Below are 118,963 nucleotides of genomic sequence, written 5' to 3'. Positions count from 1 at the left end.
GCATCATCATTGTAAACAAATAAAATTATGAGCAAATTATAAAAAATGCTATGATAGTTACTATTGGGTCATTATATACTTGATTTCTTCAATACTTACTTTTTTTTATTTCTAGTAAGTTATAATATAATTTTTTTTATTTCTAGTAATAAATCATTGTAAAAAAAATAAAAAAGTAGCCCAATAGGGACAACTATTGGACCTCACGTGGCTCCGCCCTTGAATGCGTTCTTCATAGTGCTATGAAGCATGCAACTAACTAAAACTACAATTTACTAAACTTTTGATTATCACGTTTTAATTGATATAATAAATATTAAAGTTTATTAAAATTCAACTACGTTTTACTAAACTTTATGTGAAACTTGTGCCTAAACTTTCTCTTAAAATTTAACCATAAAATGTTGCCCTAACCACCCAATTAAGTATGATACAAATCAAAATATATATCATCCCATGCAATATTCGTTGAATATATATAAAATTTTATAATTAATTACATGTATTAAGTAAACATATAAAAATACACATGTGAATTCGTTCGGTATAAGGCCTAATAACTTCTTATCGTAAGGCCAAAATTTATAACTTTGTTTTCCTCATACTTTATAAGATTATTTGATTTTTTTTCTCTTTGATAAGATAAAATGAGTTTTTAAATCTAAAAATATGTGTGTGTAGGGTGGATGCACATGTGAGCTGTCTTTAACTAACTAAGTAGTCTATTATTAAATTTAATTTTTTAATATAAAAAATAATTTTTAATAATAATTCAATTTAAGAAAACAACTCATCATAAAATTTATGATGTATAGCTCTTTGCCTAAAAAAAAAAGAACTTTTAACTTCTTCCTATATAAATTTCTAAATCGGTGTATGAATATATTATATCAAACTCATCGTTTCGGTTGTAATATTAGGTTCGTTGCAATTGATATTGTCAAAAAAATAATAATAATAAAAATAAAAATAAAGTTTAATGATACCTGAGCGCCGTCCAAGAACTCCAACCACACAATATTAGCTTATTATGTTCAATCACATCATAAGGGAAGGGATATTTTAAGTTCACAAAATTTTAAAACAAAATATCAAAATCAACAATAACTATGGGACCCAAATGGGAGATTAGTATCTGAATTGTCAGTCATTCTGCCCTTAACAGAATCCAAAGTACTCTACAGTCTCTATGGGACACCATTTTGGCAAAAACCATAAATATAAGACAACCGTTCAAATTTCAGTGATCTTTTGTATATATATATATATATGTATGTAATGTTTATTAAATTTTGCAAAATCTAAGGTTCAGAAACCGTCCAGCGAGCAGCGGGCAGGCTGCCCGAATCATGGCCCCGTCAATATACAATCCATATTAATTACCACAAATTGTCCGTCAAATTCACATTCTCTCTCTCTCTCTAGGGTTTGATTAGGCTTTTTGCGGCCTATAATAAAGTGGGTATGATTCGAATGCCTGCCTTGGCTTGGCATTCGTCTCCATGTTTTTAACTCTTGGGCTTTGGCGGGTTTGTTAGATTTCGCTTCCGTCGAAGAGGTTCGGTCTGGTAGTGTGATTCGATATAATTTAGGCCAACAGTGGTACTAGTGGTTGAGTTGTTTTTGTTGGGTTCGGCGAGTAATTTAGCAACAAACCATGTACGATCTGCTATGGGTATCTTCAGAATCGTTTGGATTGATCTCTTCTTGAGAGATCTCAGTTGGGTATTTAGGGTTCAATATTTCCTTTCCCTTTCGGCTTTCCTTACTTTCCAATCCGATTTCTAGCCGCCGAGAAAGTTTCCAGTTAATGGTGGCGGTTGTGTTTTAGAAGCACCCCTTTTGGCAAAACCCTTCTGCGCAATCCAGCACAAGCTCTAGATTCTCTCCGATGGCTCCATCTGCCAGAAGAACAAGAACAAGAAGAAGCAGCAGCACCAGAAACCCTAGAAGAACCCAGTGCAAGAACAAGCTGGACCAGTCCAAAAATGAAGAGGAAATCTCCCCGGATTTGGACGCCGGCGGTATTGTCGACGCCGCCACTCCCGGAGGCTGCTCCACCCCCAAAGGCCCCCGGTTTCGGATACCGGAGATTCTAACCTGCCCTCCGGCACCAAAGAAGCAAAGAGTTCTTTCCAATTGTGCAGTAAGAAGAAACCCTATAGCCTTCTTTGCTCCCCCAGATATAGAGCTCTTCTTCTTCCTTGCACTCGGCGACATCCCAGTTTGACTGGTACAGTAAGAAGACTTCATCTCCTTTCATTATGATCCATGAAGATTGGCTTCTGGTTTTAATTAATTATTATATTTTTAAGTCGTCGTTCCATTTGATCACTGGGATATGCATGGTTTGGAATTTGTGGGGGTGAGTGAGATAGATTAATTAGAAGCAGTCGTTATAATTAGCTTAATTTCTTTCTCTTGTGATGGCTTTGCTGGTTGGGCTATTAATTAACGACGGTTTGAAAGCTTAGGTGGGGTTGGTTCTTTGTGTTGTCCAAATTAAGCTCTTGTTTAATATGTTATTAGTTTCCAGTGTGCTGTTTTAGCCAGGCTGCTTGCAGTTTACAATTACCCACTACTGTTTGTTTGTTTGTTTGTTTTAACCCAAAGAATTAATTCAACTCATATTGGTGTGCGTGTATCTAATTAATTATAAATTTCTATTCTTGATCATCTGTTTATCTTCTCTTTAATCTATCCATCTTTGAATTTCATTAATACAAATTTGTGTCTTTTAACTTTTTTTTTTTTTAAAAAAATCTCAATGTTACAACTTTTTTAATAATATATATAAATGCAAAGAATCCACCATATAGCTACCCCTCTTCTCAATTAGATAGGCTGATCATCAGCAGTTGCCATCAGACAATAATGTCATGTGTCATCTTCACACATGAAAAGACTTTCCATAAAAGGCCTTCCAGTGCCCACTTTTGAAATTGTTGGAAGTCAGTCAGAGATTCTAATTCCAGGGCATGCATGCACCCCAAAATGATCACTTCTTGAGCTGCAGCTAGGGGAGTTTACTGGTTCGGATTGGCTTAATATATACTAAAAAATTATATTAACTTTCTTTATAATAACTGATCAGTTTATACATATAATTCATAAATTACCGACAAATCAAGAGAGTAGTAGTGGTGAGGGGACTTCTCACTTCTGGCAACTTTTGGTAGCTAGCTAGATTGCATGGAAGAGACTGAGAAGGTGAGAAATGGGAGGGCATTCTGATGGATGGATGGATGGATCCCTTGGATCAATATTAGGGTTTGCAGGGACCAGAAAAGGCCGTGGCCGTGGCTTATTACAATTAGGGTGCTGTTTTTGAGGAGATGGGGATGAGATTGATTAATGGCCATTCTGTCTCTGTGTCGTCTGAGCTGAGGCAGCATACTGTGGGAATCCTATGAAAAGGCTCGTGCGGTTTGTGATCATTACTGTCACATTAGAGAATCTCAAGAAAACGTTCATCATCTTTCCCTGCTTTTCTCCTTTCTCTGACACATATCCACAGATTAATATCCAGTTCAATGGTTTCTATTCTTTACTATAGATTACTACGTACTGTTCATCATTTCTAATTAATTAATTAATTAAACACCCCTTTTTATTCCCCAGATAAAGGGATTTCTTTAACACACTTTCATGGTCGCAATCAGCTCTATTTGGGAGCTGTTTTCTTGAATCATACAACTATCCAGTTGTTTTATGAAAAGAAGAAATAAAGAAAATCAAAATTATGTACGACTATATATCTTCCCTTTTATTCTTATCATATATAAATATGAAAGTTCTTATACCGAGATAGTCCCTACTTTTACTTTTATATAAAATATATAAGATCAGGTTTGATAGACAACTCTTTTGATTATTTGAAATCGATGGCCTATCACTTTGACTTATTTAAGAATAAAAAAAGAAAAAAATTAGGTTTAAATATATATCAACATTTTTGCTCTTACAAATGAAGAATCTTCTTGTGCATTAATATTGTACCTTCTTTATGGCTTTATTAATCCGAACAATTTTATTTTAGGGCAAGACCCAATATTATAGTATCACTGTGAAAGCACTCTTTGATGAGAAAGTTGCATTTTTTTAGTGCAAAAATCATTGCCCCCAATTTAAATGATTAAAATGAAATAAAGAAACACTTGGTGGCCAGAGCTTTCGGCTTGAAACTTTTTGAGAACAATCTATATATATATATATATATATACATCTAAATAATTATATTATTAAGATAATGTTTATTAAAATGAGTAGATAAGTTTATATGTTAAAATTAGAATGATTTTCAAACCATCAAAATTATAAAATGATCAAGATAAAGTTATAAAATATTTCAAGATTTTTATCAAACTATTTGTTAAATTTTTTGGAATGCACTTGAAGACACGTGTCATTTTTTCTTACCTGTAAGGATCAAGATAAATTTATTCGAAAAAAACTCAAATAAGAAGTCACATGACTTCCGTTTTACGAGTTGTCAGATAAATTTAATAAAAACAATACAAATCACCTTTATCTGAAATATTTTTTATATCTTTTTTTTTTTTGTCCATATCTCGATTAACAAACACAACTTAAAAATATATTTCCTAAACTCGGGTCATTAATTAAGAGATGGTTGAAAACCTTAATCAGGGGATTAGAAAATTAATGGGGAAAAGTGCGATAATTACGGCGGGGGGGTGTGCCGTGTGATGTGTGCATGGGTTGGAATGAGGATTAATTGGTTCTTAGTTTAATTTCGACAAAGAAGAAAGAGGTAAGTAATTTGCATGTGGATTGATGTCGTTTACCTAAAGTTAAAGAATTACTTTCTGAATTCCAATGATTAAACTAAGTTTCATATATATAAATATAAATATATCCTATCTGGTAGCTACTGCTTGCTTGTTTGCTTTGACGTACATTTCCATGAAAATTTCCTACTTTTCTAGAATCCGAGGTTGCCCCTCTTTTCTTTCCCAAAGGAGAGGCCCAAAATCAAAATCAAAATCCAAATCCAATCACTCTTTTTTTCTGTCTCCTTTTGGGTCAAATTGCATGGCCAGAAATTTTAACCCTTATGGTGGATAACTTTATTCTTCTCCTTTACGTACGTGATTAATTATGCATTTAGGTTATCCTTCTATTCTATTCTATTCTAATATAATCTAATCTTGTTAATGATATTGTTAGACCTAGAATATGGTAATTACACTTTATTAATAGAAAAAATTAATATCTTGACTAGTTAGGCCGGTCTCGAGATTTTGGGAGATCTAAGTAAGCCCATAAATCAAAATTTTATCAGAGTCTTAAACTTTTAAGACTTTAGATCGAATATGATATTAACGGTTTATACGATTGACTTTCAAGTTTAAAAAATTTAACTAAAAATTTTCAAATGTCCAATGACTAAAACATTAATTTTTCTTATAAAATTTTGATACATGAATGATATTTATTATTTAAAAAATATTAAAATATAAAAAAATTCACTGAGGCATTAATTTTTTTTTTACAAAATTTGTGGAACTGGTATTTATTATTTAGCAAACCTTAAAATGTAAAAAAAAATCACTAAAGCACTAATTTTTCTTACAAAATTTGCAAGATTGGTATTTATTGTTTAAAAAATATTAAAATTTAAAAAAAATTCAAACGTACCAGTGGAGTGATTTGAACTTGTGAGCTAAAGAAACTTTTGATTTATAATCCACCACTCTATCAATTAAGCTTAAATATAATTGATGTATATTATGTATTTTAGCACATATTTATTATATATTTAAAGTATATATTTAAAACTTGAACTTAATTTTTGCGAGGCCTTCTATGGTTGGGGGCTCTAGGAGACCACCTTGATCGCCTACCCTCAGGGCCGACCCTGTGACCAGTGTAGATTAGTTGGGGTCGAAATACCTATAAATGTCACACAAAAAATGCATTAAGTTGGAGATTAATGTGGGCTTAAAATAGAATTAACGAATGTATGTAAAAATGTAGTGAACTTGAGAGTGTCATGTCAAAAATAAGCACTAATAAAATGAGATTCACCTATTATATCTTATTCAAGTGGCAAATTAGGGTTGGCTTATGAATATTTGTAACCCTATGTAAGAGTTACTTTGATACGTCTATAATAATATAAATAAATATTAAAAATTATTTAAAATTTACTTTACTTGCCTTTTGAGATGCAAAATCATCAGGTAAATTTTTGTATTCAAGTTTAGAAATCAAATCTTTTTGATTTGAAAATATAGATAAGAGGAAAATATTTGAAAATATAAGAGTTAAATAAACAAAAATGTGGAGAGTCCACAACCATATTCTACAAATTAAAAAGTCACCGATCTACTTTTTATTTTTTTTTCTTTAATGACCTGATCAGTGTGGATTCCTTAGACGAAATTTATGTCATCCAAATAATTATTTTATCAAATTGTTCTCCTAAAATAACGTTACTTCTTTTTTTTTTGTATACTTGTATTACTAGTTTACACTTTACTATTCATTGGCTAACATTAAAAAATAATCTGTAGACTTAAGAAGCTGGAATGCCTCATCGTCTAAATGACCCCTCACTATCCATTATCGTGTTGAAAAATGATCCGTGAATTTAAGAGGTTTTTTTCGTTTAAATGATATTTTATTATTCATTGCTTAAAATTAAAAAATGATTTGTAAACTTAAAGAGTTGTGGGACCTCTTTGTTCAAATAAAATAATAAAATAAACATAATATGAATTCAAATAAAAATTATCATAAAATATGATTTTTATCTTAAAAATAAAAAAATTAAATAATTAGTGACTTTGGGGCCCTATTATTTAGGGCCATTGAGCCTGGCCTGGTGGCAGCCTATTATTGGTGTCTCATTTTTTGATTTATGCTCACCCACCATGGGGCAACCAAGTGTTAACATTGATCCCCGCGTCCTATGGATTTGGAGAAACTTTATTTTGCATATGATGGTTCTTTAACACTTAGGCACGTTTGATATATGAGAAATATTTAGATTATTAAGAATGTTAGTTAGAAATTTATATTTTTATATTTGATATATTTTTTTTTAAAAAAAATCTGAGAAAATAGTATTTTCAATATTTATTTTTAATTAATTTTCTCATAAAAAGATTTTCATGAAGGTTGAAAATCATGGATTCCCATGAATTAGAAAAAGTTTTTAACAAATAAAAAGATTAAAAAACCTCTTACCCTCTTATACAAATATATATATATATATTATGTATACACATATATATAATGTATAAAAAAAATGACATTTTTTGACTTTCTAAAGAGATAGTGGATCCCAATATTTTATGTATATATTAGGAGGAATTTATTATTTTTAAACAAAAAATCAAATAAGGATAATTTTGAAAAAATAACATAGATTTCTAGGAATGTTGTATTTAAATTAAACATAGAAATGTAATATTATCATAAAAGAACACCTAACATTTCTAAAAATGTTTAAAACTAACTAAATATAGAATTGCATAAATTTTGTGAATCAAAGATTTCGAAGAGCATTCTCATAAATAATGAATTTTATAAATTTAAAAACTTCCCCTATATCAAACGTTTCGTAAATATCCGTTTGAAATTACTATAGAGTTAATTCATGCTATTATGAGAATTATTTGTGTGAAAAATATTTTTATAAATATTAATTTATGAAAAAATAGTTTAGTGTCTAACTTGATCATCTAATATATGTGTGTGAGAGCCGACATTTGAAAAAAGTGTTTTTTAACAATAAAATTTTAAGAAATAAGAGAGAGAGATTATACGTATTTAGAATTACTGTTCTAAAATATTATACATACTTAATAATAAGTATAATGATTCTTATTTTAAATATTTATTAGAGATAAAATTAAGTTTTCTTCAAACATATGGATAGATTTAAAAATCTTTTAAGTTTTTTTTTGTAATTTTTTTGTTTAGATACTTTATCTAAAGACAACTTTCAATTAACAAAAAAAAGAATGCCTAAATAAGAAAGGTAAACTGAATGAACCTTTAAGAATTTTTAAATTTTAAAGAATTTTCATGGAAATGATATAAATCATAGCAAATTTATATATAATTTAACTGCTAGTGTTGTGTGCATACTAATGTTAGATTTGAATGACATCTAGATAGCTTGTTTTAATGCATTAATTATATTTTTTTATAAATTTATAAAACATAATATTTTCTTCATTCATATTTTTTTTCAATTAGTTATATGAATGAATCTCTATATCTTCTGTGTGAGAATTTTATTCTCAAGGTGTTAAAACTATGTAACAAGATTATTTAGTAACAGAATTTCTTAAACTATTCATAGCTCTTAGATTCTTTAGATAAGGACTTCGATTAATCGAGTATGGACTAGCACAAGGGTTACTACCTCGTTTGGTATGAAGATACTAATAGGAAGATGGTGTGTCACATGCCATATGACATGAAATGTTGTTAGTAAATTTGTGGATGGTCGTTGGGGAATGATCAATCAAATGTGACGCCGATAATTGACCACATGACCTGATGGATAATTTTCATGTCATTAAATTGTGATGGTGTGTTGATCCTTAGAGTTGAACTGACACGGTTATTTTATGTATTGATGTGCGAGATTTTTTAATGAGATGAACCATCCAATTGAGATGTGAGAACGTTCATATATGTGATTTCGTATTGCTGGTATATAGAGACAGGTGTTGAGAATATGAATCGTCGCATTCATTGGTATTTAATGAGGTGAACGTTTTATGCGATCTACTATTAATGTGACAGAATAGTCCCTGAACATAGCAAATTGAAAGTTATGAAATGTGTTTTTTGATATGTTATCTAGTCACATTAATGAGATCTGACATATAGTTACTGAGTTTGTCACTCCATGGGTCTCGTTCAATTGAGACGTTAGGTGATGGAAATATTATAGCACAAGGTAATTGTTAACTGTAATAGATTCACTTGAAGTGATATTTCATTGTCGTTTATATTGTCGTGAACTGTTGTTAGGCGATATTTAGGAACTCTCAGAACGTTGTTGGAATTTGAAAAAGTTCCAGTGATGAGCCAAATGGTTGACTGATATTAAAAAGGGTTTCGGTGTTATCTGATTGCTAATGGGCAGTGAATCTAAAAAGTCACACATCATATAGTGTTGCATTTGGTATCGATATCGTATACTCAAAATATCTCAAAAAATGGTTGGTCAAAAGTTAACATTTGACCCACTACCAATAGTGCATAGTTGAAATGCATAGTATATAGTAACAGTGCATAATAAAATTGCATAATAATATCTTGAATTATTGAGATAATTATTGGGATGGTGGGGCGGCGGATGTGAGGAAGGCATTGAATTGGGAGAAGAAAGAAGAAAATGAGAAGGGGAGATTGGTTAATAAAATAGGCACAGTCTTCTACCTTTTCTCTCTCTCTCCTTACGTCTCTATGTTCTTTTCTCCTTTTCTTCTTTATATGCTTCCTCCAAAATTCTTCTGCTATCAAAAATATTTTGCATGTAATTATTACCTATAAAATTTTGAGACACAGGTACCAATAATACGCAGATCTTTTGTGTTTAGTACGAAAAAAAGTAATCGAAATGATATCTTACTATATACTAAGTGTAGACAAACTAAGACCTCCATAATGTGAGGTGGATACGGTCTCAGTATAGAAATTATTTTTATACTCCAACCTTATTTCTGGTAGCAAGTATGCATTTATTTGTATTCTATTATTGAATATGTATATTGCTTAAATACCCAAATTATGCATGACGTGTATATTATATTTTATTATGTGTATCTAATACACAATAAAAATTTTATTTTTATCCGTACCACTAAGTAATTCCCTTCATTAGCCCCAGAATCTAAATGATGTATAGAGATATTTTATTGTCTTTGATATGGCAACAAGACATTTGGTGGGGTGGGTGGGAACAGAACTGAACTGTGATGTATATTATCAATAATATGGGAATAGATTTTGCACATACAAAAGCAATGAGGTTCTTCACCAATTCTTGTCATGATATGAGATTAACCATTTGATTTGAAAAAAGGTTAATGAAGTGAGATTCCCATGTTGACTAAATAGTGTCACAATTTTGCCAAAGATCCAAATTGGAGGCCTAGGTATGTTTAACAAGTGGAGTAAATAAAGGACATGTTCTAAGGCTTTTCTTGAATAACTCTTTCTAATATATATAAGGATAGAGAGGGAAAGAGATGATGTGTTAAATAATTAATATATTCTCCGACCACAAAGATAAATGCATGTGCATGTGGAGAGGTTAGTTAAACTCGAACTATTTTGCTAGTGGAATCAATGAATACTTTATACTCGGATGGTATTGTTATCCTCTAGTTACGAGTGATCTGTCTATAACTTTTATTAAATTAGTCATTTGCATAAATGGATGATTATTTTATTATACATAATCCCTTGTGTAACTTGTTGGGGGAGATTACTTGAATAAGGTGTCGACAAATTTTCAAACATTATGACACCAAGTGATTACTTTACAGTTATTATAGAGTCAGTCAATTGTGACAATCGACACACTTTCTCATAACACGAAGATGGTGCATTAAGGTTCATGATACTTTCTTTTGAGAGTATTTTTAACATTGTTAGGTATTAAATTTTTCATCTCTAACATAAATATCTTCTCTTAATAAATTACATGTCGGGTTGAACTAATTAAAAAAAAAAATTATATTCTACTATTCATGAATTTTTGTATTTATATTATTATGATTTACGAGTTTTGAATAAAGAAATTAAAATAAACTCCAAATATATGAAAAATAATCCGAATCCCTTGAGATACTTAAAAAGAATTAAAACCCAATAACAAAAATAAACCAAAAAGGAAAAGTAAAAGGGGAAAATTGGATGGGAAAGGTAGACGAGGGTACACGTGTCAGCGCGGAAAGGTTGGGGGAACGGCGTGTAGGTTCCTCCGCGGGTAACACCGTAACGTTTCCAAGCCAGGTGTTTTAAGAGTTGAAGCAGTACTAGGATAACAGATATGGACAGCTCCATATATATATATATATATACGCACATACTCTCGCTGTTTGTTTGGAGTTAGTAATGACGACGATCTCAACGCACAATTAGATTCCTCTCCCTGAATTCTCTCTCTCTCTCTCCAAACTAGAAGGCGCGCCAAAAGAAAGGTGGAAAGACAAAGGTCTAGGGTTTCTGTAAGTCGCCTTTCCGAACTCCCTCACTGTTAATTTGTTTATTCTCTTCATATTTCTTGACTCTCTATCTCTCCATATATTTGGATATGTTGAATTCTTGATGTTAATTTTTGTGCTTCGTTTCTCCTTGAATGATTGAAGTCTGATGTTTTTCTTTTTTCCTTTTTGGTTTTTGGCTCTGCTGAATCAAAGGACAGGATTAGACTTAGTGTTTATGTATGGTTTTGTAAGGTGTTCTGTATTTATGAATCCAACCATTGGCATGTGGTTTACAGACGCGTCATGGGTGTTTGGTCGTGCAAGTTATATCTATTCATTGGGCCATGCTGCTATTGAATTTCAATGAGAAGGTGAATTTTGTCACTTAGCTTCGATGTGATTGTACTATTTCCTATTGGTGTTGCCTGATAACTGGGGAATTTCTAGTTGAATTTCCCCCTGTAATGCGTAGGAAAGAAATTCACCTTTGAAGGTGGGGTTTTGGCTCTACTAGTTCATTAACAGTAAGGGCAACACTAATTATAAAGAGAGGTTTATGTAAAGAATTTAAATTAGAGGAGCCCAAAAATCTTAGGAGATGCAATACCAAATGACATGCTTGGCAGCATTGGATTTGATAGTTCTGTAAGGAAAGATTGTATAATTGAATTTTAAGTTGGTAATCATATATTCCTCAAAACAAAAATTTCAATCATCATAATTTACTGAAACTATTTAAATTGTCTACAATATTGTTTGATTATATGTTCTAACTATAGGATGCCAAATATGCATGTAATTTTTTTTTCACATAATAGATAAATAAATTGCTTGGACGTGTCTGAATGTAATAGAATAGAAGGAAAAAGAAAGATGAAAAGCACAACCTAAGACAACAGCTCATCAACTGAGAGATTTTTTTTTTTTGTTTTTTGGCTCTGGTGAGAAAAAAGAATCCTAGCAGATCAATACAACAAGAAAATGAGAATGTTTGCCTTGGTCAGTGTTATTAAAGGCCCAAGGCTCATAAAGGTGTTGGAGCCTGAGGCTCAAGGCGTAAGGCGAGGCGTGTGCCTAGTGGAACTAGGCACATGCTAACTAGAAAAAAAAAGAAAAAGAAAAATTTATGTCCTATTGAAGAATAAGGTATAAAATAAGTCCTAACCCTAATAACATATTCACAAGCATGTTATCAAAAAAATTAAAAAATTCAACATATACTAACTAAAAAAAAAAATATTAAAACAAGTTATATACTTATAAATTTCAGCAAAGCACATCTCATTATATTTCAGCAATTGGCATATGAGCATCACAAAAGTTAAAAAATTTTGTAAGAAAAGTCTTTTAAGTCAACTTAAACTAAATCCTAAACAATTTATAGGTTTTAAATCCTAATTAAGATTAACTAATTAAGGAGATGATGCAGTAAGTTTGAAGGAGGAGATGTGCCGTGTGAAGAAGGGAGAGCCGAGAGTCTCTTTGGTTTGACAGTCTCTTCATATTTCTTTCTTTTTTATTGGTTGCCAACTCTTGGTTCATTTTTTTTTTCTTTTGATTTATTGTTTATTTAGTATTTAGTTATAATTGGAATTGAAATTTGAAAAGTTTCATTTTCCTATTAGGATTCTATTAAAAATTACAACAATTAACACTTAAATAGTAAAAATAGTTAAAAAAAAAAAGCCAGCGCGCTTGGCTGGTTTGCGCTCGCCTGGGAGCATTCCAAGCGCCAAAGGTGCACCTTGTGCCTAGGCATGCCTTTAATAACACTAGCCTCGATACAAAGAAATCTTATTTTCTAAGCCCTAGAAAGCTCTCAAATTTCTTTCACACCCAATGTGCCACATTACATAGAAGGAAATCAACCTTAAAATACTGTTTGGCCTGAAATTAGGGTAAGCCTAACTGCTGCACTTCAAAAACCAAATAACTGATGCACTTGCCACCTCACAAACTCCAAAAAGAAAGAAAACAAACTCCAAATATCTCTAGCCACTACATATTGTAAAACCAAGTGATCCATCTACTTCTTATCCCCCTTGCCCAAATAGCACCACTCAAGCAATACCTGAATCTCCATACCTCTTGCATAGGTAGTACCGATCAAATCACTGTCTGCCCTCTTCCTTAAGTTTTCTCTAGAGTAATAGACTAGACAAGGAAAATCATTTTGGGAGGGCCTTTAAACTTCCACAATAATTTTCGAGTAAATCAACCCCACTTTTATTGCAAAAAGGATCATAAGGTGAATGCAAAAGACTATTGAACTCCTCAAATGCAAGCTTAAAGCCATAAAGTGATGATTATTTTGAAGTTCATGCATCTGGAACCTTACAACAAGCATACATAGGGGTGCCTAAAATCATCAAATCATGGTCGATGTTACCTGGATTAAGGCATTGGAGTCTATGAAGCGTGGACGTGCCAGTGAGAGTGTAGTACCAATGTCAGACACTTTGACACACCTCCAGCATGTGCATGTCTGACACTCCTTTATTATTTATGAAACAAAAACATGAAGGGACACACATAGTATACGCATGTCCCCTCGACAGATAGACAAACACTTTTGCATGAATCTTGGGGTTTCGACTGCACGATTCTTTGATAACTAGATGCTTTGTATGTGTATAGAATTAGGAAACCAACATTGATTCTACATGAATCTTTGGTTTTCAACTTCACACGTCTATTCCTTTGATTGTTGATTGGATTGTGAGGGACAAGGGTTGAAGATGAGACTCTATGAATGATTGGTGATGGTTGGAATAAACTATCTTTCAATTTGACTAACCTATGGATTGGATTGCGAGCAATGTTGCAACTAACAGCATTGTCGGAGAGTGGCAACTACGACTGAGTCTTGTGAGCAACGTTGAGACGAAGCGGCTGGGGTTTGGATGAGTTGTGTGTGGGTGGGACTGTTGGGTTTCCAAGCAACGTCCACGTTGTGTTGCAGCAGTGAGTCTGCTGGACCTTTTGAGGACAACTCAAGTCTTGACCGTTTGAATTCTTGTGATGAGTTTTTGACTTTTCTTGAATCTAGATGTGTATGTTATAATATTTTGTATGGTTAGTTGTATTTTATTACGTTGGAGGCTGGAGTTGAGTTTTTTTGTTTCAGAATATGATATTCTAATGTTCTATGTTATATTGTTATTTGTTCAGAATTTTGTATTATGAATTTTAAATGCTTATTTATGAGTTTTTTTTTATTTTACAAATGCATATTTATGAGTGTAGAATATAGTTTTGATACTTTATTATGTCATTATAAATATGAAAATTTAATTTATTAATTAACATATCCTAACTATGTTGTGTCCTACTTGTTTTGAAAAATGGTGTGTCCTCGTGTCTCGTGCCCCTTGTCCCCATGTCTGTGTGTGTGCTTCATAGAATAGAGTAGATTGCATATATTTGTTGAATTTTTATACTCATCTAATCCTTATGTTGGAGCCTCATGTGAATCTGGCTAAATTTTATATTTCTTTAACTACTTTTTTAATCCATTCGAGGTAGAATAGTCCTTGGGAACTTAGTATAGAAATTTTTATGCATCAAATGAGAGTTTTTGAACCATTTCTAAAAAAATTGTATGATATGACACATTTATTCTGTATCCAATTAGTAATGTCAGGTTCATTGCATATCCTATTTCACATGCCAAGTGTTTGACACAAGTAGTTAACAAGTTCATAGGGCTCTTGTAACATAAATCATAGCATTGTGTCACCTACTCCCAAGAGAAAAAGTCCAAGTACCCTTGAGGGGGAAGCTCATATTCCATTGTTCCTTGAGCGTACTGTCACTACCCTCCAACTTAAAAGTCCAGGTACCCGTGGAGGACACTCACATTCCAATGTTCCACAAGGCATCATGTCACCTAACCTCCTAGATAGAAGTCCAAGTAACCTCAAAGGAGCACAATTTGGATGTTCCTTTTGTCTATCCTACTGCTGTTTTTGCATATGTGAATACTGTTTCAGTTATACTGCTATTTTTCATGCAAATGTCTGATGAGAACCTTGCAAGTTTAGACATGGTGTGAGCAAAATCATCTTTGCTTCTTCTTGAAGGGATTTTATTCAAGGTACCATAAAGATGGCCGAAGCATTAGACCTTATAAACATTTATAACTTAATTAGAAGCTTAGAATCTGTGAATAGGTCTCAAGTGCTTCTCCCTTATTAAAAATGTAATTGACCTTTATGCCCGTTTGGATTTCTCTTGCATGCTGTTTTTAAATTAAGATATTTATAGTTTTATGAAGGAGTTGGAAGCATGCAATCAAAGTCGAAAAGTGCAACTCGAATAGAAGTTAACCCATATAACATTTCACCATCAGCAGCATGTTTAGAATCTTGGTGGCGCAGTATGGTCTCTAATTCCATTCCCCCTGCTGTGATAGGGGGAAACAGCTCTAATTCTTCTTCATTGGAACAATCTAAAGATTCTCAATCACTATCTGATGGTGGCTTGGATGAGGAGGATGATGATACTATTGGAGAATCACCAATTGCTACTTCTTCTCATTCAGGTATTCTTCCCCCTGCTACACTTGTTTGTCTTTTGTATATTCCAGATAACAGTGCAAAAGTTGTGATTTGGATGATACATTGGATCTACCATATATTTTCTCATTTGAGTTTTATATTCATATATCAGAGATTAGATGTTAATTTTGCTGTATATTGATGAATATAAATATAAAAGTTATTTGTTGTCACTATTTTTTTAGTGCATGTGTTTGGGAGGGGGGGGGGGGGGATGGGATTTGAGGAAATTTTTGATTAGGGACATGCTATACTTTTTGTTTACTTATTCAGAACAAATGATGTTAGTTCTATCATCTATTGACCTTGACTTGGAGAATTTTGAATTCGCCTTGATTTTCTATTACACCATTTATTGATTTTTTTGGATTCTTTTTTGAATTAATCTTGTTTCACACATATAGAGAGCTTAGTCAGGGAGTTCGATACAAGGGTTGTAAGGGTTAAGCCATCCATGTTTAACCAATCTTGGTTGTAATTAAGCTTAATATAACACGAGATGGAAAAGATATTTAAGAAGCCCAAGCACCTTTGAGAAGGTGTCATATCGGCATTGACTCATCAAACACTCGAAATATGTTTGTAGTATTTGTCTAAAAGAGAGATAATTTTCTAGTTTCTAGAATCAGACACTTGAAAGATATTGTCATGACCCCAAGGATATAATAGTAATTATGTATTATATGTATTTCTTTTGTTGGTTGTACTTTGGTTTTGTAGTAGTTGTACCTTTCAATTGTATTGTAATTGAAAGGATAGAACAATCTATAAACAGGTTAGATTAGTTAGAGAATGTTCCAATTCTCTCTGTTCTCAGTATTTTCCTACTAAAACCCTAGCTAAACCCTAGGTGCATGACAAATGGTATCAGAATCGATGATTCTCGGCTGTGATTCCTGCAATTTTAGTAGTTAATTTCGATCTGCCTTGAAGGTATTAGAGACAGATCGAGTCACAAGAAGTTGTGCAGACTGGTGACTTTCAATTGTTGATCCAGAGCGGCTGGATCTTGAATGTTGAATTGTGATATAGGCTATTAATTAAGGCAGATACAAGCGAGTTTGAAAGCAGTTTCATAGGCAACTACTGACCTCAGCAGTGAGTCAGAGTCGAATTTGAAGATAGATCAGAGCTGATGGTTATCAGTTATTGCATGGTGACTTAGGCGATACCTACAAGTTGATTTTCGATTGTGATTTCTAGCGATTCAGAGCAATAGAGTCGATCAATTTGATAGGTGATTCATAGCAGTGATTAGGTGAAGCTGATCAAGGTTGCTGAATTGAGATTTAGGCGAGCATTGGAAGGCTGTCCTTGGAAGCTGATAGCAGGCAATTATCAAGAGGCTGTTTTAGAGGCGAATTTTCAAGAATTTTAGCTGGTCATATGTTAAACCTAATTCAACTGATCTTAGGTTATTCGATCTTAACAGTTAATTTAGCACAGTCAATCTTTGGTTGCTGACTTGTGAGGCGAGCGATTATAGGTTGACATTCAGGTGAATCTGAACTGTGGAGATGGAGAACAGATTTCAGGAGAAAGTCAATAACCTCAATCAAAAACTGGACAACTTAATGATTCTGATTTCATAGAGGTTTTGAATCAGTTTACCAAAGGCAATTTTTTCAAGTTCCATTGTGGAACCAATTCGAGCAAGCACTGGAAGCCTACCTAAAGCTTCGAGTTTGCAGAAAGCTGATGAATTAGCCTGAAATCAAGTCAGAGATGAGAGTTGCAATGAAGAGTTCAATAAACTAACACAAGAAGGCTTTATTATGGATTACTAGGCTAGGTTTGAGGAATTGAAAGCATTGATGCTCAATTCCCATCCGACCTTGAATGAGTCTTAATTTGTATTGAGATTCATCAGTGGTCTAAATGATGAGCTGAGGCATACTATGAAAATAATGCATCCTGCCACGGTAAAACAAGCGGCTGAGAATGCTGGGCTGCAGGAATTGGCGTTGGAAGCCGTTTACAGAAAGCATAAGCTGCAGCCTAAACATTATTCTATGAGCAACCAGCAGATTGGAGGTACTTCTAAGGCTGCCAATCAAGTAGTGCAGGAATCTGAGGAACAATCGGAAGTGGACCAGTCAATTGTAACTCCAAGACTCCGGCGAGGAAGAGAGATTGGACAAGGAAATCTGTGAGGATCACATTTTATTTTTGCTGGAAGCTGATGAAATAGCATTGGAACAAAACATTGATTCAATTGATATGTGGGCTATAAATCAGACTGGAGATGAAGATAGCTTTCATGCATCTGATGAGAGGTATGCGTGTGACATAAATTCTAGTCTGGATCAAGTTTGTGACAGTAAAGATGCAGTTAAAGAAGTTCTGATTGTACAATTAGGACCTGAACAATCTTACATTGGTTCTAAGGAAACTGATCATAAGGCTGGTGACGTCTTAAGAATAGGAATTTTGGACCTCTGTATTGCAGAAAATTATTACAGGAGGTCTAAATCTAGATATAACTGTCATGTTTCTGCCATTGAGGAATAGGCGGGACATTCTTGTCTTTCCCTGTACAATCAGGATGCCAAGAAAGGAATAGCAGTTTCAGGAAAAGTTACTGCAACAGCATTCGAGGAGAAATTTGTTGTAGACGAACTTTTGGTGTACACTAGCAAGCAAGAAGCAACCGAGGCCTTAAAAGCACTGTTGAAGTTTGTAAATGTATAATCTTACTAGATTTGGAAGCAGGCTGTGAATAATCATCAATGACAAGAGGAATGGGACTGAGGAAAGGCGTAATGACTGCATGAAGGTCCAGGAACTTACTGGAACTTACAAATCAATTGGAGAAGAGAGCTTTGTCATGGATATCTTTGAGGACTACATTTTACAATTGTAGGAACAACAAAAGAGACGGAGCATAAAAATAAAGAGGAATGGGCCTAGAAGGAGAAAACAGGATAAATCAGATATTGAAAGTAGGGATTAGATGAAGAATAGGGTGTCATGTACCTACTGTTAACCTAGGGTTTAGAATGGAATTTGGGAGAAATCGTGGAAGATGGAACAGCAAGATAGGTAGGATTAGAGCAGAAAGAGAGAGATAACAGATAATTAAGAGGTAATGGAGGTGATCGAGAGAGAGAATAGAGAATTGAGAGGGAATAGTAGAGAAATCAGAGAGGAAATTGAGAGGGAATAGTAGAGAAATCAGAGAGGAAATTGAGAGGGAATTGATGAGAGGCAAAGTCTGAAATTCAAATATCATTCAACATCATTTCCTACAAAACAGTTTTCAGTAGCTTTATATAGCTACTCTACAAAAAATAACAAACAAACAGAAAATACAAGTAAAATAGGCTAATTACTGTTTTAGCCCTAGGAAAACCCTAGGGTCGTGACAATCCCGCTTCCTTGAAACATTTCTTGTCCCAATAAATGCCCAAAACCTCCTAGAAAAAATGCTCTAGTGGATTAAATACCATTGCTGCAAGCAGTTTAATTTAACTCTGCAGCTTCCCGTCTTCTTTTTCCTTCTCTTCCACAACTTGTTTGGAGAATTTTTGAAAAAGTTCTGTCTGTTGGCTTCTTCCTTCCTTTGCCGAAATCTCATTAGAGATTTATTTGTTGAAGCCATGCTCTCTTGTATATCCAGAACAGTATTTTGCTTTACTGGCACAAAATACCATAACCTTCTTTAAAATACTGTAACCTTCCTTAAGAAATTGAATTGTCCAACTCTTGTAAAACCTTGTTTCCAACTGTAAAACTTGCTTCAGCTCTTTTCCATAGCTGTCCTCCGATTACATGTTGTCTCCATATTTCCGTATCAAATTCATGCACCTTCACAACATTGGAAGATATCTCAGCTGATGAACTCCTGCAGCTTAAAGTAGCGATTTCTACTTTGAAACTTTGAATTTGTTCCTCAAGGAGAGAATTCCTGTACAGATTAGAACGAATAGGAGACAATTCTTGCAGCCTCCTCCTGGACCAAAAGCAAAGGAGCCATAGGCATAAGAACAATATTATGAAGACCTCCTTTACCATAATCATTCCTTCCAAGGTCCTAGTCTAGGACATTAGTCGGTCCCTCAAACAATGGACTCAGCACCAGGGATGATGTAATAAACTTTGCTTTCTCTGCCACTCTGTCTAACAGTTTCTTATTTTCCTCTTGGAACCTCTCAATAGGCACACCATTAGTCTTGACAACTGCAACTGGTTCCTTCATTATCATTGCATGTTAATAGCTTGTTGCAAAAGACTTAATCAATTTTAACTTCAAAAGATCCAAATGTTATTATCTCCGTCTTTGAAAGTTCTCTATTATCTTCTTTCATTTATGATGATTGATTGTTTGAATCAATCACCTCTTGATTAGAACTTTCGAGATAGTCATCTAAAACTGTGGAAGCATAAGTATTTGTGTCTTGCTTGTTATGTCCGTTATGTTTTATCAGTTTGTTATGCAGTTTTTAGTCTTATGCTTTTATGTTAGCTAGGCGCATAGGCGCTGTTTTATTTTCTGAAGGTGTCTTGCTATTATATAGAGCTGCACCTCTTGTTTGTAAAGATTGTAGTTGTTATTTTTTGTTTAGTAAATTACCGAGAGTCTTCTTCTTCCTCTCTTTCTCGTAATGCTAGGGCACAAAGATACCTCAACATCCTGGTTTCATCAAGTCCAACACATACTTACATTCATTAACAAAGATACCTCCTTTGAACCTAGCAAATTCCATCCCAAGGAAATATGTCAATACTCCTAGAAGGTGACATTGCAGAAACTCATTACTACTTTCTCTTTGGGAAGCAAAAATGTGCTTTAGGCTCCATTTTAATCAAGAAGCAATTTTGGTATGAGAGAAGTCATCTTTGCCAATTTTGTTTCATGTGGTTGTGGAGTATATATGTGCTTGTGGACACCAATTAGAAGGATAAGTGTATTAAGCTGGTACTAAGGCTAGCTACTGATGCATTTAGTTGCCTTGTTCTATAGCTGTCTTAGCAATTATAATTGTGCTATATCTAACATAGTTGCTCTGGAGGGTTTTGTTGGCGTTATTGTAGCTACGCAATGTTTTTTTTTTTTTTTCCTTCTGTAAATAAAGCTAAACAAGGATTGCTGTTAATAAACTAGGGTGCTTTTTGTAGAATAATCTCATCCATCTACGAGGCACATAAACACTTCTTGAAGACAGTTGTAGCCTCCCAATGTTCAAGGGATCTAGCAACTCTATCTCCATCAACTTAGCTTGAATTTGATCCTGTTCCCTTACAATCTTGCAGTGATTGATAGGAACCAAGTACTTCTCGCTCTCTTTTCAAGATGCCCATTTAGAATATTGTTTCTAACTTAACCAGCTTGTACATATGTGCAAGTTAGTAGATGCATGTATGAGGATAATGACTAGATGTGCTGATACATGAATGTGAACTACATCCAGATGCATGAATGCTGAATAATGAATGCATGTTTTAATGCTTTAATTAATCAAGTTCATGTATGAATGCATGCTGATTTCTGAATGTTGCTTTATTGCTTTAATCAGTTTCAATTAATCTTAATTCGTGTGACATTTTCATCATAAGTAACTTTGCCAGATTTTATGCAGTGAAGTTGTATGTTCTCTTTATTCCCTCTTCCTCTCCTCTCTTGAAGTTTTTATTCAAATAATTTAGAGCCTGTTTGGTTTTGTTGTGCTTTTTAAGCAGAGCAGCTTTTTATCAACTTTTTTTAAAAAACCATTTGGTAAAATATTGCTTTGCTTTTTAAAGCACAACCGCTTCTTCCAAAAAAGCCTAAGTAGTTTTTAAGCAAAAGAGTGACCCCTTTTTTTATAAAAAGCACAACAGCTTTTAATGGGAACCACAATCATTAATAGACTATTTACTTTTATAACCATTCTCTCTTTTCATAATTATGCCGCTTCACAAAATAGGTATTTAATATCCTAGTGTCTTTTTTAGTCATTTTACAAATCTACATCATAACCATAGAATATTAGCCAAACACTTATTTCTTGCTTTTAACATTAATTATCACAGCACCACACCCATGACCAAACACTACTTTTTCGATGTTACTTCACAGCACAGCACAGCACAGCAATACCAAACAGGCCCTTAATTTGGGATAAAGTAGGTAAGAGCATTTTCCTTCCTTCATGGGAATTAACTCTATAAAAGCAGCTACAGCATATCTCTTTCCGAACTTAGAAAAATTGGATCAGAAGAAGTCCTTTTTGTTTTTTTTTTTCCTTTTTATAAGTAATAATGGATTGGGTAGTTGCTGCTCTGTAAGTCCCTTTGTGGATTCTTCGCCCATTTCTACACTTCAATTTTCTAAAATAAGCACTAATTTGACATTATGGGCACTTAATGAAGCCATAACTCTGAAGTTTATCTAAAAACCCTATTCTGCTTGGCCATAGCATGTCTGACCAATTATACAGCTAATCTTACGGGAAGCTGGTAAATTCTCTTTCTTATGGTTCTTGAAGAATTCGTGACTAAACATAGCTCCATTCCCAAGCTAATTTCTAACTTGGGTTTCTTGTTGAAACCATTCTGATTTAAGGAACCTCCTTTCCAGACACTTCTTTTTGTTCATTAGAGAAGTTCTCATCTAGTTTGATTTCCACTAGGGTAAATGAAAACATAAAGCGAAGGTGTAAAACCTAGTTTCTGATCTGGAAGTATGCAAGGCATTCTGGCAACTCTTTCCTCTATTTTTCTCACTTTGAAATACTTATATTTGGGAATAATATTGAAAATTGTCACTTGATTGTGTGACTTTTAATTTGTCATTTGAAGTTTTAGGGTAAATCCTTTAATGAAGAAAATTTAGAGGCATCTTTTGGCCAAAAAAGAAGCAAAGAAGGTAGTGAAGCAAAGTTAAAAGCTAGTGAAGATTTATAATGACAACTTTGCAAAAGAGATGGGGAAAGAGAAATATATTTATGTATAAACTTTTCAAGAGAAAGGAAAACAAGGCATTTGAGTCGAGTGAAATGCACAAAAAGAAATGTGTAAAAGTGTCACGATCTAATGGTTTGGGGTGGCTTACACATGAGGGTAGTTATAGAGGTCATGACTTGTACCTAGAGAAGGCTATATGCAATTGTATTTTTTCAGTTTAGGCGGGATTTGAGGCGCGGAGACTCAGTATATAAAGACATGATCCCCATCCGCCTACTGGCATCTGGGAATTCAATCAAATTAATCTGAATTTCTCCCTCTTCTTTCTCTCTTTCTCCTCTCTGTTTCTCTCATACCTTTGCTGAATTTTCTCGGATCACACTGATCAGTGAGAATTCAGTGTTAGATCAGAGATCTGACAAAAAGATGAAAAACAAAAAGTACTGGTAAATGAGGGGGTGATCATCAGTAGATGGAAGGAGTATTTCTTGAAGTTTGACAAGGTGAAGAAACAAACAAGTAATATGTTGGGAAATCTTATGAACCTTGAAAAAGATAGGAATTACATGTTCTATGGACACATATACCAAACGAAATAAAGCATGTGAAGAATGGTAAAGCTATATCTGGACAGAAACATGGAAATGCATAGGTGAAGAGGGCATTTTCAATTAATAAAATTATTTAATGTGATCCATAAATTAAAAAGGATTCTGGACAAGTAGAGGAATGGCACTTTAGTGCCTATTTGGTGAGAATAAAGATGTTCAAAGTTGTGGAAATTCTATGAAACTCCAGGAGACAATGATAGAGTAAAGATTACAAAGACAAACCAAGAATCTGAACGCCAATTTCATGCCTGGTAGGTTAACAACAAAAACTCTATGGTTGTTGAGACTTCTAATGGAAAGATGTAGAGATAACAAAAGGATTTTACATATAGTGCTTAAAAAGTTTATGATAAAGTTCCTAGAGAAATCTTATGGAAGGTCTTAGAGAAGAAAGGAGTGCAAATTGCTTATATATAGGTTATTGGAGACATGTATTATTTTATCAAAGAGCACAAACACATTAGAAGTTATTGAGGCTTTTCTAATTACATTCAGATTACATTAATGATTTGCATTAAGCCCTTAATCTTTGGGCTAATAATGGATGAACTCACTAAACATATCCAAGTAAAGGTGCCTTTGTGTATGCTATTGTCATGCACCTAGGTTTAACCTAGGGTTTTAAGAGGAATTTGGAAGAAATTAGGGGAGATAGATCAGAAAGGGAGGGAGAAAATCAGAGAGAACAGAGAGAGATCAGGGAGAACCAAGAGAAAGGGAGAGAATTTGAGAGAAAATATGAGAGAGAACAATCTGTTATCATTCATCAACTATATGCATTCTCTAACTGCATTGGCCTATTTATAGGCTTTACTATCCTTTCAGTTACAATACAACTGAAAGGTACAACTGCTACAGCAGCCTAAAGTACAACAAGAACAACAAGAAAGAAATACATGTATTAGACAATTATTAATATATCTTTGGGGTCATGATAGCTATTTGCAGATGACATTGTCTTGGTGGATGAGATAGAAAAACCTTGAATATTTGAGATATAGAGGAACATTTTAGAATCTAGAGGTTTTGAGTTAAATAGATTTAAAACTGAATATATGGAATGTAAGTTTGGTAAACGTACAAGTGTGGATGGGTAAAATTTGAAGTTCAAGTCATCCAAAAAAAAAAAAAAGATCTGTTAAGATATCTTGGATCAATGACACTAAAAAAAGATATTTGGATCAATCATCAAAAAAGATGGCAAGGTTGATGAGGATGCTGCCTATAGAACTAAGGCAAGGTTGTAAATATGGAAAAGTGCATCAGATGTTTTATGTCTTGCTAAGATTATGTTTAAGCTAAATAGAAAATTTTATAGGCTAGTCATAAGACCAACTTTGTTGTATGACATAGATGTTGGACAATAAAGCACTAATATGTGAGAAATGTGAGCTTAATAGAGATGAGGGTGTTAGATGGATGTATGACAATACAAGAAAACATAAAATTTGAAATGAGTTTATTTGTATCAAGTCTCTTATTGAAGATAAGATGTGTAGGATATAATTGGGATGATTTGTTCATGCGAGAAGAAGATCAATAAATGCTCTTGTGAGGAAAGTGGATGGAATAGAACAAGCCTTTAGCAAAAGAGGTAAAGGAAAGATCATGAAAACTTGGTGGAGAACTCCTAGGTGTAATATGAGTTGTAAGAGTCTTACAGAAGATAAGGATATAGATAGAAATGATTGGTGAGCTAAAATTCTACCTCTTCATGAAGGGTTCTGCCCTTTTTTGCTCTTCTACAATGATATCATACACACAATATTTTTTGGAATAAATTTAATGGTATTTTGTTTATTCGAAAAAAAAGGAATCAATGAAAGCCTAATCCATTTTTAGTCATTTGAGAAATTGTTAGGACTTGGTTTGTACTGGTGTCGCATATGCAAATGGTGTTTTACAATTGTACCATATCTGGAGCCCCTGTTTGCACTTTCGAAGTGGGAAATTTTGATACTCTTACCCTATGGGCCAAATGCCCACAAAAAAGAAGCCCATAGCCCAATTATAGTTCTGTAAATAGTGCACTTAGGGTAATATTAGGTCATAGAGGTGCAAGATGAGCAGAGATCGAGAGGAGCCGACATCAGATCCCTCAACTAACCTCTCTCTCTCACTCAAAGGAATACCAGATCTTGAACATTCAACTACACTCCCCCCCGCTCCGATCATGGCAGGTAATTTTTCTTGCTTTCTTTGTGATTTTTTTATCTCTTGCGGGTTATCATACTGCACGCAGAGATACACATCTCTCTCTCTCTCTCTCCGTGATGCTATCTGCTGATGAGCTAGACTTGTTCAATACATCTCTTTTTGTAAACCCCCACTGTACTCTTAGGCATAGACTTCTACTGTGTGTGTTTTTGTATCAGGGGCTGGTTTTGATAAAGCTGTTTATTTCATCTCTGTTCATAATCCCTTCATACCAAATAGAGTACGGGATCACTGTTGCATGTCCTTGATTCCATCTCTCTTTTCTCTATTGTGTGAATAGATCTGAACATCCTCTTTCCATCTCTTTGCTCTCATGCACTCAGGTTGGAGCACCGACCAGACTGCTTAGTAATGGAATCTTTCTTTCAACTGTGTTTTTTTTTTTTTTTACCTTCTCTCCATATATAAGGCTATGTTACTGGGCCATACTATTTTTGAATCATATCAATTTGTTAAGATGGTTAATTCCCCCCCCTCTCCGCTGGTGCTCAATATTCCTTCCTTGTATGGCTCTTTATCTGTCATGGCTGCAACAGAGTTATAGATCTGGGTTAATAACTGAATGCATTACTGAAATTTTTGAGGTTAAAGCCTGTTCATCTAGGATTATGAAGTCCATTTATTGGTATATAAGGCTGTCCTGTTGCCTTACTCTAAGCTCTCAATCTTGAATAATTATGTCTGTATTGGTTTATGGAGAGCAAATGAAACATATTGTGGGAAAAATTCTTAGTTCATAATCAAGATGACTAGATAATATATACATCCGTTTGACCGTTCTTATATAAATTGATTGTCAAATATTTCCAAGTTAAATGACCTGTATTCAGTAAGCAACTTAATATGATGACTGGGTGACAGTAAAATTAAAATTTCACAATATTCTCTACCTTTGGCTTAATTCAACTTTATGCTAATGTAGAAAACATAGTTTTGTCCCCAAGATCAATGATTTGTTAATTATTTGCAAGAAGTCAAGAAATAGATAGGAAGTTAGGATCCCTATTTGATACTGTTGCAACAATATTTTTCCTTCATGAATGAAGGGAAGAGAAACAGAAAGGGCTTATGGCACCATGTTCTTGTTTGTTTTCCAGTAAGCTTCTTAAGAGGTGGCTATTTAAGAATTTTATTTTACTTTGTGTAACCAAGAATCAGGTTGATCCCCCAATATGAGCATGTTTGAGAAGTTGAATTGTTTGTTATCCAAACTCTTTGAAAGCAGATGGTCACAGAAACTGATCTCTGGGACCCTGGATTGTAGAAAGATATGAACCAGTTCCTAAATTCTTCTTTGTTTGGATTTCCTAGAAACTTTTTTGAGGGTGGAACTGGAGGTAAAAACATGAATTTTTCATTTCCAAACATCACTTGCTGAAGGGGATGGCATATGACAATTATTTTCTCTTTCCATATGACTGCTGTTACTTAAAGTTTGGATTCCACTATAATTTCCATGTATTTACCATTTAGATATGCCTTCTGAGTTCATCATTCCTTTTCTTAATTACTATGATTGTACTAAATGGCTTTTTTAATCAACATTACCTACATCTCGTAGGCTCTTCTAAGTTACACAGTCCATCTCTATGGTTACCTCTTGCTTAATGCATAACTCACTTTGAACGCTACATTATATCGGACATATGTCCCCAATCTACATTCTAGTTACCTTTTCTTCTGAAAATAAATTCCATATAGAGTTCTATTTGGTTACTATTCCATACCCTTTTGATTTCCATTTCTTGCATTAATACTTATGATAGGATGATGCACACTTTTCTATTCCCTCAATGTTCCAAGTTTGTCTATACTATTTGCCATAATCATGATATGCTTCTATTTAGTAGTTCTAACCTATTTTCTTTTTTCTTTTTTTGACTTCTTTTTCGCATTATTATATCTTTGAAAATCATACTCAATTCTACTTTGTACTAATTTCTATATAATGCTTGGTACTTTCAATACATTTGGCATATCATCATTCTACAACTGAGGATCGTTGCCAGCTGAAAACCAAAGCAGTTTATGCATCAATGGAGGTTAATGGAAAGGTGTAAAGAAAATAAAAGAAAGGTGTATTGAAATGATTATCTGTGAAGGAGATTAATAATGGAAAAGGTATAAGGAAAAAAGAAGAAAATTTTATATGGTTTTGTGAATATAGAGAGGTCCAATTTAATATGGTGGGCTTCCTATGAAAAGTCATAAAAAACCGGATATATTCAACTGACAGGAGACGTGTGGTGAGATCAAAGGTATGTGCTGTAAATTATTTTCCCCTATCATAGGTATACATGGCGGGTCACTGTTAAGTTTGTAGCTTTTGCATTTGTTATGGATGAATCTGATGGACCTGGGTACAATGAAACCAACTTACTTTGTGGCATAAAGTCTGGGATAAATAGCATTTGTTTCTTCTTTGATTATTACGCATAATTCCTAGATGAAATTATTTTTCTTCCATTATATATCCTCTTTGTTGTGAAGTAAATTTGTATACCTGGTTTGTTTGTTACTGTAAACACAATTTGGTGTGTGTGTGTGTTACTAATGGTAATTTTCTGTTTAAGGATAGATGGAAATTATGGACAAGATCAACAGAATTTCCAGCATCAAATATCAGCTGTGCCTACCCAGAGCAATGAAATCCCATTGCTGCCTCCACATCTTGAACTTGTTGGACGCTCAATTGTAAGTCTGGTTTTCAACTTTGCTTCACCTGCCTAGAACATGAGATTCGGTGTTGATGGAAGCTTTATTTGTGCTTTCAAATACATGAAAATAAAGGATTCATGCAGGCATGAGTAGAAACAGAAAGCATTTTTGTGTTCTCGTAATTTTTGCAGGGCTGTCCTGCAAATCCATATCAGCATCCATATTATGGGGGAATGATGGCAGCTTATGGTCCTCAGCCTCTGGTGTGTATGAATCTTTAACATATTAAGATGATTGGTTCTCAAACCAAGTAAAGTTTTCTCAGTTCTTTTTGTAACTTATAGTTCAACTCATTGATGCTCATACGGGGTTATCCATTTTTTTAAGGACGCTGTCATTGCAGTGGAAGGGCTCATTGCTGAAGTGGATTTCAGTTATTTAAATGTAGCTCCCATAACATATTTATAGGCTTACAGGAAAACCTAAAATGTTGGAATAATATAGAGAATCAGGCATATTATATGTTATGTTGATATGCTGTTTAGGAAAAGTTTCAATTAGGTAGAACATAGATGAGCCCTCTCATCTTAAGTTTACTTGGATAACCACTTCATCAGATTTGTTTTATTTTGTTCTCATTTTAAGTTACATAAACAGGAAAAATACCCCAAAAAATAATAGTTCTTTCTAGTGAACAGAAAGCTATTTTATTTAGGTTTTTGAGTTTAGCCTCGGAACAATACTTGTGATGGAGGACATTGGCAACAACCTCTAAAAGACATATAAGAACAGTCATAAAATTGGTTTTAAGGCCCAACTATTGATTTGGGATGCTTTGGATGAAGAAAAGCCCTCCTAGAAGCTTTGTTGGGCTTAATTTTGATGTTTTATGCATCAAGGATATTTTTTTCTTTTTGCATAATGTTTCCTAAAGTATTTTTGGTAACTCTAATTATGTGTTAGGGTTTTATTTATTGTCTTTTTTCTAGTCTTATTATTAATAGATTTCGATTTTGTTTAGTTTCCTAATAAGAAAAGGATATCCATTTTGTTAGTTTCCCAATAGGAAAAGGATTTCCTAATCCTAGTAAGAATAAGATTACTAGAACTCTATAAATATCATTGTAATCTCTTTTTCGTTAGTAAATGAATAATTATCTTTAGGTTTCTTTAGGTGTGATGCCTAGAATGCATATCTCTGTTTCTCTCTAGTCTTCCAATTTCATCTTGTTATTTTCGTAACCCTAATTCCTGCCTTCTTCTCAGCCCCAAAATTTCATCTTTCCAACCATATTTTACCCCTAAATTGCCTACCAACCCATGACATATCAAAACCCTAGACTCTTCCCCAATTTTCCCTAGCCTAATAAACCCTGAACAAGCCTTCAATTGCTAGGTATTCTCAGAAGACCAATTCTGTCTGACGTCAATTTGACACTCTAAGATCTGTTTTATTTTTCAGATAACCAAATAGTACATTAGAAGTTATCAGGGGGGTGCCAATGGATTGGGCAAAGAATTAGTTGGTGGAACTAGATTTCCAAGTTTCAATTAGACTGGTACCATACCAGATGCTGACATGATAGCAAAGACCTTGAAGAGAAAGGATTAACACACACACACACACACACACACACACACACACATATTGCTTCAGGCACCATCAATTCATCTTTTCAAAACATTGTATGTGCCTCTCCTTCTTGGTGCACCTACTAAAGCCTAGTGGAGCTGCTCTTGTTTTTGAGCTCTTGAACTTCCTTAGTTCTTTATGAAGCCTTTTGCAACCCATGAATGCTTCCAACAAGTTCAGCTCCATACAGCACGAAATCTCAGTAACTTTTGAAGGTGTTGGTCTAGGTTGTGGTGGGACAATAAATGTGCCAATCTTCAACCGGACAAGACCTTGTTCTATCACTGAGTTACAGAACACACGTTTTTCATGTTATTGGCTGAACTAAGAAATTCACATGTGAAAGAAATTCATTGCTGCATAGGTGGTTGAGGTTTGCTGACCATATAATGGGATAAAGGCTTGATATGTTGTTGCATAGGTGGTCAAACTTATTTAACTCTCAGAACTTGGCAAAATGTGCTTGAATAGGTTCTCACTTGAATCAGTACGACCTTCTTCCATCCTCATTCTGTTATTTGGCTAAGAATTAGGTCTCAAACCAGGGAAAGAACCTATATAATTTTTACCTTAAATTCTGAGTTAACACATTGTCAAAATCTTGGATGATTCATTGCAGGAAATTGTCCTGTTGAGATCTCTGCCTTTATCATGTTTCTTATTTTTGCATCTTTGTGTATTGCATCAGACTCTCTGAATATTTTGACATTTTTGTGACCTAGATTTAGTTCCCTTTCTTGGGAACCACTTTCCTTAACATTTTCCATGAATTGAAGGAATATGTGAACTGTTTTTCCAACTTTTAGCGGGATAAACTTCAGGAAATCTGATTTTCCCCCTTCAGTGTCCCTATTTTAGATGTTGGTTTCTTGGTATAAAAGGGTCTGAGTTGCTGTATTTGATGGGTGATGACGGCATACAAGGTGAAGAAGTACCTGATGTGAAGATGTACAAGCATGCATAATTTGTATTTTATCATGATTATAGTCGTCACATCCTTCCATGTGGTGCAGTGTACTCTCCCACTTAGCTTATAATGTAACAACCCTTGAGCCAATGAGGTCAATCTCCTAGGAGGCACCATGGTGCATCCTTATTAAGGGGCTTGCTGGTATCAGCTTCCCCTCAAGGTACCACGCCAATATGGTGGAGACTTAGAAACTAATAGACCACAAGACCATATCACCTATGGCGTACTCAACAGATATGCTTATCAGCCAAGTCATAGTGTCTTTGCCCTGAGCATACCTTTCCTCAGTCAGAAACAGCTGAGAGCTGGCTGCATAGTTGGATTACCTTTATACATAGAGATGATTGGCAAGCTTGAATTCATATGGAGGACTTGCCTAGTGAGATTAAGGCTTGATATGTTATTTTTATGGCTGGATTATCCTCACCAAACCCATCTCCCCTGTTGTATCAACTTCCCAAATTTGAACTGGTGGTAGGACTCAAGGGCTTAGACTTAAAAATCCTTGGGTACTTGCAGATTTTAGGTTATGTTCAAGAGTTTTGTTGGGACAATCACCCTTCCCTGTTTCAAGAAGGATTTTTCCTTGGTTATCAATGAGAGCACTAGAAGAAAAACCAAGCACACACTGAGAACCATTGGCTTTGGACATTGACATTCATTGGATACATTAGATGTCTCCTTTTAGTATTATTATTAGTTTTCTTCATAGTTGTTAAATCGAGATTCGAATCGAGAATCGAAATGCTTATTTTATGAATCATGAATCGAGAATCAAATCGAATCGTAAGATTCGATACACATTCTCAATTTCAACTATAAATAATATATATCCATAGAAAATAAATAATGTGCCCATCATGATCAATTCTTTTAAATATAAATAGATAAATAAACTTCTAAATATATTTACTAAGTTTAAAATTATACCAAAAGGAAAAATTATATTCATGTTGCCTTTAAATTCAAATTGCACCAAACCAAACCACTTTCAAAATAACAAGCTAGAAAAAAAAAACCCTACAACTATAAGGTTACTAATAAACTCCATTGTCCATAATCTTCACTAGTTATCAATCATCTTCAAGTTCAAGAGCATCATCATCTTCATCATTTTCATCATCTTCTTTGTTTTCAAAGATAGCCAAATCGAACAAATATTTGATTAAAGCGCACATGCAGACGAAGTTGCACGAATTGGATGAATTGGACGAATCAAGCTATTCATGCGATTCACAGTTGATTCGTCCGATTCATAGTTGATTCTAAGGGATTTTTGTTTCACCCTATAAATTCGACTCGATTTCTATATGAATCGAGTTGAATCGTACGATTCGAATCGTGAATCATATGATTATAAGGAATTTTAGATTCATCCTATAGATTCGACTCGATTTCTATATGAATCGAGTCGAATCGTACGATTCAAATCGTGAATCATAAGATTCTAACAACAGTAGTTTTCTTCCATTATTGGGCACTTGAGGATGCTTATGTCCATAGGGATGTTTGTTCATTCCTTGACCAAATTAGAACTACATTGTAATTTAGGACAAAAAGCCGCTTGTCTACTTTCATTTCAGAGCAAGGCAAGCTCATCTTCCAAGATCCATAACTGAGCTCTTCCTGCTTGGAAAAAGGTTTAAAATCATAGTTTTTGTTACCCTTCTAGAAGTTCAAAGGCCCTGCATTTCCACTCTACCAGTCTCCCTTAGTTGAATTCTCTTGACTCTCTACCTTCCAGTTTCAGGCAATGGTCATTCAGTGCCCATCATTACTAATTCTTAAGAGGACCCACCAGGACAAGACCGCTGCGACTATCAACACAGATATAATCTGGGATTGTGGGCTTCTCTTGTTAAGATTGGATCCCATAAGTAGATGAGAACAGTGACTTAAGTTACATTACAATTTCCAACCATTGTTGGCCATTATCTTGGGTGAAGTCAACATTTTGTAGTATTTTTATCCAGGCATTTTTAAGTTTGTGCACCTGTGAATTGGCACATGATTCTTTACACTTAAATTATGACCTTTCTCTCGTCCATAAAAATAAATTGTGACCTTATTATTGAGCCCAAAAAGTCAGGCACAGCTGGTTCGACAACACACTGGCAAATCGGAATACAGGATATAATTTTTGTGCCCAACTCATTATATTGGCTGTCATAATTGCCCCTGGGTTATAGCTTGTTATGAAGTTTAGATCTATATCCATGTATAACTGCCTTGAAATTGTGTGATGAGGATGCTCTTGGAAATTGAACGGATCCACCTTAATGTACACAAGCGGACAAGTTTATCCATTGGGCTTCTATTTCAAGTTATTTTCGTGCATCCATTTGCTTATATTTATTTCTTATTTTGTAGATTTTACTCATTTTGACTATATCTCTTCCCTTTCCTTGTGATTTTTGGTTTATTAGCAAAAGTTTCCATAACAAAGTGACAGATGTTCTGGGCATTTCATTTGATAATGTTGGGTCATGGTTTTGATGCTTATTGCTTATCTGTTTTCTTTTGTGTTTGCTTGATCTCAGAGTTTCTAGCATTAATTGTTATTATTGTTTTATATGGAAGAAATTTTAATCTCTGCAATTTATGCTTGATATCTATACTTGTATGTGTGTGTGTGTATTTTAAACTGATTCTGTATTGTAGTTCATTTATGTCAAGAACCTAGGTTTAACCTAGGGTTTTAAGAGGAAATTGGAAGAAACCGAGGGAAAGAGAACAGAAAGGGTGGGAGAAATTAGAAGAACAGAGGAAGAATTTAGAAAGAACAGAGAAAAAGAGAGAGAGATTAGGGGGAAATCAGGGAGGAAATCGAGAGAGAATTGATGAGAGAGAAGTCTGAAAATCTGAATGTCATTCAACTATTGACTATTCTCTAACTGATCTAGCCTATTTATAGGTTTTTCTATGCTTTCAGTAACAATAAAATTGAAAGGTACAAACTGCTACGGTAGCAAAGTATAACAAAAAAAGAAATACATATAATATACAATTATTATTATATTCTTGGGGTTGTGACAATTCTCCTCTCCTTGAGGGATCTCTTGTCTCCAAGAAATTATAGCAACCGACTACTGTTTTCTTCATCCAATCCCAACTTTCACTATCTGGTTCATTCTTCTTTTCTTTTTCTAAGTCTTTTCCTTTTTTCTCTTACATTCCTTTTCTTTTTCTTTTCCTGCAAATATAAAATGTAGTCCTCAAAGATCTCCCTGTCAAAGCTCGCTTCTCCAATTGATCTGTAACTTCCAGTGATTTCCTTGACCTTCATGCAAAAATTATGCCATTGAGTCTTAGCAATAAGTATTCCGGCAACAACCTGTTCTTCCATCATCTTCCGAACCGTATAACAGTTCTTCTATTCAGTCTGCTTTAATTGTTACTTCTCTACTAAAACTAGCGTCAGAAACTGGTCTGCACCATCTGAAATGATAGCAAGACTGTCATATTGTTCATATTGAAGAACATTCAGAACAACAGTAAGATATTCTCTTGCTAGAAGTGTCTTAAGCTTTTTGATGCTTGATTTATCCAAAGCTATGGACTCCTTAGCCTTCTTTGGAGTCAAAGACAAAGGAACAATATTCTTAAGACCTTCTTTCTTAGAACTATTCCTCTTCTCTTTGGCTCTGCCCAGTAAATCCTCAATTACTAGCTTTGCATTGACATTAGGTATTGGAGGAGTACCTATTCCTTCAAGAACAACAGATTTATAATCTTCAAAATCCAAAGTTTATGTGCTCGTAACCTTCCCCAACTTCACAACATCTTTTGCTTCTTGCTTGTTGGTGTACACCAAAGGTTTATCTTCAACAGATTTCTCCTCTAATCGTGTCGCAGTGACTTTTCCAACAACTGCCATTCTTGTCTCGGTATCTTCGACTTGATTTATAGCTAGAACTAGAATATCTAATGACTCAAATGTTTTTTTTTCAATTCTGATTGTTCCTCAGCTTCCTATAAGTCTGAAGTCTGAGGAAGGACTCCAGCACCAATATCCTCCTTATCAGTGCTTTCTGAATCAAAACACTCATTCTCAAGATAGGAAGTCATCAATCATTGCTCCACAATTTTGACTTCTCTTGGTACTGCTTTACTTGAAGAAACTCTTGAGATTGAAGAACATCATTCGCAACATCTTTCTCATTACTTCTTTCTTGCTTAGTTGAACTCTTTGGTTTATTAATGGAATACTGATTCCTGGGACGAGTAGTGTATGGATCTCCAACTATCATAGGGATTGGTCTCTTTATTTGAATAATTGGATCATAATATTCCTTAGAAAGTGATTCAACTGGAAGACTAACCTGATATCGTTTGGCCACCATAACCATGAATTCGTCCAGGATTTAGTTGAGGTTAGCGAATGTTTCCTTGATTCCTGTATCCATCTCCATAGTTCAACTTCTCGCCTTCAATAAGGAATACCTGAAACTGCTTCACTCTGAATCTACAACCTCCTTTGACTCAATCAGTTTTGTTACAGCCTCCTGAGAGTTTCCTATGGATTTGGCTCTAAAACTACTTCCCGAAATATCTGTAAATAAAATTGCATTAAACAAGAAAAAAAAGTGCAAAGTGTTTACAAGAAAAAGCAAGGCCATACCCCGCAAACACGAAAACTACAGAAACTGAAAACTATTTCCAGAAATCACCTATGATCAACTTCCAAAGATCGCCTATGATCAGAAAACGCCTATGAAACTGCTTCCAAAATGGCCTGAATTCCACTCCTGAATTCGACTTCCTGCATTGCCTAAGTCTAATTCAGTAGCCGAGGACCACCGACTCTGCTTCACCTTCAAAATCTGAACCTTGAACCATTGCTAATAATTGCCAGAATCATAGTTGAGAATCAACTGGCTTTGATACCAAATGTCAAGAACCTAGGTTTAACCTAGGGTTTTAAGAGGAAATTGGAAGAAACTGAGGGAAAGAGAACATAAAGGGAGGGAGAAATTAGAAGAACAAAGGAAGAATTCAGAAAGAGAGAGAAATTAGGGGGAAATTAGGGAGGAAATCGAGAGAGAATTGATGAGAGAGAAGTCTGAAAAATTTAATTATCATTCAACTGTGACTATTCTCTAACTGATCGAGCTTATTTATAGGTTTTTCTATCCTTTCAGTTATAATACAATTAAAAGGTACAAACTACTACAGTAGCAAAGCACATCCAAAAAGCAATACATATAATATACAATTACTATTATATCCTTGGGGTCGTGACAATTTACTTCTTGCCTCTTAATGTCTTTACTTGAAATGACAGTTTTTACTTCATAGATATGAAAGTTGATCTTGGTAAAATGTCATAGATATTATCTTTGGATAATTAACATCTTCCTTAGTTACTTTTCACCTCCAGTGTGGGATAAGTTCTTTTTGACAAATGCAATAAATTCTGATTGCTAACAACCTATTACAATGACCAGCTTCTTCCTCATTATGTTGAGATACCACATGCCAGAATGCCTTTGCCCCTTGATGTAGCGCAAGAGCCTGTTTATGTTAATGCAAAACAATACCATGGGATTCTGAGGCGAAGGCAATCACGTGCCAAAGCGGAGCTTGAGAAGAAATTGATAAAATTCCGAAAGGTAAACTTTCTGTTCTCTGCCTCTTTTTCTCTTAGCTTAGTTTCTGTCAGACGTAGTTAAGAGTTTATTTTTGTTGTCCAATATGGGAAATTATTGTTGCCTCCTTATCTGAAAGCCATAAAATCTCATAGAAGTAACATTTTTTCAAATTATTTTTCATTAGTTATTCTGTATCTCTCTGTAACTTGTATTTTACATTTGGATTTTCAAGATCTTACCTGCTCTTAATTTGAGGTTTCCTTTTATTTTAGTTGACAACTTTATAAGCAATTAAGTATCCTACTATGCATTAGGGAAATTTATTTATGTCTGCTGCTACCATTGTAGAATGCCGCAAGCTTGGGTGGGTAGACACTGTGATACTAGATCATGATAACTAGACATTGTGTTAGGAATGTTTTTATTCCCAATAAAAGTTTTCGAGTTCCATCTCTAGTTGGCTATTTGCATCTATATGGGAAAAATTTTACAACTGAAAACAGGTTTACACAGTACCTTGTGTCATTCTTTGAAGATGTGTGCGCTTCAGAACAGAAGTAGTGTTTAAATTCCGTGTCATTGAACATGTTCTTTCATCAGCTTAATTGTGGGAGTCCCCTTGTTTCTGAATTATAAAAGTTTTTTGGGCTCTTGAATAGAATTTTTTTTTTCCATGAAAAAGGTTAACTGTGACTTTTGACTTTGTTCTGCAGTAAGTGCAGCAAGTCATGTATTTTGATGGAATTTTCCCAGAGAGATGACAAAATTGGATGATAAAGTTCATAATCTCAATTGATTTCTATAAACAGTCAGTTCATATTTCTGCTGCATGTCAGCCAATCTATATTCCCTGTATCATTTTTTTCCTCTGGATCTTGGAAACTTATCGTCTCTAACTTCCAATTTCTATCTGTCAAGTGCTTAGCAATGGGTTATGCTGCTAAAGTGTAATGCATCCAATTCATGCTGAAGCGGACTGGAGAATGGATTCCTTGGCACATCTATTTTGTGTGAAATGACACATCTTCATTTGAGAATATCAATATTCAAGCTTTGTTATATATGACTCTTTTTCTTCTTCCTCCTTTTTTTCCCCCCTTACAGCCATATCTTCATGAATCCCGCCACCAGCATGCTTTGAGAAGGGAAAGGGGAAGAGGAGGTCGTTTCAAGAAGAAGTCCGATGCTGAGGCCTCAAAGCCCCCAGGTGAAGAAACCGGGAATGTTTCAGGTTCTGCCATCCCACTACCCGACCCTGCCAATTCACCTGGCTCTGGAACTTTGCCATTTGAGGCTGTTGAAACCCAGAACAATCATGTGGAAGCAGAAGGACCTGAAGTGCACAAGACTGGTGAACTGCAAGGATACAGCAACAGTGGTGGGCCTTACCTGTACCGTGGCGGCTTCCAGGCATATAGTGGAAATCCAACCCGAGGAGGCGAGGGAGGCTCTTCTTCTCAGCACTGGAATGGCATCCAGCCCAACCCCCCTTCTTCGCAAAGGGGTCTTGCTATCCAATGAAGCTGCCGCCTAGGATGCTGGGAAGGATGGATGGCGTGGAATCATTTGGCAAATCATTCTTGGCTATATTAAGCTGGGTGCCAAATCTTCTGTACAAAGTTTGAGTGAGCCGGTTGGTGCAGAGTTGGAACTTCGAAGGAATATAATCTGTGTAGTGGTGGTGAAAACCTAAATGCTGCTATAACTAGTGAGACTTGGTGTGTAAGTTTTGACGGGAGGCTAGTTTTATCTGGTATTGTATGGGTATTTCGCATGTGTCTCTCTACCTTTAAATAAGGGTAAAGTTTGAATATTAGATATCAATGCGTGGCCTGACCATGGGGTTGTTTCTACCATCACCACCATTAGCCAACCCATCAGATGTAGTCGCTGTCTTTATGATTTGTTCTTGTGCCTTCTTTTTTTTTTCCTTAAAATTCAGCAAAGCTCGTGCAACAAATAAGTGAGAGAATATTCATTGTAACTAGATGACATCACATTTCTCGTAATTCAATCACATGTGGCCCCATAAGATTGTAAATGAGGAGCGGTTTGACATTTGGTTCATGTTATAAACGAGTAGATCTTGAACTCTAATTTGGAGTTAAACTTATAAAGCAGTCGAGTTTAAATAAGGTAAATTTCAGCTTATGAACTAGTTTTTGAACAGTAAATAAAATAATTTTTTTATTATTTTAATATTATTTTTTAAATAAAAAAAGAATTTTGTGTCTTTATTTAAAATATTATTTTTAATTAAATGTATTTTAGAGACAAATTTAGATATGGGAGTAAAAATGAAAAAAATCTATCTCCATGGTTCAAGTTTAATTCTGAATTTTCTCTTTTATTTTTTATTTGTTGATTTGTGAAATATATTTTTAATCTTAAATCAAATCTTAGCTGCATCCACCATTCACTTCCCTCACCATTGTTATCGCTTCCTCTGCCTCACCCATTTCTCTCACTAGCGATGCCTCTTTCTCACCATTATCATAGTCTTTGTTGTCGTCTCCATTACCTGTTTGATTTAATAACTTATTTTTTTTTAAATATGTAATAGTTTCTCTACTAATTCTCTCTAATAAAAAGATTCTCTCATCAATAGTATTTATTATACCTTAATACAATACATTATTCAGTTTTACAAATTTGATATACCATAATAGGCTATACATTTAATTACATCACAGCTGCAAGTCATAGAAAAAGTTTAGGCAAGTAGACAATTCTATTAGGCTACCTAGATTGATATATGCATTATCATAAAAAAGTTCAAGTCTTCCTGTTAAAGATATTTTTTGAAGGATTATTATTATTATTATTATTATTATTATTATTATTATTATTATGCATGGGTCCATGAAAGTTTTGTGGTTATGTTTGAATTTGTTATTTTGATTTAGCTAAAATGATTGATAGTGGTACTTTACTTTGTCTTCATATTGCCTCTATTGAGGCTAGTTCTGCAAGTCCCATTATAGATGTAATTGACAATGTCGTTGAGAATGCGGTTGAAATTGAAGAAGAAGAAGAAGCATTGGAAATTGAAGAAAATCCTTTTTGATAAAAAGAAAAGAAAGAAGATTATCAAAAAGAAAGAAGACATCTAAAATTTAGAATAAGTTCAAAAATGTTTTTTTATGTTATGGAAATAAGAAACTTGAATATTATTAAGAGCATCGACTTAGTATTATTAAGAGCGGTGCAACAACACAATTTCTTTGGCATTTGAAAGTTTGTTTGGTCCATAAGATATACTTTAAGGGATAAAATCCACTTTTTGTTAATACCGTAATTACAAAGTTGAAAAGTGTCAATATAGTGTTAAAGTTTTAAGTATTATCATTGAAGGGTTGGAGAGGCTTTTTCTAATATGATTATGGTTCATAAACTTCTTTTTAATGTTGCATAGAATAAATTATTTAATTTATTCATGATAACTGTCTCCTAACTATGAGAAGATTAGTCGAATAATTCTTAAGAAAGATTGTTTTTCCACTTATGAGCTTGAGAAGAAGAAAATTATGAGAATGTTGAAGAATGTGAGTAGAGTTAGTGTGGCCATGATTTGTGGAAGTCGGGTCAAAAGATCACTTTGTGGATTTTGATTGTAATTTGCCAAAAAAAAAAAAAAAAACTTTTGTCTTTTTATGATGTTCCTCCACCACATATTAGCATTGTTATTTGTGATGAGATGCAAAAGTTTTGTCTGGACAGGGAATTATAAAAAAGTTATGGGCCATGACAGTAAAAAATGCATCATATAATGACTTTGTTATTAGTTGAAAGATAACTTGTCATACTAAAACAATATTCCTATTGGTCGAAGGTTCTTTCACGTAAGGTGTTGTGCGCATATTTTGAATCTTTTGGTACAAGATGAATTATCTGAAATTCAAAGTGTGATTTATAATATATATAAAAGTGTGAAACACATTAAAATTTATGTATCTTATTTTTTAAATGTTTTCTGATATCCTCGAATAGTTGAAGTTGTCTAACAAGAAACTTATTCTTGATTGCGACACAAGATGGAACTCAATGTATTCTATACTGGTTGTTGTATTAGACTTTAAAGGTGTGTTCTATGTACCAACAAAGAGATTCATGCTATATTTGACGCAGTGTGTAGCGCGAGTGTGAAGAAAACACACCAAAATAAAACCTTGAAAGAGCAAACTTCAATGGTCGAAGCTTGGCTTTCAAGAACACGTAAAAACAAGACTGTTTTGTTAAGAAAACCCAAATAGGTTGTTGAAATTTGATTAAGAAAAACTTGATTACAAACTCTAAATTCTAGGCATATTTATAGTATTTGGCTAATCCAAATCCATCTAATATTTGGAAAACAAAATACAACTAAAATCCTAATAGAAATAAATCATAAATAAAAGTTAATTGGAATCTTAATAAAAAATAAAATCCTAATCAAACATGAAGTAGAATCCTAAATAAAGTAGAAACATGAAATAGAATCTTAAATCAAGTAGAAATATAAAGTAGGATTCTAAAACTTAAGAAGTATTAAAATAACATTATGGCACTACTATTTTGGTGATATTGTTCCGGTTTGATTGGGTCGGCCTTGGGCCGATTTTTTATTGGTGACCGCATCATTCACCTTCACTTGAGAAAAAATTCGACCTCGAATTTTGATCTTGTTTGAACAAATCCATATCCGGTAAGTACGAAGAGAGATTAGCCACATTGAATGTTTGGAAATACCCATCTGATTAGGCAAATCCACAACATAAGCATTTTCATTTATCTTCTTTGTAATCTTGTAAGGATCATACTTCTTTGGCTTGAGCTTGTTCTGTTGTCTTGCTAGAATTCGCTCCTTCTTCAAGAATATCATTACTTTATTTCCAATCTCAAATACCTTGTATTTTCTATGCTTCTCAGTTGTCGCCTTGTACTTCTTATTTGTGCAACTTTTGTTTGACATCTTCCTGAACTGCTTGAACTTTTCCGCTAAGGGAACATGAGCAAAAACATTCCTCCCCTTCTTAGCCATATTTGTGTTGGCATGGATCCAGTCATTGCCATGATTGTTGATTTTTGCCTCCACTGTATTATTAATAGACTTACTGTATATCAAAATATCATCAAAATACACCACAATGAATTTACCAATGAAAGGGCGTAATACTTGGTTCATTAGTCTCATGAAAGTGCTTGGTGCATTGGTTAGTCCAAAGGGCATAACTAACCACTCAAACAACCCATCTCTCGTCTTGAAAACTGTCTTCCACTCATCTCCAGGTCGAATTCTGATTTGATGATAACCACTTCTAAGATCAATTTTGGTAAAAATCACAGCCCCATCATGTTGATCAAGCATGTCGTCAAGCCTAGGAATTGGAAATTTGTACCCAATAGTAATTTTGTTGATGACTCTACTGTCAACACACATCCTCCAACTCCCATCTTTCTTTGGTGTCAATAATGTTGTCACTGTACATGGACTCATGCTAGTCTGAATGTGCCCTTTTCTCAACAATTCCTCTACTTGCTCACTCAAAATCTCATTCTCCTTAGAACTCATCCTGTAGTGTGGCAGGTTAGGCAAGCTAGCACCAGGAACCAAGTCAATGTGGTGTTGAATATCTCTCATAGGAGGTAGCTCATTAGGCAACTCCTTAGGAACCACATCATGAAATTACTCCAACAATCCTTGCACCTCCATTGGAATTTGATTCACCTTCAGTGGCTCACTCACACTCTCTCCCTTGATAACCAATAAGTGAACCTCTTGAGTATCCTTACACTCCCTCACAAACTCAGTGTGTTTATGTGTAATGGTAAGAAAATTTCGCCCCTCCACTTTAGAAGCTTTGGTTTGATTCTTTTCCATTATGGGTAACAAAGTATAACGCACATCTTCTTTCTCAAGCTAATATGTGTTCTTCTTACCTGAGTGCTTAGCATCCACATCAAATTACCAAGGCCTCCCAAATAAAATATGGTAAGCATCCATATCAATAATATCACAATAGACTTCTTCGGAGTACTTACCAATAGAGAAAGGCACCCTGCAACGTTCATCCACATGTATGCCACCAACTTCTTTGATCCATCCAATCATGTAAGGGCTTGGATGTTTTTCAGGAGTTAACTGCATCTTGGCCACCACGTCTCTTCCTATGATGTTCTCCTGACTTCCACTATCAATAATTAACTCAAAGATTTTTCCTTTCACCGTACACCTCGTGCGAAAAAGCTTATGCCTTTGAGTAGTATCTTCATTCTTTTGAGATAGCATTAACTTCCTCACTACACAGGTATATTCCCCATGTCCATAATCTTCTTCGTCATCCTCCCCATCAAGCCCACAATATACTTCTTCTTCAGCAACATCTTCCTCTTCATTTTCTACAATGTTAACTGTTTTCCTCCTTGGACAATCACTAGATCGATGCCCAACCTTATTGCACTTGAAACATTTTAAAAGAATAGGCTTTGCATAAGGATTAGGGGATTTTGGAAGATTAGAAGTAGTACCTCGAAGGTTTCCCCCCGTTGTAACCTTATTAGGGTTGACTGTATGGGGTGGATTGGAGGGTTGCGGTCATTGAACTAACTTGCCTTTATCAAAAGCTGCTTGTTTATTTTCATTCCCACTATACCGACGATAGTTGTCATTACGAGATCTCTCACTCAACATTAACTCAGCCTTTAAAGCTAAGTTCCTTGCTTCTTGCACACTCAGAACCATCTGAACCCTAATTTTATCACGAATAGCAGGTTTCAATCCATTCAAGTAACGAGCTGCTTGTTGATTGTCACTTTCTGACAATTGGTTTCTCTCCGCCAATCGCAGAAACTCAGAGGTATATTCATTCACACTCTTCATTCCCTGTGCACATCTTTGATAAGCTTCAAACATACATTGTTCATAGTCAGGGGGCAAAAACCTACCTCTTAACAGCTGCTTCATTCGTCTCCATGTCTGAACTGGCTGTCGGCCTTCCCTCAATCTCGTTTCTCTTAATCGCTCCCACCAAACAGATACACCGCCCTTCAACCTGTAAGCCACTAACTTTACTTGTCTTTCATCTGGGATCTCCATGTATTCGAAAAATCGGTCAACTTGAGTGATCCAATCCAGGAACCCCTCAATATCAAGATCTCCACTAAAGGTAGGAATATCAACTTTTAGTTTATACTTATTGTTGCCCCAGTGGTTGTGCTGATGCCCATTCCTCCTAACCCCTCTACCACCAGGGTTAGCTATTGCTCGACCAAAATCATCCTCTTCATCGCTATCTTCAATCATTGGTCTTTTAGGATTAACAAGGACATGATTAATGGGTGGTCTTCCCGCTCCGGCTTGATTCACCCCATTATTTAGGTTCCTGTCATCATCAACTCGTAGTAAGGTGCCCAATTGGTTGCTATGTTGCTCCAATCGCTGCTGGATAGTACGAGTTATTTTCCATTGTTCTTCGATTGCTCTCCAAACTGTGAACAATCCCTGATCACCGTCACGAGACTGGTTGCTACCGTTACCTTCAAGATTGGCCATCTGATTGGTTGATGAACCGTTCTGATACCACCTGACGTAGCGTGTAGCGCGAGTGTGAAGAAAACACACCAAAATAAATCATTGAAAGAGCAAACTTCAATGGCCGAAGCTTGGCTTTCAAGAAAATGCAAAAACAAGACTGTTTTGCTAAGAAAACCCAAATAGGTTGCTGAAATTTGATTAAGAAAAACTTGATTACAAACTCTAAATTCTAGGCATATTTATAGTATTTGGCTAATCCAAATCCATCTAATATTTGGAAAACAAAATCCAAAAAAAATCCTAATAGAAATAAATCATAAATAAAAGTTAACTGGAATCTTAATAAAAAATAAAACCCTAATCAATCATGAAATAGAATCCTAAATCAAGTAGAAACATGAAATAGAATCCTAAATCAAGTAGAAGTATAAAATAGAATCCTAAATCAAGTAGAATTCTAAAACTTAAGAAGTATTAAAATAACATTATGGCACTACTATTTTGGTGATATTGTTCCGATTTGGTTGGGTCAGCTTTGGGCCGAGTCTTGATTGGTGACTGCATCAATATCTATTGAGGAAGATTGGAAAATGATAAGAGTTGTTTATTCATTGTTTGAAGAATTTAATGATATTACCAATATCATTTCAGGAAGTGAATATCTACCTTCAAATTTGTTTCTTCCTAAAATCACAAATGTAATATATATATATATATATATATATTGAATGAGAACTATAAGAAGGATAAAGCTTTTATGAAAGTGATGGCTACTAAAATGAAGATAAAGCTTAATAAGTATTGGGGTGATTGCAACCAGGGGTGAATCTAGGATTTATTATCTTGGGGGCTTTAAATTGTTTTTTCCTATCACGAGCTTCACCAATAGGAGAAAAAAAAAACAAAAATGAGAGTTTAATGAGTTTTATATGCATATTTAACATAATTCATTAACTTAAAAAGAGAAAGTAAAAAATACAAAAAATGTGCAATATAAGTACCTTATAAAACTATTTAAATTACACCATGCGATTCCCTAAAAGATTAAACTTGTCAATGAGTAAGTTTATATCAATACCAAGAGCAATCTCTCTCTCAAGGTAGATAATCATGGTTTTGCTAGAAACTCATTCTCTATTTTATTGTGAAGTGATGTTTTGATGAGCTTCATCTCTAAAAAAACTCATTATGTTGTTGCTATAGAAACTAAAAAAGTCAACACTAGATGAATCAACCTATCAATCAAGATATAATGACATGAAATTTTTGTTTCAATCAACATCCGACATAATTGAGGAAGAGAATTAAAATTATGAAACTATAGATGCTAAATTACATTAAACGTGTAATGACCCAATTGTTTCCTCAAATCTCTTATGTCTTCTTTATTAAAATTTAAATGATAAAATTCTTTAGCTAGACCACAAATAACATCTAGAGAGATTGATTTGAAACCATAGGAATAGTGGTGAACTCTTGGATGTTAGATCATGAAATCTGAAATTGAGAATTAAAGATGAGGTTTAGTTTTGGATTTGGCTTTGAGCTTGGGCAAAAAATTTCATCATTTTTTTGGGTCAAAAAGTTACTTTATTTTTTTAAAAAAAAATTTAGATGGGCTCCAACCCACCTTGCCCGTGGGCTAGATCCACCCTTAATTGCAACTTGCTTATCTCAATTACAATTGTCTTAGATTCGAGAAATAAGATAAAAATGGTAAATTGGTATCTTTTTGAAATTTACTCAAGTAATGTTACTGCTATGAGAAAAGTTGAGAAAACTTTGTATAAGTTGTCCGGTAAGTATCCTGAGACTCATACAACAAATAATGATGAAGAGAGTCAACATGAGAATGTTAAGAATTCTTCAAGCAATGGTTCCATCCAGGGGAGGATCTAGGTAGGTGGGCTGGGCAAAATTGGGGGTGGGTTGAACCAAATTTAGGCTGGACTACTATTAAAAAATCAAAAAATTTACATTACAAATGTAAATTTTGTTGTGGGCTGCCCTGAGCTAGCTCAGGGCAGCTCACTACTAAATTCGCCCCTAATTTCATCATCGAATGGAAGGCAAAAGAAAGGGAAAGATTTGATAACTTCATTTGAACTGTTGATACAATTCAATTGGCAACGTCAGAGTTTTATGCTTATTTGAAAGAAATTGTATTGGTTTATAATGAAGAGAAAAATGATTTATTTGATGTCTTACAATAGTGGAAGGGAAATCAACTAAAACTCTATATTTTATTCAAAATGTCTTGTGATGTTTTGTTAATTTCCATTAGCACAGTTGCTTCAAAATTGACATTTAGTGTTAGTGGTCGAGTTATATATCAATAATGTTAAAATTTGAAAAGAAACACAATTGAAGTGTTGATGTAGGGAGGGGATTGGCTTAGTGCTCATTATGGCATCAAGAAGAGCAAAAGAAAAGTGTTACTTTTTTCCTTGCTTCTAATTTCCTTCTTTGTTAGTTGATAACTTGATTTTAGTAATAATTGTTCTTGTATCTTTATCTATAGGAGATGGACATTGTGGAGATTCCTTTGTCATAGAATTAGTGGTTGATTGAGTATTTAAAATTGAATTCGTTTTCATTCATGGACAAGTAACTTTGAATATATTTATTATTATATTATTGTGTTTAACATTTTTATTTATTTTGTTATTTATTCTTGTGTTTATGATAAAAATGTTTTATGTTTATTTTGAGAATTTTATATTTATTATATTTTTAGTTATGTAAAAATAAATTTTAATAACTCCGCACGGGGATGTTATCCACTGCCGGTCCCAAGCCCGGATAAAAGAGGAGGGTTGTGTTAGGTAGCCGAAAGCCAACGTAAAACTTAGTCAGATCCAAAACATGAACTCTAGACAAATTATGAAAAAACGTTTGGGCGTGGGCGTAACCCTTCATAGCGACGCGTTACACTACCCGCATGTAGTGTCAAGTGAGCTAGGGCCGCTGCATCGGCGCCCGAATGTATTGACAAATGAACAAGGGTTCCCGCATTTGCTTGGACGGATGTGGATAAAGAAGTTAGTCCAATATCAAAATCAAAATCAAAATCAAAATCAAAACCAAAAACAAAATCAAAACCAAAACCAAAACCAAAACCAAAACCAAAACCAAAACCAAAAACAAAATCAAAATCAAAGCCAAAACCAAAATCAAAATCAAAATCAAAAACAAAATCAAATTCAAAGTTAAAGCCAAAAACAAAATCTTAGATTAAGGATTGGGTCATGGAACATAGGAACATTAACAGGCAAAGCTATGGAAGTGGTAGATGTGATGATTAGGAGAAATATTAATATTATGTGCCTTCAAGAGACGAGATGGGTAGGAAAAAAAGAAAAAACTTTGTCAAAAAATGAATATAAAATATGGTACACAGGAAATGATCGAGCAAAAAATGGAGTGGGGATCATTATGGATAAAAGCTTAGTAGATGAGGTAGTGGATGTAAAGAGAATAGGGGATATGATTATTATGGTGAAGGTTATTCTACGAAGAATGACTATGAATATATTTAGTACATATGCACCACAAGCGGGGTTAGGTGAGGAGATAAAAGTAAAATTCTGGGAGGACCTAGAGGGACTCATACAAATGATACCAAGAGGAGATAAAGTGATTATAGCAGGTGACTTAAATGGTCACATGGGTAGAGACAAAAACGGCTATAGAGAGGTACATGGAGGGTATGGATTCGGGGAAATTAATAATGAGGGTAAGTCTATTCAAGATTTTGCAATGGCATATGGGCTCATCATAACCAATACTAGGTTCAAAAAACGGGATAAACACTTAATCATTTATAAAAATGTCACATCAAGCACCCAAATAGATTACTTCCTCATGAGACAAGAGGACCGGGTATGTTGTAGGGATTGTAAGGTGATACCGGGAGAGTGTTTGACTACTCAACATAGACTTCTAGTACTTGACGTCCAAGTAAGAAATTGGAAGAGAAAAAATCACCTAAAACAAAATCCAAGAATCAGGTGGTGGGATTTAAAAGGGGAGAAACAACTAATCTTCAAAGAAAAATTAAGGGGTAGAAGAGAATGGAATCGAGAAGGACAGACAAACCAAATGTGGAGAGAAATGGCTAATGTCCTGAGAAACACAGCAAAGGTAGTGCTTGGAGAGACAAATGGTAGAGCCCTTAACTTTAAGGAGTCTTGGTGGTGGAATGAAGAAGTGTAATTGAAAATTAAAAATAAGAAAAATTGCTATAAGGCTGTATATCAGTGCAACAATGAAGAAAATCAAAAAAATTATAAAGAATAAAAAAAGACAGCAAAAAAAGTTGTTAGTGAAGCAAGGTCAAAAGCATACGAGAATCTATATAAATGACTTGATACAAAAGATGGAAAAAAGGATATATATAAATTAGCTAAAGCAAGAGAAAGAAAAACAAGGGATTTAAATCAAGTGAAATGCATAAAAGATGAAAATCAAAATGTATTAGTGAATGAGGGAGTGATTAAGGAGAGATGGAAGGAGTATTTCACAAAATTATTCAATGATGATGGCAACACAAGAGTTAGGTTGGGACATCTTAGTAACTCCGAAGGGAACATGAGCTATACATTCTATCGACGCATAAGTCCAAATGAAATAAGGCAAGTATTAAAAAAGATGCAAAATCATAAGACGGTGGGACCGGATAATATACCAATAGAAGCATGAAAATGCATGGGAGAAGAGGGTATCTCCTGGCTAACCAAATTATTTAACGCGATTCTTAAATCAAAAAAGATGCTAGATGAGTGGAGGAAGAGTACTTTGGTCCCTATATATAAGAACAAATGAGATGTTCAAAACTGTGAAAATTACAGAGGAATTAAGTTAATGAGCCATACCATGAAACTCTGGGAGAGAGTAATAGAGCAGAGGCTCAGAAAAGAAACAGAGGTCTTAGAAAATCAGTTTGGTTTCATAACCAGTAGGTCAACAATGGAAGCTATATACCTACTGAGGCGCCTAATGAAAAGGTATCGGGATCATCAGAATGACCTACATATGGTGTTTATAGATCTAGAAAAGACCTATGATAGGGTCCCTAGAGAAGTATTATAGAGGGTTTTAGAGAAGAAAGGAGTCCGAATAGCCTATATACAAGCTCTTAAGGACATGTATCATGGTGCAGAGACAAGGGTCAGAACATGCGGAGGGGATACTGAATCATTTAAAATTACAATAGGATTGTATCAAGGTTCTACACTAAGTCCATACTTATTTACTTTAGTAATGGATGAACTTACTAAAGATATTCAGATAGATGTGTCATGGTGTATGCTATTTGCAGACGACATAGTGTTGGTGGATGAAACAAATGAAGGAGTGAACACTAAGCTTGAGTTATGGAGAAACAATTTAGAATCTAAGGGATTTAAATTAAGCAGAAAGAAAACAGAATATATGGAATGTAAATTTAGTAAGAATGCAAGAGTGGAGGATGTTATAATAAAATTGGAAGACCAAATCTTACAAAGAAAAGACCATTTTCGATATTTGGGATCAGTGATTCAAAAAGATGGAGAAATTCACGAGGATGTCGCACATAGAATTAAGGCAGGTTGGCTAAAATGGAGAAATGCATCGGGGGGTGTTATGTGATGGTAAAATCCCATTAAAATTGAAAGAAAAATTCTATATGACAGCTATAAGACCAGTTTTGTAGTACGGCTCAGAATGTTGGACAGTCAAATACCAACATGAACAAAAGATGAGTGTAATGGAGATGAGGATGTTAAGATGGATATGTGGCCATACAAGAAAAAATAAAATTAGAAATGAAGTTATTCGTAATAAGATAGGAGTAGTGCCAATAGAGGAGAAGATGAGAGAGACTAGACTAAGATGGTTTGGTCATGTGAAGGAGACCAAGAGAAGCTCCTGTGAAGAGAGTTAATGAAATTGAACAATTAATCAAAAAAAGAGGTAGAGGCAGACCTAAGAAGACTTTGAGGGAGACATTAAAATTTAATATGAAGTGTATAGATTTCAATGAAGATATGACAAAAGATAGAAATACATGAAAGTCTAAAATTCATGTAACCGACCCCACATAGTGGGATAAAGGCTAGATATGTTATTTTTTAAAAATAAATTTTAATGACTATAATTTTAAAAAAAAAAAATTGACTAACTCCAACTTAACTTCCCAAAAGCTTATTTATTATATTAATTGAATTAGCTCGATCTCATTTAACATAATAAACCAACTATTAGTGAGCTAAGACCAAACTCGAATAGAACAAAACTCAACTCGAGTCAACTCAATTATAACCCTATTGCCTGTACTCAAATGATGAATGCATGACAATACAGGGCAACACATAATAGAATCATAGAATGATCATGTATATCACTATTTCAATCACATTGAATATTTCCTCTTATCTCATTCTGTTGCTGTAGGTATCAGTTACATTGAATATTTTCTCAGTATGTATGGTTAATAGTTTGCAACATATAGTTCAAGGATTCTCCTGTATTATCAGGATTTAGAAGAAACGAAAAACCAACGAAAATAAAGGATGGGAGATGAAACATGAACAATAGAAAGAGCATAATCTTTAGGCACACTGATTTATTATCATAGTTGATTACATGGTTCTACAAGTTGATAATTAATAAACAGAAAACCAACAATAGGTAGGGGGAAAAAAAAGAAAAAAAAAAAAAAACTGTATCTGTTCGCTGCTGCTTCCACTTCCATGCTCAGCCATGTATATCATTGTGATGCAGTAGATGATTCAGATTCCTCACTGTTTCCAATACCATCTTCATCCACATGTTGCTCCAGGGTAGTAGTATCTTCATTAAAGTCCGCAGATTCCACCACTTTTTCAGAGTTTGCGCTGCTCCCGACGGTGTAATTGTTGTCGGGCTCAGTGGTGTTCAGCACAGTTTGCTGCTTCTCCATCATCCCAGACAAAGCCAATCTTGGAGACCACTCAATAACATCATCAATAATATTCGAGACCCGCTTATGGTACCTGCAAGAATAGACTTCATATTTCAGTCGCACTCACAGTAAAAGATTCTCCGGTAGGCGCCATAGAAAAAGGTCTGGCAGTTTCTGTCCAAGTTCAATGACATGAATGGTAAGGTCGTCAGTCATATTATACCATCCTAAGTTGTTTTGGCTTTGAGAATTCTTATTGTGTACGGTCATTAGTAACAGCTCATTTTCCTGCCCTTTTTTTTGTGCTGGAGCCTGGAAGTGAGGGATAGAGAAAAGAAAGTTGGCAGAGTGGGTTCCTACTTCCTAGTTGTTAAGGTATATCAAAATTGTACGGCAACACAAAACCAGAGCTGGAGCCCTCCACAAATATTGCAATACAAATGATTCTAAATCATGGAGAATTCTCCAAAACAAGTATAAATTACCCTTCAAACTGGGTAAATATGCTATTATTGGAGGAGGAATAAACCTCAAAAGGACAAACTAATCTCAACTTCCAATGGTAGGGCTAACAATGTACAGGACACTAGTAAACTTTCAGGTGTCATTCTCCAATGTGGTAGGCTGTTTAGCTATCGCACAACAAAAAATGGAAATAGCACTTTCCTTAAGAGAATATTCATTTAGGTTAAAAGAGAAGTTACTGAACTGACCTGGCTCTAGCAGCCTCATCAGGGGCATGATGCCTTAGAAGTAATATGACCAACACAGCCATTATTGCATAGAAAAGCCTTGCTGTCCACTTTGGCCGCTCATCCTCATCTTTCTTGGGCCAAAAACGGAATAATTCACTGAGTGTTGCTTCTTCTGCAAGTATGTTGGGGAAAATCCAGACACGTTTCCCAATAATGATCCATACAGCACCAAAAATTGTAGCTCTTACTGCGAAAAAAGGGTATGTTCTTAACAAACAAATAAACTATAGAAATCAATCTCACAACTAATGTAAAAATCAAGGCACAAGGACAACCCTACTAAACTAAGTTGAAAACATCATGTTTGAAGGTAATAAGAGAAAAGCAATGGATGAGAAGATACCAGGATCACCAATATTACTGGTGCTGATGACACCAGATAAACATAGACACACATAACTAGCTAGTTGTATTCGACAAGAATATTGGTGCTGTTAACATGAGAAAATATGGACATAGATAAATTAGCTGCTTGCTACCATCAGATCTCTGCTCATGAGATTGAGTGGGCTTTCTTGTTATATAACATGGTTATGGATTTCTGTGGATGAAATCCAACATATGTTACCACTGGCAGTAGGAATGGGAGAGGTTTTCAAAAGATGTCTACAAACTAGAATACCAGCCTAATCTATGCAATTACTCAAGATAAGATCAGAGTTTGATGAAATTTTTTCCTGTTAAGAGGCAACTTCATACTCTTTTGCTTCATTCATTGATGTTCTAGGGTTTTATACATTCCCTGGGTGCTCGGATAGTTATTGATATAGATCACAAACCATAATAGGAACAATAGCTGATCAAATGAAACAAAAAAAGGATGGGTGGAAGTAGGCTTCTAGCACATAGTTATATAGAACGTGGTATATTCGGATTCACAGTATGTATTCAGGAATGAGGTACACTACTCAGCTAGGAATGCATTCATGGGGGTGGAATTAGTTGGTATGTCAGTTTGGTTCATGGTTCACTTTGAATAATGTATTGGTACACTTATTAAAATACAAAGGAAATTTTTTGTGATATTCATAAGATATTGTGATGAAAATAAGGTTCAACTTAATTAAAAGCAAATTTGCAATATAACAGAAAACCATAACAGTAGGCCCAAAAACAGGGGGGGGAAAAACTGAACGCTAACATAACAAATTTAAAGCTAACAGGCATCTTGAAAGCTTAATGATAAGGTGAACTTCGTTAATCTCCTGACAATTTACGAGTTTAGAAATTTAAATTTGCGGTATCAAGTCACTTTAAAGTTTTATATTTGGGATCGCCCATTTTTGGCAATCCAAGTTGCATCGCTCCCTGTTCTGATATGCCTTTGCACAGCAATCAGATACACACAATTGGAAACACAGAATGAACAGAAACCTGTGTTGATGCCCACACTACAAGTGTCATTTAGTTCACCACAGATAAGCAAATAGTTACTCCCCCCACCACCCAAAAAAAAAAAAAAAGTCTAAAAAAAATGCTTTCACACTTCCTAACAGACCCGTAACCAAGTAAAAACAGTTTATCAAGGATATGAGGTACATACAAGATAGTTAGGGGTAAAGTAGAACCCATGGGCACTTGTATAGAGAGAGAGAGAGAGAGAGAGAGAGAGAGAGAGAGAGAGAGAACAAAAGAAACCATGGGCACCAGCAACTTACTCAAAAGCAAGGAAAGTATAAGTAGAAGGATTCCAGCACAGGAATAGAGTATAAGGAGCTTGGCCTGATGGGGATACACAGGAAACAAGCAGATCGCAAGCGTCAATACAGGCCAGAAAAATGATAGAAGTGTCTGCCACAATGGCCGTCGTTTTACGAAAGTCCATGCAAAAAAGGCATCATTCTCTGAAAAAAGTTGATCCTGTAAAGCATAGTTAAAACAAAGAGCTACATATAAATTGAAAGAACAAGATTCCTTTAACTTACAACTAAATTGAACAGGCAAACTGAGGTTAAGCAAAGAGTAACCAAATATGCAAGAAATAAAGAAATTTAAAAGAAATAAACATATAGAAGCTTGTCATGACCCCAAGGGCATTAGTAGTAATTGTTCTTTTGTTTGTATTTTCCCTTAGTTGTACCCTAGGCTGTGTAGTGTGTGTAATTAGGGTTCCAGATGTGAAATGAATAAGATGAAAATACTGAAGGAGAAAACGAGGAAGAGAAGTTCTGAAAAATACCTCGATCAATGAATTAATCAAATGAAATAAGGCATAGCTGAACTATTTATATCCAGCTTTCCTTTACTGAGAACAGAATAACCGACTTGGTTCTTTACAACAAACAGCATGACAAACAATATAACTAATTACAACAGTTAATGATTCTAATCAGTATCAATCTCTTCAACAGTGTGTCCTTCAGTGTTAGTTTGTTAATAACTGCAGTTGTTAAGTTGCAGCCTATAAATAGGCTGTAGAATAGAGAATAGGGGTTAACGATTGAAGGAAACCAAATCTGTTTTCCCTCACAATTCTTCTCTCCCTCGCTTTCATCTGAACCTTCCCCCTTTTCTTCTCATTTTCTCCCTCTTTCTGTTCTTTTTCCCCCCTCCCTCCTGTTCTTTCTTCCTCAATTTCCTCCAAATCCCATTCTAAACCCTAGGAAAGCCAAGGACCGTGACAGTGCTATAATTTGAAAACCACACGGCCAAGAATCCAATGATCCACGTTGACCATTCTGAAATAATATAGTGAACAAACCCTTCCCTTTCCACCCAAAGGGGGAAATGATATAGATAAAGGAAAAGGTATTCCATTAACAAAGCATATTAACCTTTCCATTATTAATGGAATAGAACAACAAGAGCACCATTGCATGAATAGATTCACCAAGCAAAATCACAGAGTTAAACATATCTTGAAGCCTTTTACTGAACATGACAACTCCAAATCTCATTTTCGGGATCCCAACAAGATTTGCACATTTTCTTATGATTTTATACCTCTATTTTACCTTCCTCAAGCTTGTATTAACTAAAATTGTAGTAGAAACTTGTGCCCAACATATGCCTAATCCACGTCAAATTTTGAAAAGTAAAATAAAATAGAGAAAATTACATCTAGAACCCTTAGGTTTTCTCTAGAAATACGTCCTTCCCTGCAGCATAAAAAATTACATATATCTCCCCTATTTTTAAATCTTATAACAAACTGGCCCCTCCATTAATCAAACTGAATGTACTTTGCTTAAAGCATCCCTTTACTTTTTATCATGACTGCTACACTTTCATAATTAATTACACTTTTCCTTGCTATTTTCTTTTATTTTCTCATGCATGCCACAAATCAAAGTTTATATCTCTATATGTGTACACATGCCCAACCACCACCATCGTCATCAAATAGAAAAATCAAAAGCATGTTTCAACATGAAACAATCACACTATGTTTCACCCAACCAAAAAAGAAAAAAAAAAAGAAAAAAAAACTGCACTTAGATTAAATGAACAAAATGTTAGCTAATCATTTATCAAATAACAGATGTGTCAGCTCCTCAAATGCTGACAATGGTTCTCCATCAAACAGTAAGATCAAAATGATGAAAGAAATCGAGAGAGAGAGAGAGAGAGAGAGAGATCAAAATATTCTTAGAATTTTCATATATCCATGGAAGAGAATTCAGCACTATACATGTGCATGGGAATGTACCAACTGCCAATGCAGAAACTAAGTACAACACTTACAACTAGCTTTCAAGTTATACTGTTTTCACCCCTTTACTATCTCTAATTACAGTAGACTCTCCTTACAAGTTAATACATGAAAAATACCCCCCTCAATCAAAATTTTCTTGTCCTCAAGAAATGCTAAGAAGGCTTGCCACCAGCGGAAACTAATTAAGTAAATCTGGGAGATATTCCCAGGTATTATTGTCAGAATGTAGGCCTGACCATCGTACTAGCACTTGAGTAATAAGAGCCCCATGCTTGTATATCACTCTTTTATCCAAAATAGCCATGGGTTCTTTAGGCTGGTCTCCACCCTGTAGAGAATTAGGTAGCGTGGAACTTCTTGTTCGGCTACCAACTAATTAAGAAGAGAAACATGAAACACTGGGTGAATGTTGAAATTTTCCGGGAGTTGCAGTTTGTAAGCCACACTTTCCACCCTTGCAGTTATAAGAAATGGACCATAGTATTTTGGCTGCAACTTTGAAACAGGGCCCTGAGATAGGGATCATAAATGTCTCGAATGTAGCTTCAAATATACCCTCTCCCCCTCTTGGAACTCTTTGTCACTCCCAATGTTGTTACAGGCGCGCCTAGGCGCAAGGCCTCTCAAGGCGCAGCCATCTCGCCTTGCCATGTCCAGGTGAGGCAAGATCCAGCCAGGCGTGCCTCCCTAAGGCGCACATGCCCAACTGAAAAATCATGTTTTATTTTCTAAACATTTATGTTAAAACTTAAAGAGAGAAAATAATAAAATATAATATTAAAAAGTCAACAAAACTCAAAAATATAATGTTCCAGCTCATATGATTTCTAGTAGGCCAAGAGACTACACCTCCAAGGCTTCAAAACTCTCTTACGCAGCATTATTTTCTCTCCGCAACACAGCAATTGCAACTCCTCAAGTTCTTCTCCAGTTCTGATTGAACTGCTTCTGCTTCTCTAGGCCAAGGTAACATATCGACAATCCCTTCTTCTTCTTCTTCTTACGCTGCTGGCAGTTGCTAGCCTGCTTCTTCTTCGGCAATCCTTGTTGCTTCTTCTTCTTCTTCTTATTACACGGCTGCTTCTTAATCTTACGTTGCTTTGTTGCTATCCTTCTTCTTCTTCTTCTTCTTCTTCTTACACGGCTGCTTCTTACGTTGCTGCTATCATTCCTCCTGCTATCCTTCTTCTTCTTCTTACGTTGCTGCTATTGCTAGCCTGCTTCTTTTTCTTCTTCTTCTTCTTCTTCTTTCTTACGCTGCTACTACTTCTTCTTCATCTTCTTCTTACGCTGCTGCTATTGCTAGCCTGCTTCTTCTTCTTCTTCTTCTTTTTTATGCTGCTGCTACTACTTCTTCTTCTTCTCCTTCTCTTCCTCTGCTTCTTCTTCTTCTTCTTTTTTACGCTGTTGCTGCTACTTCTTCTTCTTCTTCAGTTATTTTTTTGTTTAATTTTTATTTGTTGATGCCTACTGCTGCTTCTTAATTCGTTTTTCTTTTAACATTTTTTGGCATAATTTAGCCTTAGTCTTTACAAATTTTCAAGTATACTCATATAAAACTGCTTTTCAAGTATACTCATATAAAACTGCTGCAACTGCAGCATTTAGAAATAGAATAGAAGTTTTAATCCTTAATCAGATCTTATGCTTGATTAGAAATAGAATAGAAGTTTGATCTCTACTACTTCCCTAGATTTCTTCTTTCCCCTCCCTAAAATTTTTTCTCTTCTCCTCCAATCTTTTGCAATACTTCTTGTTGTCCTGCATGGCTGCATCAGTTATCCATTCCAGAAAATCCCACCACTAATTAGAATTCTTTTTCAATCCCTCCCTTCCTTGGTTGAAATTCAGCCACTTACTGATCCATGCTTCTTTTCAAAATTTTTTTACAATGTTTTTTCAAATTTATGACTCCTTGCTTATGATGATTATGGCAGATATCCTAATCCTAATGGCATCTGATTCAAATGCTCCTAGTGGCTCCTCTGGCAATGGTAGAAAAGATCCAGCATGGAAATATAACACACTGCCAGATCCAAAGGACATAAATTGTTTAAAATGTAATTTTTGTGGAAAAATAGCGAAAGGAGGGGTTTACCGAGCTAAATAACACCTTGTTGGAGGGTATAGGAATGCCAAAGTTTGTCCAAAATGTCCTTCACATGTTAAAGAAGAAATTAGAGAGTATATGTTGAAAAAGTTAGAAGAGAAGAACAATAGTGATGTTATACCAGATTTTGATGACATTGATACCCTTGGAGATGATGATGATGATGATGATGAAGTGGTTTTTGAAAGAGGTGTTAAAAGGCCTATGTCTTCAAGTTCAAGTCAAGGTTTAACAATGCAACAAAAAAAGCAAAGGATGAAAGGGCCTTTGGATTTGCTTTTGCCTCCTAAACTTAAAGTGAACACTGGGAAGCAAATAAAAATGGAGACCCATGTTAATAAAGAACTGAGGGAGAATGCTTGCGTTTGGTTTTCTAGATGGATGTATGAAGCTGGCTTGTCTTTCAATGCAGTCAAGTATCCAAGTTTTAAGCCAATGATTGAAGCTATTGGTCGAGCTGGTCCAAGCATGAAACCTCCTAGTTATCATGAGGTGAGAGTTCCTTATCTTAAGAAGGAGTTGGTACACACAAATGAAATTATGAAGAGTCATAAGGAGGATTGGCCTAAATATGGATGTTCCCTTATGTGTGATGGTTGGAAGGATAAGAGAGAGATCTTTGCTTAACTTTTTAGTAAATTGTCCAAAGGGAAGCATGTTCATTAGATCCATTGATACTTCCTCATATGCCAAGGATGCTGTTAAAATATTTAAATTACTTGACCAGTTTGTAGAGGAAGTAGGTGAAGCAAATGTGGTTCAAGTTGTGACTGATAATGCCTCAACTAATGTTTTAGCTGGTAAGTTTGCTATTTTTTAACTTTTACCTTTGAATGATGTTGATGTTATTAGTTTAATGACAGATTTTTAACTTGTCTTATAGGAGAGTTCTTAATGGCTAAGCGAAAGCACTTATATTGGACACCATGTGCTGCCCATTGCTTAGACCTAATGTTAGAAGATATTTTTAAACTTCCTATATTGAAGAAGACTTTTCAAAAAGCATGTGCAATAAATGGATTCTTGTATAGCTCTACACAAGTGTTGAATATGATGAGAATATTCACAAAAAAGAGAGAGATGTTAAGACCTGGGAAAACAAGATTTGCCACGGCTTTCCTCACCCTTTCAAGACTTCATAAACAAAAAGCCAACTTGAGGAAGATGTTCACTTCAGAAGAGTGGACTAACTCTAAATTTGCAAGAGAAGCACGTGGTAAGCTTGCATCTCAAACAGTGTTACAAGATTCATTTTGGAAAAATGTTCTTTATGCTCTCAAGGTGTCAGGGCCACTTGTCAAGGTGCTTAGAGTGGTAGACAATGAGGATAAGCCTGCTATGCCTTATATTTATGAGGCTATGGATAGGGCAAAAGAAGCCATTGCAAAATCTTTTGATGATGAAAGGAAATACAAGCAAATATTTGAAATCATTGATGGGAGGTGGAATATTCAATTGCATTGTCCTCTACATGCAACCGGATATTACTTGAATCTAGAATTTTTTTATTCAAATGCAAGCATTGGAAAAGATCGAGAGATTATTGATGGGTTGTATCAAACCATAGAGAGGTTGGTTCCCACTGCAGAGGTGCAAGACAAAATTTCTAAAGAGCTAAGCTTGTATAAAAATGCTGAAGGGATATTTGGAAAACAAATATGCATAAGAGGAAGGAATCAATTGGCACTAGGTAATATGGTTTTTTAATTAATAATCTAAGTCTAATCATTAGTCTACAACTAGCAATTTTCAATTACTGATTATATCATTATGGTATATTTTTTCCTAGTTGAATGATGGTCTCAATTTGGTACTGCAACCCCTAATTTGCAAAAGTTTGCCATCAAGATATGTAGCCTCACTTGTAGCTCTTCAGGTTGTGAAAGGAATTGGAGTGTCTTTGAGCATGTAAGGGTGTTTTTTCTTATTCTTAATATTCACCACTAAAGGTGTATAATTTCTTATTTCTTTAACTTACTAATTCTAATTTAATTATGACAGCTTCATAACAAAAAGAGAAATCGATTGGAGCAACAACATCTCAATGATTTGGTATTTGTCTAGTATAATAGAGCTTTGAGACGTCGTTTCAGTTTGCGTAAATCAATTGATCCAATTTCTTTAGATGAAGTTGATGAAAGTAATGAGTGGTTGCTTGGGGCAATTGATAAATTTGGAGGGTCAGATGATGAGTTGGTACATGAAGATCATGATTTGACATGGGCTGATGTTGCTATGGCATCTGGTGTTGAAGAAGCTAATCACTCAACTAGATCAAAAGCGACTTCAACTTCAAATTTGACAAGGGGGAGGGGGACAAGGGCATCAACTTCAAATGCTCCAATGGATCTTGACGAGGAAGAAGAAGATGGAGAGGGAGATGATGTAGAAGAAGATATTGGAGATGATAGTTCTGATGATGAAAATATGGATTCATTTGATCTTGATGATGAGGATGATTTCTAGTTATTATGTATATCTAGTTAATCGTAATTAAAATTTAGTCATTTAGGACCTATTAATGGTTTAAGGTTGATCATTTAACTTTTCCTTTTAAGTTGATTGTTGACTTAAAGTCTTTGTTAGAAATCACTTGTATTAGATTAGCTTATATATCTCGAGAAAGGTGTCTTTTTCTTTCTGTTAAGCATTTGTTATATCACTTGGTATTTCTATTCTAGAAGGATTGTTTCTAGAATGTTAGTTACCAGTTTGTTAAAGCCGTTAGTTAGCTGTAACTTCCGTCTTCTTAATAGTTTTCTGTTACCGCCTCTATGCTGTATAAATAGAGGTTGGGTGTTAGCTTTAGGGGTACTCTTTTATTCTATCTTGGGCAGTGAGGAAGAGAGGAGTATGCGTTGGTGATATACTTGAGTTCTTAGAGGGGATATCTTTGTAATTCTGGTAGAGCAATCTCTCGGGCAGTCTGTGTATAAGGCTAAGGGGATTGGTTAGTGCATGTAATCCTTTTCAAGGTTCATTCAAGATAGTGAAGATAAAAGAGCCTAGGGCAGTCTAGATGTAGGTCTTTCTAAAGACCGAACCAGGATAAATTCTTGGTGTTCTTGATTGTTTTTTAATTGCTGATTTGTTTTCTATTTTATCGCAAAATGTATGTGTGTTTCGGGTGAGTGATTCAGGGAGTGTTTCGGCTATTTGTATGAGTGTAATTGGGTGATTCGAAGCTGGGAGATATTCCAACAGTCTTAAAACTAAAATTTTTTGGTGGGTTTTGCGTAAGTTTAATGACATTTTTAATACTATTTTGTTGGCTTTTAATTATATATGTCAAATACTAATTTTGTTTTTTATTTGTGGTGTTTAAATGTTGATTCCTTTTTCTGATTTGTTGAAATATGGTGGGATTTAATTTGCTGAAATTTACAGGTATGTCATGAAGTATGTTTATGTTGTGATTTATTTAATATATGTTGAATTCTTGAATTTTTTGATAACATAAATGTTGATATGTGATTAGGATCTATTTTATGACTTATTATTCAATTAAAAAGTATATTTTTCTTTCTTCTTAGTTAGCATGCGCCTTGCACCTGCCAGGTGCGAGCCTTGCCTTACGCCTTAAGTTCCAAGACCCTTTGCGCCTTGGACCTTTAACAACATTGGTCACTCCTCTTTTTATCCGCGAACTGCTTCATTCTGTTCTTTGAATTGGCCAACTCAGTTTTGATCACTTGTAGAGCTTGTTGCCTTTGCTGGAGGTAGGTGTCTAGAGCTGCTACTAATGATGACTCTCCTACTGCCAGAACTAGGGGTGGTTTGTAACCATAAAAGGCTTTAAAAGGACCTTTGATGGCACTATGGTGGCTGGAGTTGTACCACCATTATGCTGTAGCCAACCACTTGTGCCAGGATTTTGGTTGTAAGAAGCATAAACATCTCAATACCTTAATTAACCCTTTCCATTTGCCCATCAAATTCAAGATGGTAGGCGATTGACATATTGAGCTTGACCCCCAATAACCGCATTAACTCCTTCCAAAGTAGGCTAGTAAAGATTTTATCTCTATCTGATATTATAGCCTTGAGTACCCCATGCAATATGATCCATGAAGACCCTAGCAATTTCTCAAGCAATATAAGGATGAGAGAGCCCAACAAAGTGGTTGTATTAGGTGAATCGGTCCACAATCACCATAATACAATCATTCCCTTCTGACCTTGGAAGTCTTTCAATAAAGTCCATGGAAATGCTCTCCCAAGGTCCCCCTAGAATGTCTAATGGCTGTAATAATCCAAGATAGGCCACATTTTCTATTTTGCACCTCTTGCAAATGTCACACTCCATCACATCATTCTTTAATCCCAACCATTGGAAAAGTTGTCTCACCTTATGATAGGTATTGACAATACCAGAATGTCCTCCCATGGGTAAATTATGCAAAGCTTCAATCACCTTATGTCTGAGCCTTCTATCATTTCCCAAAACTAACCTTCCTTGGTACCTAATGATGCCATTGGCCAAAGTATACCCCGGTTTAGCAGTCAGGCTGACCACTAACTGTTGCAATAGCTCCTTAGCTGCCCCGTCTGATTCATAACTTGAACTAATTTCTTGGCACCAATCTAGAATCATTGTAGTTAATGCAACTAAATGGCCCCCTTCGAAACATTGTGACAAGGCGTTTGCTGCCTTGTTCTCTTTCCCTTTCCTATACTGTATAGAATAATCTAGCCCTATTAATTTTGTCATACCCTTTTGCTGCAAGTGAGTGTGTAACCGCTGTTGCAACAAAAATTTCACTCTCATGATTTGTTTTAATCACAAATGTACCTCCTTCCAAATAATGGTGCCACTTATCCATAGCCATCAATACAACCAGCAATTCCTTCTCGTATATACTTAATCCCAGGTGCTTAGGTGCCAATACTTGGCTCAAAAAGGCTAGAGCCTGCCCTCTTGAACCAAAACAACCCTAATTCCACTAGCACTTACATCTGTTTCTAGTATGAAGGGTTTGCTGAAATCCAACAGACCTAGCGTTGGAACATTGCTAACAGCTTTCTTAAGTTCAACAAAAGCCTATTATGCCTCCTGACCCCAATGGAACCCATCCTTCTTCAGTAACTCGGTTAAGGGCTGGCTGATAATACCATAGTTTTTGATAAACCGGCGGTAGTAGCCCGTTAACCCTAGAAAGCCTCTAAGTCCCTTCACACTAGTGGGCCACGGCCATTCCAACATCACTACCACTTTGCTAGAATCCGTGCTTACCCTTGTTTTAGATATAATGTGGTCCAAGTACTCCACTTGCTCTTGAGCAAAGGCACACTTTGGCTCTTTAATATACAATTGATTGAACCTAAGGACCTCAAAAGTGGTTTTTAGGTGGTCAATGTGTTAAGCAAAGGAAGTGTTGTAGATTAAAATATCATCAAAGAACACCAAAATGAATTGCTTAAGGTATGGTTCAAAAATCAGGTTCATCAAGGGGGCATTGGTCAAGCCAAAGGGCATTACAAGTCCTTGATGGGTCTTGAAGACTGTTTTATGGATATCTTCGGGTTTCATCCAAATTTGATGATAACCCGACCTAAGATCTAACTTGGTAAAAACAGTGGCATACTTAAGCTCATCAAGTAGATCTTCTACTATAGGTATTGGAAACTTGTCTTTAATGGTTATGGAGTCTAGTTGACGGTAGTCAACACAAAATCTCCATAAGCCATCTTTCTTTTTAACAAACAAAACGGGTGAAGCAAAGGGACTGTTGCTAGGTTGAATGAGTGATTTGCTTAACATATCTTTGATAAGGCGCTCAATCTCAGTTTTCTGTTTGGGGGGATATCGATATGATCTTAGGTTCACAGGCTCGGCTTGGGGTTTCAAGTTAATCGAGTGATCAAAGGTTCTTTTGGGTGGAAGGGAATGGGATTCTGCAAATAGGTCCTTATACTCGATCAAAAGTAGATTAAGAGAGTCAATTTCTTGTACCTTTCTTTGGATGAAAGGTTGGCTGCTGACCACTACATGTAACTCTCCTTCTTGTCTAGTTGTTTCGCCAGTATATTCCACTGCATGGAGGGAGAAGAGTTGAGCCACCTTTGGAAACTGGTTCCTAAACATTCTTTGCAGCCTCTCACCCGAGATGATCTTGCACACTCCCACCTTTGAATTGCCTGTTAAGATCTTCTTACTGCCATCCTTTTCAAAAGTCACCTCCATTTTGTTGAAATCGAAATTGATTGGACTAACTCCCTTCATCCAATCCACTCCCAACACTACATCACAACCCCCCAACTTGAGCAACCTCAGATCAGTTGAAAATTTTTCTCCATTCATCTCCCAACAGAAGTCCTTACAAGACGACTGGCTCATCACCTTACAGCCATTAGCAATAGTTACTGATAAGGGATGGGAAGGAGTGACCTCGCACCCCAGTCTTCTTGCCATAGCTTCATCCAAGAAGCTGTGGGTACTGTCACGAGAAGAGCCCTCCAACCCTATTTTTTAAATTTTCTGCTGTTGTTATTTACTGTTCTGTTGCTGTAGTTCCTTAAGTAGTAATAGCCTTTTATTTTTATTGTTGTAAGTTCTAGAAGGAGGTGGTTACTGTCATGTGCAGAGATGGTTAGAGAATCTCAAGTTTGTTATGGGAGTAGGGCCCGCCTGGCAAGAGAATCTCTCCTCCTAAACGTTGGGGGTATATCTACCTACACAAACGAGAGAGACGACATGAATGAAAATTGGAATTCCTATTGTTCTCCCCTCCAATTCTCAGTTCTCTCTCTCTCTCTCTCTCTCTCTCTCTCTCTCTCTATATATATATATATATATATACTCTTTCTTCCGTTCTTCTCTTTGATTGCTCCCACTCTTCTTTTCTCTCAATTACTACTTCTTGTTCAGGTATTGGGTTCACTTAATTCATATTGGAATTGGGAGATAGAATATTGTCAGGCCAAGCCGTGACAGGTACTCCCACTATCTATGACTATCATGATTGGGTGATTGTTTGCTCTCCCTTCCACCTTGATAACCTTGCTATTGTTCACCCCCTTTGAGGCATGTAATGAGATCTCCCCTTGATCTTCCCTCTCAATCTCCGATACTTCCTCTCCTTCCTCAATGTCATCATCTTCTCCTTCCAACAGCAGTAACTGTCTTTTACACTTGTGGCCCACGAAATACCCCACATTTGTAGCATAAACCCACTAATCGTCTTTGCTCCATCAGTTTACTTCCAATAGTGGGGGCAAGGTTGGTGGAAGGCAAAGCCAGGACACCTTTACCTTGGGACCCCACTTCTCTTGATGCCATTCTATTCCCAACCTGCCACCCTCCTGTGATCACTCATCTCGCCTAATTTCTTTGTTTTTAATCATTGCCTCAATAATCATCTCCTGCAACCTTGCACTCTCTGGAGCCTGCTTTTACCGTGTGGGGCTGTATAAGTCTCACTTCATCCCCTAGGCCACTAATAAAGCTCGAAACATAGTACTCCTCGGATAAATGAGGATTGTGCACCATCATCAATGATCTCATCTCCTCAAATTTAAGCTAATAAGCTTGGACTGTCCCCTTTTGTTTGAGTTTATTAAACTCTTTGATTATGTCCCTCATACTTTTATCTTCGAACCTCACACACAGGTCATCTACAAACACACTCCAGGGACTTCCTTCCTTAATCGCGAGCCACCCCTTACAGAAAAAAAAAAAAAAGAAAACCACAAGCCACCCTTGATACCAAGCATCTCCCATGTCATTCAGAAAAGCAAAAGCTATGGTGATCTTCTGTTGTTTCGGAATTTGATATAGGGAAAATACTGTTTCACATCTTCTCGTCCACCACCTCGGATTCTCTCCTTCAAACAATGGGATCTCGAGCTTTGGCATAAGGTAGCTCTCGAGGTGCCGGTTAATTGAAGCTCCAGGCCTTCTTTCTCTTACATTCTCCCCCACCGTTTCCGCATTGAACTCAAACTCCGACGTCCCCATCGACTGAGGTTCGACTCCCACTCCAGGAAAAATGGGCTTCATTCTTTCTCTTAAGGGAAACTCGGGAGAAAGTCTTATCGATTGTTGATTGGCGAACATTCGTGCGATCAATTGCATTTGCTCCATCATCTGTTCCCGAAGCAAAGTGCTCTGCTCGCAACTCTCCATCCTCCAACATTCCATTGCTTGGTCAATCCGAGAATCAACCCCAGTTCCAATGGAGAGTTCGGGCGTTCCCACCCGATTCTGCACCTCTGCCATTGCTATTGTCGCTTGTAGCAGAGATTTCATTTGTTTCATCCTTGTCTTGTCAGCCATGGTTAGAATTCTTTTGAGTATCAATCGACACCGAAGAGCGTTGCTCTAATACTAGAATTATCAGCTCCTCAGATGCTGACAATGGTTCACGATCAAACAGTAAGATCAAGATGATGAAAGAAATCAAGAAAGAAAGAGAGAATGTAGAAATAAGGGAGAGAAATGAGGAAGAGAGAGAGAGATCAAAATATTCTCAGAATTTTTATATATTCGTGAAAGAGAATTCAACACTATATATAGCTAGATTCTTAACCTCCCATGTGCTATAACCGCCTACATGTGCATGGGAATGTACTAGCTGCCAATGCAGAAACTAAGTACAACCCTTATAGCTAGCTTTCAATTTATACTGTTTTCACCCCTTTATCTCCGATTACAATAGACCCCTTAATACATGACAAGATGTCTACCCATATCTCAGAATAAAAGCTAGGGAATATCAAGGTCAATTTCGCTAGGCTTTTATTTTTGGAGCTTTTAAACTGGATAGTGTTTAAGTTGTTTATAGCGTTTAAACTGATAATGTGTTTGGATAAACACGTTTTTAAGCTATCACTTAATAATTATGTGTTTGGTTTAAAAGAGCTTATAACCTATTACAAAGACAAAAATAAACATGTTATTGAATAATGTAAAATTTTATTATTAAATATTGATAAATTATATATAATTATTAAAAATATATTAATACAATATTATTATATGTGTATTATATATGTTATATAATAATAATATATATTATTATGTATTATTGTTATATATATATGTTTATATTCTTGTTATATATATATATATATAAAGTTTGGCCATGGTAGCAGCGTGGAGGAGAAGCACGGACGGAGGAGATTGTCACAACCATTGGGGTATTATAGGGGCAAAGCTATAATTGGTTACATTGTTGGTTAGGAAATGCTATGAGTTCTGTTGTAGTGCACATGGTGCTGTTCCTAGACTCTACTTCTAGTTGAACAGCCTATAAATAGGCCCTAGTACGTAGAAAAATGTATATAGTAAAATAGGCCCTAGTATATAGTAAATTCATATTTTCCCTCCTTACCTTCTCCCTCTCATTCTTCTTAATTCTCATGATTTATGCTCTATATCTCCCTTTAATTCTTCTCCGTTTCCCTCCCGAATCCTTCCTAGACCCTAGGTTAGTGACATTTGGTATCAGAACCATCATTCCTTGGTTGTGATTTCAATCAATCTAGACACGAAGAGGAGGCAGAGGCGATTACGGAAACTAGTAGTTCAGGCGAGTTCGAGTAGCGATTTTGTTCTCATTTCAGATCTAAGTAGGAAGGAAACAAGGATTGATCAAAACATAGATCCGCTCGTGAATTTCGATCGACTATTGTCTATAATTCTAGTTTGGGATTTGAAAGCAACTTGGCTAGGCAATTCCGACTTCCGATTGAATCTCAGAATTTAATTCCGACACACGAGGAGGTGAGTGTTGGCTCGGAACTAAAGGCAAAGAAGGTCGATCAATCCTTAGCCGTGAATTTCCAGTGATACAGTCGAACTCTCAAGGAACTTCAACAAATCAGATCAGCCAACATTTCCGATCTGATTCCAAAGGAACCAAGGGCCGATTGTAACCAAGCGAGCAAGCAACTATCAGTCGATTTTGGAAGGCGAGGCAAGAGGAGGACATTTGGCCGCGAATTTCGATAAGTCTTGCTCAAGGTGGAAGGGCGAATTGTGGCCAGGTGATCTCTGACTTGATTCAGTTGAGAGCTGTAATCTGAAAACAGAGTGCTGCGATTTTGAGCCAAGGCAGAGATAACGAATTCTGGTGGTTATGGAGCTTTGGTCGGTGATTGGGTGGCGACAGTGACTCCAAGAAGATTGCAGCAATGTTAGTGGTTCTCCAGGCCTTGGACGGTGATCGGGTGAGAGAAGAAGGTACCAAATCCAACGAGAAGGAAGTCGTGATGAGAAGTAAAGCCTTCGGCCATTGAGATCGAAAATTGTCTAGAAGCGGATTTCCACTAGCGGCGATTCTCATGTTGTCAATTTGGAGAAGTCGACTCGAAGGTAGAAGAGATGAACCAAAATTGAGCGGGCTAGGCAATTCAACCCAGCGACCGGTTGCAAGGCAAAATTGAACGCGAATTGGAAGGCGTAGTTGAGCAAAGCAAGTTCGGATTTGAAAAGCGAAGTCGAGCAAAGCAACTTCGGCCCGAGAGTGAAGACAACGCATGCCGAAAGAATTCCAACGGGATATCGAGTGGAATTAGAAGGCAAATCAAGAGAAGCAAATTCCGGGAATTCCGGAGACAGTGGCCGATTCAAGAATTTAGGGGAATCCTAAGTAGAGGTCGGTGATTGGGTGAGACAGAGGTGATCCTTGAATCACTTTGATTTCGGCAAACTTCCTGCATGTGGTTGAGGCTCGGAATTGGATGGATAATACAAGAAATGATTGCAGCAAGTAACTCGAGAGGTGCTACTCAAGTCGATTCCTCAAAGGACTACAAAGGAGCAACTCCGTGAGTTCCGACCTCTCTTGTCCCAATCATACGAGGTTCCTAATTGAAGGCGAGGGCTAGGTCTATCACCAAGCAATTCATTTCGATCGAAAATTAGAGACAGGTGGTTGGTTGGTGTGGTGAGTTTTGGCAGCAAGCAAGGCCAAGCTATTCATGCGATCTAGGGAGAAAACTTAGATTTGAAGCGTGGAGATTCAGATTTAGATGCGCTGCGGGAGCTGCCACTTCGATGAGGTGAATCTAATTGGGCAACCTGGTAATCGGCCATGGCAGAGGGGATGGGAATGAAACGGTTGGAAACCAAGAAAGACAATCTAGTAATTGGTGTCAAGCAACTCCAAGTGGAGGCAAGTTGCTATCGATCGGAGTGTGCGGCCCATTTGGATCGAGCCTTTAGCGGACTTTGGGAGGAAATTGCTGGATTAAGCCAGCAAATCAGCTAGCAGTTGCATGTCGCCTTGAGCAGGTTAGTTCAACAACCTAATGCCAGTCTTCCGACAAATTTCACTCCCAAGGCTTCATCGGCGCTAATTCTAACGATGCCAAGATCTCGGCAAGGGCCTAATGATGCTATGGAAGCAGGGGAGAGGTTGGAGGCAGAGGAGGGAGATGTGGTTAGAAGAGTTGGAGGAAGCCCTTCCACATCCCTAGCATCGTAGATGGCAATTCCGGCGTTTGAAAGAGATAGACCTAAATGGTGGATTAGGAGGTGCGAAAGGGTGTTCTACCAATATTGAGTAGCTAAAAGGGAGAAAGTGCACATGGCTGCAATTTATTTAGATGATGTTACAGATGCTTGGTTTAAGAATTGGAGCCATGGTAGGGTGGAATTGAGTTGGCCACAGTTTGTGATCGACTTGTGTAACTGGTTTGGAGAAAAGACCAAAACCTATGTTATTAATGGAGCTTCTAAGACTGCTAATTAGGTAGTGCAGGAAGCTGATAAAGTAGCAGTGGAAAAGGAAGATGATGTACATTCAGCTGAGGCGGAGTATGAGAATGACAAGGTCATGACAATGGGAATAGTAATTGCAAAGAATGAGGAAAAACCTGAACTGAATAAGGCAATTCTGAACGACAATAAAGAAAAGGCAGTTGTTGAGGAAGAGATTGAGGTTCTACAGGAGGAAATACTTGCTAAAAGTGTGCCTAGGGTATACTTCAACAATCAACAAGTAGGAGGTTGGAGCAAACCTCTTGCTGATGAATATGGTAGTCCACTCGATGGTGATGTTTCTAGGGTTCTGCGACAAGACCAGCCCAACTATGAGGAAGAATCAGTTAATAAGACCAAACGTTGGGGTGATCTAGAGGAAGAAGAAGAGAAAGAAGAGGAGGTGGAAGAAGAGAGGATTGTACCGAGCAACTTGCTTGGAACATCTCATACAAATGCCATTGGTATGGGCACACAAGACAAGACAAATGTGACATTGCAGCCAGAAGAATTGGCAGTATTGTATAGATTTTTGCACGTAGAGAGGTTTGCAATTATTTCTATGATTGGAAAAGATATGGTTGCAGGACCGGCAGCTCATTCAGAACCATTTTTAATGGCAATAAGGAAGAAGTCAATGGCTGAGATTGGTGTTGCAGCAGGTCATAATACTGTTATTGTTGAGAAAGAGGAAAAGAGAAAGCAACAGCAAAGAGAAATACTAGAGAATAACAAGAAAAGATGAAGACTAAACCAATTGGTGAAGAGAGGCATTGGATGAGGTAATACTGGCTCGGTTGTAATAAGTTTCTTGGGGACAAGAAGCCTTTCAAGGAGGGGGAATTGTCACAACCCTTGGGGTATTATAGGGGCAAAGCTGTAATTGGTTACATTGTTAGTTAGGAAATGCTATTAGTTCTGTTGTAGTGCACATGGTGCTGTTCCTAGACTCTACTTCTAGTTGAACAGCCTATAAATAGGCCCTAGTATGTAGAGAAATGTATGCTGAAATAATATAGTGAATTCATATTTTCCCTCCTTACTTTCTCCCTCTCATTCTTCTTAATTCTCTTCCATTTCTCTTGATTTCTGCTCTATATCTCCCCCCAATTCTTCTCCATTTCCCTCCCGAATCCTTCCCAATTCCTTCCTAGACCCTAGCTAAATCCTAGGGTTGTGACAGAGATGAGGGTGATGGACGGGCGGCAACGCGATGGGAGTAGCGGACAGCGATGCGATTTGGAGCAGAGGACGGCCAGCGACGCGATAGGGGCAACAGACAACTAGTGACATGATGGGAGCAGCGGCCAATGTTGCCGATGCGGGCGACGGTTGCTAGGAAGCAGCAGGTGGGGGCGATGACGATGGTCGACAGTGGCGACCGGAAGAGTTGAAGAAGAAGAAGGCGAGAGGCAAAGGTTGAAGAAGAAGGCGAGAGGCAAAGGTTGAAGAAGAAGGGCATGGCTGAAAATTAGTAAAAATAATGAGGGTAAGACAGTAAATTACTTGGTCAACCCAGCTTATAAATGAGCAGTTTTTTGCAAACGCTATTCCCCAATAACTTTTGCAAAACGCTACGGCCATAGCGTTTAAGCTAGCTAGCTTAAATGCTGGTGAAGTGCACCCAAACACCTCACCAGCTGTATATACAGCTTATAAACGGTCAAACCGCTTTGCCAAACGAAGCCTCAATATGGAAGCCTAAATCAAGGTGTTAGAAGACTAATGTAAACAAAAAAGAAGAACCCATGTAAATATAACACGAAATATTCCAGATGCCACTCTTGATCCTTCTAAAAATAAGCCAACAAAACCAAATTCCTTTAAGTCATGTGACTGTACTTCCGCAAATCCACAGTAGCATGTGTTATCTAATAATTCATGAAGGGGATTATCATATTTCCTACAATTTAAGTAGAAGCAAGATCTAGAAATCTTATTTTTGTAGTCAAAGCACTTTTTGTTGGAATCCTCTTTTTCATTTTAGGAAATTGGTTAGTTGTCCAGTAACAAGAAAGATCCATAAGAAGGAACAATTGTAGAGAGCATTCGATGAAAGAAAGAGAACAAAGAATAAAAGAATTGGAATCAATACCTAATATGGAAAGATAAAATGTACAGCTTAACATACGCAACATGAACACGCAATGATATTAAAGATATGTGTAAAGAAGTAAACTCCCTCGTCCAAGAAACAAATAAGTCATATACAGAAATTGTGAATAAAAATGGATTCTCAAACACTTCATTAGAAGAATAATGGACTTACAGGAAATATCTCCAAATGTGCTGGCCATGTAGACAATTTTCTCTTCCCAGGCCGAACAGTTTTGACAACACGATCACAGCGCACTAAAAGATTCGTTCTGAGCAGAATATTGGCAATGTCTTCTACTTCTAGGTTCCTATCTGATTCTAGTATTTCTTTGACCTCTGGATGATTTTTTAGGAAACTAACAAAATCCTTTCCTCTGAAATATTCAACACGTGTCTCTTGTAAGACTGCCCACCTAGATTCCAGATCTTTATGATCTCTCACCTTCTCAGCAAACAACTGAAATAAATCCTTCTTGGAACCTTGTCTCTGCAGCATATGGTAAAAACTTTTTAAAAGATAAAACAAGATAATAACTGGTATTAGATAAACCCATGATCGACAATTAACTAAGGTGACAAATCACAAAAAGCATATTATCCTATAAAAAACAGTTCAGAAAATTAACTGCACATGGATCGGTATCAAGCATAAGGACAGGGTAAGAACCTACTGCAGCCAATAATTTATAATGAGAACTTAGTCAAACAGTGTTGAAATGAGGATTATAAAATATGTGGCATGGTTTCTTATAAGTCACAATTTCATTCTAAGAGATTTCTTTTTAAATATGCAAGGGAAAAAATGACACCTCTGCTATCTGTTAAATCATAAAATGGAGAGATATTAGTAACATACAAGTGAACCATTCAATCATAAATGGTGCACTTATGGCACACCATAGTCTCAGTCATTATGGCCTTGCCATTTTCCAAATCATCCTGCCAAAGGTTTCCTTTAAAGGTAGAGGAGAATGGGGAGATGAGTTCCAAACCACTGTCACATAGTTAAGAATGAAACTGCAACCTACAACTAGACCAAATAACAATTCAACTGTATCTGAAACACCCTTCTCTTTAGAGAGTGTTTCCACGTCATAATTTGGGAATTTTTTTTTTTCAAACATTTCCCACACCAACCCTTACAATCTACATCTTGCTTTCAAAACCTTCATTCGCTTGACCTTCCATTTTCATTATTTATTTTCCCAAATTCACTAGAGATTATTCTGCTAAACTCATGTTCGATTTAGTTTATAAAGACAGGGTCTCTATCATAGTTATCAAAGGCGCGCCTAGGCGCGAGGCGCCAATTTGGCGCCTCGCTTGGGCCGAGGCGAGGCGGTTTTGGTGAGGCCCTCGCCTTGCGCGCCTAGGCGCTGGGGCGTGAGGCGCGCCTCATGAAACTTAGGTCTTCTAACTAAATCTTGCAGCCCAATTGCTCCTCACTCCTCCCGACTCTAGCATCCAACTGCGCTTGCCTCTCCTCTCCAGCTCGCCCGATCTTCCTCTTCCTCTCTAACCCCAGCCGCGCCTGCCTCCTCTCTTCCTCTCCTCTCCAGCTCGCCCGATCTTCCTCTTCCTCTCTAACCCCAGCCGCGCCTGCCTCCTCTCTTCCTCTCCTCTCCAGCTCGCCCAATCTTCCTCTTCCTCTTCCTCTCTAGCCCCAGCCACGCCTGCCTCCTCTCTTCCTCTCCTCTCCAGCTCGCCCGATCTTCTTCTTCCTCTCCTCTCCAGCCGCGACTCCCTCCTCTCTTCCTCTCTAGCTCGGCCCGATCTTCTTCTTCCTCTCCTCTCCAGTCGCGACCCCCTCCTCTCTTCCTCTCCTCTCCAGTTCGGCTTGATCTTCCTCTTCCCTTCCTCTCCAGCCGCGCCTGCCTCCTTTCTTCCTCTCCTATCCAGCCATGCCCACCTCCTAGCTTGTTAATTTCCTCTCCAGTCGCGCCCTCTTCCTCTATTCTCCTCTGCCCACGGTCTTCTCCTTTCTTCCTTGCCTCTCTTCTCATCTGCTCTTCAAGTTGAAGCTGCTAAGGCTGCCCACAGTCTTCTCCTATCTTGTAAGTTCTTTACTTGTTTTTTATTTGTTTATTTCTTGCATTCTTGCCTGATTTCTTTTGCTGCACCTGGTTGCTGATCTCTCTTTTAAGTCTTTATAGTTTATTTCTATCATTAGGAGAATTTTGTGGAAGTTGGTACTTGGTAAAGTTTGAGACTTTAAGTTTGAACTTTGATGATATTTCTAGTTTAGAATTTGCATGATGAATGAATTAACTTTGATGTTGTTAGTTTATAGAATTTGAAGATAATGAATCATGAATGATATGAATGTGTTATTATTGATAATTTGATAGTTGTTTATGATTTTACAAGATTTTGAGTTTTTTTCCTAAAAGGTGCGTCTCGCTTCGCAAAGGCGCGCCTCGCCTTGTGCGCCTCAGGCTCCGGGACCTTTTGCGTCTTGCTGCGCCTCACGCCTTTCAAAACTATGGTCTCTATGTATGCACTCACTTTCACAAATCAAATCTAGTTTAATTCCATAACTCGTAGTAAGGAGTCCAAATTTTTTATTCATTTCAAAATACCAAGCTTAAAAGAAAAAGAAAGATTTTTCCAGACATCTAGGCCAAAAATCTTTAAAAACCTTCAAAATAAATTTTTAAATCACTATAACTCAATATATGAATATACAAGTCATCCGTTTCCATCAAAACAAATGATGTGCTTTAAATATAGAAATAGTTCGTGTAACGGTTTGGCATGCTTGATACACTTGATATCACCAAAATAAAATTTATATGTGCTTCTAGTGCATCACATAAAACACATATAGCATCTACAAACATGACATGCCACAAAAATAATGAAGCTTCCAAAACCTACACTTCAAGGACTTCCTTTCCCTTCAAGCCGCTTGCCTCACTTGGAATGCTTGAAATTCCAGAGGATGAACCTAAGTTAGAATATGAACCTTCAAAGTAAAGAACCCCAAAAAATAAAATATTTATGCACGCATGAAAGAAAATGCAAGTTTCTACTCTGCGATGCCACTTTTGACCGTGTGGGTATCTTTCCAAGAGCTTTCTCAGTCAACGCCCTAAGTGCCTCTTGGAAGGTCCCCAACTACATCACCTTGGGCCTAAGTGGCGCAGAGTAAAATAGAATGGCCATATATGAACATGGATGCAAATGAAAAGCTAAACACAATATATTTTCAAAACCGATTTCTCATGCAACATGAAAAAGCCACAAAATAAGAGTTAGTGAGTGGGGGAAACTCACCTTGGGGTCTCTTTGGAGAAGGTCTTGCTCACTCTTCCTAGCTTCCCAAACTATCATTGGTCACCTTGATGACAAACTTCTTCTTCCCTACACTACTTTTCTCTCTTTCTTCTCTATTCTTCTCTATTTTCTCTCCTCTCTTACACTTGCTTTACCTCCCTAAACTCTTTATTCTTCTCTTACACTTGCTTCAATTCCTTCCTTCCTTCTCTATTCTTCTCTATTTCTCTCCTCTTACACTTGCTTCAACTCCGTCAAGTGGTAGACCATCCCCCAATTTATAGGACCCCAAATTTCCCCCCAAAAAAGAAGCCAATTAATATGAGGGATTTTTGTTTAATTTTTGTTTCTGAAGCCTTCCCTTCGTGTGAATTATATCCATATACACATGGGAGACAAGAGGAAGAGGAAGGGAGTCAATGGGGATGGCTTCAATGGTGTAAGGGGGCTGCCTTGGCATGTTGCCCCCCCCCCCCAAAGTCCCTTTTATGGAAAGGGACCTCACCCAGAGGGAGGGGGGGGGGGTGGCTCATGCTTCCCCTTTCTTCTTGTTTTTTTTTATATTTATATATATACTTTATTATTTTATTTATACATATATTGAGCACATATATATACCATCATGTACACATAAATTTATATATTTGACACACTCACTTGGTTAATTAAATATTTCTCAAAATCAAGTCCAAATTTATTTCCTTAAGCCTTTAATATTATAAAGATATGTTGGGATGTTACAATATCGAAATACACTATACTGCCAAATACATACAGGGCTTCTAACCCTAACACAGACCACAAAATCATGTTTAGACCATTCAACAGCAAGCACCACCATCTTTCAAAATAAGCGAAGCTAGGTCCACATTTCTAAGGAAGACTGTCACGGCACACCCGTGAGGACCACAGCTCCTAGCTCGGATTGAATTAGGAGTGGGGTTCGACTAGCACAAAACGGAACAGAGCAAGGGAGGGAGAGAATGGGAATGCAGAATGAGAGGGAGAGAGTTAAGAGTGAGAGAGGAGAAGCAGTTTTGATATTCTCATTGATGCCTCACACTCCAACCAGCTGGGAATATATAGCACTCAGCGGTGGGGGACTGCTACAACAGATCCCTCCTCCATGCAGTTATAACCGCTTCTTGTCCTATTCTAATTCCCCCCACGTGGGGAATCTTCCAACTAATATAACTAATGCAATTACAGCAAGGAAATTAACAGAATTACAGCAATTGGAAATGACAAAAGTAAGCAAAAACTAAACCAAGATTCGTGGCTACAAGTTGTATTCTCCCTAGGTCCCCTTCTGTGACAATTCCCCCCTCCTTAGAGCTTTCTTGTCCTCAAGAAATGTTGAGGAGACTGGCAACTCTGGAAACCGTGTGAGCAAGCTAAGCAGGTATTCCCAAGTCTCGCTTCCTGCTGCACCCCCTACCATTTCACCAATACTTGAATGAGCGGAACCCTGTGATTGTGAATTACTCACCTATCCAAAATAACTTCCAGTTCTTCCCAGCTATCCTCTCCCTCAGAGAGAGTAAGCATCGCAGAATTCACTTGCTCAGTCCCCACTGCTGCCTTTAACTGGGAGACATGGAAAAAAAGGTGGATTCGGGTTCCCTCTGGAAGTTACAGTCGGTAGGCCACCTTTCCTATCCTTTCCAATATGGGAAAGGCCCAAAATATCTAGGAGCAAGCTTTGAGACCCACCTTTTGGTGATAGCCTTTAGGTGGTGCCTCCTTAACCTCAAGTAGACTTTTTCCCCGACCTCAAATTCCCTATCACTTCTCTTCTTATCTGCAGCTTGCTTCATTCTGTTCCGAGCCGTAGCCAGTTCTTGTTTGAGCTGCCGCAATACCTCCCTTCTCTGTTGCAAATACTCTTCCACTGAGGCCGCGGTGGAATGTTCTCCCGAAACTGGTAGTAAGGGAGGCTTATAACCAAAGAGAGCCTCGAAGGGAGACACCTCTAGGGAAGAGTGTTGGCTAGAATTGTACCACCATTGGGCTAAAGATAGCCACATGTGCCAACTCTTGGGCTGCAAGATGCAGATGCACCTCAAATAATTCTTCAACCCTTGGTTGACCCGTTCTGTGTTGCCATCCATCTGGGGATGATAAGCGGAAGACATGTTCAGCTTAACACCCAATGCCTTCATAAGCTCTTTCCATAGGGCGCTTGTAAAAACCTTGTCTCAGTCGGAGATAATGGTGGTAGGAACCCCATGCAAGGCTGCCACCTGATCCATGAAAATTCTGGCCACTTCTTGGGCTGTATAAGGGTGGGCCAATCCTATAAAATGAGCAAATTTTGTGAATCGATCAACCACCACCATGATACTATCTTTTCCCTCAGACCTAGGCAGGCCTTCAACGAAATCCATAGAGATGCTAGACCAAGCTTGCTCGGGCACCGGCAATGGCTGAAGCAGCCCCGGATAGGCCACATTCTCAGCCTTACACCTCCTACAAATGTCACAACCCAACACAAACCTTCTTACCTCAGCTCTTAACCCAGGCCAATGGAAGAGTTGTTTCACCCGGAGGTAAGTATTTTGGATGCCCGAGTGCCCTCCCAAAGGAGATTCATGTAATGACTGCAGGATTTTCTTCTTGAGATCTTCTTTATTTCCAATGACGATCCTGCCCTGATACCTTAACATTCCATCCACCAGCGTATAACCTTCAACTCCCTCTGATCCTATGGCCAACTTTTCCAACAACTCCTTCACTGATGTATCCCCTTCATAGCTCTCAATCACCTGTTGACACCATTCTGAGATAACAGTAGTTATAGCTGCCACACTCCCCTCCTCATGACACCTTGATAATGCATCAGCAACCACATTTTCTTTCTCTTTCCGGTATTGTATCAAGTAATCCAATCCCATCAACTTGGCCATGCCCTTCCTTTGCAACTGCGTTTGTAGTTTTTGATGTAGTAAAAACTTCAAATTCTCATAATCCGTTTTAATCGTGAACCTCCCCGCTTCCAAGTAGTGCCTCCATTTGTCAACAGCCATTAGCACCGCAATGAACTCCTTCTCATATATACTCTACCCCACATGTTGCGGGCTCAAAGCTTGGCTCAAGAATGCCAAGGGCCTCCCTCCCTGCACCAGGACTGCCCCCACACCCGTTCCACACGAGTCAGTCTCCAAGACAAAGGGCTTGCTAAAATCAGGTAGCCCCAATATCGGCACTCTGCTCATAGCCTTCTTTAGCTCCTCAAAAGCCTTCTCCGCCTCGGGTCCCTAGCCGAAATTTCCCTTTTTAAGCAGCTCGGTTAGTGGTTTGCTGATAATCCCATAATTTCTAACAAACTGCCGGTAATACCCAATTAGGCCGAGGAATCCCCTCAAAGCTTTCACGAACTGAGGTCTCGACCAAGACACCATTGCCTCCACCTTCTTTGGATCCGTACTAACCCCCCTAGATATAATGTGCCCTAAGTACTCCACTCGTCTGTCCAATGCCATGATAGCCTCATGGCTACGAGTAGCTCCTAACTCCAGCTGGTCGATCCGATTTTGACAATCGGTCGTGGCCGAGCTGGTCTATTGTAGTTGTGATTCCAGGTTCTTCGTACAAGTACCTTCTGCCATTACCAACTTCCTTCTCGGTTGTCCAAGGAAGGGTGGCTTTGATACCAAATTGTCACGGCACACTCGTGAGGACCACAACTCCTAGCTCGGATTGAATTAGGAGTGGGGTTCGACTAGCACAAAACGGAACAAAGCAAGGGAGGGAGAGAACGGGAATGTAGAATGAGAGGGGGAGAGTTAAGAGTGAGAGAGGAGAAGTAGTTTTGATATTCTCATTGATGCCTCACACTCCAACCAGCTGGGAATATATAGCACTCAACGGTGGGGGACTGCTACAACAGATCCCTCCTCCATGCGGTTATAACCGCTTCTTGTCCTATTCTAATTCCCCCCACGTGGGGAATCTTCCAGCTAATATAACTAATGCAATTACAGCAAGGAAATTAACAGAATTACAGCAATTGGGAACGACAAAAGTAAGCAAAAAATAAACCAAGATTCGTGGCTACAAGTTGTATCTGCCCTAGGTCCCCTTCCGTGACAAAGAAAAAGGAATTGGAATTAATCCAAAGCAACAAATCAAACAAAGTTGATGGATTATAAATCTATACCATATCAGAGGGAAAACACTGATTTTGTGTTACCCTAAATGTTAAACTCTGTCAATATTTCAATAACAAAACTGCCCTCAAAGAAATCTTCCATTCACATTCTAATTCACTAGTATTTTTATGGTTTGGAAAGAGTAAACATGAAAACAACCTGTTTATAAGTGCACATTTTCAGCGACCAAAATGTCTGCAACATTTCTATCAAATTTCCATCTACTGATGCACGAAGGTATAGCTAATACATAAGTTGAGTATGACATCCTTACTCAGAACACAACTCCCTCTTCTTTCTGGGTCCCCTTCGGCATAGAAACACATCATCACTCATCAGACCATGCAACACCTTGATTTAGAAGGTATCGAGGTGAATCAATAAAACAGGCGGGTAACATCCTGATGAGACAACTTTTGACTGAACTAATTTTGTAGAAAACGAAAACAAAAATAAACAAGCTTAAAAGTTTTTCAAATCCAATAAATGATGGAATTGACATGCACAACACTAAAGTTAGAAGGTTTAAAAGAACAAGGCACATTTTCAAGTCTTGTTCTGCCATTCTCATCTAAAATATGCAATTTAGGTTTTTCATGCTTCGGGATGATCATTTGCGGTCAAATATCAGTACCTTCGTTCGGGTACACACATGTGCGTGCGTCTATATAAATTCTTCAAGTACGATTGCAATAGTTAGAGGGCACAGAGTGCACAAAAATATGAAACCTAGAAAAACCAGAAACCGTATAAACAAACAAATCCGAAGAATGAGAACGAAATGCAGATCTCGTGAAAAAGACGAGGAGAAAGCAATAGAAAATCCGAAAAACGAGTATAACGAAAATGAGAGGAACTGGAAAAGATGAGATTGCGAGCCCTGGCAAACCTTAGGAGGAGTGTTGTCGGTGTTGGGATCTCTGTTGTTGCCTCCACCTCCTCCGCCGCCGCCGCCGCCATTCTGTAACGCGCCTCCCGTCGATCGCCGCGCTCTCTTCTTCTCCGCTCCCGATTTCTTCATATCTCTCCGTCTCCGTCCTCCCTTCTCTCGACGAATTCCAACTTTCGATTTTGATTTTTGCAGAGAGGTAACTTGGGTAACTCCAATGCAAAGGCCGTGCCCTAACGTAAATCATAACCAATGCCGAAATCCGCAGTAAATAGGAGACCTGATCGGCCGCTCCGATCCGAATCCGGCCCGTATACATAATGGGCCAGCCCAAGCCAGCCCATGAGTGTATTAAATTATGTTACTCCTGCCCATGGCCCATCCAAATTAATATTAATTAGATTAATATGTTTTAAAAGCATAATTATTATTTAAAAAATAATAATTCAATTTTTATTTAAAAGCAAATTAATAATAATAATAATAATGTCGACACTGTATGACATAAGAATATCGGGTATAAGAATCGGGTAGAGTGGTTGCAGCGGATTGTATTTATGAAATGCTGCTGCTTCTCCATCAGCGGCTTCTCTCTCTTCAGCCCCACCCATCTTCGGCTCCTCATGCGTCTCCTCTCAGCAAGCACAGAGCAACTCCAATCTCGACCCGTCGCTTTGGGCTGATGATCGGCGGCGGCGGCAACGCTGATGATCTCAGGAAGAGGCGGGGTACCGACTCCCATTCTCGCCGTGCGGTGGAGAGAGAGTCGGAGTTCGAGGTCGACCCGGATAAGGCCCGACAAGCCCTCGCAAAGCTCGACCAGCAGCTTCAATCCCTCTCGCAAAAGCAAGTCAATCCTCCAAAGAGAAAGGGTAATCTCTCTCTCTCTCTCTCTCTCTCTCTCTCTCCATATAAGTTTCGACGTGTTTATGCGTTGATGGCTGAAGCAAGTTGGAATTTAACTAAGATTTAGGGCACAATATTGTTGCTGAATTTTCAATTCAAAGAATATCTGGTGCACTGTGTTGAAGATTGGGGGAATTTTTATTCTGTTCTTCTTTAAAATTAAGTGGACTATTGCCTTTAATATCTAGGTAGAATCTCGCTGAGGATTTGAATTTTTCTATAGGGAAGCTCTGATTCCTCGAAGAGTCGGAATAATTGGATTATGCTGTTTGTGGTCTCATATGACAGTGTAAATTCTATTTACTATACAGCAATAGAACATTAATGCTACTACCTCGTTAGTATTTCTCTACTTTTGGGTTTATAGCAGAATCTCCTCGTCTTGGTTAATGATGGAGCACAATCAACAAAAATCACAAAGCTTGTCTCGTTACCTGAGATTTTGGCTACATGAATTCAAGTCCTTCACACGTTTCCATCGATGGCCGTATCCTTTGTAAGGTTTTATCCTCCATTATGAAGGTAAATATAAATTTGTCTGCAGTTGAGGGCAGATGCTTTAGATTTAGGTTTTAAGAGGTGGAAGATATGTTTAATGGTTTTGTTGATGCAGTTTATTGGGGTCGATGTAATGTCCAAGTAGGCAGGAATCTCTAATTGGTTGAGGTTGATGTAATTGTTCTTCCACAATGTAGAATTCTCAAAATACAACAAAACAAAACGGTAATCCTGGGGTTGTCTCAGAGGAACACTCTAATGCATGCCTAAGTTAGTACAAGGTATATCATAAAGTTTGTGAAAGAAGAGTAAGGAATACCAGATCATACCTCACTACTTGTCTTCCTTTTGCTTTTCTCAAAGCAGTCAGTCACGAGTGATTGTCCTTGTCAGTTATTTTGTAACCAACCAAAATGATGGAATAATGAATGAATAACTGCCTCACTACACATAGCCATAAAATATTTTGTCAGCATGAGGTTTCTCTAGCTAATTAAGATTAATTAATCAGATGTATAGATGAAAACTAAAGTTAGTCTAAGCTTATGGTTGGTTTAAGGTGTCAGATCTTTGATCTGACAATTGAGGATTCTCAATGTCAAAGAGGAATTGAGAAAGGGAAATTGGGAATTAGGGGGGAAGAGACAAAGGGGAAGAGTGAAGGAGAATTCAGAAATGAGAGGGAAGAGAAAAGAGAGGGAAATTGATTTCCAATTGATTCATCATGTGGGGGTAGGCATAGATATGTTGTATTTATACTGATCTATGGCCTAGATTGGGCACCAAAAACGATTATCCCATCCCACTTGCCTTACAGCTTGCCATGTGACATGCTGGAACACTCCTCCAGCCATGCCAATATGCGTGACTCATTTAATCAAGGCCTAACAGCCTATTATATATGGCTCAATAGCTTGCTAACATAACAATCCCCTCCCCTTAAGACATTTTTTGTCCTCAAGAAATGTGTAACAAGGTGTCTGAGTTGGGAAATTGCTGGAGGAGATCTAACAAATACTCCCATGAGTTGTTATCCTCATGGAGGGATGACTATTCAACTAGTACTTGGGTGAGAGGAACTCCATTCCTGTGAATCACTCTTTTATCTAGGATAGCAGTAGGAATTGTCTCTTCCCTTTCTTCTCTTGCTATAGGAGGGAGTGGATCTCTGTGCTTCGATGGCCTTCTTGAGGAGTGTGACGTGGAACACAAGGTGAATTGTGTCTCCTTTGGCAGTTGCAGTCGGTAAGCCACTATCCCTATCTTCTCCACTATGGTGAATGGCCCATAGTACTTAAGGCTTAGTTTGGAGATGGGTTGATGGGTCAGGGCCCTAAAATGTTGCTGGCCAAGCTTCAAGTAAACATCCTCTCCGACTGAGAACTCCCTCTCACTCCTTTTTTTGTCAACCAATTGCTTCATCCTATTTTGAACCCGGGCCAACTCTGCCTTAACCAACCTAATAGTCTCTTATCTTTGTTGCAAATAAGTTCCCACTGTAGCCATTGTAGACTATCCCCCAATTGTTGTTAGAAGCCTTGGCTTATAGCCATAGAGAGCCTCAAATGGGGTCATCCTGATCGAGCTATGGAAGCTCGAATTGTACCACCATTAAGCTATTGCCAGCCATTTATGTCATCCCCTCGATTGTAGAAAACTGAAACACCTTAAGTAAATATGAGGCATTGATTCACCCTTTTTGATTGGTCATCGGTCTCAGGGTGATAGGCAATAGACATCAACAGCTTAGTGCCTAGCAATCTCATCAATTCTTTCCAAAATAGGCTGGTAAATATGTTATCCCTATCTGATTCTATAGATTGGGGAATTCCATACATCTTCACCACACTATCCATAAACATTCTCATCACTTCTTGTGCTGTGAACGAGTGGGATAGGCCCATGAAGTGGTTGAATTAGAGAATCTATCCACCACCACCATAATACAATCCTTCCCTTCTGATCGTGGGAGCCCCTCTATAAAATCCATGGTAATATTGGTCCATGCTTGGTCTGGTAGTGCCAGGGGTTGTAGAAGGCCCGGATGAGCCACTGTTTCATGTTTGCATCTCCTACATACATCACACTTCAACACATAGTCCCATACATATTTTTTTAACTGAGGGCAAAAGAATACCTGTTGTACCTTACAGTAGGTATTCTAAATGCCCAAATGACCCCAATAGGAGATTCATGTAATGCTTGTAGGATCCTACCCTTCAACTCCTCGCTCTCTCTAATTACCAGCCTGCCTTTGTACCTTATCACTCCATTGTTAAATGAATAATCCGATCTGCTATTGGCATCCAAACTCAGCTGTTCCAACAACCCTCTGGTCTGCTCTCCTTGTTGATAGTTGTCTGTAACCACTTGGAGCCAATCTAGTATCACTACTGAAATAGCTGCATTTATTTCTTCTTCTTAGCAGCGAGACAAAGCGTTTGCTGCTATATTTTCTTTCCCCTTCCTAAATTGGATTATATAATTCAATCCCATGAGTTTGGGCATGCCCTTTGTCATGTACCTAGGAGTATAGGAGGGTCAATGTTGTAATAGGAATATAATAAAAGGGGGGTAATCTTGTAATAGGTTTATAATAACTGTTAGGATATATTGTTAGCAAGTGGTTAGACTGTTAGAAGTCAATTATGCCTATATAAGGATGCTGTTAGGAGTTTATTGGATATGCTTGAATTGGTGAATTGAAATTTCAAACTCTATTCTCTCTCTTAATTCTCTCTCTCTCAGTTTTTCTTCTCTTTCCTCCCCATTTCTCTTTGTTTCAGTTCTAAATCTCCTTCCCTTTCTGCTTTCTCTTCCCTAAATCCTTCCAAATTCCTATCACAACCCTAGCCAAACCCTAGGGCTGTGACAATTGGTATCAGAGCAATCAATCCTTGGCTGTGATTTGATTCGATTTGAAGAGAACCGGCCATTCAAATTGTGAATTCTAGCAGTATGTGTTCAAATTTTGCGGGTTAAATCAGCCTCAGTGATTCCATCGGAGGAATTCTCGGCTGAGAATCTGGATTATGGTCCAGATTGTGAAGGCGTGTGAAACCGACTTGGCTAGGCCGTTCCGTCGGTGCTTCCAAGAACTCTTGGAGCAATTTCAGCTAATCAGAATTAGTAGGCAAGCAACCCAGGCGATTTCAATAGGAGAATTTTGATCGATTCGTTGGCTATAATTTCAGTTCGAAATTTGAAGGTGATTAGGTCAGGCGGTTGAGTGAACAGCGATTTCGACGGAGGCGACGCGAACATAGGAGCATTCGCAGTTGGTGATCGGAGGTGAGCGAATAGTTTTTCTGCTTGAACCAGGCGTTTTCCTTGGCGATTATATGAAGCAATTCAGGTGAAGTCTATAAACGAGCCGATGGTCGGACGGTGATTGGGAGGGTCGCGACTGTTGCAAGTCGGGAACAGCAGGCGGAAAAGGTTCCGTAATCCACTGCGACTTGAATATTGGAGGCAACGCTCCTCGGGGAAGAAGCACCAACTGAAGTCAGAATTGAACTTGGATTTGGAAGGCGTCGCCGAGTAGAGCAAACTCGGAATTGAAAAGCAAAACCGAGCAAAGCCACTTCGGTTCGGAAGTGAAGACGATGCAGGCTAGGAGAGGTCCGCAGCAATACTGAGTTGAAATTGGAGGCGAATTCGAGTGGTGCAACGGTAGTTTCGTGGCTAGAAACATTGCTAATCTCAGCCTAGATTTGAAGATGTGTGAAGGTGAAGCATACTTCGAAAATTGACGCAAATTAGGAAGTTGACAATGAGAAGCAAGTTCCTACGCCACTATTGAACATCAGCGAGTTGCTGGTCCAGAGGCGTTTCAGAGAAGTGATTGGGTGAAGCGAGCAAAAGGTTGACGCTCAGCCGCGAATTACAGTAAGTTTGTTCGAAGTGGATGAGCGAAGCAATTTCGACAGATTTGGGAGCCAATTCATAGATTACTGCAACTATCGATTCTCAATTCCAGAGAATTCCGTTGGTTGCATCACAATTGATCAAAGGAAACGAACAGCCAAGGTGATTCTGAATCGGAAGGTATCACAGAGCGTGCGATTTGTAAGGGGTTGAGCTGAGCCAATTGTATCACAAGAAGTTGCAAAGTCCAGCGATCGTGGTGGCGAAACAAGCCAGGTGGCTTTGGTGATACCGAATTTCTGATAACCTCTCGTTTGAATTTGAAGGTGAAAAGGAGCGAGCGAATCTCCGAGGCCAATCGGAAACGTGTTTCAGCTGACTCTGAGAGTAATTCCTTAGCCTTCGGTTTATTCTTCGGGTGCAATTCCAACAATTCCAGAGAGTTAGGCATTGGAGACAGAGAAGCAACAAGGAAATTTCTGAGTAAATCTCAGAATTGATTCCAACGCAAGAGGAGGTGTGTGTCGGCTGATAATTAAAGGTGACGTGGCCAAATTGGTGGGATCAAAGACTGCCTCACAGCAGCGACGGAACCAGCAGACTTCAGCTGCTGCAGTCGTGAAATTTCTGCCATGACGAACAAAGCTTGCATGAGACCATGGGAGCCTAACTTGCAGCAGAAGGATGTTGCATGTTCAGCTGGAGATAGACATCAGGGGAAGTTTGGCCAGAAGCCTTATGCATGGGAAAAGAAGTTGGAGATGGGGATCAGCCAATTGGACAAAGGAACAAGAAGTGTGGTACATGAATCAAGCAAAGAATTCGGCCAAATGATACGTGAAAAGTTGCAAGAGTTTGCAATGATACTATCTAAGGAGTATCATTACAGGTTTCCCGCCGAATACTTTGAGGATTATCATGGCAGTTTTAACAAAGAAGACTATCTTAAAATGGAGCAGCCGAAGGAGAAAGCAAGAAGTCGAGAAGCGGATTCAGTACCTATCTCCAATGTGGAGTGGAAGAAGTGTACCGGTTCCAGCAGAATTATCAAGGAGGAATGCAACATTAGTGATGATATTGGTGGTGAATGGCATTATCCAAAGAGAATCTGTGATGAACAGATTAATAAGGCAGCATTTGAGGAACTGATCGAGGAAGCTAAAGCCAATCCGTTACCTCTGGTGATTAGAGCAGGGATGGAAGGATCGGATGGTGTTCCAAATCAGAATTTTATCAGAAATGGAATTGATGGTGGAGCTTCTAATGATACTTTTCCATTGCCTATGGTTTCGGATAATAACAAGCCTGGATTGAATTTTTGTAACAGAAGATTATTGGAGAAGAAAGTTGTGGCGAGCAAGCTTCTGAAATATTCTGGTGAGCAAAAAGAAGAAGGTGTTGCTGAAGTGGAGAATAAAAATGTTGAGAGTGAGCTTCGGGAATATTCTGAGAAACAGAAAGAAGATGTCGCTAAATTACCGACAGGGGCAGATGGTTTGTTTGTTGGAAAACCTCCATATGAGGACATTAAGGGTCTGGATTTCTTGGTATTGGAGCAGCCGGAAGTTACAATTTTGAGTGGTCATGTTGAAAGGAAGCCGATTATTGAGCAACATTCACATCTTCAAGTAGAAATTAACTCAGCTAATGATCCATTCAAGATTGAATCCACCTTTCCTCTGCCCCTTTCAAATTTCTTCCAGGTGAGGAACTTGCTTAGGGACAAGCACCTTCTGCAGCTTGGGTCTCCTATTTCATCAAGCACTCACAAATTTGAACTTGAAATCATTGAGGCCAATCAGGTTGCTTCTATTGCGGCTCTAAGCCAAATTATGTTTGGGATGGATCTTGCAAACTTAAGAACAAAGAAGAAGAGGCCTAAGAGGAGAAAGAAGGAAAGACGAATGAAGCAAATAGAAAAGGTTGGAATTGGATGAAGAAAGAGCAACTCAAGGATAATAAATTTCTTGGGGACAAGAAACATTTTAAGGCGGAGGGAATTGTCATGTACCTAGGAGTATAGGAGGATCAATGTTGTAATAGGAATATAATAAAAGGGGGGTAATCTTGTAATAGGTTTATAATAACTGTTAGGATATATTGTTAGCAAGTGGTTAGGCTGTTAGAAGTCAATGATGCCTATATAAGGCTGTTGTTAGGAGTTTATTGGATATGCTTGAATTGATAAATTGAAATTTCAAACTCTATTCTCTCTCTTAATTCTCTCTCTCTCGGTTCTTCTTCTCTTTCCTCCCCATTTCTCTTTGTTTCAGTTCTAAATCTCCTTCCCTTTCTACTTTCTCTTCCCTAAATCCTTCCAAATTCCTATCACAACCCTAGGGCTGTGACACCCTTCTTCTGCAATTGGATGTGTAACCTCTGCTATATAAGGCTAGGGGCCTGCCATCTTGTGAAAGGACTGCCTCTCTACCATGGTTGCTAGCATCGACTTCTAGCACAAATGGCTTGTTGCAATCAGGCAATCCAAGCACTAGTACTTCACTTAGTGCTCTCTTCAACTGCTCAAAAGCCTCCTCGGCCTTGGGGTTCCATTTAAAACCATCTTTCTTCAACATTTCAATCAATGGCTTGTTGACCATCCCATAATTTTTTGCAAATCTTCGGTAATACCTGGTGAGCCCTAGGAACCCTCTTAATGTCCTGATGCTTGTAGGTTTAGGCCATGCCACAACAGCCTCAATTTTCTTGGGATTTGTGCCCACTCCAACCCCTGAAATTATATGCCTTAGGTATTCAACCTTCTTTTGTGCAAAAGCACACTTTGACCGCTTGATATACAATTTGTTGAATCTCAAGATCTCAAATATAGCCCTAAGGTGGTCTAGGTGTTGATCAAAGGAGGGGCTATAGACTAGGATATCATCAAAGAAACCCAGGGCAAATTTTCTGAGGTATGGTTCGGAAATTTGGTTTAGGGCTTGGAATGCGGTTGGTGCGTTGGTTAGGTCGAAAGGCATGACAGTGAATTTAAAATGGCCATAGTGTGTCTTGAAAGTTCCTTTAGGTATGTCATTTGGATCCATTCTAATTTGATGGTATCCAGATCTTAGGTCCAGTTTAGAAAATACAGAGGCGTGTTTGGATTCATCCAATAGATCCTTAATGATTGGGATAGGGAATTTATCTTTAATGGTAATGGCATTGAGTTGTCTATAATCAATCAAAAGTGCCATGTACCATATTTTTTCTTAACAAACAGGACGGGTGAAGCAAATGGGTTGTGGCTAGGTTTGATCATCGACTGGTTCAACATCTCTTTAACAAGTTTTTCAATCTCAGATTTAAGTTTAAGGGGGTATCTATAGGACATAATGTTCACTGGCTCAACATTAGGTAGAAGGGGTATGGTGTGGTCCAATGATCTTTTGGGAGGAAGTGATTTAGCTTCTGCAAAAAGATCTTGGTATTCAACTAATAGCACATCAAGGAGGGTCAATTCATGTAGTTGCCAAGTAGCTATGGATGATTGACCTGCCGATTTAGAGTTTCCTTCATTCCCTATCTCCAGCTGCTCAGTAGCTTCAATTGAAAACAGTTGTGCTACTTGGGATACCTTCTTCTTGAATAGTTGTTGCAATTTCTTCCCCTTGATCAGTTTGCACTCTCCCACTTCCATGTTCCCCTGCAACACTATCCTTCTCTAGGGTCACCTCCATCTTGTTGAAGTCAAAACTGATTGGACTCACTCCCCTCATCCAATCAACCTCGAAAACAATATGGCATCCCCCCAACTTAAGTAATCTTAGGTCAGCCTGGTAATCTTCTCATTGCATTTCCCAGCAGAATCCCAAACATGTGGATTTGCTGATGACTTTACTTCCATTAGCTATTGTTACAAACAGGGGTTGTGTGTTGGCCAAATGCCACTTCATTCCCTTGGCTATTCTTTCATCAATGAAATTGTGGGTACTCCCACTGTCTATTAAGACCATGAGGGTGCTATCTTGCACCTTTCCTTCCACTTTAATAATCTTGCTACTAGTCGTTCCTTTGATTGCGTTCAAGGAAATGGCCCCTTTTCCTTCTTCCTTTTCTTCTATCACTGCCATCCCATCCTCTTCTTCCTCCTCTTCTCCTTCTAGTAGGAGCAACTGTTTCTTGCACTAGTGCCTTGGGGTATATCTATCCCCACATCTAAAACACAAACCAGCAGCCCTCCTCTACTCAATGAGCTTATCCCTCTATGGTAAACTCGAATTAAGGGGTGTATTTGCCACATACCTCACCCCTGTTCCTCCCCTAAAGTTCTTCTTGCTCTGCATTCTTCATCCAAATAGTACCATTCCTGGATTAATCCCTCTGTTCTGACCCCATTGCTTCTTCATTAAGGTTTCAACAGTCAACTCTTGTAACAATGCATTCTTGTTGCCTCTTGCATCGATCTAGGTCTCATCATTTTCACCATGGATTTGAGGTCATCACTCAACTCGCTGATGAAACTTGATTCAAAGTACTCCTCCATCATGTAGGGATTCCTATTAAGCATGAGTGACTTCAACTCTTCAAATTTGAGCTGATATTCATGTACAGTCCCAATTTGCTTCAGTTTGTTAAACTCCTCCACAATATCTACAGTCCTCCGTTCACCAAATCTTTCACACAAACCCCTAGCAAACTCCTCCCAACTGTAGCTATCTCTCACCCCTAACCAGCCTTGAAACCAGACATCACCTACATCATTTAGGTATGCTGGAATCAGAGTAACTCTCTAGTCATCAACCACTTGATGACTATTGAACAGCTTCTTGCACCTCCTGATCCATCACCTCGGCTTCATCTCATCAAACACCGGCAATTCTAATTTAGGCACTGGAAAATTCGAATGGCCAGAATTCACTAGAGCTTCTGGCCTTCTCCCCACCACATTTTCACCCATCAACACCAGATCAACTCCCAATTCAGAGGATCCATCTGCCCTCTGGCTTGTACCAATACCCAAAAGTATTGGATCCATTCTCTCACGAGGGGGAAAGTCAAGGGATAACCTTACCGAGGCCTAGTTTGAGAAGATTAGTGCGAATTGTTGCATCTGATCACAAACCATGTTGTTGTGCTCTTGCATTTCCTCCCAAATCTGGTTGCGCATCTCTCCACAACTGAACTGAAACATCCTCCAACTTCTTATCAATCACAGCTCCTATAGCCTCTTCCATTGATCCTACCTGATTTTGCATCTCCATCACCGTAGCAGTCGCTTGTTGCAACTGTATCTCCATCTGCTTCATATGTGTGCTGTCGGCCATCGCAATAGGAGCATCGGAAACCGTCAACCAGAATCGTGCTCTGATACCAATTTGTCATATCAAAGATATGACAATTGAGGATTCTCAATGTCCAAGAGGAATTGAGAAAGGGAAATTGGGAATTAGAGGGGATAAGACGAGGGGGATGAGTGAGAGAGAATTCAAAAATGAGATGGAAGAGAAAAGAGGGGGAAATTGATTTCCAATTCATTCATCATGTGGGGGTAGGCGTAGATCAGTTGTATTTATACTAATCTGTGGCCGGGATTGGGCGCCAAAAACAGTTATCCCATCCCACTTGCCTGACATGCTGGAACATTCCTCCAGCTTTGCCATTACGTGTGGCTTATTTAATCAAGGCCTAACAGCCTATTACATAAGGCTCAACAGCCAGCTAACGTAGCATAAGGTTCCCTATAAAAGGTCACTGGAACTTGACCTGAAATTGTATTTGGGTATGATAGAAGATATTTTTATGCAGTACCTAGTATACTACTACTGCTGATCATGGAAAACATATCGTTCTTGTCATGCCAATCGGTGTTTTGTGCATAATTCCAAGCCTTTCAGTTGTGTTGGTATGCAGAGGCTCACACAATAACTCTTTGACACATCTAGAATTCGGGTTGAATAATGCAGAAGTGTTCAACAACTGTATTCAAAGATCAAGTAATTTACGACTAGGATGTTACGGGTTGCTGACTATAAGCTGAAGGAAACACACCGTCTACAAAATTGATGAACCATATAAAAAATCATCTCTCAACACACAAAACTTTTCAATGTCCTGCTTGAAACAAGGAAAAGGAAAAGAAAGACACAAATAGGCTTGTTTAAGGCATCAAAACATGTCTCCATAAGTCTGGATTTGTCCATATTCAATAAATTTCTACATTTAGTTTTCGGTTTTTTACCTTTTAATTCAAGATGCTCCTTGAAAGCCCACCCCTCAATCAATTTGAATTTCTGCTAAACATGCACATATAGGCTTATTTGTTCAGTGGCCCAGGTGTTGAATTACATATGATCTAATGATTTCATTTATAAATGAATGCAGCTTCGGATCTCGATCAACCACCAGTTCAAATGAGAGAAGAAACACCAGAGTTCTCAGTATCATTTTTAGCATACTCAGCTTTTGCTCTCCTTATCTTTACCATCTTCTACAATCTGCTATTTATTACAGTTATAAAGCCATCCATTGATGGCTCATAACCTGATTCAGCTATACCTGTAAGAAATCCTGGAGAAACTGTGCTTCCACCACCATTGTCATGGTGCCAGAAGTCACGAGTTTGTACTAAAAGTTATAAATTCAAGCTTTCGTTTCATTTGTTGGTGGAAAGTTAAAAATAAGTTCTGCAGCTTCTTGCCATGCCAAAGAACAGGACAAGATTAGTGCCGAGAGGTTGAAACTGCTAGGGTTGATGAGAGTTTAAGCGGCATGAATGCTGAAAAAACACCCTTGGCAAAAGTTCAATTCTAACTATAAAGAAGGTTTTCATCAAAGAAGGGTCTTTCTGGGGGTTGGGGGATAAAAGATAAACATTTTTCTTGTGAAAAACTGTTAAAAAAAATCTATTCGTATTTGCAAAGACGATGTTCCCTTCTTTTTCTGATATTTATACTGGATTAAATCAATGAATTAGATCAACTTGACTGATTGATGGATCTAGATTTTTTAGATCATAATTTTATTTAGACTATGATTCCAACATACCATAAAAATTCTCAAATTCTTTTCCAAACAAACAAACCCCTTCCCCCATAGATTTATTACAAATTTATAAATCATTCTAAGAATTTTTATATTTGATTGTATAGTGTATATTTGGTATGCACACAACACAAAATATACGGTTATTCTTTTTTTATTATAGAATAATTTTCAATCTTTTTTCTTCTTTGAATCATAATCAAAACACACTTTTTGAGTTATTCTAATCTCGAACTTCAATGAAATCGAATTAGTTGCCTTTATAGATATATTACTCCATTTGTATGAAATTGAATGGGGTTCAAATATTTTTTATCGATTCTTGTCAAAAAAAATAACAATTTGAGTAGAAAGCCCATATCTTCTTTTTTTTTTTTTAATGAATCTTTTTTTATGTTATTTCGTATTGTACAATTCTTTTCTTTGTGGGATCATTTTTCCATGAAAAGTAGTGAGAAGAATTATAGAATAGATTGCTACCTATGCTTAGATCGCGGATAAATAGAGATTTTATTGATAAAACCTTCTCAATTGTAACCAATATCTTATCACAAATAATTCCAACAACTTAAGGAGAAAAATAGCCATTTACCTATTACAGAGATGGTGCAATTTGATTCTTTTTTTATTGCTTTAGTCTTATGAGACTAACACATGACTCAATATAAAAAGAAAATTTTTGAAATAAATCTACGCTCGTTGAAAGTGAAGTTTGGAAAGAAAACAATTCTTTTTGTCGTGTATCCTCAATTAATGCAGCCTCAAATGCTATACTTCAATTGTCAATTATAGTATTAAGTGAAATGTCACACCTAGAGATTCTCTATTACAGGTCAATCCTACTCCATTAGTACCAATAGAAGGCATAAGGGAAGAAGCACTACACCGAGAAATCAATAACATTAAAATTTTGTTATAAATTATCCATTTCCTTATTAGGCTCAGGAGGTTGGGACAACAAACATCCATCTCGTTCGTATTTTGGATACCCCGTATAACCATTGAATGCTGTTGAAGTGACTAATTCTTATAAATTAGGAGGCGTTGAGAACAAATAAATTGTTGAAGTTATTATTTCTACCTAATACCAACACATTTGATGTTAAGAAAATGTCTCTTGCAGTAAGGTTGGCTAAAATTTTCTTGTAAAAACATTAGCCCTGCACAGTTAATAATGCGAATATTCTCATCTGTTTTTATTCCATGTATTATTCTCATTATGCACATAAGAGAGGAGTCGTATGAGATGAAAATCTCGCGTACGATTTTGGAACGGAGATTCTTTGACTCGAATGACGATTGTAACGGATGTCAGCTCAATTCGAAGGAAATTATGCGGAAGCTTTATAGAATTATTATGAAGCTATGCGACTAGAAATTGATCCCTATGATCGAAGTTATATACTCTATAACATAGGCCTTATCCACACATGTAACGGAAAACATACGATAGCTTTGGAATATTATTTTCGAGCACTAAAACGAAATCCATTCTTACCACAAGCTTTTAATAATATGGCCATGATCTGTCATTACGTGCGACTATCTACACTATAAAAAGAAAAAAAGAAATAAAGATAAAATTGCTGGTAAATATTATAAACAAAATAGGCTTTTTACATATGCATCCTCTAAAACAACGATTTTTACAATTGTAGCAAAGAAAGAAACTTCATAAAGGCCAAAATATGAAGAAATAGATATGCCTAGTTACTTTATTCTATGGATAAAGGATCCAATTGATAGAAGAAGCACCATAAAGATCAATTAGTGAGGTTTTAGGCCAATGCAATAATAATTGCTTACTTATGTCATGATGTGAGATAAAAGTTAGGAATCAACTTATGTAATAGAGTTAATCCACTAAGATATTGTGTAGCGGTGTAGGATCAAATCCCAAATATAGTAAGTCTTTTCTTTCTTATGAAAAAAAGTCTTTTTCAAATATTCTATATAAATTTCTATATCAAACCGAGATAGTTACCTTTCAGAAACTTCTAACAATAGGGGAAACGCCTATGTTTTATTCTTCTGAAGATGGGAGAAAAGATAAAACTAAAATTGATTATTAATCCAAACTCAAGTTTGAAACTCATGTAATTAACTTTTTTTGGTTACCCCGATATGCACAGGACTTTGTTAGAATCATTCGATCTAATGTGTCATATTTTATTTAGGGACTATTTTTTATAGTATCATGAATTCTTTCACTTAAACTTTTGATTTATGACATGAGACCACTCAAGTATAGTAAAATTAGAATTTAAATTAATAACCTCAAACTAAGCATAACCTATCAATGAGTTATGTGATTTGCAACATTTTGGTATATTTATAGGTGTTAGTGTTACAAGTGTTAATTGGCAAGGGTAAAGATTAACATATCTACTTCATTTGAGGATAAGGTGTATTTGTTATATTTTATTTTTAAATTTTCATTATATATAAGGATAAGCTAAATTTATTATTAATCAATGAAAATACTTCAAATTAAAAAAAATGCGTAAGATAACATGTATTTATTACTTCTTATCTTAATAAAAGTAATATTATATTACATAATATAATGATTAATTATGTTTATATGCTTTTTTCTTTTAATTTTTATGTTTGACTCTATTACACGCAAGATTTTCTTAAATTTTTCTTTAATAGGGTTCATGTCATTTATATTGGTTATATGAATTGATAATTCTTATTTTAATAATTCAATTGATTATAATTTTAGAATGTACCTTATGCTCATAAAAAATATATTTTTTATTTAATAATTTTGAACAAATTCTTAATTTTGAAATGGGAAAATAATTTTTTATTTTCAATGAGTTTTAAACTAAATGTTAAAATAGAAAAAATAAAAACTAAAAAGTATTTTCTGTCCTGTTATTTGAAAAGATTTTTGTCTTGTTTTTTATTTTTTATTTTACGAGGATAAGACGGAATAGGAAGTTGAAACAGTTGAAATGGTGGAGAAGAGGGAAAAGTCGCTGCACCGAGCTTTGACCGGTGAGACCCCCATCTCTTTCTCTAATGGCGGAGCATTTTCCCAACAACCCTCTTTCAGTTTCTTCAGTCAATTGGTCCAGGTTCCTAAACCCATCTTCACGCAAGTGCAGCAAGAACTCTCTGGCGGGTCGTCGTTTATTGGCATGCACAAGTTGGCTTTGATAGGTTTTGGGTTTTCTTTATCATCGCAGCAAATATAGGAAAAATTTGTAAGTTCTTCTCTTATGCCCTTCTGTTCTCGAGAACTTTCAAAATCTTCCAATGTTTTTTTGGAGATTCATTTGTTTACCTTGTTCTTTGGATTGTTTGTTAGTTTACTTCTTCTTCTGCAAACCCATATAACTGGGTTCTGATTAATCCGACGACACTTGAATATATGTAGCTTGACTTCCACTGTTTTTTGTTCTTTTTATTCATTATTTTCAAATCTTCGAGTGTTTCAAATTCTTCCTTTGTTTATGACTTGTTGGGTGTCCTTCAGAATCACTGAAACTTAGCTAATTTTGCAGATTCAATTGTTTGATCCATGGGAAATTGCTGTGTCACCGCGTCTGATTCTTTGTCTGATAAGAAAAAGGTAAAGAAGAAGAACAAGCCGAACCCGTTTGCAATTAATTTTGGTACAACCAATGCATCTGAAATTGTAAACAAGCTCTCTGTATTGAGGGATCCGACAGGTCATGACATTTCACAGCGATACAGCCTGGGTCGCGAGCTCGGGAGAGGTGTGTTTGGGATCACATACTTGGCCACCGATTTAGAAACAGGCGAAAGATTTGCTTGCAAATCCATATCCAAGGAGAAGCTGAGGACTGCAGTAGATATCGAGGACGTGAGAAGGGAGGTTCAGATCATGAAGCATTTGCCAGAGCATCCCAACATTGTGAGCTTGAAGGATACTTTTGAGGATAACAATGCAGTTCACATAGTGATGGAATTGTGCGAAGGTGGAGAGTTGTTGGACCAGATTGTGGCTAGGGCGCATTACACAGAGAGGGCGTCTGCTTTGATTATGCAAACAATTGTGGAGGTTGTGCAGGTACAATTTGGTCTTGAATTGATTCTTATTATCTTCAAATGAATCCAACTTTCATTCCTAAAGTACTGCACTACTGCTTGTTTTGGTTATTCTTGGAAAGTGGTCGTTTAGCATATAAGTTAATTGTTCTTCTTTGTGTTTTGATTTTTCTTGTATTGTCGTGATTTTTGTTTATCATATTGTTATACTCACTAGTCTCAACCCTGATTGATTTGTGAATATTTTTGTCCAATCAAGTGATATTTGGGCAGTAGGTCCTTGTTGAAATTTTCCTTCAAAATATCTTTTTTTTTCCTCCCCCTGCATGTTGAAGACTTGTCATAGGCACAGCGTGATGCATCGCGATCTGAAACCCGAGAATTTTCTTTTCGCAAACAAGAAGGAAATGGCACCCCTGAAGGCAATTGACTTTGGGCTGTCAATTTTTTTCAAACCCGGTATTGTCTTGTATTGACTCCATTGCATTCTAAATATGTTCAAAATCATTTTGGTGCCAATTTACTTCTGGAACATCAGCATTAGGTGCTGTCATGCCATACGCTTGCAGGTGATCACTTTACTGAGATAGTGGGAAGTCCATATTACATGGCTCCTGAGGTTCTAAAACGCGATTATGGGCCACAAATTGATGTCTGGAGTGCTGGAGTTATCCTTTACATTCTACTTTGTGGTTCTCCGCCTTTCTGGGCAGGTGTGCTTTTCTGTATCCCATAGATGCATTCTTTTCTCTGTTTATTGATTTTGTGCGAGCTAAATCATTGATAATAGCAGGTACAATCACATGGACTTGTCACTCATGCCAGCAAACAAAATATGTGCACAAATAGTACCAGTCGTAAATATGAATTATGAACTTTGATTAGAACAAATTATTACGATATTCGCTTCTATTAGTTTTGACCTTATACTCCCAAGACAACATTGCAAATCCATGCAACTTCCATTCCCATGTGCATACTGAAACAATTTCTGATGTTCTCTTTCTGTTCTGCTTCTTGTCAAAGTTAATCGTTCTGTCCCTTTTTAAGCAGACACCGAACAAGGACTGGCACAAGCAATTATTTGCTCTGTAATTGATTTTCAGAGAGACCCTTGGCCTAAAGTTTCTGATAATGCAAAGGATCTGGTAAAGAGAATGCTCGATCCAGACCCAAAGACAAGGCTTACAGCTCAGGAGGTGCTCGGTAATATTTCCTTACGCTAAATCTGTTTTATACTTCTTGGGTTTATTCATTAGTAGAATTCGGAGACTCAACCACAAAAAGAAATTTACACACACACACACACATATATAACTCCCTTCTCGCTGCAATGCAGAACATCCTTGGTTACAAAATGCGAAGAAGGCTCCAAATGTGCCACTTGGTGAGACTGTGGAAGCAAGGCTTAAACAGTTCTCTGTAATGAACAAGCTGAAGAAAAGAGCACTTGGGGTCAGAATTCTAGTTGATCATTCTACTTATGCATTCAGAATTATTCATAGCCATAAAATTGTCGATGTCACCTGAGTTTTGCTTCGAGGATTCCTGCAATACATCTTCTGATAATTGCAAATTTCAAATGCCACTTACCCAGGTGATTGCAGAGCATTTGTCGACGGAGGAAGTGGCTGGTATAAAGGAAGCGTTTGATATGATGGACACTACCAAGAGAGGCAAGATAAACCTCGAGGAGCTTAGGATGGGGCTGCAAAAGCGCGGTCACCAGATCCCTCACTCGGATCTTCAAATCCTAATGGAAGTAGTATGTATAATTACCCCATATTATCTGTTCCTCGCCTTTGTTTGCGAGTGCTTGGATTTGCCTTTCTTGAAGAACTGAAACCGGGTGCAACAGGCTGATGTCGATGGAGACGGATGGCTGAGCTATGGAGAGTTTGTCGCCATGTCCATTCATCTAAGGAAAATGGCCAACGACGAGCACTTGCATAAAGCCTTCTCATTCTTCGATCAAAACCAGAGCAGTTACATAGAGATTGATGAGCTTCGGGACGCCTTGAGCGATGAAGATCATGCTGGCAGTGAGCAAGTCATCAAAGCCATTATGAACGATGTCGATACCAATAAGGTTAGTCTGAATTAGCTTGAACCTGTGTCTTACTTTCTCTCCACGTCGCATCGCTAATAATATTAGCTGCTATGAATATTGCTAATATTGACAATGTGGTGAGGAAAGGAATGAACTTGGTGGGTGATGCTGGGTTATGAATGGACAGGATGGGCGCATAAGCTATGCGGAATTTGCTGCAATGATGAAGGCTGGAACAGATTGGAGGAAAGCATCCAGGCAATATTCGCGGGAAAGATTCAAAAGCCTCAGCTTGAAGCTGATGTGGGATGGTTCATTACACTTGAATAGCAAAAAGGTTGGGTTAGTTGAACCAGGGGGCCAAAACTAGCCCTTCTCGTGATAGGTTTTTCCATAGTTATTAGTAATAAAATTTAATCCCTCATCGAACCCACCGAGTATCGGTTTAACCAATCATCATTAGTCAAATCATAGTAATGTCATTGTTCTGATTATATGTGTATATTATTAACATAATATACGATAATCTTGTGAAACATATGATGATAAAGAAAAATAAGAGATGGGATATATTTATGGATCATGTTATTTGTACTTAAGCTCATTTATAGGTGGGTTTACATGTAAGTTGAAAAGACTATTTTGTCCCCCTCTCTTATGTCAATGACCATTTTACCCATTTCTATCCTCTCTCTCCCTCCTCCTCTCCTCTTATCTCTTTTCTCCTCCCCCTTTAGTATCACCTGCTGCAGCCTGCCTCGCCGCCCACCGCTACCTTGCCTGGCCGACAATCGTCGCTTGCCTCTTGCTTAGTTGACTGTCGCCTCGAGAGGCAAGACAGCTAGGCAAGGATGCAGCAGGCGGTGAGTGGCGACAGTCGGTCAGGAGAGACGCGAGAGGCCAGCAGCAATCGGACAAGTGAGAGGCGAGATGTCGACCGTCAGCCAGGCAAGGCAATAGTGGGCATTGAGCGGCGAGTGCAAGGCGGCAACGACGGCGGTGTGCGGTGAGGTAGCGGCAATGGCTGAAGGGGAGAGAGAGAAGAGAAGAGAAGTCGCGAATTTATCACGATAAATCCTCAATTTATTATGAGAATATTATTTTGTAAACCCACTTATAAAATTATTTCTGCACAAATAGCATTATCCTATATATTTAATAAAATCTACCAAATTTTGATCAAATTTTGAAATTGCCCTTATAACTGACTACAAAAATTGTGGTTGATGGGACCACTCACTCACCACTTTTATTTAATTAATTAGATATTTTATTAGTAATATATTTAATATTTTATTTGATATTAAATAGTTTTCACTCATCTCTATCTTCAGATCACGAAATTATAATTTAATTTCTTTTATTATTTATTTTTTTAATAATAGATTGTTCTCACATTTTTGTTTAAAACTATTTATATATAAATTGTTTGTAACAAAATTAGTTTATGTACTTTCACTAATTATTGTGATAATCTGGAGAGGGGAGGCAAATAAAAATTGCTACTTGCACGTCTTCCTTGATATTTTATTAATCAATTATTAATATATTTTTTACTCTAATTTATAATCTACAATGCTTTAATAATAAGGGATATATTGATAATTGTAAATTAGAATTTAAGTGTGAGATATATTAGTAATTGATTAAGGAACATTAGCAAAGATATACAAATAGTATCTTTTAGAGACAAAAAGGATAATCTAGATTTAAAGGTGGCAAAAATGACCTAAAACAATAATAGTAATAATGATGGTAACAAATTAATGGTGGTGAGTAGAGCCGGCTCAACCAATTTAGGGATTTTAGGCGAAAAAATTTATCGAGACCTTCTTAAGAGTATTAATTTTTTTATAAAAACATAAATAATATATTTTTTACTAAAAATTTTTATTATTTCATTAAATTAAAAAAAAAATTAAAGTTCAATCAACTACAAAATCTAATAATTTCTTAATGATAGTGAATTTTTAACTAAAATATAATATTTCAGAAATTAAAAAATGCTAAACAACCTGCTACAATAAACAAAGAAAAAACAAAACTAATTTTTTCTTAAAACTCTATAAAAGTTTGTGCAATTCGAGTAAAAAACTATATAGTCCTAATTTTTCTATAGAAGAAAATAAAATAATGCATTAAAATGATAACATTAAAAAGGTAAAGTTTACCAATAATGAGCAAATTTTATTCCACAAATATGTGTTGAATTATATTTGGTTTTATATAAAATTAATTTTTCTTGTTTTTTGAGATATAAAATCGTTAATTAAATCTCCATAATTAAGTTTATCTAATAAACCATGTTCAACGAATAATATAACTAATCTATTTAATATTTCTTTCGACATGGTTGATTTCAAATATGACTATCAATTTCAATTTTGAATTTTTTTTTACAACAAAAGCCACTCAAACTGGAATTGTGAATAATATTTTATAAGCAACAATATATGCATTTGAAAAATAATTAACTATTTTGATGTAGCGAAGAATTTTCAATGTATTATTTTTTCTTCTTAAAAAGTTTCTCTTAACACTCTTAATTCTAAAAATAAATCTAAACCATTTATATCAGAAAGTTCATCAAATTTAAGAACATTTTTAAGATTCAAACAATATCCTTTTAAAACATCTTCATCAATTGATTTTAATTTCTTAAAATTGCATAGAAATCTAATTTTTTTTTCATATATTTCAAATTACTCAAACCTATTTCGAAGTGAATAAATGACTTGATCAATCGTGTACATAAAATAATCAACTCTAAAGGATTTTTCAATAGATTTTATTTTATCATCATTGATATTTTCATCAAATTGTACTTTGTATTTAAATTTTTAATAAAATATTTATTATTAAAATATATATATATATATATAAATAACAAATTTTTAAAATTTGGCACCTCTTAATTTGGGGGCCCCAAGTGGTCGCCTTACTGGCCTTATTATAGGGTCGGCTCAGGTGATAAGAGGGGTTTGTTTGCAACAAAATAATCGATAAATAAAAAAAGATAAATGTACTTATATAGTGATATTTTATACGTGTGTGTGATGATAATTACATGTGTTAATAAAAATTTTAATTACATGTATTATAATTTTTTGACGAATTTCTATTCATGATGTTACTAAAAATTATAATACATGTAATGGGAATATAAAGACCGCTTATTTGGCGTTGGTAACCAATAGAACAAGGAGTAAAAGAAACAAGCAATGGCAGAGACAATTTTTGGAATGATGATAAAAATGCAAAATATAAATATATATATATATGAGTAATATTAATAAACCTTTTATTTTAATATATTTCCACGTATGAAAGAAAGACTCGTGCAGGGGGCGCGAGCTGGAGTAGGAATTTCATCATCCTCTTCATGCGCCACCCGAATTTATTTTATTTTATTTTATTTTCACTCTGCTGAAAGATCACCGGTACGTCATCCAAACTCTCCCTCCCTCTGTCTCTCTCTCTCTCCCTCTATCTCCCTGGGAGCTAGGGCTTCCTGTTCTCACCGGCGATGACGACGTCGTTCGGAGGAGCGAACACCTTCATTCCGACGGACGGGAAGGTCCAAATGCAGAGGTCTCTCGGATCGAGGTCCTCTTATTCACTTCTCTTTAACACTCGCATTCGCGTCTTCTCCGCCTCTCCTTCCGGTTCTCCCGTCATCAGAGCTGTGTCGACGGTACAAAAAGAAATCAATCTGTTCACTGTTTTCTCAATTCTTTTTCTTTTTCTTCTTCATTTTGATGATTTTGAGCTTGCCTTTTTCTCACTTCCTGAGCTCTGTTCTGTTCGATGAATTTGAAATTACTTTCTTCTTATAGTGATTCTGGCGATTTTCTGTGTATCCGAATGCATTTTTTGTCTGATAACGCTTGTATCACCCGCTAGGAAATGTATACCGATTACCGGAAAATTCCTTCTTTTTTTCATTTTTTTTTTTAATTTTTCTGCTTATTGGAGGGTTTCACATTATCCTTCCATGCTTCTGCTTGATACGACACTTTTAATCAAGGTTACAAGTGACAACCAGCATTACCAGTTATATATAAATATATATATATCTATTCAAGAAAATTGCTTTTACGCCTCTAAAGGTCACTTGGACGATGTCACGCGTTAACCACAGGAAACTAGTTTAGTGCTCTGATTCGTAAAATGAAAGCTTCACGGGACTACTAACAAAATTCTCCTCTTTTTGAGATAAGCTCGAAGACTTTTCTGGATTAAACAGTTTGTTTACTTCTTGTTGAATCTCTTTGTGGAGAATTTTGTAGATTATCTTCTACTATATGGTGAAATGAGGATTCGACCATATTGGTGCATGCAAAAATGACTACTATGTGCTCGTTTAAGTAAATTGTAAACAGCTGGAGATAGCATTTTGTTTCAATTAAAATTGTTTGGAAATGAGAATAGTAACTGACATAAACTATTTAGAAATTTTTTGCAGCCGGTCAAGCCAGATACTTCCACTGAGGCTAAGCGCAGCAAAGTAGAAATTTTTAAAGAACATAGTAACTTCATTAGATACCCTCTTAACGAGGAACTGTTAACAGATGCCCCAAATATAAATGAGGCTGCCACACAATTGATTAAGTTCCATGGAAGCTATCAACAGTACAACAGGGATGAGCGTGGTTCAAGGTCTTACTCGTTTATGCTTCGTACTAAGAATCCTTCCGGAAAGGTTTCCAATCAACTCTACTTGGCCATGGATGATCTTGCTGATCAGTTTGGAATTGGAACTCTCCGTTTAACTACTAGACAAACATTTCAGCTCCATGGAGTTTTGAAGAAGGACCTCAAGACAGTAATGAGTACCATCATTAGAACTATGGGTTCAACTCTTGGTGCATGTGGTGATCTCAACAGAAATGTTCTTGCTCCAGCAGCACCACTTGCTCAAAAAGATTACCTTTTTGCACAGAAAACTGCAGAGAACATTGCTGCACTCCTAACTCCTCAGTCTGGTTTTTATTATGATATGTGGGTGGATGGAGAGAAAATTATGTCCGTAGAGCCTCCTGAAGTAGTGAAGGCCCGGAATGATAATTCTTATGGGACAAATTTCCCTGATTCACCAGAGCCTATTTATGGAACTCAGTTCCTGCCAAGGAAATTCAAAATTGCAGTTACAGTGCCAACTGATAACTCGGTGGACATTTTCACAAATGACATTGGGGTGGTGGTTGTTTCTGATGATAACGGGGAGCCTCAGGGTTTCAACATTTATGTAAGCAGGACAATCATTTTTATTGTTACATTCTTCTCATATTTTTGGGATGTTTTTGAGTAATTATTTCTGTTGTAGGTTGGTGGTGGTATGGGAAGAACGCACAGGGTGGAAGCTACATTTCCTCGTCTGGCAGAGCCATTGGGTTATGTGCCAAAGGAAAACATACTGTATGCAGTGAAAGCTATTGTTGTCGCACAACGAGAAAATGGGAGAAGGGATGACCGTAAGTATAGTAGACTGAAATACTTGATCAGCTCATGGGGAATTGAGAAGTTCAGAACTGTTGTTGAGCAGTACTATGGAAAGAAGTTTGAGCCTTGCCATGAATTACCCGAGTGGGAATTTAAAAGTTATTTGGGATGGCATGATCAGGTAGGCCTTATTGATTTGAGATGTGTAATAAATATCCCTTAATTTGAATTGTGTAACTAACATCTCTATGTTTTACAGTGTCTTCCTTTCCAATTTTTGTTTGTTCTAATAACCAGTCGAATCAAAACATCCCTGTTGCTGTCTTGTATTGCCCTTCATAATAAGATTAAGAGAGTAGTTTTTAGAAGAAAAAGAAATCCGACTTACATCATGTTTTGTGCTGCTCATTCCGTGATTGCTTAGTGGATTTTCTTTTCTCCTTGATACAAAAAGAACTAGTTCTTATTCTATGTCAGTTACCTTATTTTCTGAATAAATCTTTTCATCTTGACTTTCCTTTGCACTTAGTTGATAATGAAAAGATTCTCCCTCGTTGATGGGTGCTACCGGTGAAGCTGTTTCGGAGGTTTTCACAACCGAAGTGAACCCCTCTTCGCTGGTGGGGGGTCAAAGGACCTAGTTGTTTCATCTCCAGTCATCGATCGACCTAGACTGGGGCCCCAACTCCCACTGATGGAGGTTGGTTCAGGTGTGTGTATCCCAAGAAGGCTTGGAGAAGGAAGGGTTTGAGGTTTACATACACCAAAAAGAAAAAGAAGTTGATTGTGGGGGTTACTGTTCATGATCCTGGCGGTGTTGATTGGGTTGAGGGAGAGGCGGTTCAGTTTGGAGCCCTGATGGAGGATAACGAAAGGGGCCTGGTCCCTCTGCCTGAGTATGGGGTCTTATCAGATCCCTATGCGAATGCGGAAGACACTTTGAACTTGGGGAAGGCTTTGGGTCTGCAAGTTGATGGTAATGAGACAGAATTGATTCAGGTGTTGGTTGCTTGGGATGTAGAAGATCTGGAAGCTTGGGAGTTGGGGAGGGGGGTGGATGTTGTCCAATGAAGATCTTATTTTGGAATAGTCGGCGCTTAGGGGTTGACTTGAAAAAGAGGGCAGTCCTTAAGCTTGTACACAAGAGGGGCATCAAGTTTGTCGCGGTTTTGGAGTGTAAGTTGGCTTCAGTTTCGGTGGGGGATGTTAAGAAGATTTTTGGTTTCTCGGATTTTGGGTGGTGTCGAATTTGTCGGGGGGGTGTCCTGGACATTTGGAATAACGATAGGTTGAAAGTCCATCAACAGTGGAAGTTTGAATTGTGGGTTGCAATTGAATGTACTTGGAGGTGTTCAAGGGTTAGACGCATGATGATTGTTGTTTATGCTCCCACTGATGTGGTGGTTCGAGCTGAGGTTTGGTCTCAACTTCTGGTTTTTTTGCAAAATTGTTGCTTGCCTTTGTGTATTTTTGGGGATTTTAATAAAATGCTTCGACGGGAAGAGAGGCTAAGTGGGCTGGCCTCGACTAGGGGTATGCTGGATTTTAATGGTTTTGAAGATGGAGCTACTCTAATTGAAGTTCCTCCGGTGGGGAGATTGTTTACTTGGGCAAACAGCTTCAGTGTTAGCATAATTGATAGATGTTTTGTATCACTAGAGTGGCTGGTGGCTTTTTCTGATTGCAGGCTTTGGGGACTGTCGAGGGGCCTTTCAGATCATTGCTCGATGGTCCTTGAGGCTGGTATTGTGAACTAGGGTCTCAGGCCTTTTAGATTTTTTTATTATTGGCTCATGGTTTTGGGGTTTGGGAGGTTGGTGGAAGTCTGGTGGTGTTCCTGGGCTACTAAGTTTGTGGGTGCTTGCTATATTGTGGATAAACAGAAGGCTCTGCGTAGAATGTTAAAGCAGTAGAGTAAGTCCTCGGTGGGTAATCTTTCGAAGTAGATCGACATGATAGAGGTCGAAATTGATAAGGTTGATCTAGAGCTAGAATTAGATCCTTCCAATGCAGGCCTGCTGGGTAGAAGGCGTTTTTTGAAGGCTGAGCTTTGGAGGGTTTTTAGGCTTAATGAGTTTTATTGGCGTCAGCAATCCAGGGTCACTTGGCTTCGTGAAGGGGATAAGAATACTAAGTTCTTTCATTTGTCGGCCTCGGTTTGGAGAAGGCGGAATTACATCAGGGTTCTCAGAATTCAAGGTCTTTAATATCTGACCCGAAGTTAATAAAGAAGGAGATTGTTGATGGCTTGGCAGGGCAGTTTAAGAATTCGGGTTTAAAAAGGTTGGGGGTCGCTCATTTGGGTTTTAGACGTCTGTCAGCTAAGGTGGCTTCACCACTAGAATCTCCTTTCTCATTCGAGGAGGTTAAGGGGGTGGTATGGCAATGTGACGGGAGTAAGGCACCTGGGTTTGATGGGTTTAATTTTAATTTTATTAAGAAATTTTGGAAGATTTTGGCCTTGGATTTTATGGGATTGGTTTAGCATTTTTACAACTCTGGTTTTATTCCAAGGAAGGCCCAAGACTTGTTGCTCACGTTGGTTCCAAAGCCTGGTGCCCTTCAAGGTTTAGGTGATTTTCAGCCAATTAGTATGGTGGGTTGTGTTTAGAAGGTCATTTTCAAGCTGCTTGCTAACAGGCTGGGCTCAGTGATTCATTATTTGATTGGTGACTGCCAAAGTGCCTTTGTTAAGGACCAACATATTTTAGATGGAGTACTAATTGCTAATGAAGTGGTGGACCCAATGAAGAAAGCTAAGAAAAAGGTGGCTTTCCTTAAGCTAGATTTTTGTAAGGCGTTTGACAGTGTGGACTAGGGGTATCCCATGGGAGTTATGGAAGCTATGGGATTTGGGCCTAAATGGATTGGTTGGATTAGAAACTATGTGCTGGAGCAGCGGATAACGGTTTTGGTTAATGGTTCTATTGCGGGAGGTTTCGATATGGAGCGGGGGCTTCACCAAGGGGATCCGTTGTCCCCACTCCTATTCTTATTGGCGGCAGAGGGTCTTAATAGGTTGTTCTCTTAGGCCTTGGATTTGGATTTGTTTAGGGGTGTCTCATTGGGGTCCCCTCGTATACAGATCACCCTTCTTCAGTTTGCTGATGATGTATTGCTTTTTTGCCTAGCTGAGATAGTCTGTGTTCGTTCTCTCAAGCAGATCCTGAGATGTTTTGAGCTCATGTCTGGCTTGGGTATTAGTTTTAAAAAGTCTGGCCTCTCTGCAGTAAATGTTAATCAAGAATGGTTGCTGGAGGCTGCTGCTCTGTTGAGGTGCAAAATTGTTTGTTTCCCAATTCCCTATCTGGGTTTCCAGCTGGGGATTAATCCAAGTAGGGCAGTGGCTTGGAAGGTGGTCTTGGACAGGGTTAAGAGTTGGCTTGCTTCCTGGAAGGTGGGGATTTTATCCATGGTTGGTCGATTATCATTAATAAAATCAGTTCTTAGTCATTTGCCAGTTTATTACATGTCTCTTTTCAAAATTCCTGTGGGGGTGTCTAAACAGATTGCTAAACTTCAGAGGAAGTTTTTGTGGTCTGAAAATGAGGGGGTGGCAAAAATGGCACTTACTAGATGGGAATTGGTTGAGCTACCTAAGAAGTTGGGTGGGCTGGGGGTGGGGTCTTTGTTGGCCAAAAACAAAGCCTTGCTCTTTAAATGGCTCTGGAGGATGATTAGTGGGAGGGACCAGCTCTAGTGAAAAGTTGTTGGGGCAAAGTATAAAGGCATTTTCTTTGGAATTCAAGATATGGAGGTTAAGGGGAGTTTTAGTTCTTGGTGGCGGGGCATCGCTGGTTCTTTTACTAGTAGCAATGAGGCTCGGTCGGTGGCCATGGAAGGGGTTAAAATCTGTCCGGGAAGGGGTGATTTGACTTGGTTTTGGGAAGACATTTAGGTGGGTACCTCTCCTCTTTCAACCTTGTTCCCACGGCTTTATGCGGTGTCGTGGGATAAAGGAAAGCAGGTGGCAGAGTTGGGATTCTGGTTGAATAACAGGTGGTTTTGGTGTCTTAATTGGAGAAGGCTGCTTCTTGAAAGGGAAGAGTTTGTCCAGGTTGAATGGCTGAGGGTTATTTCTCAAGTTCATCTAGTAAGAGAAAGGGAGGAGTGGGGTTTTTGGTCATTTGAGGCGGCTGGTTCTTTTTCAACACACTCTTTTCATGAAAAGCTTTGTTCATTGATGCTTGGTTCCAATGTTCCCTCAATCAATTTTGTGGCTACTCGGGTTTGGGGTAGTTTGTCTCCTCCAAAGGTGGAGTTGTTTGTGTGACTGGTCATTTGGGGGAAGATTAACACCAAGGATAGCCTGGGTAGGAAAGGGATTTTGTAGGAGGATGATTTGCTTTGTGTGTTTTGCGGATCTATTCCAGAGTCTGTGGATCACCTCTCCGTTCATTGTGAGACAGTCTTGTGTTTGTGGTGGCAGATTTTTAGGTGGTGGGGATATGTATGGGTTTGTCCAAGCTCAGTTGGGGGTTTATTTGATCAATGAGATTTTTTTGCTCGGGGTAAAGTGCAGAAGAAGATTTGGAAGTCTCTTTTGTATGCTGCGCTATGGACGGTGTGGCTGGAGCAGAACATGTTAGTCTTCAAGGATCGGGGGCCTGGTGCAATTGATATCTTCAACTTGGTGCTAGCCAAGTTAATGGTTTAAGGCAGTGGAGCCACCTTTCCTTTGACCAGGTTATCATGTCTGCCTTGGCTCTTGGCCAATAAGTTCCTCTCTCTGCTAGGCTAGTTGGTTATGTAGTCGGATTGGGTTGATCAGGCTTCCTAATGGCTGGGTTTTTTTTTTTTTTGGGGGGGGGCAGTTGGTTTTTTTACGGGTTTTTGTTTTCTATGGTTCGTTGGTGGGTGTGGCCGGTGTTTTTCTAAGGATTGTTGTATTGCTCTTTTGGTTTCATTAATATCATCAGTCCTTATTTAAAAAAAAAAAAAATGAAAAGATTCTCCTTTCCTGTGTATTACAATTGTTTAAATCTTCTTTGCCAGGGTGATGGTGGTTTATTTTGTGGGCTCCATGTTGATAATGGCCGTATTAAGGGGATGATGAAGAAGACGTTAAGGGAAATCGTTGAGAAGTATAACTTGAATGTGCGTATCACGCCAAACCAGAACATTATCTTGTGCAATATTCGTCGTGCATGGAGGCGTCCTATTGCCACTGCCCTTGCGCAGGGAGGTCTGCTGGTAAGACATTTAAATTTGGGCTAGGCCAATACATGAATGTGATAACTCAATTCCCCAACTCTTTTCATCCAAGGAATAGTGTAAGTTTCAGCTGTGCGTTGAGGTGGATGTCGTCTCTTTTGAGCCAAAGACATAAAGAAAATTGTGATATGTTTGTTTACGGGTATCTGTATTGGCTTCATTGTCATCTTTTGTTGAACAGTTTGATTTCAAAGTCCATACTTTTCTTGGTCCATGAAATAATTTGAGCCAGGGAAACAAAGTTATTTGTATAGCATAAAAAAAGAGGCTCGTTTTGTATAGCATGTAAGATTGACCCCTTAAATTTGAGACCTTTTGTTATTCATTCTAGCTTTTCTCCCTTGTATGTTGAAGTCTTTTACTGAATTTATTAATTTAAACTATGTTCTCTGGAGTTATATGAACGTTTATTTTGTTTATTGGGAGCTTTCTTTCTGTTTATGTTTTGACATAATATATGAATGTTTATTTTGTTTATCGGGAGCTTTCTTCCTGTTTATGTTTTGACATAATATATGAATTTTATTTTGTTTATAGGGATCTTTCTTTCTGTTTATGTTTTGACATATGAACTTTTAAAGATCTACTAGGGCATATTTGAATCACTGTTAGTTATGGGCAGCACCCTAGGTACATAGATCCTCTTAACTTAACGGCAATGGCATGCCCAGCTTTTCCACTCTGCCCTCTGGCAATAACTGAAGCTGAACGTGGAATACCTGACATCCTTAAGCGCATTCGTGGTGTACTTGAGAAGGTATGTTAACAAGTTAGAAGAAATCCATTGAAGCAGCTAGAATACCTTGCCTATTGATATCATGCTTATATTGGGCTACCGGGGCTTGTTAACCAGCATGACATCTGTGATTTCAGGTTGGTCTCAAGTATAATGAATCAATAGTGATAAGGATAACTGGTTGCCCCAACGGCTGCGCTAGGCCTTACGTGGCCGAACTTGGATTGGTTGGTGATGGTCCCAATAGCTATCAGGTATTTCTAGTATTTATGCATTTGAACTTGCTGTCATTGTTTCTCATCCACTACAGCTTTTTTTATGCGTGACCTTTTTTGAACTTAAAACTGAATGTATTTGTTCTCGTGCAAATCAGATTTGGCTTGGTGGGACACCAAATCAAACATCGCTGGCAAAATGCTTTATGAACAAGGTTAAGGTTCAGGAGCTTGAGAAGGTTTTTGAACCTTTATTTTATTATTGGAAGCGGAAGCGGCACGCAAAAGAATCTTTTGGTGAATTCTCAACCCGCATGGTAAGTACTCAATTTGGAGTTTCCTATTTTCTCATCCTTTAGGCATCCAGCTTAAAAGCTGGTCAGGTAATTTATCACTCACTCCGTTAACAATATTTCCGTGGAGCCCTAGAAAATTTAGGGAACTAAAACCTTGCCATTGCCGGAGGAATTAATGGAAATTTTAATTGTTTGTCTTAGGGTTTTGACAAACTCCAGGAATTGGTTGACAAGTGGGAAGGTCCAGTGGCGTCCTCGTCTCTATGCAACCTAAAACTCTTTGCTGATAGAGAAACGTATGAGGCCATGGATGAACTTGCAAGGCTTCAAAATAAGAATGCCCATCAATTAGCCATGGAAGTCATTCGCAATTATGTCACTTCCCAACAAACTGGCCAAAACCAATAAACCAATCTGAAATTTATTTCATTTTTGCTAATGGGTGGAAGCGAAGCGAGAGCGTGAATTCAGAGTCTCTCTACTGTTAGTTATGTAAGATCTTTTTGTACCCTTCTTTCGCTGAGTGTTTCATTCTAGCAAGACTAGATTTTTGTCTTATTTTCTTAAGTTGTGAAGGATTTCCTTGGTGTTCATGTTAATTTTTTGATTTGGAACCCTTGCCAACTGCTTTGTGTTTTCAATTTGAATATATGACATTTTATTGGAATATCATATACCAGCACAATTCACATAGTATAACAAATATCTCGGAAAACACAAATATTATAATAGGAATATGTTGTAAAAGTTGTACATTTTGGTCACAGACCAGCAAGCCCTCGAAGCACTGGAATGACAATACTATTCATTCCATGCTCTCACTTCACTTGTGGCAGATACGGGCAGTTGGCATTGTGACACAGATTGGTGCATACTTCTTCTTAGCTTCAGGGGTCTGCCTTTGGCTCATCGGCCATTGCATCTCTGGCCACGGTGCACGCTGCCACTGCCGCCATAAACACCATCTTCCTCCGCCCGCTGCAGCTGCTGCCGGCAGCGGCAGCTTCCACCTTCTCCTTCTCTTTCAAACTCACTCGTTGAGCAGTACTCACCTCTGATGCCTTGGCCACTGTAACTCCCCCACGGCACCCGGTGGTCGATGGCTGTTTGGAGATGACCACCCCCGCCGAGCTGCCGAGGAGTGAGGCTGCCATCGTTATGGAAGCCATTCCCTGAACCTGAACACTGCTTTTGCTTTCTTTAACTTTACACACAAATATATTATGGGATTGGCTGAGTTCGGGTATTAGTATCATGTTAACATAGTGCACGTGGCAAGGGGGGGGGGGAATATTGCTGCAGCTTGTGGCAACTGGTATATCCATTTCCTTATCCCCAAACGCTGCTTCGGGCAAATGGGATTTTGCCACGCATAAGCTTATCTTCCTGGCTTTTGCACTTTTTGGAGACGATTCTCAGCTTTCACTGAACTCTCGAGTTCATATTCTGTATATTTATATACCTCGATCTTTCTATTGCTAACTCCCTTTTGTGAGTTATGTCTTTGATTGATTCAGGGCCATAAATATACATTCCTAATTCCTTCGAAGTTACAAACCACCACACAACAAAATCAAATCAAACCCCAACATTATAAGGGTGATAATGGATCGGGGATGCAAAATTATTAAGTTAAATAAATCTGTAGGATCTGGAAACAACCATGGCATACACCTGGCCTCTCAGTATGCTATTATGCTAATGAGCCTCTAGTCTAACATAGTGCCAACAACATAAAAATACAATAAACATATAAGCAAATTGACTATAGAACAAGAGCCCTATCTCATGACCTATCTGCATCCAATTGAGATCTTTTTCCCCTCTTCATACCTACCTATCATCTTCAAAATATATATATATGAGACATAAGTCATAACGCGTATACTAAATAGGCATAATAATTTATATACCATAAGTACACATGAAAAACCTAAGCTCCTACAGGAGAAATAATGACAAGTTTGTGTGTCTATAATAAAATAGAAGCGTGGTACGAATAAGACGAAAGACGACATGGCACTAAGAATCAGGCCCCCTCAAATACACAAAACACCTTTGTCAACCTACCAAGCCTCATACAAGAACCAATGGACCTTGCTGAAACTAAAGCCCTAAACTTTCGGTCAATATCACTAATCATAGCCTAATAAAGGACACCACAATAAATCAGGGATTAGGGAGCAGAAGCTATCAAAGGAGTACGTTAAACCTTAACTAAACTTAATTTCCTCTGAAAGATCCCATTAGACTAGTTATTGCGATCCAACTCAAGAACTAAAAACGAAGGAAGACATTCCAGCACACCTCTACTCAAAACTTATCCGAGAGTTCCATATTCATCAACCAATAGAGGGCAAAGAACAACCATATATATATATATATATAGCCGGCTAACTCACTAAACTAAACTAAAACCAAACTAAATATATGCAGCGTCAAATTCTTGTTATATAGCCGGCTAATTAACTAACTAACTAACTAAACTTAAACCAAACTAAATAAACGCAGCGTCAAATTCATGTTACATGGTACCAATGAAAGGGCTGGTTCCTGGGCAGGGGGACAGGGAGAGATGCAGATCATTTCTTTTTAGATAAAATGTCATCCAAGTCCTCTACGTCACTATGGTAGGAGAAATCGAATTCCGACGATAACCCAAAGCTGTCAAGTAGATTTTCCTCGCCGCCAAACAGAAATTCCCGCGACCCATTCGGCTGAGTTTCCTGTCCATGCCCTTCCAAATTGTTGATGCTCAAATTGTCGTCAATTGAGCCGAAATTCTGGCTACCCGGGAAAGTAGTGGGTTGAGTCGCACCGGCGTCGGCAGTGGCATCAGCATCAGCATCGTCTGTTATGAGATAATTAGGAGCATTTTGAGGAAAATCAAGAGGAAGATAGGGAAGAGGAGGATAAACAGCAGCATTGCCATTGCCATCCCCATCACCGTCACCATCGCCATCTTTTTCTTCTCCGAGTCGTTGTCGTTTTGCAGGTCGGCTTTTTTTCGTAGGTTTCTTATATATCCTACACAACACCCAATCATCCAGCTGCAACAATACAGGTTATCGTGATTCACAATGGTGAAGAGAAGAAGAAAAAAGGCAGGTACGTAGATGAAAGAACGTATTTTTAAGATCTTAGATTCAAGTTCTGTGTTCAACTATTGCTTTAGTAGTAGTACGTACTGTCATGTCGTGTTGGTGGGTCCTCGCCCGGGGAGGAGAATTGACTCGGAACTCGTGCATGATCCAATCGGTCTTGCTCCCATTCGGTGGATTCCCCACGTAGAAAACCAAAGTTTTCCTGAACCCAATAATGGAGCGTCCCCATTTGATTGCCTTGTCAGATCCTGTCGCCTTCCAGTACCCGTTCCCTGTGGTTCGTCTCGGACGATCCCCATTAGGGTACTTCCTCTCCCTCGGCGTGAAGAAGTACCAATCCTTCAGCCCCCACCGTTTGTACCTCTCTTAAAAGTCAGAGCGTAGTCGGGTTAGAAAAAGAGAATCATTTAATAAGCAACACGAAGACCAAACAAATAAAAGAACCAGAAGAGAACATATATCTAGAGTTGCAACCTAACAGTGAGCCCGAGACATCTTTCCTTATGTCCCGAGTGATACAATCTTAATTACCAGAAAGATAATAGGGATCGTGATTGTAAAGCTCGACGCTCCATATCCTGTGGGGGGGCAAGGGCAGGTTCATCACCTTCCTCTTCAAGTAATAGACGATGAGCTCGGAATCAGAGGGGAAGAACTTGTTCCCCGGCGGGAGCAGATCAAAGTAGTCGTAGTGACGGTCGATGAGTTCAACGGCGGCGGCGCCGCCATGGTTGAGGAGAATGTTTCTGGCCCAGTTGAGCAGTCGTCCATGATCTCTTAAAGGTGGCGGGTTTGCTTCGTCTTCCACGCCATGAAGAGCTCCATCAGGAGCCGGCTCCTCCTCCTCCTCTTTATCAGTAACAGACGGCACGAGATTCGGCTGCCTTTCCCGCATTGCTGCTTCAAGAAGACTTCTTCTCGGACGTTGCTGCTCTGTGGAATTATTAACCAACAAACAAAGATAGATTGAAGCGCAGCGGCGTAGGACTCTTGTAATTTGGTTTGTTGGGATAAAAGGGTTTGAGTTAGTGATAAAATTAAGGATAACTATGAAAGGATTTGAAGTATTTTATCTCCAACTGTGACTTGAAGTTTTGAGTTTGAGATCGATATTAACTTTGAATTGACTTTGAAATTCATCATCGATCTCTTCCTTATTTTTTGGTGTTTATATATATACATATATATATATGTATGTATGTGTATTAAGATTTATATCCAATCAATTTTAATTAATTACTATTTTTCAAATTATAAAAAAACAGAAAAATTGAATTGAGGTATTGATCACTTTGTAATAACTGAAATTTTTAAGAAATTTTAAGGAGTAAGTGTTGATGATTTAATTTTTTTCTGAAGAAAGCTTTAAACTTTTGGCTTAAGGCTGTCGATCATGGTAATTTTATTAGAGTTTAAAATTCGCGTACACATGAAAACACCAAAGTGATGTTATGTTGACGTTTTTGAAATATTTCCTATCTCAAAACGATAAGAAACACAAAATATATATATTTTGGGTCATTTTTATAATTTTAAAAACATTTCAAGATCATTTCACAATATTAACAAAGTATTAAATGTGTTTTTGATTTAAAAATATGTTTTTTTCCACAAATCACATTAAAAATGGAAGAAATTATGTCTCGGTAACCACATTAAAGACAAAAATAATATATTTATGTTTGTTTAAATAGATGATAGAATTTTTATTTATATTTGATTGAATAATTTTTTTTATAATTTTTTATATTAAAAATTATATTTACAAAAAAATCTTTATTTTTTTTATTTACTCGTTTCTCCTTTCCGTTTCTCACTCTTTTAAAAAATATTATTTTTTTATTTCCATTTTGTATTGTATATGTTTCTCGTTTTCGTTTCTGTTAACTTAATTAAAAACTCTTTATTTGATAAATTTGAGAGAGAGTGTGAGTAATAAAAACTAATTTAACATCATCAAGGGTGTAAGTGCAATTTTATATAAAAAGAAAAATCAATTAGGTACTGGTTATTTTAAAATATTATAAAATTTGAAAGAATATCTATTTCGTTTTAAACATTATTATGATATGAAAAATAAGAAAATCTGAATTAGTTGGTAAATATTTATAGAATATTTAAAAAAATAAAAATATTTATTTAGCTTTATATCATTATCATATGAAAAAGTAAAAAAAAAATAGAAACGATTTAATTATTTAGTAATTATTTTTAAAATATTATATCAAATAAAGGGTTTTCAATTAGTCTCCAATAATTTTAAAGATATTTTTAATCCTTGATTTAATGACAAGTGTCAAAAAATTTAAGGCCTGTTCTCTTTGCTGTTTTCAACTCGTTTTGAATTTTCAGTTTTTCAAAACATTAAAAACGCATTATCTTTTCTGTTTTCAAAAACACATTTTCAAAAATAAAGAAAAAATTTGTAAAGAAAACTCAAAACAACATTTGTTATTTTGGCCATTATCTGGGAAAACACACACAAAAAACCAAACACACGAAAAATGCACATAGCATCTCCCCCTCACCCGTAGCCTCCAATCTCGTATCTCTTCTCTCTCATTTCTTCTCGCCATGGTAGAAACTAGATCCAATCGTGTTCTTCGTTATCGTTCGCTCGATGGTTTAAAGCCACGGTCATGGCCAACTAGTTGAGTTGCTCCTTCTCGACCATGGCGTTGGTCTCCTCCCCTATTTCCTTTCAAACAACAGCCTCTGTGGCTGCTATTTAGGAATAAAATTGACGACTAGAACTGCTGCGATGATGGATGATGAAGAATATGGGGCGATCAACGATGATGATGAAGAGAAACAAAGGCGACTGGCGGTGAAAGGAAGAGGCAACGGCGATGACGTTAGATGCACAGAAAACCCTAATATGGGTGAGAAAGAGATGGAAGAAAATGGGTCTGCAGCTCCCCTCCTCGATTTGTTTTTTTTTTGTTATGTTATTTGATTTTTTTTGTTTTATTTTATTTGAATATGTAATATGATTTTTTTGTATTAATTTTTTTAATAATATTTCCAAGATTTTAAATTTTTGTTTTATTTTATTTGTATTTTATTTTATAGTTTAAAGCATTTGAATTAAATTTACAATTTACTAATAAATATTTATAATTTATTTTGAAACTAAAAACGAATTCAAAACTTAAAACTGAAATTCGAAGAGAACACCACCTTAGAATTTTAAGTCTAACTTACATATTTTAATCGGTTGCTTTGCTTTTTTTATTTTTTTTAAATGCATTTAATACATTTTGATGATTTTTATATAAACTCTTTAATTTTATATTTAATACACATAAACTTATAAGGTTTTGAAATAAATTTATTTAACTTACAATCAGACTCACAAAATTTAGAAGTTCAAACATTAATAACATATTAATTTTAAATCTTATTAAAATAGTAAAATATAATATATATATATATATATATTACAATGTTGCATTTTAAATGTTACAGTATAATATGTTATAACACTATATATTAATTTTGCAATTACATAACATTAATACATTATTAGTGTTGTTTCTCGGGATATAACATTTGAAATTTATTTTTTGATTTTTTCGGGGAAAGCTCAAGAAGCCAGCAAGGCCAAGCAGAGAACGAGGTTATTTGGGAGTGTGTGTATATAATTCTAACAAATTTGATTGTTAATGGTCAAATCAAAGAAGTTGTCAGTGTGTGTAGGTTTCTATGGCAAATCTTCAAATTGTCAAACTTCTATAAAAAGCCACGAGCAACAAAAGAGTTATCTCTAAGGAATCAATTTAAGCTATTGGTGTTGCTCTAAACTCAATTAGCTATATTCTTTTTGGGGCAATAGCAAATGCTTGAAGTGAGCTATCTTCATATTTATTTTTCTTCACTTCAAAGCTATTATCTAGTGAGATTAAGTGTATATCTTTCTAAACCAGATTGTATAAAAAAGTCGAGTGCTTTAATCATTCATTACAACTCTCTTTTGTCCAAGAGAAAAATGATATCTTTGTACATCTTATATTTTTCTCTTGAGATATCCTTACACACGTTTTGTGTAAACTTGTAAAAGGTTATGCCTGCACATTTGAAAAACAATGTCTTGATTGTGGCTTAACCAAATGTGAAAAATCCTTATGTATAGATTACTGCTTAGCCTATGAAAAGCAAAAATTCCTACTTAACTTGTAAAATTTGAGGTTTCTACTTAGCCTATAAAAGTGGAGGTTACTGTTTAGTTTCTAAAAGCAGGGTTCCTGATTAACCCGTAAAAGTGAAGGTTATAATTGAACCTGTAAAAACTATTATCCTTAGTAGATGTTTTATAAATTTTTAGTAAGAAGTTAAGGAAGTAGACTGGATAGTTGGCTGAACCACTCTAAAATTATTATGTTCATGTTGTTTGCTTTTCATTATTTTTACAACATTTTTTTTAACTGTCATTCATATGTTTTTCTTAGTTGAAATCATCTTAAAATCTTTTGAGATTCAATTTTCATTCATACATAAAGAGCATCTTTTCATTTGCATTCATTCTTCTAAGTTGCATTCAATTTTCATAAAAATATATTTTATCCTATACTAAGCACTTATAAGAAATCCTCTTTATAAAAGATTATGTTTCGATTTTCATAATATGCATTACATGCTTTTCAAACATTAGTCTTTATTGCATATATAAAAGGTTCTTTGGAAGCTAGCTAAATGCATAGTCGTTTCTCAATATATACATTTATTTCACATGTTTCAAAATAATTTCTATCTTTTCAAAAATGTCTCTTATCCTTTTTTTAAGTGCATACATTTTCATATTAATATTTTCATATATAAACTTATCAAATGCATCAAGTTTTCTCAATTTTTTTTTTTTTAAAGATCTAGTATGCTTCATACTCATTCATACTTGTATCATTCGTTGTTGCATTTGTTTGTAGTTTAGAAAAATTGCTTTCTTCAAATAACTTTACTGTATCATATTTCTCAAAATATTTTTATTATTTGTAAAAATTGTCAAAACACCTAATTCACCCTCCTCTTGTGTAGATCTCGCAGTATGAAATAAAGGTCATGTAAGGTATAGTATAGAACTATTAAACATATAACATAGTTGTATTAATGGTATAATATAAGGGTATCTGTGATATATTATATAAAAGTATTCATAATTGAACATAGGGATATGCATTGTAATTTAGTAGTATTCATGATATAAGATAGAGATATTCATGATATAATATAGGCTTAATACATGCGGATGCTTCTCAATAATTAAAAAATATGACATTTAGTTCTTCAAGTGCAAAACGTTAGCAATCGGTATCTAAACTATTAAAAAATATTATTTTAAGTCCTTGTCGTGACGACCTGTTAGTGCGTGCACACAAGTGCCTGTTTATGCGAGTGAACACCACGTTAACAATACATTTTTTTTTATTACACTTAATACATAAATATGACATTTGATCATTCATCAATTAAAAAAAAAAAATTGACATTTGATCCCTCAACAATTAAAAAAAAATAACATTTTGTCTTTGATATGAAAAAAATAAGTTATGATGAGCTTGTATTATATTCTTTAGTGTCATTAAGAGTTAATGGATGATCAATGTAAATTACAAAATATATCCATTAGAAATTTGTTTTGAACAAAAGCAAAAGAATCGACAATTTTTCAAGACTTGAAAAAACTAATGATTATATTTTTAAAAATAAATAAATATATATATACATAATACATAAATATGACATTTAATCCCTCAATAATTAGAAAATTTTGATATTTGATCCCGCCACAATTAAAAAAATTTGACATTTGGTCCGAAAAAAATACCAAATTTAATAATAAAAAAAACCTAAATTTCATTCAAGACCTAAAAATATTCAAAAAATGACCGAAATATCATAAAAAAATATATAAAAATTTCATTAAAAATACCTAAAACGATAAAAAAACCTAAATTTTATAAAAAAAGAACTAGAAATATTCAAAAAAAAAGACCTAAATTTCATAAAAGACCGAAAAATTTCATAAAAAATACCTAAAGATAATAAAAAAAGGACATAAATTTATAGAAAGACTTAAAAAAATAAAAAATACCTAAATAAACATATGAAATGAAATTTAGGTTTTTTTATGAAATCTAAAATGAAATTCAGGTTTTTTTTAATTATTTTTAGGTCTTTTAATAAAATTTGTAGGTCTTTTTGAAAATTTTTAGGTCTTCTTTATGAATTTTT

The 118,963-nt window shown here is 36.8% G+C and overlaps 8 protein-coding genes across 17 annotated transcripts; 5 read left to right on the top strand and 3 right to left on the bottom strand.

Moving 5' to 3' along the window:
- The first annotated feature begins 11,061 nt into the window (after positions 1–11,061).
- LOC127796681 (nuclear transcription factor Y subunit A-1) lies at positions 11,062–38,400 on the top strand. Of its 8 annotated transcripts, none has more exons than XM_052328955.1 (7): positions 11,066–11,225; positions 11,501–11,575; positions 15,471–15,747; positions 28,055–28,170; positions 28,326–28,397; positions 36,185–36,349; positions 37,433–38,400. In XM_052328955.1, the coding sequence occupies exons 2-7, from the start codon at positions 11,549–11,551 to the stop codon at positions 37,847–37,849; spliced, it is 1,074 nt and encodes a 357-aa protein (XP_052184915.1). In that variant the 5' UTR covers positions 11,066–11,225; positions 11,501–11,548; the 3' UTR covers positions 37,850–38,400. The 8 variants fall into 8 exon arrangements, with proteins under 8 accessions (XP_052184917.1, XP_052184915.1, XP_052184920.1 ...); XM_052328956.1 differs by having other exon boundaries at positions 11,085–11,225; positions 11,418–11,575; XM_052328959.1 differs by having other exon boundaries at positions 11,152–11,225; positions 15,481–15,747; positions 37,433–38,399.
- A 12,010-nt stretch (positions 38,401–50,410) lies between these two features.
- On the bottom strand, positions 50,411–79,646 carry LOC127798105 (translocation protein SEC62). The gene is made up of 5 exons (XM_052331424.1): positions 79,404–79,646; positions 71,260–71,574; positions 53,180–53,381; positions 51,480–51,708; positions 50,411–50,857 (listed from the first exon to the last, which is right to left on the bottom strand). Exons 1-5 carry the CDS (start codon positions 79,533–79,535, stop codon positions 50,593–50,595), a joined length of 1,143 nt encoding a protein of 380 aa, XP_052187384.1. The 5' UTR covers positions 79,536–79,646; the 3' UTR covers positions 50,411–50,592.
- Positions 79,647–79,952: 306 nt separating this feature from the next.
- LOC127798108 (uncharacterized) lies at positions 79,953–91,271 on the top strand. Its single transcript, XM_052331427.1, has 2 exons — positions 79,953–80,275; positions 90,996–91,271. Exons 1-2 carry the CDS (start codon positions 79,966–79,968, stop codon positions 91,151–91,153), a joined length of 468 nt encoding a protein of 155 aa, XP_052187387.1. The 5' UTR covers positions 79,953–79,965; the 3' UTR covers positions 91,154–91,271.
- On the top strand, positions 91,213–92,653 carry LOC127796895 (uncharacterized). Its single transcript, XM_052329301.1, is given in 3 exon segments — positions 91,213–91,231; positions 92,488–92,574; positions 92,577–92,653. Coding segments are annotated over 3 exon segments (183 nt in total).
- Positions 92,654–94,620: 1,967 nt separating this feature from the next.
- Positions 94,621–98,409, top strand: LOC127798103 (calcium-dependent protein kinase 7-like). Of its 3 annotated transcripts, XM_052331421.1 has the most exons (10): positions 94,624–94,870; positions 95,171–95,238; positions 95,339–95,700; positions 96,014–96,137; positions 96,248–96,391; positions 96,732–96,884; positions 97,018–97,133; positions 97,276–97,443; positions 97,537–97,767; positions 97,916–98,408. In XM_052331421.1, exons 3-10 carry the CDS (start codon positions 95,515–95,517, stop codon positions 98,096–98,098), a joined length of 1,305 nt encoding a protein of 434 aa, XP_052187381.1. In that variant the 5' UTR covers positions 94,624–94,870; positions 95,171–95,238; positions 95,339–95,514; the 3' UTR covers positions 98,099–98,408. The 3 variants fall into 3 exon arrangements, with proteins under 3 accessions (XP_052187380.1, XP_052187379.1, XP_052187381.1); XM_052331420.1 differs by having other exon boundaries at positions 94,621–94,870; positions 95,171–95,700; positions 97,876–98,014; XM_052331419.1 differs by having other exon boundaries at positions 94,623–94,870; positions 95,171–95,700; positions 97,916–98,409.
- Positions 98,410–101,129: 2,720 nt separating this feature from the next.
- LOC127798100 (sulfite reductase [ferredoxin], chloroplastic-like) lies at positions 101,130–110,303 on the top strand. The gene is made up of 8 exons (XM_052331416.1): positions 101,130–101,422; positions 102,194–102,976; positions 103,055–103,351; positions 108,166–108,363; positions 109,007–109,141; positions 109,258–109,374; positions 109,494–109,652; positions 109,833–110,303. The coding sequence occupies exons 1-8, from the start codon at positions 101,255–101,257 to the stop codon at positions 110,037–110,039; spliced, it is 2,064 nt and encodes a 687-aa protein (XP_052187376.1). The 5' UTR covers positions 101,130–101,254; the 3' UTR covers positions 110,040–110,303.
- A 35-nt stretch (positions 110,304–110,338) lies between these two features.
- Positions 110,339–110,905, bottom strand: LOC127798107 (photosystem II 5 kDa protein, chloroplastic). The gene is given in 2 exon segments (XM_052331426.1): positions 110,339–110,536; positions 110,538–110,905. Coding segments are annotated over 2 exon segments (432 nt in total). The 5' UTR covers positions 110,888–110,905; the 3' UTR covers positions 110,339–110,454.
- Positions 110,339–113,824, bottom strand: LOC127798106 (NAC domain-containing protein 48-like). The gene is made up of 3 exons (XM_052331425.1): positions 113,267–113,824; positions 112,820–113,100; positions 110,339–112,681 (listed from the first exon to the last, which is right to left on the bottom strand). Exons 1-3 carry the CDS (start codon positions 113,628–113,630, stop codon positions 112,214–112,216), a joined length of 1,113 nt encoding a protein of 370 aa, XP_052187385.1. The 5' UTR covers positions 113,631–113,824; the 3' UTR covers positions 110,339–112,213.
- Positions 113,825–118,963: the final 5,139 nt, after the last annotated feature.

This window comes from Diospyros lotus, chromosome 3, assembly GCF_014633365.1.
Source record: "Diospyros lotus cultivar Yz01 chromosome 3, ASM1463336v1, whole genome shotgun sequence".
NCBI lineage: Eukaryota > Viridiplantae > Streptophyta > Magnoliopsida > Ericales > Ebenaceae > Diospyros > Diospyros lotus.
Note: the sequence above shows the minus strand (reverse complement) of the source record. Positions and strands in the feature narration are given on the sequence as shown.

Bases quoted from the DNA above. Each gene is read 5' to 3' on its own strand.
- LOC127796681 (XM_052328955.1), top strand. From the start codon at position 11,549: ATGCTGCTATTGAATTTCAATGAGAAG. The intron at 11,576-15,470 runs GTGAATTTTGTC...AGATATTTATAG, and splicing joins TATTGAATTTCAATGAGAAG to TTTTATGAAGGAGTTGGAAG. The intron at 28,171-28,325 runs GTAAGTCTGGTT...TAATTTTTGCAG, and splicing joins AACTTGTTGGACGCTCAATT to GGCTGTCCTGCAAATCCATA.
- LOC127798105 (XM_052331424.1), bottom strand. From the start codon at position 79,535: ATGAAGAAATCGGGAGCGGAGAAGAAGAGAGCGCGGCGATCGACGGGA. The intron at 51,709-53,179 runs GTAAGTTGCTGG...CTTTTTTCGCAG, and splicing joins TATACTTTCCTTGCTTTTGA to TAAGAGCTACAATTTTTGGT. The intron at 50,858-51,479 runs GTCAGTTCAGTA...CTATTCTTGCAG, and splicing joins GATGAGGCTGCTAGAGCCAG to GTACCATAAGCGGGTCTCGA.
- LOC127798108 (XM_052331427.1), top strand. From the start codon at position 79,966: ATGCTGCTGCTTCTCCATCAGCGGCTTCTCTCTCTTCAGCCCCACCCA. The intron at 80,276-90,995 runs GTAATCTCTCTC...AAATGAATGCAG, and splicing joins CAATCCTCCAAAGAGAAAGG to CTTCGGATCTCGATCAACCA.
- LOC127798103 (XM_052331419.1), top strand. From the start codon at position 95,188: ATGGGAAATTGCTGTGTCACCGCGTCTGATTCTTTGTCTGATAAGAAA. The intron at 96,392-96,731 runs GTGTGCTTTTCT...CTTTTTAAGCAG, and splicing joins TTCTCCGCCTTTCTGGGCAG to ACACCGAACAAGGACTGGCA. The intron at 96,885-97,017 runs GTAATATTTCCT...GCTGCAATGCAG, and splicing joins TACAGCTCAGGAGGTGCTCG to AACATCCTTGGTTACAAAAT.
- LOC127798100 (XM_052331416.1), top strand. From the start codon at position 101,255: ATGACGACGTCGTTCGGAGGAGCGAACACCTTCATTCCGACGGACGGG. The intron at 108,364-109,006 runs GTAAGACATTTA...AGTTATGGGCAG, and splicing joins TTGCGCAGGGAGGTCTGCTG to CACCCTAGGTACATAGATCC. The intron at 109,375-109,493 runs GTATTTCTAGTA...CGTGCAAATCAG, and splicing joins ATGGTCCCAATAGCTATCAG to ATTTGGCTTGGTGGGACACC.
- LOC127798106 (XM_052331425.1), bottom strand. From the start codon at position 113,630: ATGCGGGAAAGGCAGCCGAATCTCGTGCCGTCTGTTACTGATAAAGAG. The intron at 113,101-113,266 runs GTAATTAAGATT...CTGACTTTTAAG, and splicing joins CGATCCCTATTATCTTTCTG to AGAGGTACAAACGGTGGGGG. The intron at 112,682-112,819 runs GTACGTACTACT...GTATTGTTGCAG, and splicing joins CCCACCAACACGACATGACA to CTGGATGATTGGGTGTTGTG.